At 36.8% G+C, this 144,179-nt stretch overlaps 1 pseudogene; it reads right to left on the reverse strand.

Moving 5' to 3' along the window:
• Positions 1 to 18,262: 18,262 nt before the first annotated feature.
• LOC125777520 (uncharacterized) lies at positions 18,263 to 109,471 on the reverse strand (annotated as a pseudogene).
• Between the last annotated feature and the right edge of the window lie 34,708 nt (positions 109,472 to 144,179).

A 144,179-nucleotide genomic window follows, 5' to 3' on the forward strand; every position in this document is an offset into this window, starting at 1 on the left:
TGCAATCACCGTCATACTATATATTAGTATTGGTGACTCGATGAGATTAATGCGAAAGCTGAAAAGAAGAAAAAGGAAATACAAATTAGTTGGGGTTAGGAAAAAAAGAACAACATTTTTTTGTTAAGCAAGATCTGAATACAGTGTACATTCGATCGACGCCGCTGTTTATGTGGCGGTTTCGATTAGGGGTAAATACTCGTACTAAAATACCCTCTTGTGCCGACTTAAAAGCAAGCAAGGAAGACAGACAGTAACACAAAACCCCAGAAATTAAGCCGCCATTAGTAAATGGTATCAGGCTAACAATAGGTGATAAAGCAAGCTGCTTGGGATTAGTTACATTATAACTAACGGTATATTAATATGGTGGCCTATAATGGAATAGGAATAGGAATAGGTGAAAAGTAACACAGGGACAAGCATCTATACGAATGGATTCAAACTAGATAACTGAGTGAAATGATATAAGAACTATAGCAGGAAAGCTAACAGTATAATTGGCTGACATATCAGCATACTGGAAATGTCATACAACGGTTATTGTAGAAGCTGTGAAAGGGTAAAAGAAGAGGAGGCTATAGAACATTTTCTATGGGAATGCAATGTTTTGTATAGGAAAATAATTGGAACTATCGGTCGAGGATAAAACGTGAGAATAGCCATAACAGAGTGAAGTGATTTTAATCTAAAGGCCTAAGTGCGTCGTCTGAAATCTACTCTACCTACCTGCCTGTTGCTTTAAAGAAGGACACTTTGCCATGATCGAGAAGATATAAAGGACATAGCTGAACGAGGTTATCTTTGAAGATTTGCGGGTATTCTATATGTCACCTGATGATATACATTTGTGAATTTAAGAGACCAGAGTTTTAGAAAATGGATCGAAATTTTAACGCCTTCTTTAAATTTGGCTTCTTAATTCAATTATTAACGCCATCGCGGAAATAGTTTTCAAGACGCACCAAAGTCTTAAATAAAACTAATTTAAACATTTTCTCCAAAAGAGACATTTTTGGCATCGTGCCATCGTTGCCGCACTACCTCTAATACAATAGTAACGAAATGCAGCAACTGCATCTATCTACCTCAAGTTATGTTCAACGTGTCTTTTTCCGCTTGCTATGACATCACCTTGTTACAACGCTTAAAAGCCTAAAAATATGCAATCATTGCGAAATCTAGAGCAGAGTATGAAATCTATTAACCGTCCGTCAGCCTAATTTCCACTTTGTTAACATAGAAACAAATTTGATATCACTGCAAAAGACGTAGCGCAAGGAGGCTTGAGTATACGAATTTTAGGAAATGAAATTGCATAACCTGTGACACAAGCATCAGTCCCAATTTATATATATGCGTGTGTACGGTAACTGTAAGTCGGCAGTTATGTGCTAGGGTATAACCACGCAATCCGCTCAGACTCTACTGTGAGTTATATAAGTCTCTTCTTTTGTCCTCAACAGTATAGCACCGAGCTCGACCACTCAGTGCTGGCCCTTAGCCTACACTCTTGAGCCTTCGGGTGCTAACGGTGGTTGGTAGACAGTCAAGCAGATAGGCGGTTTATCAAGTCGCATGGAAACACATGCATACGTAAATTCAGCTGTGTATATGTATTTGTTGGCTTGCGGCATGGTGATCCTTTTTTTTGCAGCACGAAATTTTATGAACAACGTCACATGAGAGTCGAAGCTTTTGGGCCACGCACGCAGACATATGTACATTTTTGCATGTGAGTTCAAGTGCGCTTGTGCGCTACACGTCGGCCCAAGCCATGCAGCAGGCACACGACACTTTCTAGGTAGTATTTAGTACTAAACTCCTACTACGAATAAATCAGGCACAAGATGTTTGTGGGGCTCTTGACTTAGTTCGCTCTACACGTTATATTTATGCAGTCTACACGTAGCAACCGTAAATATTTTTGTTGTGCTCGCGAATTGAGTTGACCTGACGTGACGTGACGTGAAAATAAAGTGTATATTAAATCGGCAAGCTGTTGTGGGCGTGCTGCGTGTTAATGTCGAGAATTTCAGTAAATACATTTTGTTTAAGCCAATGCAATTTCCTTAGCGGTACCTGTGGAATTTTTGAAATATTCGTATTTTGTGGTTACTAAATTTTATTTTTAAAAATAATCCTCTTATGTGGAACATCTGAATCTTTCGAAATAATTATGTTATTGAAGGAATTTTATTAACAATATTATTTTTGAATCTGACTTTGAACAACACCGAGAATACACAAATGGAATGTTCGAAAAAATTGTATTTTGTCACGAATTTTATATATATACTAAATACTCAAATCGATTAATAAATGTTCCCAAAAGTAATTTTTATTTGCTAAATATATAACAATATAACAGCACCGAGTAGAAACGAGTGGAATTTTCGAAACAATTGTATGTTGTCATGAAATTTATATCAAATCGATTTATAAATGCTCGCAAAAGAAATTTTTATTTGCTAACAACTTTAAATATGAAACAGCACCGAGTAGGAACGAATGAGATTATAGTAACATAGCTATTTTTTATGAGAATAAGTTTTTGTTGACATTTCATTTTTTTCGCAAAATTTATTTTTCAATTTAGAGTAAAAGTAAATACTTGGTATATAACGGGTGATTTTTTTGAGGTTAGGATTTTCATGCATTAGTATTTCAATATCTCTATTTCGAGAGTGGTTCCATTAAAATCTGGCTCAATTCTTTTGAGTAATCGTAAGTATGAAACAACTAATTCAGTTCATAAAATTGTTCATAATGAAGCGGATGGAATTTTTGAAACTTTTTGTATAATTGTTAAAAAATGGTACAACCGTAACGTTTGGTATACGTGAAACACATAAGATAAGATTTATAGTATACGCGAATTTAAAACAGCTCAGTTCACTGAACTTTTTCCAATCAATAGCTTTATTTGTGTTTCGTGCATTTAAGTTTTGTTTCTTAAAGGGCACACCGAGTGTGAAATTTTCAAAAAATAATTCTTTTCATATTTCAATAGGTTATACTTTTAAAAATAACATACTAAAATTTCAAATCGATCTATGAAATAGTTTTTGAGTTCTTAATTGGCGTAGACACCGCTTACGCGATTATAGCGGAAGTTTTCATTGGGTGTTTTTTTTTTTACGTGGCGGGTCCCAAACCTAGCGCACAACCCTGCGAAGAGGATGTTTCGCCTTCTCACTTTAGCTCGCCTTCAAACGGATGTTCTTAGGCTACCCAGAGGATACTTGGCCAAAGACCGGAAGTCGTGAGCTGCTTGAGCCATATGTAAAAGAATCGTTTCTGGCTAATCCCAAGTGAATGGCGATCAGAGAACTTTCCTCACTTGCGTGAACTTCTACACTTGACCCCATCCTCTACAACGGCATTTAAAGGAGTAGTCGCTCGGCAGTTAGATAGTTGCATTGGAAATTTAAACGCATTTTTCTCGAAACAGCATTTTTCGAATTTACTGAAGTGATTACTCAAAAACTAATGATCCGATAACTATCGAATTAGATATATAGAGTTCTCCGTACAATGACCTATCGATTTTTGATCTGATCAAAAAATCAAATTTTAGCAGGCCAAAAACAACCAAAATTTTGGGTAAAATTCGACTATTTTTTTTTTTAAACGCCGCCATATTGTCAATTTTTTATTTTTTTATTATCCCGTACAGTCATCGTACAGACAATATGTTTTAGTTTAACGAGAATTTTTTTTTAGGTTTCATCAACAGAGAAGGCTGCAATCATGGCAGCAGTGGAGGACCTTTTTCTTTGGCGCCGACGAAGATCGCTTGCCATTTCAAAAATATTTAATATTTTCTTTCAAATTTTTTTTGTGTACTCTTAAAACATGTATAAATATACTCTCAAAATTTAGCGTACATCGCCTGCAAAGCTACATTCCCACATTCACAGCGCTTGGTTTGCGCAGGAATATCAGTTTTATGCCGCAAACATTCGCAAAGGCTTGCAGAATACGAGCCATTTTTACACGTATGTGGTTGTTACGGAACATTGCTTGAGCTACAGTTCTATTGGCTTACTAAAAATGACATTTTTGTGGTTGACTGCTTGTCTACCTGCCTACCTCGCTGGCCTGTTTGCGAAAACTTTAGCTGCTGCGCCTTGTCTTTCATCATTACCGTGGCTCACCCGCAAAAATTGGCTTAAACTAAATTACTTTTATTTTTATTATTTTCATTTCATTTCGTTTACTAGTTCCACTCCGCGCCATTTTTATCTGCAATGTACGTTTTTTCAGTTATTTAGTTAGGTTAGCTTTGTTAGCTCACACACGAACACATTGTAGAGATACACACACACACGATCATATAAAAATTTTCCGCTCTGCAGATTACCTTTTTCCAGGGCATTGGTAGTCTCGCGCTAGTTCTCTCGCCAAACCTCCTGTTGTACCTGCCACATGTGGTATATTTAATACACGTGACACACATACACGCAAATCTAAACTCTCGCTTGCATACGTAGTCCAAGTATTTAGCTGCAAGTCTGCTCATTAACAACTACATACAAGCGTCAACTACTTCCCTTCACAGCTTTATGCTGCCCCAACATTCTCGTTTGCCGTTCAAGCTCGTAATTGAAAAAGTTTTTGTCATCTGAATTACTAAATTGCACAGTTCGCCGTTTGCCTCACCGTTCATGTTCTCTATCCGCACACAAGTGTATTTTCAATGTGCTGACTTTATTTTGTGGCGCTTCAATGCAGATTTGCTAATAATATACTGCGCATTTTCTATATACCATATGTGTATTATATTTGAGGTATTTTTCTATGTGGAATTTGTAGTAATATGTGAAATCACATTCCCCACATTTCAATATTTTTTGTGCTGAACATGGTTTCTATTTATTTAATATTTTAATTTCAAGAAAAATAAATGATGGAGTTCAGAAAAAACTCTTTGTAGGTAATTACAGAATTATTTTAATAATGGTAATTAATTTGTATTGCGAATGAAACGCTTTACTAAAATTGTCTATACAGTGGGTTCAAGACTAACTTGTTAACGTTTTTCAAATCGCGGAAACTGCTTTTAAGTTTATTCCAAATTCATTGTTCAATTATGATCGCTAACGATGTTCTTAATGTGTTGCGCAGTAACGTGAAAAAGGTAAAATTATTGTTTAGTATTTGAAAGGCACCATACGGACTATTGTGGTGGCCCAAAACATTAAGGAAAAATTGGAAACTTAGATGCCAGGAAGAGGGAGAAAGCACGTAACTTCAAAAAATGAGGGCAAAGCTATTATTGCCCTCTTGGGGCAATGGGATGAAATATACATATATCTTCAGAAATCTGGCATCAAACGTAGAAGTTCTGTAATCAATTCCCTACTTTCAAAAGTGCAAACTGAGAAAAAGTTGCAGCGCAGAAAAATATTAACCGTGATTGGAGCAAAGTAATATTTACAGCTGAGTCAACTTTAGTATTGTTGAACCCCTTGAAAAATGCTTTGCTAAGAGAAGGTCAAACATTTAATTAAAGAAGTGATAAGCACCATTGCTTTATGGATGCTTCTTTACTATTTTATTTGCAATTTTGAGGGGGTTCGCTGAAAACCTAAACGTCATTAGAATAATAAAAATAAATAAAGAGGAGTTACTCAGCAACTGAAGACGGCATATCTAGTCATAATTGTTAACCATACTCAGTGGCGTAGCTCCAACTTCGGGCGCCCGGGGCCAAGGATGTTCTGCCGCCCCCCTTTATCTACCTACCTATAAGTTTCATGAGGTGGTTCGAACAAAAGTGAATTTTTACAAAATATCTTCTATATTAAGTACATAAAACTGAGGAAATAGAAGCCACGCAAATTCTGAAGTTTGAAAATTCTCACAATACGGTTTTTGAGGAAATTGATAGTAAATTTACATGGCATTTTCGACCTATATCTTGTGCTTTTTTGACACAATTTGCAGGAATTTTTGCCCGAATTGGAGTTTTCAAAAATTTGTTGAAGTATTTTTCTGAATATTAAAAAACAGCGAAGATCGTTTTGTCGCTCCAAGACGGTGCGCCCGGGGCGACAAGCGAAAGTGCGCCATAAAAAAAGTGAACTACAAGTGATATAGAAGTGAACAAAATATAGTTTTCCAGAATTATACAAAGTGATATAAGCGAACACGGACAACAAATTTACATTTATTACAATATAGTGAACACGTCCATAAACCAAAAGATTTGGCACCTTTTTTCTTCAACAACAACCTTTTGATCAACAACAACAAGACAGGATATAAAGCAGCAGCAGGTTACAATCATTTATAAATTAACATAGATTTACAAGTATCTATAAAGTAACACAATTAACTATTATTAATAACACATACACACACCAATATACATATTTATATATACAGGGTAGGCCATTTAAAGTTGACCCATTTGTTTCTAAAAAAAAGAACAAAAGAAAACAATGTTTTTTGTTCATTTCAAAAATAATTTATTTTGGTCCAAGGGGATTTGTTTCAGCTAATATTTAAAAATTAGATCGCGTAAATGGGCACCTTTAGCTTTGACAGCTAAATGCACTCTTTTTTCGACATTTTCCATGACTTTGGCCAATGTTTCGGATGATATGGCGGCTGTTTCACGTCGAATGTTGGCTTTCAGTTGAGCTAAGGTCTTTGGCTTATTAGCGTATACCTTGGATTTCAAATAACCCCACAAATAAAAGTCTGGTGGCGTCAAATCTGGTGATCTCGGTGGCCAGTCAACATCACCATTTTTCGATATCAATCGCCCGGGGAAAAATGGTCGCAATAAATTGATTGTTGGTCGAGCTGTATGGCATGTAGCCCCGTCCTGTTGAAACCAGAAGTTATCCATGTCATTTTCGCGAATAATGGGTATCACAAAATCCGTTATCATGGCTCGATAACGCTCACCATTGACTGTTGTCGTGGCTCCATCATCGTCTTCGAAAAAATACGGTCCGATGATCATATTCGCGCAAACACCGCACCAAACTGTTACTTTTTGGTCGTAAAGAGGCTGTTCTTCAATTAATTGAGGATTTTCGGTGGCATAAAATCGGCAATTTTGCTTGTTTACGCCTCCATTCAACGAGAAATGTGCCTCGTCTGACATGATGAGTTTTCGCCAAAAGTCAAGTTCGTTTTCAGCCATTTCGATGGCCCATTTGCCAAAATTAAGGCGTCGCGGATAATCAGCTGGGTTTAGTTTTTGTGCCATTTGAATTTTATATGGAAACATCTTCAAATCTTTATGAATTATGCGTCGGAGAGTGGTGCGAGAGATGTCTAATTCCTGAGAGCGGCGATAACTCGATGTCGATGGAGTCTCCTCAATACTGGCTCGTACAGCTTCGATATTTTCATCAGAACGTCTTGTGCGTTGTCTGGATGCATGACTGGCATTACTGAGATTACCGGTGTTCACAAATTTTGCGTATAAAGACTTAATTGTGTTCTTAACTGGAGCACTTTTCACTTTATTTTTTTTTTTGCGAAACGCACGTTGAGTTAACACAATTGAAAAGTTATTTTGAATATAAAGCTGAACAATTTCAGCGCGTTCTTTTGGAGTGTACTGTTCCATGGTATAAATTGTCTTCGAATGACGCTTCTAACGCGGTATGACATTAGCCGATTTGTCAGCGCTGTTAAAAGTAACAACGTTGCCAGATGGGTCAACTTTAAATGGTATATACGATTAAACTGAAATATTATAACGTTTGAACTCAAATTAATCATCTTTTAATTATTCGAAATCGGCCCCATACGTCGACGTACCCCGACAATCAATATACAGTTCCGCATTACGAACAGTTCTCATAACTGAAAAAAATCCATTAACACAACGCTTTATTATTATTTTTATCCAAAAGCAATTCTTATATCCAGAAATTAGTACGTTCAAATGACCGGACACAGACTTTATTTTCATCAAATTTGCCAAGGAAAATTGTGTACAATTTAAAGTTATTGTTGTTTATATCCTGAACAGAGTATATTAAGTTTGCCACGAAGTTTGAAACACTTAGAAGGAAGCGTCGGAGACCCTATAAAGTATACGTATAAATGATCAGTATGTTGAGCTGAGTCGATTTAGCTATGTCCGTCTGTATATATACGAACTAGTCCCTCAGTTTTTAAGATATCGCTTTGAAATTTTGCAAACGTCATTTTCTCTTCAAGGAGCTACACATTTGTCAGAACTGCCACTATCGGACCACTATAACATATAGCTGCCATACAAACTGAACAATCGGAATCAAGTTCTTGTATGGAAAACTTTCACATTTGATATGATATATTTTCCAAATTTGATATAGATTATTTTCTAAGACAACAGTGCAATATCCGAAGAAATTATTCAAATCGGTTAACTATAGCATATAGCTGCCATACAAACTGGATGATCGGAATCAAATTCTTGCATGGGAAACTTTCGCATTTTATGTGATATCGTCACCCAATTTGACATGGAAATAGTATTAAAGTAATAAGATAATCTCCGAAAAAATTGTTCAGATCGGATTACTATAGCATATAGCTTCCATACAAACTGAATACATAGTTACTAAAAGAAATGCACCTGTGTAGCCGAATTTAACTTTTCTTGTTTTTAATACTTATTAATTTTAGAGGTGTTTTGGAAAAGTTGTTTAAGAACAATACGTAACATGATCACATCAAGCAAAAGGCTCAATGAAATTAATAGGATAATTGTCATTAATTCAGTGCTGGGTGACATTGGCTCGCATTTCTTAATTCAATAGAAGTAGAGTTCTGAATTGCAGTCTCTGACACTAAGAATACAATTTAAACACACGTTTGTGGGTGAGGAATTTCATTGTATTTTATATTGATTTTTTCCAAACTTTATAGTTATATAACTATATAGTCACCGTCAGAACTTCTTGCCAATAGCCACAACCATAAAACCAAACAGGCAAATTTAAAAAAATTCTAAACTTTATGAGATGATTATGAACAGAAATACTTGGTGCTAACCGACGTAATACTGGCAACGAGCAGCAGTTTGCAAGCAAGTAACAATTATTAAATAAATGATGAGCATGACGAAACGAGATAAAATCCGGGTAACTCTCTGTCTATCCGTTCATCTGTTCGTGCAAGCGACAACTTGAGTACAAATTGAGATGGGAATGTAAGTTATATATCTCAGGAACTACTTCACTAATTTCGATCAAATTGGGGGTTTGAAGTTATCCAATCACTTCCATGTTAAACTGTGCAAATGGGCGTAATCGGAAGGCAACCACCCCTGCTTTCCATAAAACAATCTTTTAAATTCTATCTAAATTTTTCGTTTTACAGAATACCAATCAAACAACAATAAAGTTATTAATTCAAACTTGGTACAAATAGTATCATCAAGGGTTTTAAATCTTATCGAGTCAATACTTTCTTAAACAATATTAATACAAATATGGTTAATTAATTATTAATTCTTACTTTTAATTAAAATATGAACGAAAATTCCGTACATCACTTTACCTCGCGAGAGTTTAAAAAGTTTAGTTACGTCCTAACTTGGCCCTTCCTTACTTTTTTTGAGAGAAAGAAGTTTTTTAAAGATATCGATCACAAATACACTTTCTTTTCTTTACAAGAAGCTGCTTATTCGGGACCACCAATATCGGACTACTAAAATATATAGTTGCCATACACACCTGAAATGATGGAAATCAACGACTAGTATGGAAAACTTTTTTTGAATAATTCTTTAAGGCAACATGACAACAATACAATCTCCGATGGAATTGTTTAAATCAGACTACGACACACAAACTGATGGACTAAAATTTTTGTATTAAAAATTGAACATGTGAAGGGTATTGTAGTTCGATTCAGCTGAAGTTAACATTTGTTCTTGTTATAATAAAAACATGGCTATACATAACTTTGTTGATATTATTACAGAAAACTTCGGCCATAATGTTATCACTGTATCAATTTTGGTATTTGAAGTAGTAAACTAAAACTGTAGAATACTGAATGATACTCCATACTCTCATACGAATATAAAAAAATCAGTTTCACAAAATATACATAAGTTTGGGAACACAACCAAAAAAAAGATATAAATTTGAATACTTACATACAAACATACCACAAAATCTGCCTGTGACCCAAAACAAAAAATCTCAAAAGAACCAAAAGATCAAAGTCCACATTTGCAATTATCCAGCAATACCTCTTGTTCTTTGGCAAACGAAAAAAAGCAGGATTGTGGACAAAAAGCTAATTGATCGCTCTAACGAGCTCTCAATTGCATAACAAACAATTCGTGCATACTTATGTACAAAGCATATTGATCTCTTCGATGAGCTCTCAATTGCATAAAAACAAGTACATGCAAGCCACTCATTAGGGTGTGCCTATATACCTATATAGGGACATAGAAAAATACTTAAAATTAATATTGCGCTTTGAAAGCAACGCATATAAAAAATAAAATTAAAAACCAAAAAAAAAATAACCCGTCTTTTACAACAACAAAACGTATATTCTTAAAAACGTATTCAGCTCTTACTGAGAAACCTTTAATTCATTTTAAAAAAGTATTTCTACATACAACCAAAATAATGAACAATAACAAAAATCAAAGTACACCTGGAGCTACACGCTCAAAACAGGTTGCTAGATTTATTTCAGAAAGTGACAGTTTAACAAGATACTGCACTAGATTTGCCTCTTCACCGATTCACGAAAACTCGGAATAGTTATTACAAATAAAAAGCCAAAATCTCAAAAATTTTTGGGCTCGCCTCCAAGCGGCTCATGACGCCATAGTAGATTCTGACAATATAGATCTACCACAAAATTTTAAATCATCGGCTTATGATATTTTTGAAAACTGCTTAGACCAGTATGAAGAAACAAAAGCTATGATCTCCGATCTTAAAGCTAATAAAAGCAATTGCACCTACTCCCCACAGTAGAGTAGAGCTGCCACAAATAGACACTCAAACGGCAAGTTCAGGCATCTACCTCGAGCTGCCCGCATGTGATACAGAAACATTTTAAGGAGGTTATGAAGAATGACCGTCCTTCCGGGACATGCTCGCGCCCGTGTACATAAACCATCCTCAATTATCACAAGCACAAAAATTGTATCACCTCAGATACAAAACTAAAGGCCAAGCAGGCATAATAGTAAAACAGTTCGCTCTTAATACGATAATTTCAATTTGGCTTGGGAAGCTCTAAAAGCTAGATACGAAAATAAAAGAATACTGGTCGATAAACAAATAACGACACTAATGAACTTGCCAAAAATTAAGAAAGGAACAAGTGTAGAATTCATCAAACAAAAACCCACTGTTTCAAATTGTTTGTCGATTCTATCGACACTAAATATTCCCACAGACAGCTGGGACCCAATTCTGGTAAACAGAAAAGTCGTCACTTCTATGGGAGCAATCGCTCTCATCACGAAGAAAGTGCCCAACGTGGCAACAAATGAAAGATTTTCTCACCACCCAATATGAAATTGCGGAAAGGTTAGAAGAAAAAATACTCAAAACTAAGAACAAACACGACCAGAACGGAAGCTTAAATAGACCCCAAGCTAGAAGCAACAAAAATTTAAACAAAAGCTTTCACATAACGCAATCGTTCATATCAGAACAAAGAAAGCAAACGTCATGCGAGCTATGCACAAGAGGGCATAAACTGATATCTTGCGAGAAGTTTAAAAAACTAAAAATTAATGAAAGAAACAATTTCGTGAGATAAAAAAAAAATATGCACAAATTGTTTGTCACATGCGCACACATATAAAAATTGCAAAAGCAAATTCAATTGCATATATTGTCATAAAAGACATCACTCCATGCTTCATTACAGCACATATAACATCCCACCCCATAAAAGCGCTTATAAATCAAAAACTACGGGTTTAATTGCAAAAGCAAATCCCGAAAAAACAAAATTCTAAAAATAGCCAAGAGACTCCATGTTGCTCAAAGTCTCAAAAAGTTCAAACGCTACACAGCGAAATATAAAATGGACTAGTTACATAACTGGTACAAAAAACAAAGTCAGAGTTACCTCTGACAGTCCAAATTATTAAAAGCACATACAACTTTTCGGCCCCGCAGGATGGCTTTCGCCAATGATGAAAAAAAAAAGGTGCGTGGAGTCCCTACGCGCGGATGAAGTTATACTTCTTAGTGATATTCAGAAATGCATATCATTTTGTATGAAAGAAAACTAGAAAACTTAAATTCACATTTTATAAATTTATTATGCACATAAAATGAAGAATAAAGCAAAGTCTAAATGAATGAATTTTGACTCAGAAAGTAGTTCCGTCCCTTCGTTGCGGAAGAGAATATGCAGCGTAATCATCTCTCTTTTGTTCTTCGCCAATTTGGCTGCCGGATTGACTTGTGAAGATCAATTTTTTGTTGGTGACATATTCATATGTGTACGCATATGTATGTTTGTATGCTTGTGATTTATTTGTTCGGCAATGTATGCAAATATATGTACATATAAGTATATATGAATGTATGAACATGCAAGTCAATGCGCGCACTCATATGAGCATGTGCAGATACACAAGATAGGATAGAAGATGTATGTATATACGATGTTAAAAGCAAAAAATTAAAAATTTATTCTGTCGGGATTCGAACCTGGGACCTGTGTTAGCATCTTGACCTTCCAAGCGCTTACCACCAACACCACCATTGACAATTAGGTTGCGCTGACTTAAGTATGATGTGGTTATGAATGCAAGAAACATATGATGGTTCTAATAATTTTGTTTAAGTATAGAAATATACATACTTTGTAGAACATTTGCTTTCGCAATAAATTTATCACAGCAATATACATATACATAATATGTATATACATATACATAACATTGCTGTGATGCCCTGAGAAGTATAGTCTTAATAAATTTATTATTAATTTTTTGCTTACTAATAGAAATTAAATTTATCACAGCAATATTATGTATATGTTTATGTATATTGCTGTGATAAATTTATTTTCTATTAGTAAGAAAAAAATATTTATTAGTATTGATTTCCAAAAGCACAGAAATGATTCTGTGAATTTATTCATTAAAATTGCCACTCAGAAGTCGTTTTATTCCTTGTAAGCGAGCGATTTTCTTAAATCTCACGCTCCCAGATAAAACGATATACTAGTGTTGGGGACTATCGAATAAAAACAATCAAGTTATTCGATAGTTCAGCAATTTTCATTCATTCGATAGTTTTCAAGAAATCACTCATTACTATTTTTTCGTTCATTCGAATTTTTTCGTTCATACCAATTTTTCGTTCAAAACGAATATTTTGTTCGATACTAATTTTTCGTTCATTATTATTTTTTCGTTCATTCGAATTTTTTCGTTCATACCAATATTTCGTTCAAAACGAATATTTTGTTCGCTACTAATTTTTCGTTCATTACTATTTTTTTATTCATTAGTATTTTTTCGCTATTGAATGATTTTTCGAATGAATGATTTTATGGAAGTAGATATCTAGCAAAGATTTTTTGTACGAATTCATTTATTCCATTTCAAGTAAATGGTATTATATTCAGCAAATGTACGAATAATGCTTAAATTGCGTGTATTTCAAAATTATGTTGAATGATTTATGTTGAATTATGTGTGATAATGGAAATTAAATTGAATGCATGTATGAGTGGTAGAAGTTAATAGATGCTTAAAATAGATTTAAGTGAAAAGTATTAATAATAATAAATATAGACTTATAAAGCGATAATGTAGGAGGCATTGCCAAATTAATAAGATGACTAAAGTAGATTCATATGGTCATCGGTATTTGGCAAGATTAAATGACAGTTTCTAGTCGGTTTGATAAAATCCAATGGCTTTGAATTAAGTAGGTTGGCAACTTGGTTATGTATTGCGATTCGAAATTGTAGCTATGTATACATTCACTTAACCGTTTTAACTGTTGGTATTATTTGCAGCATCAATAGTAAAACATTTGAATTGGGTCATACATTCATACAGCGGAACCAAAGGACTGCTACAGCGCCAGTAATAGAATTACCCGCTGATAAAAGTAAATTATCTCTTTGGACTCTACTTGACCAAAAAGTAGCGGAAGCAAAAACTATTTGTTACAACGCCCCTAGTGTTAATGCACATATTTCTTTGGAACAATATCTTAGACAAGATTTCGTTGAGAGACATCAAAACCCTTTAAACTATTGGGACAGCAAAAAGGCCACTTTTCCAGAACTCTACGAGCTTTCCAAAAAATATTTATGTATACCTGCTACTTCAGTTCCTTCCGAAAGGGTTTTTTCTAAAGCTGGGCAAATAATAAATGATAGAAGAAATAGACTTAAAGGTGAAAAGCTAGATCAAATAATATTTTTAAATAGCAATTTTAATATATAATTAATATTTTTTTGCGTTCTTCTGATATTTATATTTATATTTATTTTATATGATATTGAATATCTTTTCTGTGTTTTACTATTTTTAATTTTTTATTAAAATATTGAATTAAATTAAACCTTTGTATTGGTTTAATTAAAAATGAATAAAATTCCAGTACTTTTTTGTTGTTTGAAGAGTACGCCTTTGCTTAATTATTGAATTTGATTAAATAAATGAATGAATGAATGAACGAAAAAATTCATTCGATAGTAAAAATCATTCAGTCGTTAACAATCGATAGATGAAATCACTCGATAGTTCCCAACACTACGATATACCTCGTCCTCGTGGGTCAATTTCAAAAACCACAGAAATGATTCTGTGTGATTCTGAAAGGCCAACGCAGAGTATTTCAATTAAAAGTCACACAAAATAGTTGAGAATTCGCAGAAAGGCAAACGAAAGAAAAAGAACTATAACTTCAATAATGCACAAGCATACAAACATACATATGCGCACACATGTGAATATGTCACCAACCAAAAATTGAAACATTGTTCTACAAAAACAACAACAGCATAAGCATGCCAACATTGTGTTGTGTTGTTGTGTCGGCCGAGCTGTGCCGAAAGAAACGAACAAACGATCGCCGATTGTCACCGCTTCGCTTGCTGCTCGCACATCTTCGCAGACAAGGTTGCGTTACATTCATATGGATGGAGCGAGGTTGCGCAACTTTGCGTTACTTTTATATGGAAGGTTGCGCAACCAGAATCTATCGCAACCTTTTCCGGCGTCGTATAAGAAGTATAACTTCAAAAAAACAATTGTGAACAAATCCTAGAGTGGTGGTGGGCTACTAAACGCCAAATTAGTGCATATGCACTTAAACATAAAATATAACAAAAGTGTTTCAAAAAGTAAAAACACAAAAAAATCGACACTTTTCATACAATATTGCCCCACAGAGGCCTTAATTCTAAAATAGGAAAAAAAAACTAAAAAGAAGCAGATATCTCTCTTATCGTCCCTACATAAGCGCTCCTCATAAGGGTAGTTGTTGATAATCTGTGGTAAAGCATGAACATTCCACATAAAAAATTATAATTTTAATGAAGCCGTCCGCAATTACCGGCCACTCTCTCGCAAGATCCCTCTATTGTCACAGCCCTAACTCTAGGACCTAGGAGTACCCATTCTGGCCATATCTGAGCCAGTCGTGGAGTTACTATCCTTCATTAGCCGAGAATAAATTAAATGCAAACAATTGCTGTTCATACAGAAAAGGCAAGTAATAAATAATACACTTAATAAAACGATAAAAGAAAAAATCGCAAATACAAAAAGTTGTCAGTAAAATCAAAAAGACCCGCAAAATAAAGTTGCTTCTCTTAAGCACCTACCCGTATATTAAAATGCGCAATCAAATACATGTGGTATGTTTCCAACCAAAATCCGTTCTCTAAACTCACGGATAAATATGAGTATATTACAACTCCATCAAGAAATACTTCTGCTGTCGGAAAGTATTCCGCGCTTCGGCTACTCCACCAGTAGTACGTCGAAATACATAAGCATAAGTTAAGCATTCACCCCCACTACCCAGTAAAACTGGCGCATCCTAATAAAACAGCGCAATTCACCACATTCTCCATACACGCATCGCCGATACACACTCGTTTATATACTGCGTCGCGTTGATACCCTACGCTAATTTACTTCGGTACGATCAACACCGATCCGGTGCGCTACGGACAGACTTTTGTTTCGTCAGCGGTTAACTGTTGATACCTTTTTCCGATCAAGTCCTTCTACGTACAGCTTTGGATCAGCCGCGATCCTGATCTATTTATACATCACCAAGCTCAACAGCGATCTCGCCCGTATTCAGTTCACCAATTAATTAAGTTCTTCATTAAGTGTAAAATTTGTGTCAAAAATAAATTATCACTTACACTTACTTATAAGTTAAAAAGAATGCATTTTCACTATTTAAGTTTAAGTGACTCATAAAACCTTATATACAGTGGTGTGCTTCCCACTTGGTTGAGCACCCAAATATTCACCAACTAAATATTAAATGCTGAAATTCACTGGTAACAATTATAATTTCCATTATTTAAAGCAGCATTTTGTTAATCTTAACCGTCGATTAACAAAATGCTCTATTATATCTTTTGATGGAGCAAATCTGGTGAAAAGTAAATAAGAAGCTCAATCTCTGTTGAGTTGAGAAAAATGATTTTATATTATTTAATATGATCATAAGCCCTGCACAAATTTGATTTTGATTATTAAGTTTATATGGCAGCTATATGCTATAATAGTCCAAAAACGGAATATGCTATTGTATGCACTGTTAATTATATTTTCTTCCACTTACATTGGAAAATATAACCGCACAATTTTGCCTATTCGCCCATTAATGTAATAGCTGCACGACATAATTGGTGAATACCAATGAGCGGTATTCAAAAATGTATCGGAGTCGGAGTAGAGCAGCTAATCGCAAAAGCCATGCTTGATGCCCGCTGTCTCGACGTGACCGGTTCCGCTTAGTATACATTTAGAATTTTACAATTTCACAGCAACGATTATATGTGTATGCGAGACTTCTGCGTGGAAAAGCAGCCATCGCGTGAATTTATAAATATTAATTGCATTAGCCACACAATAACCGAGTCCAGTGATGGTCTCTGGCAAGCCGTGCAACGTTGCAGGGTTAATCTCAGTATTGATGGCTGTGCGACTAGTGGCTCTGCATGAGTATTGGCTGGAGCTATTTGCAGTTGCCGCAGTTATATTCCACCACTATTGCATTGATGTTGATGTGTTGTTGTTGTAATTTTTGTCCTTAGTACTATTGATGGCTAGCATAATATAAGCAGTCATTTAAATAGGCATAACAGGCTATATTGCGTAAAACAACAACAACACAACCCAACACAGCGCAAGAAATTGCAATCATAAAAAATTATTTTGCACATATTTTGACATTTTCGTTCAGTAATCACACAGCTTAAACAAAATTTATCAAACCACTTAGTAGCTGTTACTTCATTAAGGAATCAAGTTTTTATATATATTTTGTAAGTATTGAACTTGTATCATTGGAAACTGTATACCAGAAGAACCAAGATGGGGTAAAGAAACGTAAACAAAACCAAAAATATCAAAATGTTCGTACTGAAAATAATATATGTATATACAATTTTTCAGATTGTGCTTTGATTGGTCTTCGCGAATATATGTAAATGATCGAGGTCTTAATATGGTTAGAAATTGTTAAATGACAGGGAATGTATGAGTATATCTGAGCCCCATTTAATTGGCCGGGACCCTTATGATCAAAAGAAATTCCAAGGTTCCATCATCTTTTAATAAATACATCAAACATCAGAATGGGTGCCATTTCCAAAATAAAGTCAAACAAAAACTAACCAACAACATTAACCTTCAACTTAAGAGGTCAAATTTCGAAACGTAGATTTAGAGGTAGTAGTAAATTTTACACCATTTTGATTGTTAAAATTTATTAGAGATTTTTTTGTTATAATACTTACAAATTTCATCAAACTGATTTACATTAATTCTTATTACAGTATTTGGAAAGAAAATTTTAAACTCTTTGTATTTTTTTGAAAAATGTGTCGTTTATTTAAGAAGCCTTTTTTATGATTATGAGAAAATCAAAACACAAGGTGTAAAATTTACTACCACGTCATTAGTTAAAGGTTAACACTACTTAGACAATGGTTGCAATGGTAGTCAGATCCCACACTTGCCGAAGTCAGCACAAGCAATAATAAGTGAAATGGCACTTATAAGAACAGCAAAACTGACCCACAAAGTAATTTATTTCGCAATTTGCACATACGCATGACCAACGGTAACAACTGTAGCAGTTACTCGCACGCGCAACGCACTCAAATGGTGAGACTTTTGTAGTGTTTTCTATGTAAATTATAATATTTGATTGCTTAATGTATTAAGCAAAATTATTTTTTCCCCACCTCTTTGTGGAGTACTAATTCACTCACTTACGCATGCAACAACTCGATCATTTCTCTGCGGCAATGACTTTTACCCGAATCCAGTTAAAGTCATTGCATTTCAATTTCGTAATGGCTGACCAGCGTTATGGCAGCACCTACATCCATGCATTTTCAACTGAATTCCAATACACGTTGTTCTTTTGTTTTGTTCTACTCTACTACCCTTAACTTTCCGGCAATTTGCTTGTGCTTTATTGTTGTTTTTGAGCTGAATATGCTGATATTTCACAGGTGTATTATGTGCTTTGGTAGACGTGCATAATTGCCCAATTGAGATGTGTTACGTGGCTGAGGAAATCTGCTTCTGTTTCACATTCGAACATACAGAAGTTTTTATATATGAATTCGTAAATAGTATTAAATAAAAAATAATAAATTTTGATTTTCGTAATGTCTTCTTCTTCCTCCAGATAAGAAAGCGAAGCAAATGGGTCTTGTGGCGAACGAGGGAAAGACGAAATATCTCCTGTCATCAAACAAACAATCATCACATTCGCCAGTTGGGTTCCACGTCACTGTTTATCTTTAACCAATATTAACAGCGATAACAATGTCAACCTCGAAATCCAACGCGGAATAACTCTTGCTAACAGGTGCTACTTTCGACTAAGTAGGCAATTGAGCAGTAATGTCCTCTCTCTCGAGGAATAAAAACAATTCTCTATAAGTCACTCATTATTCCCGTCCTGCTATATGAAGCAGAGGTATTGACGATAACATCAGCGGATGAGTTGGTGTTACGAGTTTTCAAGAGACTTTCTTTCTTTATTCAATTTCAAAACTTTAAATTCCTTTCATCCACAAATTTTACTATAGACTTCTTTATTCCAAATTAGATACCTTAGAGATATCCATTTTCTTTCCCTTTTCAATTCCTTTTCAGTGCAGATAACAATACGTTCCTTGGAAACGTCTCAATAGATTCTAGATAGATATTCTAGAAACTCGATATTATGACCGGAAAGTTTTTGAAGTATATTTCATATTGTTGCAACCACAATATTATTAAGGAGTTAACTTTCTTTTGTCAAATATGAATTTAAATAAGGCGATGATAACTGTCATCAGATTTTGCAATAACCTTAGTAATATTTCGCAAAAACACGTACGTTATTTCAAACATAAAGTTTATGACTCGAAGATTCGAAAACTGTCGAAGAGCTTGAAATCCTTTTCAACCGAGAGGGAATTTACCTATTTTAATATAATACCTTAAGGAAAGGACAAAAAAATCAAGTGTGTTCTGTCAGCCTTTCCAATGGGTAAACATAAAACCACTCGGCCGGCATAGGTATACGAAAACTATCATATCATAAGATCACGAATATCAATTCTGTTGGTAACAATAAATATAATCATTTTTAACTTTTTTAATTTTTTTTAAGATTTTCCCGTTCATCTCACAAAATCTATCAGATTTGGTTGTTTAGAACCTTTTAATATACAAAACACATATGTAATTTGGTGCCATAGCTAAAGAAGTTAATACTTACCAATAATGATAAACGGAAATTTCCCCAACCTACAAATTTGCCAATAAGTGCCGAATGCGCATCACGATCATCGTAGACAGCAAGCCAATCGTAGGGGCAGTGCTCCTTGCCGGAATCAATTGGTCGTATGGGACAAGTCATGACGTTCTCACAGCTGCAAAGTTTGGATCCATAAGTATAGTATATACCAACCAAGGTGGGCGGGTTGCTGGCACATAAAATATGCATTTACTATTGACAAAGAGAGTGCGGCCGTTACGCTCGCAACAGTTTGTGCAATTGAAGTAAAATAGTTGTTGTGGGTACAATCAGGATAAAGTGTTCTTAAGGACTACTATATTTATAAATATCGAATTCTGATAATAGTGTGAAAGAGTTGTAACTGAACACTAATATTAGAAAGCAAAAGGGCTTTGTAACCAAGTTTGAATCAAACAAAACCAATGATAGAAGTTATATATAAATATATGTACATCTATTTATATATAAACTCTAACATTCAAATATTCAATCAAAAATTCTGAAACCAAATATCAGTTTTCTTTGTAAGTCAGTAGGCTTTATTTTTGCTGAAATCTCTAATTTTTGATGTTATGAAAAATCATTCTCACAAAGAAACGTAAAGACATTAACGCATATAAATTGTAAATATTTTGTAGTTGAAGAGTTCAAAAAATTATGTCATCGCTGATTAAAATCCTTACAACACTCCATATTGATAAAAGAGTCAAAGAATTGGATACATATTCATAAACGTAAACATATCAAATACATATGTACATATATGTATATACACAAGTCATTTATGATTTTCCTGTCATGCGAGTCATTTTCATTTCCTCATCCGCATTAGTTATCAGGGCAATGGTATTTTATTTGCTTTTTCCGTTGAACTTCTGTATATATTGTAAAAAACAAATAGCGGACTTTATGATTAATTAACCACGGAAAATATATAATTTTAGCTATTATAAATCATAATGATTGGGACAGCGGACGTTTATAGCTCGAAATGCCAGTGCAAAGGCCCTACAGTAGCGATAGGGTAACGGAAATGGGTAGCGGAAGATGGTGGTATATCAAAGGGCGAATCAGAATGCGAAAATAAATGAGTTGAAAAATCATGTTATATAATGGGTTATCCATGTAGAGACACTTTTCTCGCAGGAGTCATGCCAAGCTGTCATGTTCTTTTTGTTCAGTATTGTTTGGCATTTCATTGTGGAAATACTTACGCCTACACAACGTTTACACATCGTTTAACATAATTACGAAAATTCACGATCTGAAAAGAATATGTTTCACATACTTCGCTCAAACTTATGGTCCTCATAATCGGTCTACTGAGAGTACTAGTCGCAACGCCATCACCCATCTTAAGGCCAATCATTCATTATTGGATAATATTGGACCGAATAGATGCATTGAAGAAAAGTAGTGGTCGTAGCTGAGAGTGTACACGACATTCAGCGCCGTTCGCAACAACTCGGACTGACGTATGGAACGACTTAGTGCATTTTACGTAGAGATTTTAAATTTAAAGCGTACAAACTAAAGCTTGTGCAAAACTGAATTGGCTCGACCTTTAGCAGCAACAGCCCTTCGCTCTTTGGGCTCTTGAAAAGATCCAAGAAGATCCAACGTTTTCGAGCCAAGTTTTGATCAGCAAAAAGGCTCATTTCTGGCCCAATGGGTATGTGTAAAATTGGGACAAAGAGCAACATCGGGAGATTCAATAGCTACCATTTCAACCAGAAAAAGCAACGGTTTGATGTGATTTTTGGGGCGGTGGAATCATCGGTCTATATTTCTACAAAATGATGCTGATGAGAACGTAACCGTCTATGGCTACCGTTATCGCGCCATGATAACCGTGTTTTTTCTTTAAAAAATATGGAAGCTCGAAAGGGATCACCCTTTATAAAGAGCGTGCACGAATATGCGGTGTATGTTGCGATGAATGATGAGAAAGGCAATTTTATAGATATTTGTTGCTGGTTGTAAAAATTATTGGCTAAGTCGGAGGTGCTGGTAATAAATAATGCAAAATTATCGATATAGTGAGAGCGAAATTATAGCTAATATTTCTGCACTTAAACGATAAAATTCTCACAATCATTGTAGAGTATGATCTATATTTTTTGTTAAATAAGTTAAAAGTACCACGTTTTAATGAATCACGTTGTGGTCGATATTATAAATACATATATTGACACTTTATAACCACATATTTAGAAAAACGAAAAATGTGGTAATAATTCACTCAGAATTTGGCTCAAGAGCCACTTTTTAATTTTGGCATACATACTTAAAATTTACATGAAAATTTACAAAAAAAAAGCGATATCTAGTGTTTTTTTCCTAATTCCCCTATTGATACGATGTTCGTCTTGTGAGGCAAAACGGTTTTTGATTGAAATCTGAAATTTTGTAAAGAATGTATGTTGAGCAGATCATATATTATTTTCGAAATTACTCTTGCGCTAGGAAGACTTTTCACGACAGTGTGATATATATGTATATTAGGGTGCTTCAAAAAAAATTTTTGAATTTTTTCCAACTCTTACCCCCTAAAGCCAGGCGCTGTAGCTTAACTCTAAGGGGTCGCTATTTTTCTTTAGGTTCCCATACATTTAACAAAGGAATTTTTGTTTTTTCATTCAAAGTAAAATTTCACCAACTAATTTTCGTTTCTCAAAAATAAACATCAAATATTCATAAAGTTGGCTTTTCAAACTTTAAAAATTCCCGCGACAAAATTATTATTCTCAGAAATATTTTATATAAATATTTTATTTTTATTGAAAAAATTCAAAATTTCAGATCACTATGTTTAATCGCTTAATTGAGATAATCAAACTTGAATGAAAAAACGAAAATTCCTTTGTTAAATGTATGGGAACCTAAAAAAAATAGCAACCCCTTAGAGTTAAGCTACAGCGCCCGGCTTGAGAGAGCATTTTTTGTTTGTAAATCACTAACATTTGAGGGGGTAAGAGTTGAAAAAAATTCAAACATTTTTTAAGCACCCTAATGTATGTATATGTACGAGGTGTGACAATTAAGTAATGAGACTGATTTTATTGCCGCGCTTTTGCTAAACCTGTGACCTTGATTCCTTTCCTCTTTTTCCTGCATCGCTCCCCTCTGCATTGATATATGTACCATCGCTCTAGCTTGTTTAGTTCGCCTGCTGCGCCAAGTTGAGTAGACGTGTGTTTGTAGTGCTTGTCACGAAAATGGAAAAACGAAATCAAGAGCAACGCGTCGCGATAAAATTTCGCGCCAGATTGGGCGAAACAGCTTCGGAAACGTACGCTAAAATTGTAAGAGTGTATGGTGATATATTATTTTGGGTCTTGTGTTGTAGTCATTTGACGCCACTGTGATGAGGGCTCGATTGCCGAAAACAAGATTGGGCCTTCTTCCGGTATGGCTATCAAAAGCAGATATCAGGATATTTCAAGCTATTTTCTGGAACCTTAGGTTCCTCAAAAAAACCAGCATAAAGCTGACAAAATGAAATGAAATGAAAGGAATTTTTGTTTTTTCATTCAAAGTAAAATTTCACCAACTAATTTTCGTTTCTCAAAAATAAACATCAAATATTCATAAAGTTGGCTTTTCAAACTTTAAAAATTCCCGCGACAAAATTATTATTCTCAGAAATATTTTATATAAATATTTTATTTTTATTGAAAAAATTCAAAATTTCAGATCACTATGTTTAATCGCTTAATTGAGATAATCAAACTTGAATGAAAAAACGAAAATTCCTTTGTTAAATGTATGGGAACCTAAAAAAATAGCAACCCCTTAGAGTTAAGCTACAGCGCCCGGCTTGAGAGAGCATTTTTTGTTTGTAAATCACTAACATTTGGGGGGGTAAGAGTTGAAAAAAATTCAAACATTTTTTAAGCACCCTAATGTATGTATATGTACGAGGTGTGACAATTAAGTAATGAGACTGATTTTATTGCCGCGCTTTTGCTAAACCTGTGACCTTGATTCCTTTTCTCTTTTTCCTGCATCGCTCCCCTCTGCATTGATATATGTACCATCGCTCTAGCTTGTTTAGTTCGCCTGCTGCGTCAAGTTGAGTAGACGTGTGTTTGTAGTGCTCGTCACGAAAATGGAAAAACGAAATCAAGAGCAACGCGTCGCGATAAAATTTCGCGCCAGATTGGGCGAAACGGAATTCGGAAACGTACGCTAAAATTGTAAGAGTGTATGGTGGTAGAATTTTGGGTCTTGTGTTGTAGTCATTTGCTGCACACTTGGCAAGGGCTCGATTGCCAAAAATAAGATTGAGCCTTCTTCCGGTATGGCTATCAAAAGCAGATATCAGGATATTTCAAGCTATTTTCTGGAACCTTAGGTTCCTCAAAAAAACCAGCATAAAGCTGACAAAATGAAATGATAAAAACTAAGAGAAGAATATTTAAAGTTGCATCGGAAGCTCGAGTTTAATATGACGAACGTCAGAAATCCTCACTGAGGCCTTTAGGACCTCTCAGCTATAACCTGTAATTTTACGATTTTACTGAATTGGCGGGAAAGATAGAAAAAAAAACTAAACTTCGGATGGAATTGGGACAAAATTTATTATCTTTGTCATTAAAATTCTATTTAAACTAAGAAAACTCATGTTTGAACATATTTTTTAACAACATAAATTGGAAAATTTTTTGCAAAAACCAACTTTTTTGAGAGTTTGATTGACAAAAAGAGGGAAGATTATTTTTAAAATCTAGTAATTACTTTTGGATAACTCAGTTATTACTGAATTGTTAATAATTTGCCACTCAATTAAGGGAGCAGTCAGATAGATACTTAGGCTCTGCATTATGTTCGAAAGGGTCACAGGACACTATTATGGCCAATTATTTAGATGACGTGACGTTAAATTGTAAAAACAAACTTCCATATTTATCAGTTCACATCTCCGTCGTCACCACGGCCATATTATTGAAATTAAGGTGCGAACTATTGCTCTGTCTCTAACCATCTCTGAACTAGGCCCTTAAAAAAATTTCCCTCATACTAAAAAATATTCCCATAGAGCTAACCGTTTTAAATAGTGGTAGAAAAAAAATCAAATATTAAAAATCTTCGTCGCTTCATAACCTCAATTCCATATTCAACTAATTCCATTTTTAGTAAATTGCTCTTCATAGTTTCTTATGTAAAACGATTTCCTATTCAATTAATTAATTAAATTCTTCCCTGCAAATCAACAGTTTTCTGAGGACGTGTACTCGTCCCGATTGACCCCATTTTAAGCAAAGCATAATCACTTATCTTCGCTTATTTGGTAAAACTCAAGTAGAGCACTAATTAAGCCCAGCTGTAACAGAATCAACTGCAAATAAGTACGAGTAAGAGCACTTATTAAATTAGTACTTGTCAGTGGAAGAATAATTTGGGGAGTTGTGCCAATTCACTTGTTTATGGTAACTCTTGTATTGTCGATTGTGGAGTTTAGTACCATCGGTTTTTTGCTTCCACTGGTTCTTCTGTGGCTTATGTAATTCTGATTTAAGTCTTGAGAGGTTAGTAAATGAAATTACTGTATTTAGAGCAATTTCTTTACCAATTGCATATCATTATTTAATTGGAGAATTGTACAAGTAATATCGTACTTTCAAGCGATCAAAGAAGTTATTTACGAATATATGTTTTTGCCATTAAATATATTTGACTTGACTTTGTAGACCCGCCAGTAGTATTAAATGCCCTCAATCTACTTTGGAGAAATGGGTTTTTGATTGTGCTGAAATGTAACATCACTTCCTTAGCACTGTGTCGAGCGTAGATCTTCAATATAGTTTTGTTCCATTTATTAGGGTACTAACTCAGATGAATCTAATTAGATTTGAATTTTTTCATGGCTGGGTATTTAGATTGATCTACTATTTATTGTGTTAAATTGAAGAAACTGGTGGTTGAGGCTTTTCCGATCATAGATTTAATGAATTAAATAAATTGATATTAAAGGTTTTTAGTACTTCTCAGAAGATGACTGTAGTTTAGGTTTTCACAAATTCTTAGGTGTGCGATTTCGCTAAATTTATACGTGTTTTTGAAAAATTTTTCACCCGAGAGTGATTTTTTTTGTTTTTCGGACTAAAATGGGAATAAGAATTTGGGAAGAATTAATGTATAAATGTATAATGTAATGTATATGTATGCGTTTCGATCTTGAGAATGTACCTGTATGGTTACTTGAAACCCATATGGATATAATAACTCAAGACATTATTGAAAAATTTAATCTGTCATATGCGATCGTTAAAAAACACTTGAAACGTCTTGGATTAATTCCGGCTTGACATATACATAGGTTCCTCATGTTTTTACTTATGGAACTTGCGTGATTTGTACTTTGCTTATCAAACGTAAAAAAGAGGTAATAAAGTTTTGAAGCGCATTGCTGCTGACGGCAAAAAGTGGGATTTTTACAAGAATGCAAAGAGCAAGCGATCATTATTTAAAAAAAACGATCCAGCTCAAGCCACTTCGAAGGCCGATAATCACCAATAAATAAATTTGAGCTTTTGTCCGACTATACCACGATTATTTTTAAAGTGAATTGTGATCAGCTGGACAAATTTAGTGATTCACTCAAACAGAAGGGGTCAGAATTAATCAATAGAAAAAGAGTACTAGCTTGATGACTCGCCAAAAGCTTTCACAGTCTGAATGAGATATTTTCCCATACTCTCCATATACTCCAACCTTGGCATCTTCAGATCATTGGACCAGATTTTAGACTGCACGGATCAAATATTTTATGAGCCTGGAATCAGTCACTTGCCTAAAAGATGGCAAAAGAAAATGAAGAATTTATAATTTCTTAAAATGCTTTAGAAAATAATAAAAACCCGTTCCTAATTGCACTAAAAAAACGAAATTACGACCCAATATTTTAAAGGGTCTCCGAAGTTACCTTCTGAGCAATACCTGGTTCAGGGTATACAAATATTTGCAGATTATTTTGTTATATATATATTATACTTCTGACTTTTTGTCATCCCTTTGAATGGAGATAAATTAGAGTAATATGAAACTGTGTTCCCTTCCAACTTCCTGAAGGAGCAACTTAACTGAGTCATGACGTAAAGAGCAAAGACCACGAGTGTTGGTGGGTGGTGTTTCACTTAGATTATAGTCATTCAACAAACGAGTGCCACTAACTTGATCAGCAAAGCCCTTCCCCGATGCCGTTGTACACTGAGTAAAGCTTTTTATGGAAGAACAAAGTTAATGCTAAAACAAAAAAGTGCACAATAAAAACAAGTTAAAGAATTACGCGACATAGAACGCAAAGGTATTTCAAGCATAGACATGGAAATGGAGCATTACAGAGCACACACAAATTGAAATGCCGCATACATAATATTTATATAGCTAAACATCGCACTCAAAAACATCAACAACACGCAGATGCCAATGATGCCTGAAAAACAGATAGCCGTTCTGGTAAAACAGAAGGTAAGTTCGGATGCAACATTACATAGATAAGATAAAACGTTAAATAGAAGCCATGAATTCGGGAAAGAGCATGTTAGGAAAATAAAGGTGCAGACGAACGCACATTAAGATCATGGCAGGTGGATGGGGAAGTGTGGGTAATCGAGAAAAACTAATGGACAAGGAAATTTTGCAGCAACCGGGAGTTAGGCATCTCAATGAGGAGTAAGATGAGAATACATTTTGTGCAAATGCATAGACATGAAATTTTAACAACTAAACGTTGAATATGTTTTTTATTTCAATTGGATTTAACTAATGAAAGAAGAATTGTATGACCTATAGACTTAACCAACAGCGAAGTCTTTAATGAATGATTTACTAAAATATTGGGTTGTCAAAAAAGTCTTGTGGTATTTTCACTAGTTGGCGCTGCAAGCGCGTAGTTCTAGTTTTATTCGTCGCATCGGGTCATGCTACATATACCTTAGAAAGCTCATTTCACGCGCTAACACGTGCTTGATTGATTGTCGTTTCTTTTAAGTCGTTCAAACATGGATGTATGGGTGCCACAAAGTTTAGAACTACTGATTCAATAAAAATACCGCAAGACTTTTTGGACAATCTAATATAACGATATACAAGTATAACTATGCATTTGTGATACTCAACATACGCAGAAACATTCAGTTTGTAACACCCAAAGCTGGCAGACAGGCGAACGAGCATCACTCTCAGTGGCACTAAAGAGCGTCATTTAAACCAACTACATGACCTACGTATGTATATACAAAATAATGTGGCATACATATGTATGTATTTATGCACAGTGATCTGTTGGCTATGCAGACTAGTACAATAACTGATTTTCATGGCATTCAACAATAAGAAACATTACACCGACATCTGAAAATAGCGTTTAATGTGAATTGTTACTACATTGTTAAGCTAGCTCTCTGCTTGAATGCCATTGCGCTGCCAGTCGCCCGTCCACCCTTCTCTATTTGTACTCTGACTTTGATTGCCGCAGTATTTGAACTGATTTAGCTTTTCGTGGTTTAGATTACTGTGGCATCCAGGCGAGCTTTACTTGTGCCCATCTACACAAATATATCTGTCGCTTGGTAGAACGCTCAATAGGCTCTTACTTACATGGCTATCAAATAATCTTGCTACATTACTGCACTACGGTCTGAGACATACTTTTGTTTGGACAGTAAATTTCTGCATTCGCTGTATGTATTGTATACTGTGACTATTTCTGCTGCCTCGTCTTCTGTTGCTCTCCACTTTATTAAGAAATTGCATAATAAATTCCTGTCCGAAAGCGTAAAGTTATAAATAACAGTCACCACATTGCCACAAAGCGAAGATTTAATTGAGACTTTAGATTCTAAAGTTTAGAACTACTGACGTGCCTCTCGGCTGACTTAACGGAGTCGACGAACACATATGCCCGCTGGGCTTGTAACATGAGTAGCGGCAAATACACGTTATAGAATTTTACACACAATTCAAGGCGTTTGCATAATCATTGCTATTTTATTTGAAGTAGTGTGAAAGTATTTTAATGCCGGTATTCTGCGAGCAGTCTCAAGTCTCTAATAGAGACGATTCTGTGGTGAAATCTATTTAGTGACTGTTTGGTATTCTGGCGAGTTTGTCTCATCTCTAATTGAGCAATATCAGTCTCTAACTTGTTATATGCTTTGCACCAAGTCATAGAAAAACAAGAGCAAAGCAATGGCTGATGAAGTTGGACTATTTTACCTTATGATGAAAAAACGAGAGGAGAAAGAGAGGTAATATATTAATATTTATAATTTTGCAATAATGGATAATAAGGTTCATATCTTCTAGCTACATTCGCAGGCGCAATCTGACTGTTTTGCGAAACAAAAAAGATCAGTTTTCATACGAAAAGAACACATTCAGGAAGTTCTTTCGATTTCCCAAATCTTTGTGCTGGATCTCATTAATCAACTTAAGCCGTATGACCAACAGCAAACATCGATTCCATTTGAGCTTCGGGTGAGTTACATTTTAACCTTAAAGAAACATGTTTTCATGCAATCAAATTTCTCTAGATTATTTCAGTTTTATATTTTTTATGCAATGGCTCATATCAGTGTTGCGTGGGAAATGCATATTTCGCGGTGATGAGCCAATCAACCATTTCCCGTCGTATCGAATATATTTGTTAATTGGTGGTGGAGCGTAAACACGGCGAAGTGCGTTTTCCTAATTCTGTTGGAGAATATAATAGAATTAAGACTGGGTAAGTTGTTTTCCAATTTAAAAGAAAATAAATCGCTATTCAACAATTTTATTCCAGATTTTACTCAAAATTTGGAATAAAAGGTGTAATTGGAGCAATTGATTGCACTCATGTTGGCATAATTGCACTTACCTACGGTAAGTATTATATTCAATAACTAATAAATAACTAATTAATAAATAATTTTCCCAATAGGTTTGTGACGATGAACTAATTTTCCGGCACGTGAATGCAAAATTTCCTGGCTCATGTCATGACTCCGGTATATGGACTACTTCGCCAGCAAGGATAAAGCTAATAAGAGAACACTCTGATGGAGCTTTTAAATGGCTTTTGGGTGATTCGGGATAACCATTGGAGTCATTCTTACACCGGTGGCAAACCCTGAAACACCAAATGAACAAAATTTCAATACTAGGCACATAAGAGCAAGAAACACGATTGAAAGAGCATTTGGAGTTTTAAAATCACGCTTTCGTTGCATTTCAAGAGAACGTACATTGCGGTACAAACATTCCAAAGCTGCATTATTTGTTTATACTTGTACAATATTTCACAATATTTTACAAAAACGTGGCATTTTTCTAAATGAAACCGAAATATTGCCAGATCGATCACCTCCCGAAAATGTGGGATCAATCTCTGAAATCCGTTCGGGGGAGTATTACACTCGAGGCAGAGCAGCACCTCAAAGGTGCATTAACACATTAGATAATTAAAATTCTACCAAAACATAATTGAATTCAAAATTCATTTATTTCATTTTTAGATTAAATAAACATAACAATAATATATATATATGTATATACATATATAAAAAAGGAACATATATAAAAAGTAACATTTTTCTTTTTCACTTTTTGTACAAAATGCATAACAATAAATAGTTCATATATGTACACATTTTTCACTTTTTCTCTTCTGTTTTTTTCACAATGGTCTGAGCAAGCGACACCATCGCTGTCGCTAAATTATTGATAGACTCCGTGTGTTTGTTGATTGAATCTAACGTTTTAATACGGAAATCTCTTTCCTCCTCGGCTTTCCCTTTCATTACATCCATATAATTGCGGAACATTTCGTCCGTCGTCATTTTTTTGCTGCGGGACGATGACGGAGTGCAGTCATTGGACGCATCCGAAGTCGTATTCAGGGGCGATGGTGCAGCTGTGAATACTACTTCTTCCAAAATTAGAAAAAGAAAAAACAATTATAAATTCTGCATACTCGTATTGGTCTTTCTTGTTATTCTTACCTCTGTGCCAATGGCTGGTACATCAGTCAACCCATCAACCGCGATTGACCCCAACGTATCGAACGCTCTCTGCTCCGTTTCAGAGAGCTCAATTGTTGAGATGGGACCGCCACCTGTCACCAGCTCGTGCGCCTTGGCTTTCCTTGCGCGTGACCTTACTTGGTTTTTCCAATGGCTCAGATTCTGTAAAACAAAGGACATAAATACGTGCATATGCCAATATATATGGTTAAAAATTACCTCTCTCCATTTGATGGGGTCCCGGGTGGGCCCTTTTAGGGCATTTAATTGCACGGAGATCTCCGGCCAAAGCTCCTCCATTCTTTAAGGGTAATTTTTGTGTAACTTTATCTTCGGGTGAACCCGCAAAAAGTTAAGATAACACTCTATTTGCTCCTTCGAGGTGCGCAACACTTTATTATGATCTGTAAAAAAGATATATTATACATATATTACAATAATCATAAAAAAATGAAATTTATATTGTTTACAATTACTTACCTGCCTTTTCCATTATTATCAAATATAAGGATGAACACATGTGTTAATCGATTACTGTGTTGTTAAATTTTTTCATATTTACTTAACAATTGATTCAGATAAAATGCATATGTTAAGCATTTATTATAAACTATTTCAGTATTAGTTTTCAATAATTGTACTGTGCAATTATTAAGAAAAAGTTTTACTGCTAAAATCTTATGAAAAAAAAACTAATTGCATGCAATCGTTTCATACATTGCGATTGTGCATTTGCACTCATCTCTAATCAGCTAAACTAAACAGCTGATTGCTGCCCTTCTTTTCACCATACTATTTGGTGAATATATTTGAGACTGTATCTGCCAGAATACCAAAATGAGACATCCTGACTAACAGAGTCACTAAATTACTATTGTCTCAATTAGAGACATGAGACAATCGTGACAAGCAGAATACCGGCATAAGATTTGCATTCTCTAGGTGTTTAAGTGAGAAAATCTATTAATATAAAATAGGTACATGTGCTACAAAGTGTGCTAGTGGAAAATATATGTTAACATAAAATATGCGAATATCACATTCGATGGAACGATGAGCTGTACGAAATATAATAGGGGTATTCTCTTGCTCTTGCAAGATTGCAGATTGCAAAAATACTACACCGAAATATACAAGGGCACGAGAGCACCCATTGCAGAATCTAGTGATATATGAGCGACTGATTCAGTCAATTTATTGTAAATGACTATTGTGCATAGCTATTGTGAATTGGTGCACCTTCTGCATGCATTTTTAACAAAAAAACTGTAACAAAACTTTATAATTTAAATAGAAATTATAAAATCTAATTAAAATCTACCTTTCTCAACAATTTAACGACGTAATATGTCTTTATGTAAAATGGCAACTACAACAGGGTTGCAATTTTATTTTTGCGTGACATTGCACGCTAATATACACGGGTTTAGGTCTGACATATTTCACAGCCCTTGCAAATATTTTTCTGCGTGTGTTTGTTGTTGTGCCGTTGTAAATTTGCAATGCTTGCACCGTGCACCGGGGTTTGCAAGAGCAAGAGAATACCCCTAATATATGACGACATTGACATAATCGCGTAACTGGTGAAGAAGAAAATTCACCGTCGTAAGGAGCGCGGTGAAAATTTATATATACTATATTATAAAACAAGTAAGGAAGGGCTAAGTTCGGGTGTCACCGAACATTTTATACTTTAACGACGTAATATGTCTTTATGTAAAATGGCAACTACAACAGGGTTGCAATTTTATTTTTGCGTGACATTGCACGCTAATATACACGGGTTTAGGTCTGACATATTTCACAGCCCTTGCAAATATTTTTCTGCGTGTGTTTGTTGTTGTGCCGTTGTAAATTTGCAATGCTTGCACCGTGCACCGGGGTTTGCAAGAGCAAGAGAATACCCCTAATATATGACGACATTGACATAATCGCGTAACTGGTGAAGAAGAAAATTCACCGTCGTAAGGAGCGCGGTGAAAATTTATATATACTATATTATAAAACAAGTAAGGAAGGGCTAAGTTCGGGTGTCACCGATTATTTAATACTCTCGCATGATAAAGTGATAATCGAGATTTCATTATGCGTCTTTTACATATTTTTTTAGATTAATAGTTTCTGAGATATGGTTTTTGGTCCATAAGTGGACGACGGCACGCCCATTTTCAATTTAAAAAAAAAGCCTGAGTGCAGCTTCCTTCTGCCATTTCTTCCGTAAAATTTAGTGTTTCTGACGTTTTTTGTTAGTCGGTTAACGCACTTTTAGTGATTTTCAACATAACCTTTGTATGGAAGGTGGGCGTAGTTATTATCCGATTTCCTTCATTTTTAAACTGAATATGGAAATGCCTGAAGGAAACGACTCTATAGAGTTTGGTTGACATAGCTATAGTAGTTTCCGACATATGTACAAAAAACTTAGTAGGGGGCGGGGCCACGCCCACTTTCCAAAAAAATTACGTCCAAATATGCCCCTCCCTAATGCGATCCTTTCACTTTAATATCTTTATTTATGGCTTAGTTATGACAGTTTATAGGTTTTCGGTTTTCGCCATTTTGTGGGCGTGGCAGTGGGCCGATTTTGCCCATCTTCGAACTTAACTTTTTTATAGAGCCAAGAAATACGTGTACCAAGTTCCATCATGATATCTCAATTTTTACTCGATTTACAGCTTGCACGGACGGACGGACAGACGGACATCCGGATTTGAACTCTATTCGTCACCCTGATCACTTTGGTATATATAACCCTATATCTGACTCTTTTAGTTTTAGGACTTACAAACAACCGTTACGTGAACAAAACTATAATACTCTCCTTAGCAACTTTGTTGCGAGAGTAAAAATATAAGAGCTCATATATCGAAGGATAAGAAAACAGGGTAGACCTGAAATATGTTGGTGTTAAATAACTATCCACAACGGTCTTCAAATCGATGATCTTAATGTGGTTACGATGAACATCTTTTGTGCATGTGATAAAAAATAAAAAAAAAGTTGTGTATCCGAGATCAACTTTGAACTGATATTCCTTTGGGCGTCAACTTATTAAGTCTTAATTACGTATGTTGTTTTTCCTATTTTTGGATTAGAGAACAAAAACAAATTTCAATTCTTTTTTAAAATTGTTTCCATTAAGATATTTTTGCATCCGTTTGAATTTTGTCACTTTGATTGAGGTATCTTTAAAACATACGTTCTGAAGGCAAAAAACGCTTCTTCAGGTGACGAAAAACATTGACCTTGTAGTTTATTGTTTACGAATGCGAATTAAAAGAAGTCATTCGGTCTTATGTCGGGAATATACGGTGGAACACTCACCAAGTTGATGTTTTGAGTGCAGTTGTTTCAGTCGAAGTGTGAGACTTTGCAATGTTTTAATGAAGAGCGATCCGTTTTCGTCTGTTAGTTTTGCTGATTTCTTGAAAGGCAGCTGGCAAACAAATGAAAGTAATTCAATGTTTGCAGTGGCGGACAAATTGTGTGAGATTCAACGTGATAAAGTTTTTTACAGGCAAATGTTCGTGTCATATTGAATGCATACTGGTCCCTCTTATGCCTATAGTTGACTCAATCTCACGATATAGCGTTTCTCAGGAAGGTAATGGGACCGAGTCGATTTAAAAAAATTTATTCAACCAATCGTTAAAATTTTTTTAAAACTGTAGGTCACATGACGATCTGACAATATTACTTTGTGCATATCATCTATAGCATCCGGAACAACTACTGATTTTGGACGACTTTCACGAAATCTGTCTTGAAGTGATATAGGACGTCGATTGAATTCATTATACCATCAATAAAAACTGGCTCACCGGTAAACAATTAATATCAAACTCCAATAAGAATGTGGTGCTTAGAAATAATCAGCAACATTATAGATATGCTCAGAGTTGCATTTTCATAGGTATAACTTCAGAGAACCAAGTAAGAAGCACCTGATTTGTTACTTGGTGTATTTGTACTTTTAACAATATTATCTTGGAGAGAAGGAGAGACGTGAGAAAATCTCACACCGTTAAGTCCAAGGCTCCACGACTAGTTCACTTATACTTGTACACAGACGGACAGTCAGACGTACATGGCTAAATTAACTCAACTATTTTATACGATCCTTAACGTTTCCTTTCGAGTGTAACATACTTCGTGGCAAACTTAATATACTTTGTTCAGGGTATAAATGTGAATTATTTAGCACTCCATGTACTCGTATAAATATAACGGTATATACCTATCTATATCACACAATTTTTGGAATTATTTAATAAAATTTTAAGCAGGCATCATCGGCTGCTGCTTTACAAGTTTCGAATGATTTTTTGTTCAGCAGCAAAAATTAAATATTGCGTGAAAGAAAATGGATCAGAAAATGTTGCACGAATGAGACTTTGAGACCGCTGCATGTAAGAGTAGCAACTATTAGTCGAGCATTTAAGAAAGATGCATAGTCGTGCAAAGGTTGACTGCAAGAGACAACACAACAAGTGAACAATAAGAAGGTGAAGAGCAAAATGGAAATTGTAGTTACGTTGCAGTGACCACAACGTGAGGGGAGGGGAATTAGACAGGAGCAAGGCCAGCTTTATAACGGTGATTTTTTTGAGGTTAGGATTTTCATGCATTAGTATTTGACAGATCACGTGGGATTTCAGACATGGTGTCAAAGAGAAAGATGCTCAGTATGCTTTGACATTTCATCATGAATAGACTTACTAACGAGCAACGCTTGCAAATCATTGAATTTTATTACCAAAATCAGTGTTCGGTTTTTTTTTTTTTTTTCGGACAAATTTTGTTCAGCGATGAGGCTCATTTCTGTTTGAATGGCTACGTAAATAAGCAAAATTGCCGCATTTGGGGTGAAGAGCAACCAGAAGCCGTTCAAGAACTGCCCATGCATCCCGAAAAATGCACTGTTTGGTGTGGTTTGTACGCTGGTGGAATCATTGGACCGTATTTTTTCAAAGATGCTGTTGGACGCAACGTTACGGTGAATGGCGATCGCTATCGTTCGATGCTAACAAACTTTTTGTTGCCAAAAATGGAAGAACTGAACTGAACTTGGTTGACATGTGGTTTCAACAAGATGGCGCTACATGCCACACAGCTCGCGATTCTATGGCCATTTTGAGGGAAAACTTCGGACAACAATTCATCTCAAGAAATGGACCCGTAAGTTGGCCACCAAGATCATGCGATTTAACGCCTTTAGACTATTTTTTGTGGGGCTACGTCAAGTCTAAAGTCTACAGAAATAAGCCAGCAACTATTCCAGCTTTGGAAGACAACATTTCCGAAGAAATTCGGGCTATTCCGGCCGAAATGCTCGAAAAAGTTGCCCAAAATTGGACTTTCCGAATGGACCACCTAAGACGCAGCCGCGGTCAACATTTAAATGAAATTATCTTCAAAAAGTAAATGTCATGAACCAATCTAACGTTTCAAATAAAGAACCGATGAGATTTTGCAAATTTTATGCGTTTTTTTTTAAAAAAAAGTTATCAAGCTCTTAAAAAATCACCCTTTACATATGGAGATCCAATGCTTTATCTGCCCATGCGTTAGGGTGTGTGAAAAACAACGATTATTTTTTTCACTTGGTAATTTAATATAAAAAATAAGTTATTAGAAGTCTATAAAAAGTGTCTTCAAATATGAGGTCTTAATTGCTATATTTTATCTTAAAATAACCAAACTTCAACTCTTAATATATCCAAACGGTTAGGTTTAAGGAAAAATCTTACGAAACAGTTTCGTAGAAATTTTCTACAAAATCTATGAAACGAAATATTTTTTTTTAAGAAGTTGGAAGAGGTACGTATTTTTATATCTGATAATAAGAAAATTGTAAGAGGAAGATCTTCCCAGTACAAGTTTACAATATTTGGGGAGACTTTCCTAGAGATGACTAAAAGGTAAAGGTAAAGGTCTTTCGAAGTATCAAGTGAAAAAAAAATATTCGCTTTTTTGACTAACTTAAATCACCAAATAGGCGACAAAAGCAGAAATAAAATATTACAGGAAGAATACAAGTATTTGCAAGGGTTAACAGCAGCACAGAGCGTCACAAAAATTAATTTTTGTATTCAGATGGCAACCTTTGCATGCCTGCATAAAAACTGTTTACTCTTCTGTATACATTCTATACACATTCGTTATTTTGTGGATTTCTTGCTTGGATGGCCATTTCATTTAATTTCGAATATTTTGGGGATGCAAAGCAGTTGGAGAAATGCGAAAGAGACAGAAAAAAGGGCAAAAAAAGAAGAGCCGGCGGTAAATTCAAAAGCAGACACAAGTCACGTGCTACTGGCGACACTGCAGAGGCCAATCATAATGATTATTGGAGAGAAAAAGTGAATTAAGAAACAAGAGCGCAAAGGCAAAAAGGAAACATAAAGGGGAAAAATGCAGAAATAAAGAATAATTATTTTTGCACATGAAATATTTAATTTTTATGGCCTGAATATTTTTTATTCAAATGAGAAATTGGTCCATGGATAGGCAAGAGATATGACAACTTCCATCTGGAAGAATAAAATAAAATAATAATTTGAAAACACGAAACAAAATTTGAATTCGTGGGAGTTAGTTAGTGTTTTCGCAATGAACTCTCCGCCCTCAACAAGATACGCTTTTTCTTTGTTGAGTAGATTCAAACTAGGCATTTTCGAAAGAACATCCACGTAGCGAAATCATCTCGGATATACTTGAGTGCCTAGTTACCTTTTATATTTAATTCGTAACCATAATGTTGCAAACGAAAGTAATTTAAAATATTCATCTCTTCCAAAAAACGGAATTAATGCAAAACTCAAAGTTAATGCTATTTCTTGAGAAGCCAACAATATAACAAGCTCTATAAAAGCTAGTGTAAAGAACTAATTCATAAAAAAAATCCGAAACAATAGTTCTAAAGATGGTGTCAATAGAAATTGAGGACAGACAAAAAATTTACGGTTTAAAAATTTTTCGAGCAACTAGAATATTTGTATGTTTAACTCTGCCGCTTGTTAACGACGTTCTAAATTTGATTGTGTGCCTGGTAAAAATCAGCTGATGAATTTTAAACAATAGCAAAAATACAGGATGAAAAAATGAACCGATCGTTAATTATGTCTATTATTAACTGAGTAGCCGGCTATGCGAAAGGAAAAGCTAATTTCTCTGTTATAATTATAATGTACTACAAGTAAATTAATTTAGCTGTGCGAAAAGGCTATTTCAGAAAGTATAAATTTAAAGGAACCAAATTAATAATTATGAAATTACTATGGAGCAATATTCTGACCGATTCGATTCCCATTCAGATTTTGTTTGTTAAATGATTTTATAATGTTATGACTTCTTTATTTGCGGGGTATGTCAGTTTCAATGCAACCGAAGTTAGTTTTTCCCTTGCTATTTTTGAATGCGTTTTTAATAAAAATATTTCTCCCCAACAATGTTGAACTTTCCACTGAAAGTTAACTAACTTTTGCCAGTCAACAAATGCAAACAAATAAATCTCAGTGTAGATATGCAAAACTTTTACTTTAAGTATACATTTGTACATTTGTATGTTAGTAGTTACTGCAGCTGCATTGCACATGTGCGCATTAAAAAAAATAAGTTTTTTAATATTTTGCAGAAGACTGGCGAATATTTTATTTTTTCGGTTGATAATGGCCTTTATGCTGGAATCTATATGTGATCATATGAAATTTTTTAGTTTTGTGCTCAGCACTTGTGAGCATTGCATGGCAGCAATGCAAATTATGCGAATTTCGAGCAAAACTTATACACCGATTTTTTGCGCTGTTAATAAAAATAACAACAAAAGTAACTTTAAGTAGTAGATGAAAAGTTTTTCCCCACAGCGCCAGCGGCTGCAGAGCTGCTATTAACTGGCTCTCGTTTTGCCCCTTTATTCATAGTTTACTTCCCAACTCTCTCTCTCTCTCTCGCTCTTTGGCTAAAAAAATAGACAAAGTTTTCTTCCGCCATTTATTATCAATGAGTTATGTATATTACTATATCATGATATGAACGAAAGTATGATAAAACTTTTTATGTCGCCATTTCGCATCTCATTACGACTCTATCGATACTCAGCTTATGCGAAACTTTGGCCCGTTTCTCGCTATGCTACGCAAACACACATCCAATACCACACATACACACGTTCATTGCAATGCAAATTGAGTCGTGAGAACTGAAAATTTCTACTTTACAGACACATGCAACTGCCACATACCTTTTGGCGTTGTGCGCTGTTCTCCTGCAACAATTGCAATTATCGTGCACACAATCACACATACAGCTGTATTTTTGTTGCTTGTTGGCACCGATTTCGCGTGAATCATTAGATTTTGGCAGCGAAATCAATGGCATACCTACGACATTTGTGCGCGAATGGAACGATTGATTACAGAAACGCTTAAACTAATGAAAAGTTGGTGTAAAAGTTTCGGCAGCGGAATCGAAAAATTATGATATCATACGCATGTGCGCGGGTAATATGTTGTTTCTAAGAAAAGCCTTTGAAATCGACAAGAGAACTGGGAATACAAAAAATCATGCATTCTCCTTTTTATTTCTGTTTCTATTTAGCTTAAGATGGTAGAATATTGAATGATTTAATTAAATAGTGCAACATTAAAAACTCATGCTAAAAAAACCAATAGAAACTAAGAACTTAGAACATTTTTGTGTATACATTATTAAGAAAAAGTAGCTTTCAGTTAAAATATTAAAGAACACTTAAATTAAATATATCGAGAATCAAATCAAAAACAAAAATAATAATCTTATTATGTATGTATGTATGTATATAAAAATGAATCGCAAAATATGTTGGTAAGCGCATAACTCAAAAACGCCTGGACCAATTTTGCCAATTCTTTTTTTAAAATGTTCGTTGAAGCTCAAGGATGCTTTTTACTGTAAGAAAAATTCGAATAATTGCCGGAAACCCCTAAAAACAGCCCTTTTCTTTTTCCCATACAAACGAATGAATGTTTGTTTATTAGTAACGCTGAGAGAACGACTGAACCAATCTTGATGAAATTTTCAGAAAATGTTCGGTGGGCATCGGGGAAGGTACAGAAATAAAAAACCTGTATGCTTTTCGTCAGGAAAAGTCGGAAAATTGGACAATTCCAAAAAGTTAATTTTTTCTATACAATTTTTCTTTTAAATTTTTTTGTTTTGTTTTTCAATTATTTGAGTCGTTCAAATTTGTCATTTGCTTCAAGAATTTTTGAAAATTGTTCAGTGAAAATGTTATGTGTGTTGAACATAAAGTGATCAATTACAGCTTGAAATATGTTACGATGCCACGAAGAGGCCAAGGCACATGACCGAGTACACCCAGGATGCGATGACATACGTGTTGAATTCTGGATCGCGGTTAATCAGCAAGTGATTGTCACGATGTCGCAGCAAGACTTTTCAAGCAACAGCTTCGATGGACTTTATCTTGAAGTAATGTACATATACATATGTATATGGTGCTCTTAGATGCTAGATGTATTCTGTTGAGTAACAAAAGAAAGGTTTGTCGCAGGCGTTCATTCTTCTTTGGATTGCGGATGATGGATGGTGGTTATACCAGATCAAATTGATGAAATCATTTAATCATGCGGAAACTCCTGATGTAAAGAAAGAGCCAGTATTAGACGAAGTGATGAAAATATGGTTCATGAAGCTTACGGACACCACAATCCCACTTCGGTTTGTATGTCTGTCAATAAATGCACAAAACAGTATTCATGTACTTTTCTTTCCGAAACACAAACGATGGATATCCTCTATCGGCGTTGCTCACCAGACGACAATGGCAGAACATTCAGCATTCAATTTCGAAAAGTGAATATCGAAGTTGACAACACACGGATCGTACTATATTCACCATTATTGTCTAATTCACATTCCAAACTCATATCAATTTTTATTATTGCAGTTTGGTGTAATCGATAAAATACGTTTTTAAGTACGTCACTAAAGGAAGTAACATGGCTGTTATTGGTCTTGAACGATACGGTCGATACGTGAATTGCAATAAAGCGCTTTGTAGGATATTTAGTTTTGCAATTCATGAACGTTTTCCGACTGTTGTGCGTCTCGCAGTTAATTTGGAGAAAGGCCAGAGAGTGTATTTAACCCAAGGAATACAGTACAACCAGTGGAAACACGGACAGCAACAAAATTAACATTGACGAGTTTTTTCTCAACTTTCGTCAGTGATCCGTTTGCCAGAACATTGCTCTATTCGGAAATACCTTGATATTGTACATGGAAAGCATTGTCGAAGAAATATGTAGTTGCGCAGAAAGCAAGGCCAACCAGTAGATGGACTTCCAGTGTGGGTTATCAACTAATGCATTAGAACGAATTTACACAATCCCCCCGAAAACGATGATTGTTTCTACCTTCGGTTGCCATTGATAAATGTACGCGGTTCAACTTCATTAGAGTGTGTTTTGGAGAAGTAAGCCAGTAATTACAATTGCTGGAATATGTTAATCAATGGAATGCCACTTAAGTTCGCACACTTTTCGCGATAATCATTTCGACATATCAGCCTTCAAATCTGCGTCAATAATGGGATACGAACAAAAATGACATTGCCGAAGACATTTTACATCTTCTTCGCTATAAATTGGAAACGAGTCAATTCCGGTTGATACTTCCGGTGGTTTGATATCAATTCTATCCGCCTTTTATCAATTCACGAAAGATGAGCTCATGACGAATGTTCGGACATTGGCCAAATTATCGTAACTACGACTCCTTAAGTGCGCGCGGAATGTTAGCTGCCAAAAAACACCGATGTTGTTGATTTAAACTGGAAGATTCAAAGTCAAGCTGAGTTACGTTGAAAAAAAATTAAAAAATAAATTTAACTTTCTTTTCATTTCAAAACACATCATTTCACGCAGGACAACGGCTGCGGGGTCAGCTAGTCTTATATATAAAAATGAATCGCAAAATGTGTTGGTAAGCGCATAACTCAACAACGCCTGCACCAATTTGTTCCATTCGTTTTTCTAAATGTTCGTTGAGGTACAAGGATGGTTTTTACGGCAAGAAAATTTCGAATAATTGCCGGAAAATTCTTAAAACAGCCCTCTTATTTTTTCCATACAAACGAATGAATGTTTGTTGGTTTGTAACGCTAAGAGAACGGCTGCACCATGATTGATGAAATTTTCAGAGGTTGTTCTCTGTAGATTAGAGAAGGTTTGAAAATAAAAAAACCGTATGCTTTTCGTGAGGAAAAGTTGGAAAATCGGAAAATTTCAAAATGTAACTTTTTTTCATACAAATTTTTTTTTTCAATTCTTGTTTGTTTTGTTTTTCAATATTTTGATTTTTAAATTATTTGAATCGTTCAATTTCGGTCGATTGCTTTTTTATTCCGGCTATTCAAAAGAAAAATTTTTTAAAATTATTTAGTGGAAACTTTATGTGTGTTTCACACAAAGCGATCAATTGCAGATTGAATTTTGTTACGAAGCCATTAAGAGGTCGACGTAATATCGGTCGGCGTTCTTTTTGCCATCATCGTATGGCAGCCCAAGACAAGGCAAGGCGTACTCCCAGGATGCGATGACATACGTGCGGAATTATAACTGCAAGCATTTTGTAAGATATTTACTTTTGCAATTCATGAATGTTTTCCGACTGTTGTGCATCTCGCAGTTAATTTGGAGAATGACCAAAGAGTCTATTTCTACCCAGAGAATACAGTATATCCAGTGGAAACACCGCCAGCAAAAAAAATTAATATTTACGACTTTTTTCTCAACTACGCTACAGTGATCCGTTTGTGAGAACATAGCTTTATTCGGAAATACCTTGATATTATACAAGGAATGCATCGTCAAAGAAATAGTTACGCAGAAAGCAAGGCCAACCAGTAGATTGACTTCCAGTGTGTGTTATCAACTAATGCATTACGACGAATTTACACAATCTACCCTAATAACGACGCACATTGGGGTAAAATGTGCCGATTTTGGAGATTAATTCAAAAATCAAAATTCAATGTACAAGTAAATTTTTGGTATCAAACAAAAGTAGATAAAATTCTACATCACTAACTGAACAAATATTTGGCAAAAAATTTACAGTTTTCTTGTAATATTCTCTGAAAATTGCAAGTTTATTTCTTTTTGTATGCGCACAGTGATATACGTGATTTTTTTCATTTTTCGAAGTTTTTTATTTTCTTTAACTGGACAAATCTTAAGAAAATTGTAATAGAGCCTTCTTGTTCAGGTAATTTAGTAAATACAAAAAGATTTCATTTACGTTTTTACGTGTCTCTAAGTATTTTAATTTTTTTTTTGGCGAAAGCCTTAAAATATTGGGATTTCGACCTTATATGCAGACATATAGTTGTGAGTTAAGCGGGGTAAAGCAAATCGTGTTTCATTCCTGTAATCTATGACTGCTGTAGTTTCTTTTTGTAAAAAAAAAATTTGCGCCAATACTGCGCACTTTCTCAGTATATGCATTTCTTTATGCGAACTGTCTGGTCAAATATACACGAATTTCTCAAGGCAGAAGAAGAACAAATACAGCAATTGCAAAAAAAGGTTTGTTATTGTTATTCAGTGGATGCCTGTTTGCTTTGTTCACACCCTACGTTACGATAAATGGCAGTTTAAATGCATAATAACATATTCCGGAATAGTCTAAAATTCGCGTTAAACTTACATATGTATAATAATAAACATAATCACATAAATTTTTGAAATAAAATTTTGACAACGAAGCAAAAAGAAAGTAAATTTTTAAGAGATAGTGTGCCTTTGCCTTTATTAGCTTATGCTGCACAAATGAGTTTTAGAGATTCAGGGCAAGTGGAAGCGTCAAAGATAGTGAAAGAGGTTGCAAGTTCACCATCGAGAGCGGAAAAATTTCATAAAAGTATTGCCAAATCATCACTATCACAGCAAATGTCCAAAGAAGACGCTTTATTTGTTTTGGTGGAAGCAAAGTTATCTCGACAACAGTACAATGTTATAAGGCAATCTGCTCCAGTTAGGTTTCCTTGCTATTCATATGTCCAATCAGCAAAAACGGATTGTTATCCTAGACATGAGAGCATGCATTTTTGCGAGATTTCAGCACAAGTAAGCTTGCAAGCCCTTTTAGACCATACCACTGAGCGTATAAATTTAGCCCAAAATAACGTAATTAAAACATTGAACGATGAGGAAATGACGAATTTATGCTTGTACACTAAGTGGGGATTCGATAGAAGCTCTGGACACAGCTCATATAAGCAAGCGTACCATAATCCGGGTGCAAATGATTCATCAGTTTTCATCACCTGTATTGTTCCAATCAGGTTGATTTGTGGAAGCAAAATTATGTAGCAAAATCTATGCAGGCCTTTAAAAATTGAATTTGTAAAAGAGTCCACAGCTGTTTCTAGAACTGAAAACGAAAGAGTTGGTATAGAAATACGAAATCTTGTTAATTCGGTTATACCTTATGGAAATAAGTATTTGGAAGTTAAACACAATTTAATTTTATCTATGGTTGATGGAAAAGTATGCAACGCATTAACAGAAACAACATCTACACAAAAATGTTATTTATGTGGAGCTAGCTCGAAAGATTTTAATAAAATTGATGAAATGGTGAAGAAAGTTGTAAAAACAGAAAATTTACAATTTGGGCTTTCAATACTTCATGGGTGGATTAGGTTCTTTGAATGTCTTCTCCACTTATCATATAAATTGTCTATAAAAAAGTGGCAAGCTCGAACAGAAAGTGAGAAACTATTAGTTTCGGAAAATAAAGAAAGGATTCAAAAAGGATTTAAAGATAAAATTGGTCTGATTGTAGACCAACCGAAACCTGGCTTTGGGAATTCTAACGATGGCAATACAGCTAGGCGTTTTTTCAAAATCCCGAGATGTCAGCAGCAATTACTAAAGTTGACATAAGTTTGATTAAAAAGATGCATACAATACTCGTAGTTGTTTCTAGTGGGCACGATATTTCGTTGAATGTTATCCTTGGTATAACATGCCTCCAACACTTCACAAATATTTTATCCATGGACTAGAGATAATATCGCACGCTATGTTGCCAATCGGGCAATTATCAGAAGAAGCTCAGGAAGCTCGAATCAAAGATTTTAAGAATTTTAGAGAAAATTTTTCTCGCAAATGCAGCAGAAAAAAAGCAAATGAAGACATATTTAACAGACTTTTAATCAGTTCTGATCCCGTTATATCAACCACAAGAAAATTACCAAAAAAAAAGTGCAGGATTTACCCGAAGAAGCATTAGAGTTGATCGTGATAGAGAGTGGCAATAATAATGAAGTTGATAATGACGATGATGATGAAGGCGATGATAAAAATTCAAGCGAAGACGACAATGATCATGAATATGATTATAGTGATGAAGAAACAGTTTATATATTTTAAATAAAATTTGAAGCTTAAAAAAATTAAAAATTTAGAAAACCGATGTTCAGCATATTTTTGTTTTTTAAGATATAAAAAAAAACAATAAAAAAACTCGAATTGCATTATTTTCTTACTTCTTTATGATTAATTAACTAAAAAAAATAACTTTTTCATAACTAGAAGACTTGTGGGAATTAATCTCCATTTTGAGCACCATTTACCCCACTGTGCGACGATTGTTTCTACCTTCGGTTGCTATTGATAAATGTACGCGGTTCAACTTCATTTGAGTCATTGCGTACTGTGAATGATACGGTGTGTGCAACTTTTTGAGTATCATGCCAGCAATTACAATTGCTGGAACATGATAATCACTGGAATCAAACGATGGACGATGCGATAGCTACTTCGAATGCAAGTGAAGTTCGCACGCTTTCCGCGATGATCAGCCTTCAAATCTGCGTCAATTAATGGATACAACCGAAAATTACATTGGCGAAGACATTTAACATCGTTTACGCTAAAAATTGGAAATAGGTCAATACGGGTTGATACTTCCGGTGGTTTCATATCAATTCTGTATGCCGTTTATCAATTAACGAAAGATGGTCTCATCACGAATGTTTATACGAACATTGGCAAAATTATCGTAAGTACGATTCTACCTAGGAACTACGGGAAAATATATATATATATACGATTCCTTGAGTGCACGATCAATTTTAGCTGCCACAAATACCGATGTTCTTGACTTAAACTGGAAGATTTAAAGTCAAATTCCGGGAGATACAAATCGATCGATCGTCTTCACAATGAAGGCGACACCGTGAATAATACAGTGGAATTTCTAAATTCTTTGGAGAGGCTTGGTATGCCACTGCATCATTTTCGTCTCAAAGTTGGATTTGTCGTTATGATGTTTCGCAATCTGATTGTGACGCACCGATCAAATATGAGGGGCAGAATGCTTGATTCTACGAATTTTTTTGAGTTCTTACGATTTGCAAATTGAATTTGAGATGACGATCAACAGAATAGTGGCATGTTGGGTGGCATAAATTTGGAAATGCTATGTTTTTTTATACGGCCAGATATACGAGTTGGAAAACCATCTTCTACATTTACGCACCGCACTATGGTCTGAAATTCAAATTTTTTGGCATAAATCCATAAATTATTTTTTCTTATTTCAAAAAAAAATAGGTACGCAGTATTAATTGAGACATTTCAGTGGTCTAAAATATACAAAAAATTATTTGGATATGGCAACTCTGTTCTAAATATGAGCTGTAAAACATGATGCTTCTGAAGCAACAACAAACTTGTAAACAGTTCAGTAAAATATTGTAAGAAAACAGCTGTTCGATAATAGTTAAAAAGGAAAAAAAGGAAATAAATTTATAATGGAAGAATATAAGAAAGGTATCTATGTTTTAACTTAATGGAAAAAAATGTGGTTTATTGTGTTATATCTGCATAGTGTGGAGTTTTGTTTGATAGCCTTTTTAACGAAAATTTTGTATTAACCTGTGTTCTGTGGAGTGAAAGTTGTGTGTATTGTCCCGTATTGTTCTAGATTTTTATGTTCGGTGGAAGTTTGGGGTATGTTCTTTAAAATCGTGTATGTAACATTGACCCGTTTTTGCCCCATATAAGTATATTTGTAATTTTCAGCAACCTTTAAATTCCAACACGAAGAAATGCTTGGAGTTTGGACAGAGGGCGATCGCAAAACTAATGTTGTTTTGGATTGGGTTTTTAAAAAAATTAATACTAATGAGTTAAGTTTAAAGAAAAAAGATGAAATAAGAAAAAAGTACAAAATTTATTAGCATATGTTAGCCAAAAATTATCAAAATCTAATCGTATGGTTAATAGATTTAAAGAGAAATACCCCCAGTGGGTTTCCGCAACAACTGTTATTGAAATTTCTGAGAATGATTTTGAAAAACCCTGTTCAAGTAAAGCAGGACGACCACAGATACAAAAGATCGGCTTAAGAGGAAGCTGGCAGGTGATCTTTCTTGTGAATACAATGACGATGTTGATTCATGCAGCTACTGTGGCGGCAAAAAAATCAAAACAAAGTGATTTAGTATTTATTTTAAAGAAAACTGCACATCAAGCAGAACAAAGCGAAATAAGAAGAGCTGTTACCTCCAAAAAACCCGAAGTAGTTCCACTCACTCCGGAAGAAGCTCTCGCATTTTTACTTGAAAATGATTTCAGCGAAAGACAATATATCAACATGAGGTTGTTAAATAAAAAAAGAAATTGCAATATATATCCAAGCTATGACGAAGTAATTAAATGCAAGCTACTTTGCCGGCCTAAGGAGATATCTGTGTCGGAGTCTTCAGCAGAAGTATCACTGCAAAATCTCTTAGACCATACCGCACAACGCATTCTTTTATTCCAAAAAGATGTTTTGCACGTCATGGCAGAAATTTCGAATGTTGTTTTAATTGCTAGCTATAAGTTTGACGGTACAACGGGACAAAGTATGTTTAAACAAAGGTTTGAGACAAGTACACCTCAACTTTTTGACCAACCACTGTTTGTAACTACCATTATACCTTTACAAATGTTGGACAGTTGTGGCAAAATTATGTGGAGGAATCCCACTACGCAATCAGTGCGGTTTTGCAGGCCATTATAAATGCAATTAGCAAAAGAATCTACAGCTCTAATTCTATCATTAGTGTTAATTATGATTTGCATATGACTTTGATTGATGGAAAAGTACTAAATGTTATAACAAACACCAATTCTAATCAAAAATGCCCAATATGTGGTGCTACATCAAAACAATTCGTAACAACTAAAAATTTTAATTCTGGTGTTTTTAAACCCAAACTTACATCCCTTAGATATGGTATTAGCCCACTACATGCATGGATTCGAATATTTGAATTCGTTGTACACATTTCTTATAGAATCGAATTAAAAAAGTGGCAAATAAGGGAAGCTTCAGATAAAGAAGCATTTAAACTTCGTAAACAAGAAGTACAAAAGAGGTTTTGGGAAGAAATGGGCCTTCATGTAGATAAGCCTAAAGCAAATGGTAGTGGAACATCAAATGACGGCAATACTGCCAGGAAAGCATTTAACAATTTGGAACTCTTTTCTTTAATTACAAATATTGATATAGAAATTTTGAATAACTTTAGAGTTATATTAATTGCTATTTCGTGCGAGTATCCTATAGATATCACAAAGTTTGAAGATTTTTGCAAAAGAACTGCCTTCTTGTACATGGAAAAATATTTATGGTTTCCAATGTCAGCAACAGTTCATAAAATATTTGTTCACGGCTCACAGATTATACAAAATTGCGTAATGCCTGTTGGTTGTTTTGGTGAAAACGCGTCAGAAGCTCGAAATAAATTATACAAGAGAGATCGCAACGCACATGCAAGAAAAAATACAAGAAAAAATAATATGGCTGATGTTTTCAATAGAGCAATGGATTCTTCCGACCCCCTTCTTTCAAGCTTGTCTTTATCCTTCTTCTTCTTTACTGGCGTAGACACCGCTTACGCGATTATAGCCGAGTCAACAACAGCGCGCCAGTCGTTTCTTCTCTTCGCTACGTGGCGCCAATTGGATATTCCAAGCGAAGCCAGGTCCTTCTCCACTTGGTCCTTCCAACGGAGTGGAGGTCTTCCTCTTCCTCTGCTTCCCCCGGCGGGTACAGCGTCGAATACTTTCAGAGCTGGAGTGTTTTCGTCCATTCGGACAACATGACCTAGCCAGCGTAGCCGCTGTCTTTTAATTCGCTGAACTATGTCAGCGCCGTATATCTCGTACAGCTCATCGTTCCATCGAATGCGATATTCGCCGTGGCCAAAGCGCAAAGGACCATAAATCTTTCGCAGAACTTTTCTCTCGAAAACTCGCAACGTCGACTCATCAGATGTTGTCATCGTCCAAGCCTCTGCACCATATAGCAGGACGGGTATTATGAGTGACTTATAGAGTTTGGTTTTTGTTCGTCGAGAGAGGACTTTGCTTCTCAATTGCCTACTTAGTCCGAAGTAGCACCTGTTGGCAAGAGTTATCCTGCGTTGGATTTCAAAGCTGACATTGTTGGTGGTGTTTACGCTGGTTCCAAGATAGACGAAATTATCTACAACTTCAAAGTTATGACTGTCAACAGTGACGTGAGTGCCAAGTCGCGAGTGCGACGACTGTTTGTTTGCTGACAGGAGATATTTCGTCTTGCCCTCGTTCACTGCCAGACCCATTTGCGTTGCTTCCTTGTTCAGTCTGGAGAAAGCAGAACTAACGGCGCGGGTGTTGAGACCGATGATATCAATATCATCAGCATACGCCAGCAGCTGTACACTCTTATAAAAGATTGTACCTGCTCGATTAAGTTCTGCAGCTCGAACTATTTTCTCCAGCAGCAGATTGAAGAAATCGCACGATAGGGAGTCGCCTTGTCTGAAACCTCGTTTGGTATCGAACGGCTCGGAGAGGTCCTTCCCGATCCTGACGGAGCTTTTGGTCCCGCTCAATGTCCGTTTACACAGCCGTCTTAGTTTTGCGGGGATACCAAATTCAGACATTGCGGCATAAAGGCAGCTCCTTTTCGTACTGTCGAAAGCAGCTTTAAAATCGACGAAGAGGTGATGTGTGTCGATTCTCCTTTCACGGGTCTTTTCCAAGACTTGGCGCATGGTGAATATCTGGTCGGTTGTTGATTTACCAGGTCTGAAGCCACACTGATAAGGTCCAATCAGTTTGTTGACGGTGGGCTTTAATCTTTCACACAATACGCTCGATAGAACCTTATACGCGATATTAAGGAGGCTAATCCCACGGTAGTTGGCGCAGATTGTGGGGTCTCCTTTTTTATGGATTGGGCATAGCACACTTAAATTCCAATCGTTGGGCATGCTTTCGTCCGACCATATTTTATAAAGAAGCTGATGCATGCTCCTTATCAGTTCTTCGCCGCCGTGTTTGAATAGCTCGGCTGGCAATCCATCCGCCCCCGCCGCTTTGTTGTTCTTCAGGCGGGTAATTGCTATGCGAACTTCTTCTTGGTCGGGCAATGGAACGTCTTTTCCATCGTCATCGATTGGGGAATCGGGTTCGTCTTCTCCTGGCGTTGTGTGTTCACTGCCATTCAGCAGGCTGGAGAAGTGTTCCCTCCATAATTTAAGTATGCTCTGGGCATCGGTGACTAGATCACCTTGGGGGGTTCTACATGAGTATGCTCCGGTCTTGAAACCTTCTGTAAGCCGCCGCATCTTTTGGTAGAATTTTCGAGCATTACCCCTGTCGGCCAGCTTATCAAGCTCTTCGTACTCACGTATTTCGGCCTCTTTCTTTTTCTGTCTACAAATGCGTCTCGCTTCCCTCTTCAACTCTCGGTATCTATCCCATCCCGCACGTGTTGTGGTCGATCGTAACGTTGCGAGGTAGGCAGCCTGTTTTCTCTCCGCTGCGACACGGCACTCCTCGTCGTACCAGCTGTTCTTTTGCACCTTCCGAAAACCAATGGTTTCGGTTGCAGCTGTACGTAAGGAGTTTGAAATGCCGTCCCACAGTTCCCTTATACCGAGTTGTTGACGAGTGCTCTCAGAGAGCAGGAGTGCAAGCCGAGTAGAAAATCGCTCGGCTGTCTGTTGTGATTGCAGCTTCTCGACGTCGAACCTTCCTTGTGTTTGTTGGCGTGCGTTTTTTGCTGCAGTGAGGCGGGTGCGAATCTTAGCTGCAACAAGATAGTGGTCCGAGTCGATGTTAGGACCTCGGAGCGCACGCACATCTAAAACACTGGAGACGTGTCTTCCGTCTATCACAACATGATCGATCTGGTTGGTGGTTTTTCGATCCGGAGACAGCCAGGTAGCTTGATGAATCTTCTTATGCTGGAATCTAGTACTACAGATAGCCATATTTCGGGCCCCGGCGAAGTCGATCAGCCTCAACCCATTTGGGGATGTTTCCTCGTGGAGGCTGAATTTACCGACCGTAGTGCCAAAGATACCTTCTTTGCCCACCCTGGCGTTGAAGTCGCCAAGCACGATTTTGACATCGTGGCGGGGGCAGCTCTCATAAGCGAGCTCCAAGCGCTCATAAAAGTCATCTTTGGTCACATCGTCCTTCTCTTCCGTCGGGGCGTGGGCGCAAATCAGCGATATGTTGAAGAACCTCGCTTTGATGCGGATTGTGGCTAGACGTTCATTCACCGGAGTGAATGATAGTACTCGGCGACGGAGTCTCTCTCCCACCACGAATCCAACACCAAACTTGCGCTCCTTTATATGGCCACTGTAGTAAATGTCACAAGGACCTACTCGTCTTTGTCCTTGTCCCGTCCATCGCATTTCTTGGACGGCGGTGATGTCAGCCTTTATTTTCACGAGGACATCAACCAGCTGGGCAGCGGCACCTTCCCAATTAAGGGACCGGACATTCCAGGTGCATGCCCTCAATTCGTAGTCCTTATTTCGTTTTCCATGGTCGTCATCAAAAGGGGGGTCTCTCATCCGAGGCTGGTTGTTGCTATTCGCTGGGGTTGTTTTTTTACGTGGCGGGTCCCAAACCCAGCGCACAACCCTATGTAGGGGATATTTCGCCTTCTCACGTTAGCTCGCCTTCAAACGGATGTTCTTAGGCTACCCAGAGGATACTTGGTCAAAGACCGGAAGTCGTGAGCTGCTTGAGTCATATGCAAAAGAATCGTTTCTGGCCACTCCCAAGTGAATGGCGATCAGAGAACTTTCCTCACTTGCGTGAACTTCTACATATGACTCCATCCTCCGCTAGAGAAAAATATCGGAAAAGAACCAGAAGAAGTAATACAATTGCTTACACCTTCAAGTGAGCATCAAATTTTCAACCACTTGCCAGGGGGATCTGAATACGATTCGCATAATTCTGATTCCGATATATCGGAAGCAGACGTTGTGGAGAACGCTTTAGTTCAGTCAATGTTATTATAAAAATAATTGTTTCAGTAAAAACATATGTATAAATATTTAGATAATAATATTATTTGACCACTTTTGCCTATCATATGCAAATTTTTCATTTTATGAAACCAAATTTTTACTATAGGTCCAAGGGAGGTACTCCTAGGGACTGGCCGATTTCAAATATTTTTGGTATCGTCGATGCGTATTACAAGAATAACATATTTACCAATTTTCGTGAAGATATCGCAATTTTTGGAGCTGAAATTCAAAAATTTTTACTATAGGTCCAAATGAGGTACCCCTGGAGAATGATTTTTCTTAACTAAGTCATATATAACCTGTATGCGAAATTTCAATGGGCTAGTACCACTCCTTCTAATTTATGCCAAAAAATTTGTATTTCAGACCACAGTGCACCGGAACAGAAACCAAAAAATGTTGTTTATCAAGCTGCGTTACATTGAAAAAAAAAATGTAGAAAAATCGCAAATAAATGATTATCAACACAATATGAATTTTTATCTTTTCATTTCAAAACACACAATTTCCCGCAGGACAACGGCTGCGGGGTCAGCTAGTAATAAAATAATAATAACAAAAAAATAGGCTTCATTGTAATCCACATTAGTCTATTTGACTTTTATTGGAGACCCGTTGACTTTCAAATGATTTTGGTCGCAAAGGGAAAAGGATTTACTACAATAAAAAAGTAGTACGACTGAGAACAAAACGCTCTCTCGGTGTTTACTCACTTGTTTTCGTAGCTTCTTCCAGACGTCCAATTATTCCGACACCTTTGATTTGAACGTATGTATATGTCAATGAGAATTTAGCAGCGACCACTTTGGATGTATGTATGTGAAAATGAGAATTTAGCAGCGACCACACTTTAGATGTATATATTGAAAATTGGAAACCACTTTTGAACGTACATAACTAAAGGGTGATTTTTTAAGAGCTTGATAACTTTTTTTAAAAAAAAAAACGCATAAAATTTGCAAAATCTCATCGGTTCTTTATTTGAAACGTTAGATTGGTTCATGACATTTACTTTTTGAAGATAATTTCATTTAAATGTTGACCGCGGCTGCGTCTTAGGTGGTCCATTCGGAAAGTCCAATTTTGGGCAACTTTTTCGAGCATTTCGGCCGGAATAGCCCGAATTTCTTCGGAAATGTTGTCTTCCAAAGCTGGAATAGTTGCTGGCTTATTTCTGTAGACTTTAGACTTGACGTAGCCCCACAAAAAATAGTCTAAAGGCGTTAAATCGCATGATCTTGGTGGCCAACTTACGGGTCCATTTCTTGAGATGAATTGTTGTCCGAAGTTTTCCCTCAAAATGGCCATAGAATCGCGAGCTGTGTGGCATGTAGCGCCATCTTGTTGAAACCACATGTCAACCAAGTTCAGTTCTTCCATTTTTGGCAACAAAAAGTTTGTTAGCATCGAACGATAGCGATCGCCATTCACCGTAACGTTGCGTCCAACAGCATCTTTGAAAAAATACGGTCCAATGATTCCACCAGCGTACAAACCACACCAAACAGTGCATTTTTCGGGATGCATGGGCAGTTCTTGAACGGCTTCTGGTTGCTCTTCACCCCAAATGCGGAAATTTTGCTTATTTATGTAGCCATTCAACCAGAAATGAGCCTCATCGCTGAACAAAATTTGTCGATAAAAAAGCGGATTTTCTGCCAACTTTTCTAGGGCCCATTCACTGAAAATTCGACGTTGTGGCAGATCGTTCGGCTTCAGTTCTTGCACGAGCTGTATTTTATACGGTTTTACACCAAGATCTTTGCGTAAAATCTTCCATGTGGTCGAATAACACAAACCCAATTGCTGCGAACGGCGACGAATCGACATTTCACGGTCTTCAGCCACACTCTCAGAAACAGACGCAATATTCTCTTCTGTACGCACTGTACGCATTCGTGTGGTTGGTTTAATGTCCAATAAAGTAAACTGAGTGCGAAACTTGGTCACAATCGCATTAATTGTTTGCTCACTTGGTCGATTATGTAGACCATTAATCGGACGTAAAGCGCGAAACACATTTCGAACCGAACACTGATTTTGGTAATAAAATTCAATGATTTGCAAGCGTTGCTCGTTAGTAAGTCTATTCATGATGAAATGTCAAAGCATACTGAGCATCTTTCTCTTTGACACCATGTCTGAAATCCCACGTGATCTGTCAAATACTAATGCATGAAAATCCTAACCTCAAAAAAATCACCCGTTATATGGGATTAGGAAATTATCCGCACGCACTTTGAACGTATGTGTGTATATGAAAATGAGAATTTAGCAGCGACCACCTTGATGTATGTATGTGAAAATGAGAATTTAGCAGCGACCACACTTTTGATGTATATATTGAAAATTGGAAAACACTTTTGAACGTATATATGTATATGGGGTTAGGAGATTATCCGCACGCACTTTGAACGCATGTATATGAAAATTTGAAAACACTTTTGAACGCTTGTGCGTGGAACTCGGAAAACACTTTTATACACTTGCGCGTGGAAATCCGAAAACACTTTTATGCGCTTTTATTTAAAAAGGTTTCACTTGTATAAAAAACGTTGTTGTCGTCACTCGCTTCGCACTTGTAGACCGCCGGAGAAAAAAGACTTGTCGGCACGAACGGGAATCGCAAAAAGGGGCCGTTGCTCGTTACTGCTGATCTTTTTAAGGGCTGCTGAGTGGCGAGTACGCTGCATAACGGGATAGCGGTATGGTATTGCCATTTGCTTTGTCTTCATATGTGATGTATTCGTGTGTGGTCTTCATGTGTGGTCTTCATGTGTGGATCGTGTTGAGGTCATGAGTTATCGTCCAGGGACGTGTGTTGAGGGGGGGGGCGCTAACTCATCTAGCCATCCCGGCCCCCCCTAGGCGAATATTAGCCTAGCAGTCGCTGTAGTTGCTGCAGCGTGGCAACAACACTGCTTAGGCCAGTGGAGCGGGGATAGGACGACCGAGGCTGTCGACGCCGTGATGATACCTCATTTCGCCTCGATATGGTTGGAGGAGGGGCTATTAGTCTCCTTTGCCGACCCGGACGACTCGTCTGCTGCGATCTACCCGCGGAGCGTTGGCGCATAACGGCCCGTTTTGGGGCACGATGCAGCATAGTATGGTGTGCCCGGTTGCACAGTTGGCAGAGGGTGACTGACGTACACTCTCGTGTGTGGTGTGCCGTCGCCAAACAATTCAGGCAGTGTCCGTGAGCCAGAGCAACCTTCTGGCGTTTTAAGGGCTGCATGCCACGGAAAATGCTGCAATGTTGTAGCCGATGAGAGCGCCGATACAGGGGACATCGGTTGCGCGGAGGCTCCGCGGCTGGTGTCGAGGGGGGTGGTAGCGGTCGCGTACCACTACGAGGAGCGGTTGCAGGAGGCCTTGCCGCTGGGCTTCGTGGCGCTGAAGCTGCCCCAGGGCGTGGCGCAGTAACGGTGGACCTCACTGTTGGCGTTAGCACGCTGGGCATATCCCCATCCATATTGATCTGCGTAAAGAAGTTATAATAATTACAAATGTGCTGCATGCAATTTATATGGCGATTGTGCCACGGTATGTGGCAAGAATGGGTCGTCATGTAGATCGACCATTGCGGTTAGATTCATTAGTAGTTTCGATTAGGGTTTATCTGCGGGTTTATCGATTAATTATTTGATTTTAATTTTGTTTGCGGGAATATTGATTAACGATATGAATTTAATTTTGTTTGCGGGATTATCGATTAACTATTTGATTTTTTTTTTTTTTTTTTTTTAAATCTTGTTTGCGGGATTATCGACAGTTTTCTCATTATATGCGATTTCGTTACTAACGGGTGATTTTTTTGAGGTTAGGATTTTCATGCATTAGTATTTGACAGATCACGTGGGATTTCAGACATGGTGTCAAAGAGAAAGATGCTCAGTATGCTTTGACATTTCATCATGAATAGACTTACTAACGAGCAACGCTTGCAAATCATTGAATTTTATTACCAAAATCAGTGTTCGGTTCGAAATGTGTTTCGCGCTTTACGTCCGATTTATGGTCTACATAATCGACCAAGTGAGCAAACAATTAATGCGATTGTGACCAAGTTTCGCACTCAGTTTACTTTATTGGACATTAAACCAACCACACGAATGCGTACAGTGCGTACAGAAGAGAATATTGCGTCTGTTTCTGAGAGTGTGGCTGAAGACCGTGAAATGTCGATTCGTCGCCGTTCGCAGCAATTGGGTTTGTGTTATTCGACCACATGGAAGATTTTACGCAAAGATCTTGGTGTAAAACCGTATAAAATACAGCTCGTGCAAGAACTGAAGCCGAACGATCTGCCACAACGTCGAATTTTCAGTGAATGGGCCCTAGAAAAGTTGGCAGAAAATCCGCTTTTTTATCGACAAATTTTGTTCAGCGATGAGGCTCATTTCTGGTTGAATGGCTACGTAAATAAGCAAAATTGCCGCATTTGGGGTGAAGAGCAACCAGAAGCCGTTCAAGAACTGCCCATGCATCCCGAAAAATGCACTGTTTGGTGTGGTTTGTACGCTGGTGGAATCATTGGACCGTATTTTTTCAAAGATGCTGTTGGACGCAACGTTACGGTGAATGGCGATCGCTATCGTTCGATGCTAACAAACTTTTTGTTGCCAAAAATGGAAGAACTGAACTTGGTTGACATGTGGTTTCAACAAGATGGCGCTACATGCCACACAGCTCGCGATTCTATGGCCATTTTGAGGGAAAACTTCGGACAACAATTCATCTCAAGAAATGGACCCGTAAGTTGGCCACCAAGATCATGCGATTTAACGCCTTTAGACTATTTTTTGTGGGGCTACGTCAAGTCTAAAGTCTACAGAAATAAGCCAGCAACTATTCCAGCTTTGGAAGACAACATTTCCGAAGAAATTCGGGCTATTCCGGCCGAAATGCTCGGAAAAGTTGCCCAAAATTGGACTTTCCGAATGGACCACCTAAGACGCAGCCGCGGTCAACATTTAAATGAAATTATCTTCAAAAAGTAAATGTCATGAACCAATCTAACGTTTCAAATAAAGAACCGATGAGATTTTGCAAATTTTATGCGTTTTTTTTTTAAAAAAAAGTTATCAAGCTCTTAAAAAATCACCCTATATATGGCAGAAAACATAGTTTCAGGAGCGGCCGTGTTAACATACCGCTTTGAGTGCGGAGATCAACAACTCGCACATGACCGTCAGAACTGTAGTGTAGGTTCTCTATGCGTCCAAGCCGCCATTCGGTAGGGGGCAGACACTCATCATGGATGATGACACAATCTCCAAGCTTTGGTGCCTTTTCTGGACTCTTCCACCTGTACCTTTTATGAAGGTCCTTTATATATACTTCCTTCCATCGGCGGCTGAAATCGTGATGGAGAATTTTTATTCTCTCCCATTGATTTAATAAGGATAGCGACCCCACGCCTGGTTCAGGTGTGGCCAGAATGGGTGCTCCTTTGAGAAAATGCCCTGGTGTTAGGGCTGTGAAGTCCGAGGGATCTTGCGAGAGGGTTGTGAGTGGCCGTGAATTGAGAACGGCTTCAATTCTCACTAACAGTGTGGTGAACTGTTCATAATTAAATTTGTAGTTTCCAGCTACTTTTTTGAAGTGGGATTTAAAGCTCTTTACTGCTGATTCCCATAAACCACCCATGTGAGGAGCGCTTGGGGGGATAAATTGCCAGTTAATACCTTGGGGAGCATACCTTTGTACAATCTCTGGTGAGACTTGTTTGATAAAATCCACAAACTCCTTTTCAGTGGCTCTTTGGGCTCCAATGAAGGTCTTACCATTATCGCTCATCAGTTTTGATGGGAAGCCGCGTCGTCCGACGAAGCGCGCGAATGCCGCGAGAAAAGCCTCCTTTGTCAGATTCGTACACAGCTCTAGGTGTACTGCTTTTGTCGTAAAACAGACAAAGACAGCCACATAACTTCTCATTAAAGTGGGGGACCTTAGCATGGACGCCTTTATCTGAAAAGGTTCAGCAAAGTCGACACCTGTAACTGTGAAAGGCAGAGCGAAGTTGCAGCGTTCTGGTGGAAGTGCTGCCATAATCTGTGTTCGCAACTTCTGCTTGTGCATAGTGCAGATCTTGCACATGAAAATGCATTTCTTTATTTGGGGCTTCAGACGGGGAATATAGAACTCTTGACGGACTATATGCTGCATTAGGCGATGTTCAGCGTGAAGCATGAGTAAGTGGATATAGTTGAGGAGTAATGTGGCAAGTTGGGATTTCTCTGCTATAATTAGCGGGTGGCGTTCGTTATACGTCAGGCTTGAGTTAGCAAGCCTCCCATTGGCACGAAGCAGACCTTTCGTGTCCAAGAATGGGTTAAGAACCAAGACTGAACTCCTTTTATCAATGGGTTTTGATTCTCTTAGTATTGAGATATCGCGGCTGAAGTAACGCATTTCAGTGGATGCGATGAGTGCGACCTTTGCCTTTTGGAGTTCTAGGTGCGTTAACGTATCGCATTGGTTAGCTTCTGGGTGAATTCCTTTAATTTTATTTTTGAGTCGCTCTACGAATTTTAGCATATAGGCGATAACTCGAAGGGCACGAGGGAACGATGAAAATCGCTCAAGGATGTCATTATCATCCAATGTTGCGTGAAAGCAGTCGATTTTTCGACTTTCCGGGGCAATTATATTGCGCATGGGCGATTTTGGCCAGGAATCGGGAGATTCTGTTAACCATCGGGGGCCATTCCACCAGAGAGAGGTGGTGGCAAGGTGCAGCGGCTTACACCCTCTTGTACCTAAATCGGCAGGATTGTCAGCACTGGCTACGTGTCGCCAAGTGGCTGACTCCACTAGGTCAAGTATTTGTGACGTACGATTAGAAATGTACGTTTTCCATGCGTGTGGTGGTTTTTCCAACCAGGCTAGAACGATTTCAGAATCGGACCAGAGATGCAATCGGCATTTTTTCATGTTTAAGTGGGTCTGCACCATGGAAACCAATTTTGCGAGCAGTAGGGCGCCACAAAGCTCAAGTCGAGATAGACTTAGCGTTTTTAGAGGAGCCACCTTAGCTTTAGCTACTAATAAGTTGCTTGTGGTCGCGTTATCGCTTTGAGTACGCACATATAAAGTGGCACAGTATGCCTTCTCAGAGGCGTCACAGAAGCCGTGTAATTCGACTTTGTGTTCGGGGGAGTAGTTGACCCACCGTGGGATTTGTATCTGTGAGATATCGTTTAGATTGCTCGCGAACTGTGACCACTTTTCTAAACGAAGTGGTTTTACTTGTTCGTCCCAATCGGTCCCATCTAGCCATAATTCTTGTATCAGGATTTTAGCTTGTATCATAATTGGTGAAAGCCATCCTGCGGGGTCGAAAAGTTTTGCCACAGAGGAGAGAATTTGGCGTTTTGTACTGGCGGATAGTGCGGATATGGACTCAGTCGTGTATGAGAACTGGTCCGATATCGCATTCCATTGGATGCCCAGAGTTTTTGTTGTACTTTCCTTTTCGAAAATAAGGAAATTAGTGTCCAACAAATTTTCTTTAGGTATATTTTTTAATATAGTTGAGTGATTTGCCGTAATCTTTTTTAATGGAAACCCTGCGGATTTGAGGGCTTGGATTACTTGTGATAATGATTCGTATGCTTGTGGAAGACTGTGACTTCCAGACAGAATATCGTCTACATACGTTTGGGTTTTTAACACCTGGGTCGCCAGAGGAAATTCTGACTTGGTGTTTTCAGCCAATTCATGGAGTGTTCGAATGGCTAAGTATGGGGCACAGTTAACGCCAAAGGTAACTGTTTTTAACTTAAAGTCGCGTAGTGGACTAGTGGGTGATTTTCTGAAAATAATTCGTTGAAAATCCTGATCGTCTTGATCTACGACTATTTGTCTATACATTTTCTCGACGTCCCCGTTGAATACGTATTTGAAGATACGCCAATTTAGGATAAGCAGCATTAGGTCTGGCTGAAGCGTGGGTCCCGTAAATAAAATGTCATTTAGGGAATTTCCCGAACTAGTGGACTTTGACGCATTGAAGACAACTCTCACCTTTGTGGTTTTTTTGTCTGGCTTTATTACTGCATGATGCGGCAGGTAAAATGAATAGTATTTATCTTTTATGATTTTTTCGCCAGGGCTGACTTCCTCCATGTGGTCTAAATGGAGGTATTCCTCTAAAACCCTATCGTATTCTGGTTTTAGCTCGCCTTTTTTAAGTAGGTTTTTCTCCATACTTAAAAACTGTTGTATAGCAGAGGTGCGGGAATGACCTAAGGCGAGTGTGCGGGGAAATTCTGGCTTTAGTGGTAGTCGTACGACGTACCGGCCATTATCTGATCGAGTAGTTGTGGATTTGTAAAAATCCTCACAATACCGATCTTCAGGAGTTGTGATTGATACGGGGGGGAGCTCTTCTAATTCCCAAAATTTTCTCAATTGTGAGTTGAGGTACTCGTTTGAGACCTCCTCAACTTGAGTTGTCAATGCTGTGACTGGTTCCGCAACTAGTCCGCTTAGGACCCATCCGAAAATGGTATTTTGCGCCAGAAGTGTTTCGGTAATTTTCTCAATACCTTCAAGAATAATTTGTGGTATGAGATCGCTGCCTATTAGTAGATCTATTTGAGCGGGGGTGTTGCAGTTGGGGTCTGCTAGCTTTAGGTGTGAAACCTTTTGCCAATGTTTGCTATTTATGTGATAGCTGGGTAACATATTGGTTAATTGCGGTAAGACAATAGCTTCTGCTTGTATGCGCTTATCCGCTTTGGGGGAAAAGAGGGTAATGGGGCAGATTTTATTTGAGTTTTGAACAACTCTTCCGCCCATTCCCGTGATTTCAAAGTTGGCCAGTTTTGTTGGTAACTGTAGCCTGTTTTGTGCCCTAGACGATATAAAGGATCGTTGTGATCCTTGGTCTATTAAGGCTCTGAGTTTAAACAGTTCTCCTCGGTGCTCGATGGAGACAACTGCTGTGGGTAAAAGTACCCTACTGTTGTTTTCGCTATGTAGCGTTTGAGTTTTTAACGCCTTTGAGCAGCATGGTGCTTCTTGGCTGTTTTCTGCATTTGTTGTTGCAACTAAACCTGTTGCCCTTTTTATGTTTGCGCTGTTTGGGGGTGAGCTGGAACAATTGGTAATGTGTAACATCGAATGATGTCGTTTATGGCAATAAACGCAATTAAATTTGCTTTCACAATCTTTAAGCATGTGTGCATGTGATAAGCAGTTTGTGCAAAGTCTTTTTGACTTTACGAAATTGTTTCGGTCAACTATGTTTAATTTCTTAAATTTCTCGCAAGATTTCAATTTATGTCCCCCTGTGCACAGATCGCATGACGTTTGTTTGTATTGTTCAGATGTGAACGTTTGATTTTTGAAGAAGCTTCTATTTGAGTTGTTGTTGCTACTGGCTTGGGATCTTTGGAAGCTTCTATTAAGGTCATGGGAAATACTTTTGGGTTTAATTATCTTTTTATCAACTCTTTCTGCGGTTTCATACTGGGTAGTTAGGAAATCTTGCATTTGCTGCCACGTGGGGCATTTTTTCCTTGATGAGAGAGATTGTTCCCATAGCAATAACGATTTTTCTGATAATGCGGTGGTGCATATGTTTACCAGAATTGGGTCCCAATTGTCTGTGGGAACGTTTTGTGTGGCTAAAACCGACAAACAGTTGGAAACAGTGAATTGAAGTTTCATATATTCTTCACTTGTTTCCTTTTGAATTTTGGGCAAGTTCATCAATATCGTTATTTGCTTATCTACCAGTATTCGTTCGTTTTCGTACCTTGATCTCAAAGCTTCCCAAGCCATATGGAAATTGTCGTCATTTAATGCGAACTGTTTCACGATGACGCCTGCTTGACCTTTTGTTTTGTATCTGAGGTGATACAACTTTTGAGCATTTGATAATTTCGGATGGTTTATGTAAACAGCTGTGAACATGTCCCGGAAGGACGGCCATTGTTCATAACCACCATGGAAAATTTCCGTGTCGCATGCGGGCACCTTAAGGTGGATACCCGAACTTGCCTCTTGATTTTGAATTTGTTGCAGCTCTACTCTCGGAGGTGGAGTAGGTGCAACTGCTTTGATTAATTTTAGCTGATCTGCGATCATAATTTTTGTATCTTCATACTGGTCTAAGCAGTTTTCAAATTTGGCGTAAGCAGAAGATTTAAAGTTTTGCGGTAGATCTGCATCGTCAGTATCTACAATTGCGTCATATGCAGTCTGGAGACGTGTCCAAAAATTTTCAATTGTTTGGCCTTTTATTTCTAGCGCCGATTCAGAATTTTCTTGAATCGGCGAAGAAGCAAATCGATTGCAATATTTTATTAGACAATCACTCTCAGAAATGAATTTAGAGTATGATATGTCTTTCCCCCTTTTTTGCTTCGTAGCACCTTGCTTCGAGCGTGTAGCTTCTGCAGGTGTACATGGACTTTTTTCGTCAGAAATCATTTTTGGAACTTTCAGAAGATGAGAAGATTTGGATTCTTTGGAATCTGCGTTCATTTAGAACAAATAAATTAACGAAATAATTTTCTTTTTCCGTGTAAAATGATTGACTTTGAATCGAATTGCTGATTGCAAGCGAAATTTCTTGCTATTATAATATTAAAATTGTGAAATGTTTTGTTGTATTTTATTCTGCCGATCGGAATAAATTAAATAACGCGTTTCGTTTTAATTAATTTGAAAAGCATAAAAGTATTAACGAATTTATTTATTATTATTTAATTGCTAAAAATGCAATATTTATTTTATTAATTTGTTTAGTGTTTGTATATCTTATAGGGTATACCTATAGACGAATCCGTTTGTATGTATGTACTTGCAACTGAGTGCTCGTATAAGAGATCAGTGTTTCTGTACATACATATACGCAATCCTGCTTGTTTTTGCTTATGAAGCACAAGGGGTATTGCCGAAATGTGCCAATTTGGACTTTGAATATGTAAGATAAGTTATTCGTGGTATTTAATTATTTGTTTATTTATGTAAATATATATTTTAATACTTTATGCTTTTTCTACCGAGCCGCTTTATAAGCATATAATATTTTTATGTGCCCTCGTATTGTACTATTAACGTTACGTATATACATACGTATGTGTGAGTGTATATGCAAACGTGCATATATTGTCTTCTAGTGGAACGAGCGGAATTGAGAAACGAGAAAAAAGTATGTGCACTTCGGCTTGTAACTGTGCACTCTCTGTATATCCCGTAAATATGTATATGTACGAATTTATGTGAGTACAGTCTATTGGCATGTACTCAAATGCTCTCAAACGGTTGAGTTTATAATATAAATGTACGTATGCTCAAATTGTACATATGTATATGTATGTAAATGAAATTTTTTTTTTTTTATTCGGTTTTCTTTACCTTTTTCTTGTTTTTCTGTATATATATATGTATGTATATATAATTGTTTTTTGTTTTGCCTTTCGTTTTGCTTACTTATTTGAGGCAATCCTGCTTATGCTTTATCGAGCATAAGGGGTATCACCGGACATATGTGCAAGTAAAAACTTGAAGTTTTCTTTTTTTTTTATGTTTGTGGATATTTTGTTTTGAAACACGAAGGTAAGCATTAGCGGCCAATAAACAATCTTTATATATTATATTTGGATACATATATACAGTATATAAATATATATGTGTATGGATACATATGTATATAAATATATATGTACATATATAAATATTTTCATATACATATATTATCAGTTATGCCAAACCGTTTTATTTTCTGTATTCCGTTTTAACCAAAGGTTACTTAAAACAGCTTGGCAACCGGTGTTTTTGCAAAAACAGTAAAATGAAATGAGAATAACTTTATGAGTTATTCTATGCAAAGTAATTTTTCCCAAATTAAATAACCGAAATGAGAATAACTGGATGAGTTATTCTATGCAAATATATTAAACTTTACCCAAAGAATTTTGTACTGATACATACTTATGTATGAACATATATGTAAGTGTATGCAAAAATTGAAATAAAATATGCAATACTAAAGGGAATCGATACGACTCACCTTATTATCCGTCATGGGATTTTGGGGATTAGTGCTGGCGACAGTGTGTGTCGGGAGGCTTTCGTCACTGTGGTCCTGCCCTGGGATGGTTGGGTTGTCTCCTTCTTTGCTGGCTTGTTATTGTGCTTTTTTTCCGCGCCCGTTTGATATTAATATGTATTTTTACATATATGGTTATATTCGCGCCCGCTGTTTTTGTTTTTTATTTATGAGTTAGGTGGTTTTGTTTCTAACTGCTTATTTTTCACCGCACTTTTGTTTGTCACTTTCACTAAATACTTTTTTCCTGTACTTTTTCAATTTTCGAGCACTTTGATTTGTAACTGTTTTCTGTTTCACTACAGTTATACATGTAACGGGTGATTTTTTTGAGGTTAGGATTTTCATGCATTAGTATTTGACAGATCACGTGGGATTTCAGACATGGTGTCAAAGAGAAAGATGCTCAGTATGCTTTGACATTTCATCATGAATAGACTTACTAACGAGCAACGCTTGCAAATCATTGAATTTTATTACCAAAATCAGTATTCGGTTCGAAAATTTTTTATCGACAAATTTTGTTCAGCGATGAGGCTCATTTCTGGTTGAATGGCTACGTAAATAAGCAAAATTGCCGCATTTGGGGTGAAGAGCAACCAGAAGCCGTTCAAGAACTGCCCATGCATCCCGAAAAATGCACTGTTTGGTGTGGTTTGTACGCTGGTGGAATCATTGGACCGTATTTTTTCAAAGATGCTGTTGGACGCAACGTTACGGTGAATGGCGATCGCTATCGTTCGATGCTAACAAACTTTTTGTTGCCAAAAATGGAAGAACTGAACTTGGTTGACATGTGGTTTCAACAAGATGGCGCTACATGCCACACAGCTCGCGATTCTATGGCCATTTTGAGGGAAAACTTCGGACAACAATTCATCTCAAGAAATGGACCCGTAAGTTGGCCACCAAGATCATGCGATTTAACGCCTTTAGACTATTTTTTGTGGGGCTACGTCAAGTCTAAAGTCTACAGAAATAAGCCAGCAACTATTCCAGCTTTGGAAGACAACATTTCCGAAGAAATTCGGGCTATTCCGGCCGAAATGCTCGAAAAAGTTGCCCAAAATTGGACTTTCCGAATGGACCACCTAAGACGCAGCCGCGGTCAACATTTAAATGAAATTATCTTCAAAAAGTAAATGTCATGAACCAATCTAACGTTTCAAATAAAGAACCGATGAGATTTTGCAAATTTTATGCGTTTTTTTTTTTAAAAAAGTTATCAAGCTCTTAAAAAATCACCCTTTATTTTCCACAAGCCACTTTTAGTTATTTATTGAAAAATGATTTTATTTTTTATTTAGCTAAACGAGCTTGTTAGCTTTTTACCATAGTGCCATTCAGAATGGCTCGAAGGACCATATGTTTACTCACTTGTTTTCGTAGCTTCTTCCAGACGTCCAATTATTCCGACACCTTTGATTTATACGTATGTATATGCCAATGAGAATTTAGCAGCGACCACTTTGGATGTATGTATGTGAAAATGAGAATTTAGCAGCGACCACACTTTTGATGTATATATTGAAAATTGGAAAACACTTTTGAACGTATATAACTATATGGGATTAGGAAATTATCCGCACGCACTTTGAACGTATGTGTGTATATGAAAATGAGAATTTAGCAGCGACCACCTTGATGTATGTATGTGAAAATGAGAATTTAGCAGCGACCACACTTTTGATGTATATATTGAAAATTGGAAAACACTTTTGAACGTATATATGTATATGGGGTTAGGAGATTATCCGCACGCACTTTGAACGCATGTATATGAAAATTTGAAAACACTTTTGAACGCTTGTGCGTGGAATTCGGAAAACACTTTTATACACTTGCGCGTGGAAATCCGAAAACACTTTTATGCGCTTTTATTTAAAAAGGGTTCACTTGTATAAAAAACGTTGTGGTCGTCACTCGCTTCGCACTTGTAGACCGCCGGAGAAAAAAGACTTGTCGCCACGAACGGGAATCGCAAAAAGGGGCCGTTGCTCGTTACTGCTGATCTTTTTAAGGGCTGCTGAGTGGCGAGTACGCTGCATAACGGGATAGCGGTATGGTATTGCCATTTGCTTTGTCTTCATATGTGATGTATTCGTGTGTGGTCTTCATGTGTGGTCTTCATGTGTGGATCGTGTTGAGGTCATGAGTTATCGTCCAGGGACGTGTGTTGAGGAGGGGGCGCTAACTCATCTAGCCACTCGGCATAAATAAAAAAAAATAAAAACAGTGGAATTAGAAGTAGTATGAAGTGAAAGAAATTAATCCAAAACAAAAATGATTAAATACGAAGAGACGCAATAAAGAAACGAGAGTGTGTTATGCTCAAAGCAATGTATTGTATTATTATTACATTTGATGCAGTGAGAAGTTAAAAACTTTAAATTTCTGACTAAAGAGAGAACAAAATAAATGAACTTAATGAAGAGTTAGAAAACTTGTATAAGTGTTTGAGTATATAAAATATTAACGGTGTAACAAAAACAAACATGGCTGAAAACAGCGAAAAAGAGGACTTTTTATGCAAGACGTTAAATTAGTTCTGCCTTTTGATGGTGATCGCAAATATTTAGCTCTATACATATATCGAAAGCATTGACTCCATAATGCCTGAGTCACTGCAATCGATCGAACACTTTACAGTCTGTCAAGTAAGACCGTGGTCGTCAATTTATAAAAATAAATTATTTTATGAAACTTTCATATTTATATATACATTGTATACATTACAAACAATGATGCAATTTGGTCAGTAATATGTTAAATCACCACCGGCGTCTATAATTGCCTGGCATCTGCGAGGCATGCTATCTAGTAATTTGACGGCGTATTCTAGTGGCAAGTATCTGCAGATCCGACGAATTTCGTAAGACAACTGCTTCAAAGTGTATGTGCGTCTTCCACGAAGCTTCTGTTTAACATATGCTCACACATTTTCAATAGGGCTTGTATCGGGCGACTGCGACGGCCAATCCAATGTAACGATGCCAGATTGAGTTTTCCACTGAGAGATTGAGTTTTCCACAGAGCTTGCTGCGGTGTTTAGGAGTGTTGTCCTCCTGCAGAATCCAATCTTAATTTTATCTGATGAACCATCGTTTGGCAGATAGCAGTAAAGTCTTTTTGTAGATTTTTATCAATTTCTCGGCATTTAGGTTGTCAGTAAAGAGGTACAACGTCCCGAATCCTTGCTTTGAGAATCAGCCCCAAAGATGCACCTTTATTCCATATTTTTCGGTCCGCTGAACAAGCCTATTGGTGGAAGTTGACTAGGCTTGCGTGAGAAAAGAACGTGTTCTATATCATTCATCAGTAAAAATGACATTTTCAAAATCTCTATCAATATTTTTATGCGCCAAAGTGAGTCGCTTTGTCACAAATTTTTTAGTCAACAGAAGCTTCTTCATTGTTTTTCTAAACCTTTTGTCATTAATTTTTCTTGTCCTTGCCGCAGTGTTGAAGCAGGATTCCGCGAAAATAGATTCACTATCCTTTTTTCATCTTTTTCGTTCACTTTTCCTAACAAACCACGTTCTGGTAAATCATCGACATTTTTAGCCACTATATATCGCTGTATCCACTTCTGTACAAATGCCTTCGACTTTCTCATATATTGTATTTAGCAGCCGCTGGTTGCGCCATTTTGGAACCTTTCGGGTGGATGCAAAGGCACACAGCCTCGTAGCGCGTCGCGTACTTAGCACTCATGGCATTTAACGTGATTCTCTTTCAAAAGATCAACGACAACTGAACCTTTGTTAACTATGCATCAAGGACAAAGCTTCCCTCTATCGGTTCGCGAAGGAATTAGAGCGGAACCTTTCATTAACTATCGTTACAGCAATTGCGTGGAGGACTGAGTCGATTTAAAAAAAAATTATTGAACCAATTTTTTAAAAAATTTCAAAATAGGCTCCTTTTACGTCGTTGCAGCACTGCTAGCGCGATTTCCAAGCATTGAAGGCTTCACCGCAGGTGCATGCCCTCTGTTACCCGGAAGAGTACCTCTTTGTCATACTCAAAGATCCATGAGTCGTCCCCTGTGCTTACGTTATTCAAAAATTGGGAGTCACTTTCAGATATTTTAGAATTTTCTTGGCACACTTCCACTCGCCGCAATTTTTTGTCGTCAGTCAGAAAATATAAAAATCAGACTAAAAGGAAAAAGAAAATGTATTGAGTAATTCAAATTTGCAAGTTTACTAGAATGCAATATGTATTCATTCAAGTAAATAAAAATTAACTAAAATAGTGTTAACGTATCAAGTAAATTTAGGAAATATAAAAACAATATAAGGGTTTTATTTTATATAACATAAGAATATAAAATTGACAGAAAAAATTTTATACACAATGTATCAAATGGATATTTATTGTTATACTTGTTAAGGATTATGGACCACTTTTAAGCTGGTAAGGCATTGGTGTTGGTGACTTGAAAGATATTTCTAGATATTTTTTAGAAAAAGATTAATAGAGCTTAGGTTCCAATATCTATATAATAAATCCAATACGAACTGTTGTATGTAGAAGCTATAGCTTCAACGGGCCCATACTACTGCAATTTCACTTTCGGTATTCGTACGAAGTTCATCAATCGACGCTGGCTTGTTGGCAGAGACCACTGACTTGGCATAGCACTACAGGCTAACGGCGTCAAATCGCACGATCGAGGCGGTTAATTGAATGGACATTTTGTGAGATAACGCATTCACCAAACTTATTTTTCAATAAATCGATTGTGACATTTGCTGTGTGGATTGTGGTGCCGTCCTGTTCTAACCACATATTGTCCAAGTCCATTTCATCCAATTCGGGTCAAAAATATTCGGTTATCATTGAGCGGTAGCGATTCCCAGTCATAGTAATGTACCGGTCTTGATCATTATGGAAGAAGTGCGGCTCAATGATGCCGCCGGCTCATAAAGCACACCAAACCGTAATTTTTCGGTATGAGTTGGTGACTCATGGAGTACGTGTGGATTGATGTCTGACAATGATATACATTATTATTTTGCTTATTTGACGAAGCCATTCAGCCAAAAATGAGCCTCATCGCTTGAAGATGATTTTTCGATGAAAATCCGGATCATTTTCGAGTTGTTGCTGTTAAGCGGCTTCAGTTCTTGCGTTGATTTGGTTTTGTAAGGCTGTAGGCCAAGATCTTTTTGGCAAGTTCGCCACAACGACGTCAGAGAGATGCCCAACGCTTGAGAACGACATGTGAGAGACTAATTAGGGTCTTCCTAAATTGATGCGCTAGCGGCAGAAATATTCTCAAGACTCCGTGCACTTCCTTGTCTCACTAGCACGAGAATATTTGGTACTGTTCCTGTGGATTAAATTTTTTCCACTAGACGCTCAATTATTGATCTCATAGGACGATTATGACGACCATATATTGGACGTAGCACTCTTAAAGTTGAGGCCACTGTATTTCGGTAGTAAATTTTAATAATTTGGACTTGTTGTTGGATCGTATATCTTTCCAATAGAAAATGACAAATTTTAGTGAAGGGAAATGGCAAAAAAGCAAGAAAAAACATGGCGTCCCTGGTCGTTAGCATTCCTATTGAAAAACCCGCCATATACACACATTTGCTTGCTTAAACAATTAAACGACAAATCTTTCTTCAGCTATCAAATTGGCTTTCCAAATACGAACAGTTCTTAACAATATACATAAAACTGTAAGTTTATGCAAATAGTTAATGTATAGTGCTCTTCAAAACCCAATATGTATGTATATCAAACATACACACTAACTCTCTCCTTGTCTGTGCAACTAATTTTTTTCAGCAGTCGCTGCGCCTGCCGTTTTAGTGCTGCCGTCTGCCGATTGCATTTGCTCAGCCAAAATCGAGCCGAGTGTTAACTTTGTGTTAATTTTGGCGTATATCAATGCGGGAGGGCCGCCGCATGCCAAATGCACAGAAATGTCGCTCATACGCCGTGACAGCTGGCATTGTTCGCGAATCCTCGCGAATCCTTTACGCCATTAGCACACATTCACTCGTGTTAGATGAGGCGAGATGCATTGCGAGTGCTTGCAGCATTTATAGGGTGCTGGTGACATCCTAAGGTCTAAAAGTGGACTATGCTGGGCATACAAAAGGGCCAAAACCCCAAGACACACACATACACACATTTTTCAGGTATGGAGCCAGCAGTTGCAGCATTTCATCTCGTTTCTGTTTTTGCAATATGTGTCGCAGTGATGATTTACTGCTCTTAGATTTGGTTGCAAATTTCATGCATAGGGTTTGTGAAGCTTAAAATTTTACTGATTTTATTCGTATCTCGAAATAAAAAATAAAAATGTTGACAAATGGTGACAAATGGTGACAGGTCGACAGTCAACTTTTTTTTTCAAATAATTGCGTTTCACTTTTCGTGGCTTTTAAAGCAACAAAACAAATTGATTTTACTTGTTTTGATGGCGGAAGGGTCGTGAACCTTTAAGTGGAGTCCACACACTAGCAAAGATAGGGCAATAGGGACCTACGTATAATAGTTAAGTACACATTTGAAGCTAGTTCAGACCTAGCGTATCCCTCTATAACAGTGGTGCGCACGCCTCAATACTACTATATTTTACGTTTGCGCTGTACAAATACTACTACACGTTTTCGCTGCCAAGTACGCTGAACAAATTTGTATGTTTGTTGTAGAACAACAGCAACAAACGCCGATTCTTTGTCTAGACCTAGCGTACGTGTTCAGCCGCTTTCGTGTGCGTGTGATATTTTTCGCAGTAGCAGAATTATCATTCAAACACGCGTGTTTGGATTTTTTTTGCGTTGAGCGCCACTGCTCTATAAGTATCTATATTATTATAAAAAGTTTATTTTATGTTATAAAAGTTCTTTCAAACCTTTATTTAAGGTGGGTACTCATTACTTTAGGATTAGTTCATGTTCTTTTGTCAGGTAGTTTCATAGTATTAATGAAATAAAATAACTTATGTCTTGAAGTATGGTCAGACCTTGCACTTCGGTAGTAGTTTAAAACAGTTTTTTATTAATTTTTTTTTGAATCTGCCTTTCTTTAGTAAATTTGAAAAAAGTAAAGTATTTAAGTTTTGAAATATTGATCGTATTAGGTTTTTATTAATTAAAAATATGCTCGAAGTTATTTCGGTCTAGTTATCCTACTGATATTGTCGCCCTACTGTTAACTTTGTTTTAATTTTCGGTGTTTCGGTAACATGTTTGCGATTATAATCTTTAGGAATAGTGACTCGCTTTGCATCAAATAATGAATAGTGGTTGTTATGATAAAGGGAAGATGATACCACCAAAATTATATTAAAGGCTTCTTTAAAACTATACCAGCCGAAGGGCTTAGCTGTCGACTATGTTTACTTAAGTATATGGACAAAGAAATTTCCATAGTTTACTTCATTGAAATAATTGTTTCGTTGGCTGCATTGAATATCATCTTGTTGGCTGCATTGAATATCATCTTGTTGGAGTGAAAGGCCGTCCACATCAACATCCCCCATTTCGAGTATTGCTCTATAGCGTTCCTAATCGACTATAACATTATAGCCAGTTTCGTTTTTGAATAAGTATGTAACAATGATTTCCCCTGCCCGAAGAGCGTACCAAACCGTGACTTTTTGAGAACATAACGGCATCTCAACAATTGGGATGGGGATTTACTAAACGCGCACACTTGATGGTTGTTACATAAGTTTCAGTTTGTAAAAAGTTGGATTTTGTAAGCTTGTACACCAAGATTCTTCCTAACCAAAACAAACAACGTGATAAGCCCTTGTAGTTGTCACTAAGATGCTAAGAAAACCCGTTGATACAAAAAGCTGATTAACAATAATTCGCTGAGTATTTATTATCAAAATGTTAGGGATCTTAATACAAAACATACTGATCTGTATTTAAATAACAATAATTGTAACTTTAAAATTTCGAAATCTTTAGATATGACCGGCTGAATAGAAAAGGAGGTGGTGTCTTGTTTGCTGTTCATTCTTCAATTCCATCTGAAGAAGTCGATGCTCCGCATGCAGACTTCATAGAATTTAAGTGCATTCGTATTTACGTTAATAGTAGTGATGAGCGATATTTCACTACCGGTGATTTTTTCACTGTGATTGAAAAATCGCAAATCGCAACTGCGATCACTTTTTATAAATAGCAGTTCGCTTCTATGAACTGCGATTGCGATCGCAGTTCGAAACTGTGATCGCAGTTCGAACCAGTGATTGCGATCGCAGTTCGAAACTGTGATCGCAGTTCGAACCTGTGATTTACGATAGCAGTTCGAACCTGTGAATTACGATCACAATAGCAAATAGCAGAAAAGTAACAACTTTCTTCAGGGTATTGTATATATCGTATATGCTATTTTGCGTCATAGCGGTTTGAAGTTTTGAGTGTAACGTTCTTATAATTTTTAATAATGGCAGGAAATGTATCAAGGAAAAGAAGTGAAGTGTGATTTTTGAAGTGGTAGATGAAATATAATCTAAATGAAATATTTTAATTTGTTTTAATAAAATTTTTAATTTTACTTATTGTTAAAACCAAACTTGAAAGCTTTTTGTGTTGAAAACAAGAATTGTAACTAATTAATTTCAGAAAAAATATGGAATAAAAAAATTACGGGTTTTTAATATTTTCCCAAAGATTAGGAAACTCCCGTTATTAATTTGGTCTTGGAAATATTATTAGCGAGTATTCAAAACATTCTGATGGATTATGGAGTTTATAGTTTTTCTTTGAAAATATTAAAAGCGGATCATACCAACATACAAATGAACTATGCAATAAGCTCTAAGTTTCAGGTAGCCGAACCGCTCCAACATTTGCGAAAATGTAGTGAAAAGAAAGGCGTAAAAACTTGACTCGAATTACAGGAACCAAAAGAGAATTTACCGCCAATAACGACAAAAGGTTCAGTCGTTCCCACGACAGTCGGGTGTACGTAACTGGACGGGACCCGGACTTGTATTCGGCCAAACACTGTCAATTCGGCAGAATCTGCCGCTACAACAACAACAAAAGGTCTCCGTTTTAACGTCGACTTAGTTGCGATCGCAATAGCAATATAAAATCACAGTGATTTAAAAGTAGCAATATAAAATCACAGTGATTTAAAAATAGCAATCACTGAAATCACAGTGATTTAAAAATCGCAATATCGCTCATCTCTAGTTAATAGTGGCCATATCTACTTAACTTTATCTTATATACCGCCTCATATATGTAGCATGCTTCTTTAATAAATAATATCTTCTCAATCGCTAATAATACTGATTCCATAATTGTTTTGGGAGATTTCAGTTTACCATGTGTATCATGGAAATCTTTTGATGATTACATCGTTCCTGTTAGTATTCGCCTATGTTTTAATGAGTTCTTAGATAAAATGTCGGAGTTGGGTCTTAACCAAATTAGTTTAATTTTAAACAAAGTTGACAAGTTCTTAGACCTGGTTTACGTTGTTAATGCCTCAATGTTCTCTGTTGTCCCATGATCCTTTGATTTTGCCAGAGGACTTTGGAAATTAATATCGAAATCATAACCAACTTTGTTCATAATAATACACAAGACCTTTATTCTCGGTTCAACTTTGCGAAAGCTACTTTTAAGAAGGTTAATTACGAACTTTCTAAAGTAACTTGGCCAGATTACAGTGGCAATATTGAATTTAGTGCTTCCCATTTAATGAAACTACAATATTTTAAATTTATATGAATTGATTTGCTATGAAATATTCAGTGACAATTACTCCATTTTTCATATATTCGTTGAATTCTTTAGGTCCAATTACTCTCCAAAATCTCCAAAAAATGTTCCGCATCAGCACAAGTTATGTCCGATTTCTGTCATTAATGCACCTACCATTTCCGAAGCAGACGTCTTATATCAGTTAAATATGTTAGAACAACCCTTTAGTTATGGCTCAGATATGATTCCCTAATGATTTCTTAAAAAATTTGCCACATATATATACAAACCCCTAACAAAACTATTTAATTCATCTCTTATGCAAGGCTGGATGGATGGATTTAGGTCATCTATTGAAAACTATAGGGGAATAGCAAATTTTTTTAAGCAATTATAACAGACGATATAACGACATAACCTTCCGGATATCTCCACTAATTTATTGTTCTCAGCACGGTTTTCGTAAAGGGAAATCTACAACAACTAATTTGCTTGAATTTGTATCACATGCATCAACAGACTTTAGGGAGCATAATAATACTGAATTTATACACTGACTCACACTATAAATGGGACACCCCAAAAACTATTTGATTTTTTAACTTACGATATAAATAGTAAGCACGGTATGATAATTTTTTCAAAAATTCCTTTTTATTTCAAATAAAACATATATATTTTATTGATATGAAGAAACAAAACCGAAGTTTATGCTATGGCAACAGCAGAATGAACATATTTACATTTATTGTGCGTTCAATGGAACTCACACTTGAAATGGGACAGTTATTGCGGCACGTCATAGTACCGTTATTTTGTCTAGAAACTGGACTTAAATTGAAAATGCTTTTAGTAGTACATTAACTGGCAACATAATCAGATTATCAGCGACTAAAATTGGAAAAATGCCTCGCACTACAATTGAAGAAAGGAAAATTATAATTAATAATTACGAAAGTAATAAATCTATAAGGGAAATAGGCGAAATTGTAGGTAAAAAAAATCTACTGTATTTAACATTATTCAGCGCTTTAAAAAAACCCGTACCTTGTGTAATAAAATACCTGACAGAAGTACAAAACGAAAAATTGACGACCGAAGTGCGCGGTATTTGTTGCGAATAATCAAAAATAACCCATATCTGTCTGCTGTAGAGTTACAAAAACAGCTAAAAGAAGAAAAGAAAGTTGAAGTAAGTGCAGAAACAGTTCGAAGATTACTTAGACAAAATAAACTTAACGCTAGAATACCTCGTCGAAAACCACTGATATCACAAAAAAACCAGAAAGAAAGAATGGAATTTGCTCTGAAATATCAAGATAAGGACTTTTCTTTTTGGCGTAAGGTAAACTGTTTTTGAATCTTGATTTATGAAACCTGTTGTGAATTTCAGTTATTCTTAGGTTCTTTTCACTGACGAAACCAAAATTAACATCTTTGGATCGGACGGCAAGCGTTTCGTATGGAGAATGGCTGGCCAAGAGTTGGACGACAAAAACATAAAAAAAACAGTGAAGTTCGGTGGTGGCTCACTGATGATTTGGGGCTGTATGTCGGGGGATGGGGTTGGAAAACTGCATTTTATAGACGGAGTGTTAGATGGTAAAGGATATATAGACATTCTGAAAGCAAATGTTCATTGCAGCGCGGAGAAACTTGGGATTCGTGATTGTTTTATGTTTTACCAAGACAACGACCCAAAGCATAAATCCTGGAATGCTAAAAATTGGTTGCTCTACAATTGCCCAAAAGTACTTTGTACGCCTGCTCAATCCCCCGACATTAATCCCATAGAGCATTTATGGGCAGAACTTAAAAAAAGACTGTCCAAAAGAAATATTAAAACTAAATCAGAGCTGAAGAAAGCCGTGGAAGAAGAATGGAGCCAAATAGAAGCTTCGGTATGCAAAAATCTTGTGGAAAGTATGCCACGTCGTCTCCAAGAGGTCTTAAATAAGAAAGGAAAATCCACTAGATATTGAACTCCCGCAGACTTAATTTTTTTCTTAACTTTACAAACTGTCCCATTTCGAGTGTGAGTTGCATTGAACGCATAATAAATGTAAATATGTTCATTTTGTTGTTGTTATAGCATAAACTTTGGTTTTTTTTCTTCATATCAATAAAATATATATGTCTTATTTGAAATAAAAAGGAATTTTTGAAAAAATTATCATACCGTACTTACTATTTATATTTTAAGTTAAAAAATCAAACAGTTTTTGGGGTGTCCCATTTATAGTGTGAGTCAGTGTATATACAGATTTTAGTAAAGCTTTTTATAAAAAAAGCCATTCAATTCTTTTGAATAAACTTGATCTTCTTGGTTTTCAACCAATATCTCGAAAATGGGTTGCTTCTTATCTTAGTAATAGCACTCAAGAAGTCATATTTAACGATACTTTTTCTGACATAATCAATGTTCCTTCAGGCGTTCTTCAAGGTAGCCAAATTGGTCCAATTCTGTTCTTGTTATTTATTAATGACATATCATCTGTTGTTAAGTTTTTAAAAGTTTTATTATATGCTGACGATGTAAAACTTTTTAAAACGTATACTCCAAATAGGGAAAGATGTCAGTTGTAAACAGACTTAAATAACCTAGTTTATTGCTGTGATAGAAATGACATGCCATTGAACCTTAAAAAATGTAAAACGATGTACTTTTCACGTAGCTCTGTAGATCATACGCAATACAAAACTTTAGGTTGGAACAAGTAGGTAGTTTTGTTGATTGGGAGTAACTATGGACCCCAAACTCAATTTTAATCTTCACGCATAACTAAGTGGAAATCGACTAACAATTGCCTCAATGAAAACCACAAGTCTAAGCAAACACCTGTTACTGCTTATGATTTTGGGAGGAATCATATTAACAACACTAGTGACGCACAAACTTGGACTTTTCAAACTGGGGCAAGCAATTGTTTCTTAAAAATATTTTTGTATATTTACCAATGATATCAAATACTACTTCAACTGTCCATTCATCTACTTACCTCTGTCTATCCACCACGAATTGCTAATTCTGCAAATACAGTTTTATATATGGCTGACGCGTATGGCTGACGCGTTTGCAGGCGGCTATCGCGATATTCACGCTCACAGTAGGGACTGGAATAGAAAGAAAACATTTGATGAATTAAATATAAAACATATATACAAGTATATGCCAAAAGATGTCAAAATACATGAGACGTTAGAAGAAAGAATTGGAAGTTTAACAAAATTCACTTAACTTGAATTAATGGAAAAAAGGTTAATGGAAAAAAATATTGAAAGCGCCTAAAAGGAGAACGCCCAACAAACGACAGCCAAAACGTGGGAAAACATCCTGCGTTGGCGCTTCGAAATGATTTAAGGCGTTTGAGATAATGTGTAAATTGTATGCGAGTCGGCGCTCGGCTCGGAAAAACAACTGCGGATAAAGTGCTTAAGGTAAGCAGTAAAGCGTTGCATACATTTAGGCGTACGCACGTTCTCCTTATTTTTGCTTTCGCCATGTTTTACAGCACTTGAAAAAGCAATTTCAATTGAAAGTGCATAATTTAAGGAAACTTTTCAGCGAACAATTTCAACAAAAACGTTTGGTGTGGACGAGAATGTGAAATTAATTGTTGTTTTTGTAAGTTAAACTTAAAAAATTATATTTCCATTTCTTCAAAAATATGTAATGTATAAAAAATGTTTTCGCGGAGGTAAATAATCATTAAAACTGTCACTGTTCTTTTGGTGCGTTTAATAAAATCAATAGGAAAAAAGGAACAAAAATATGCATAATTTGTAAATAAAATAGTTTAATTTTGCTCTCTCAGTTTTTACTGAAATTCTGCTATACATATTTTAAGCTTTTTAAAATATTCGAAATTTTTAACTAATAAATAACTTAATCTTATTATAAAAATAACAATGTAAAGATATTAGGACACGATGTGCGTAATACCCAGAAGGAAACGTTGGGGTCTCTATAAAGTAAATATATATAATATTAGCGTGGCAAGCTGTGTTGATTTAACCGTGGTGTCTATATATACGAGACCCTCAGTTTTTGAGATATCGATATAAACTGCTCATTTGTCGGAACCGCCAGTATCGAAAAACTTTTACATGTAACTTCCATACAAAGTTTGTTGGTATTTTATTTCTACACACTACGTATAATTGTAAAATAATAAAAAAATAGTTCAATCGGCTAACATAGTATATAACAATAAAATACTAACAAACAATTATATTCTAATTAATTAGAAGAAATAGTTAAAAGCCGGATGTTAAGAAATACATTTGCTGCTACTTTTGTCTTACTAGGTCGGAAGTAGGATGCAATTATTTAGCAATATTGTTTAGATAGTATGTATTTCAATTTGAGTAGGAAACCCGAATGCTAAACTTTGTCCAAGTTTTTGACACATCCAAAAAGGCCGCCGTACAAACGTTCTTTTCATCCATTGCATTTTTAACTCAACTCAATGTATGGAAACGATATTTTTCACAGATTATTATTAAAGGTATCTACAACCTCCGAACATATTGTTCAGATCGGACGAGTTCAACATATTGCTGTATTTTACAAAAACCAAGAAAACTGTCTTTTTATATCCCTTTATGCAATAAAAACTTTTTTTAAAAGCATTTTTTGGCAGATCATGCAAGAGTCGTGTCGAGCTGTCATATTATTTTAGTTCAGTATTGTGGAACTAATGTCGATTCGGTGCAGTTCGCAGCAACTTGGATTAACGTATGGAACAACTTGGCGCATTTGTTGCCGAGATCTTAAATTGAAAGCATAGAAGATGCATCCTGTGCAAGCACTAAAGCCCCTGGAAAAGCACCACACATCGACACCCACATACACGTACACTAACCAACCACATCACACCATCTGATCGCACACACCACAGGGAGAAAAAGGAACAAACAAGGAGATCGCAACTTCACTTCGCTTTTGACCTTCACAGCGACTTGTACGCCTGTGCGATTTTTTTCGTTTTTCGGCCAATTCGATTAGTGCGCATCTTTTTCGCGAGTTATTCACTCCACGTGCGACCGGAGTTCTACATCATTTACATTATACAATTTATTCCACTTTTGTCAAATCATTTTAATAAACCCCTTTGGAACATTCCCCATCTTTTTGCTCAACTTCACGCGTGTGCATATACATTAAAGTTTTATTTCATTTGGAAAAGTATTTTGTGGTGTAAAAGGTGCGCAACTATTACAGAGGCCATTTCTGACTCACTGGGTATGTAAATCAGCAAATTTACCACATTTTTGGCAAAGAGCAACATAAAGAGATTCAATAGCTGCCTTTGATCTAGAAAAACCAACGGTTTGGTGTGGTTTGTTGGCTGATGGAATCATAGGTCTATATTTGGTTTCAGCAAAACGCATTTTTACGTTTTGGGCCGGTCGATTGGCCACAAAGATCGTGTGATATCACACCGTTAGACATTTTCCTGTGGAGATATGTAAAGTCTAAAATCAATGTAGACAAGCCCGCTTCGATGAACGACTTGGAGCAGTTACTTGTCGAAATGCTCGAACGAGTCATCGAAAATTTGACTCAAATACCAAAAATTTCAATGAAAAATTAATGTTTCTCTGCTTGGTATAAAAAATTAAAAATATTAAGTGCTAAAATTATATTTCACAAGAATTTTATTCAGGACTGTATTAAATTTAATTAATCCTTAAACAAAGGAACTTTAGGGTTTTATGGTAAGACACAAGTAAACACTGTGCAAAACCAAAAATATAGTAATAAATCAATTATTGCCAACTGCTCGAAAAAAAAATTTATAAAGTCGCTTACATAAACACACATCCGCGTGTACCATCTTTATTACCCTATTTTTTACGACTTTTATCAGTTTTCTTTTATTGTCAGAAATTGGCGGAAAATTCGTAATTAGTTTTAGAGTATAAAATTTATGTACGCCTGCAGCAAAGTACAGACATCCATTTAATATCCTTTATCAGGCCACTGTGAGAAAACACATACAAAACCAACTATGCCTGTATGTATTAGCGCTAGCATTTAAGCCGTCAGTCGCTATCTGGCTTCCTTGGAAATGATTTCCTTCTTTCTCAAAGTAATCATTGGAAGTTACTGAGATAATTTGCCGTTGTACTGACGTAGAAATCGATATTTGTATTAAGATTGTTGCTTACGTATCAACGCGAATGGTAATTGAATCTTATTTGAATTACCCGAGAGAAATAACTATATATAAATGTACATGAAGGCAAAGTTTGATTAGTTTGAATATGGTGATGTGCACTCAGGACAAGATATGCGTTTGTATGTAAGTGTATGCGTGTCCCTCTTTTTACAAGAAAGTTGGGCGGAATTGTTAAATGATTTCGAATGACGATAAGCTAGTTAGGCACTGGAAACAAGCAGAACTGGAACTTGACGAATGAAGCCAAATGAATGAAAATATCGTCTCTTACAAATAGAATATTGTGGATACAATTTATAATTTCTTTATAGTTTAATTTTAATACTAATAAAATTTTCATTTAGTATTGATTGTAGTTATCGCAAATAGGCTAAAATTTGAAAGGATTGGAATTGTTAGAAAAACGTCCAACAGGCTCTTCAAGAACAACCCAAAAGTACCAACAATTAACATACATTTATAAAATTATATATTATTTTAATGCCTTGCGATTAGGAACGAATTTAAATCCATGTTTTACCTATCCACCATTGACCTGCAAAACAAATTCGATACTAAATCTAGAGTAAATGGTTATACTTGCGAAACTAGCTATCAATTTTAAAGTAAATAAATTTTTATATCCTATCGTGCAAAATACTGCAGCTGTCCAACAATCCAATCTTTCTGCTAATTGTAATCGCAAAGGATGCCAAAACAAGACAAACAGAAACCTTCGTCATCAAATACCTCCCCGGAACTTATAGATATCTGCTAAAGAAGACTGTAGGACATTTTTCGGGGTAGAAGGTCTGTAGATATGGGAATCCAATACTGATCACTTTATACATACTACATTCCTGTTTTATACTAGGAAAAGAAACGGAAACTAAATCTTTCTCAAGTCAAATAAAAACTAGCACTTATAAAGCTCTCTGCTTGATTAGTATGAGCAGTTTTTGAATGAATTTAATATGGAACCCTTATAAATATATTTTATGTTATTCCAGTGAAAAAATTAAGAGTTTTAAGTTATATCCAATCGACTGTTGCATTGTATGGTCAGGTTTTCGGAATTTATGGTTCGAAGATTGACATTTCCACCTTACAAGTAACCATTCCCATTATATAGCTGTAACTTATTGAAGTGATGGTGGGACATGCCGCTGAATTAGCCGTGAATATCTTACTAGGATTTTCAAGACGATATTATCGAAAAGCCTCTAAGTTATTCGTTGAAGCGTGAATCTTATTTAGTTACAAACCGTCCGGTTAATTATTCAAAGGAATATGGGGGTTTTGGCTGCTTATTTAGCCTTAGTCACTCACTTTCTAGATCTGTAATCAAGCACAAACTTGTCAATTATCCTATTAAATTTTTCAATTATAAAACTCTCTCCTCAGTTAAATTTAATTTTTTACATTTGTTATCTTTTCGGGTTATTTTTGAACTTCTATAGCTATACAGATTGGAAGAAAAGGGTCGGATTCGTACTGCAAAATATTTTACAACCTACGCACGCTAATTCCCTTCCATTATTTTTATTGTACTAATTTCGTCACCCCGTTATTCATCTGCTTCATCGATTATGCCAGCTTCACCACCGCGCTTGGTTGCGCATCGTAGCTGCCTCACAGCAGCAACGGCACAGCCGAGCGCCAGGAGCCATTGATAGATGCTACTAATAGGTCAGAACACGCAAACAGATCGACGAACAGGAAGCGGGTAAGCAACTGAAGCGCTTGTAATGCGAAGATGCCAGCAGTGAGCATACACAGTTATTTGTTGTATCAGCCCTGCTTATTATGTGGTGAAAGGCAGCACACCGGTGGCGTATACGTAACATTTAATGGTGAAGCGCAATATTTTACTAAACAGCGACGCAGGTGTCTGTGCGAGTACGTATGTATGTATATAAAAAATTTTTAAATATTTAAAATTATATTCATAGGTGTCGATGCTTTATATGTGGATATGTGTGTGGTTGCTGGAACTTACCCTTGCACCACTTCGCCGCGACGATTGGGATACAACTCCGGACTTCCGGTAACTATAACTATAACAACAAATAAAATAAAGATTAACTTTTCCCGTTACTCGGTGTGTTGCTTCTCAGAACTGGAATGTTGTGATAACTAGATCAAGTGTTAAGTGAAAAATACATAATTTTAACCTCCACCTTATATATACATACTTGTATATGTGTATGAACGTATGAGTAATACTGCTTATCGAAACAGTATTTAAGCTACTAAAGCATAATTATCTGTTCACCTTTTTGCACTTTTGCACTCTTTCTTAGGAAATGATAATACCATTGATGTAACGGTCGGGTGTTGCAAGTAGGTAGCAGTAAATTACCAGCGTGGCTAGTAACTACCACATATATACAAGTATGTATGTGTTTGTACATGCAACCGCTAATAAAGGCATCCAAAGAAGTGATTGTGGGTAGTACACTCGTACATATGTATGTGCGATGTGTTTATTTGTGAAAATGTGTTATCTGTTTGTGTTGCGCTTAAGAATATTAGCATGCGCGTGTGAATCTGCATGTGTTGGTGGGTAAATTTGTTTGCATGTAAATATTGTTCATGCTGCTCATGTCATACAAGGAAAGTCGCAAAAGAATCAGAACTTTTTAAATATGACTGTTTCTCGTAGCGCAACCTATTGGCGGATATATGAAATGAAAAGCCTAATTTCTTGTTGACATTTCGTAAAAATTTTAAGACAATTGGATAACTACAATCGATGTTATCGATCAAAAAGTGACAGCAGCTTTTGGTCATCGGTCGTAAAATGCATTTTGAACAAAGAGCAAATATTAAATTTTATTTTAAACTTGGGAAAACGTTTACTGAAACATTTCAAATGATAAAAAAAGTTTATGGTGATCAGTGCATATCCCGTAGTAATGTGTATGAGTGGCTTAAGCGATTCCAAGAAGTCGTGAGCACGAGAGCCAACACCGAAAAAAGTCGTATTCACAAGTCAAAAATAAAGACAATGCTGATTTGTTTTTACGATTCCGAGGGTATTGTACACCAAGAGTTCGTCCCACCTGGCCATCCGATTAATGCTGTGTTTTACCTTGATGTTATGAAGCGCCTTTTGTCACTCATTCATCGTGCTCGACCACAATACCGTGTGGCAGGGTCCTGGCGCCTGTTGCACGATAATGCGCTGTGTCATCGGTCGATTCCATATTAATCATTAATCACTCACCCTACTCACCTGATCAGGTATCCTGTGATTTTTACCTATTTGGAAAACTTCATTTGCCCATGAAAGGATATTGGTTTCGGGACATTTCAACTAACCAAAAGGCGACGACCGATATTCTCAAAAGCATTTCGAAAAATTACCTTAAACACTCATTTGAAGTGCTAATTAACTGGGCTAAACGCTGTATCGAAGCTCAAGGAAACTACTTTGAATAAAAAAATATACATAACTTTTGAAAAATATTAATTTTTTGTTGTTTTTTTTAACAGTCCTGTTTCTTTTGCGACAGACCTTGTATTATTAGGAGTAGACACCGACCAGATATTCACCATGCGCCAAATCTTGGAAAAGATCCGTGAAAGGAGAATCGACACTCACCACCTATTCGTCGATTTCAAAGCTGCTTTCGACAGCACGAAAAGGAGCTGCCTTTATGCCGCGATGTCTGAATTTGGTATCTCCGCAAAACTAATACGGCTGTGTAAACTGACGTTGAGCAACACGAAAAGCTCCGTCAGGATCGGGAAGGACCTCTCCGAGCCGTTCGATACCAAACGAGGTTTCAGAGAAGGCGACTCCCTATCGTGCGACTTTTTCAATCTGCTGCTGGAGAAAATTATTAGAGCTGCAGAACTTAATCGAGCAGGTACAATCTTTCATAAGAGTGTACAGCTGCTGGCGTATGCCGATGATATTGATATCATCGGCCTCAACACCCGCGCCGTTAGTTCTGCTTTCTCCAGACTGAACAAGGAAGCAACGCAAATGGGTCTGGCAGTGAACGAGGGCAAGACGAAATATCTCCTGTCATCAAACAAACAGTCGTCGCACTCGCGACTTGGCACTCACGTCACTGTTGACGGTCATAACTTTGAAGTTGTAGATAATTTCGTCTATCTTGGAATCAGCGTAAACACCACCAACAATGTCAGCCTAGAAATCCAACGCAGGATAACTTTTGCCAACAGGTGTTACTTCGGACTAAGTAGGCAATTGAGAAGCAAAGTCCTCTCTCGACAAACAAAAACCAAACTCTATAAGTCACTCATATTTCCCGTCCTGCTATATGGAGCAGAGGCTTGGACGATGTCAACAACGGATGAGTCGACGTTCCGAGTTTTCGAGAGAAAAGTTCTGCGAAAGATGTATGGTCCTTTGCGCGTTGGCCACGGCGAATATCGCATTCGATGGAACGATGAGCTGTACGAGATATACGACGACATTGACATAGTTCAGCGAATTAAAAGACAGCGGCTACGCTGGCTAGGTCATGTTGTCCGGATGGATGAAAACACTTCAGCTCTGAAAGTATTCGAAGCAGTACCCGCCGCGGGAAGCAGAGGAAGAGGAAGACCTCCACTCCGGTGGAAGGACCAAGTGGAGAAGGACCTGGCCTCGCTTGGAATATCCAATTGGCGCCACGTAGCGAAGAGAAGAAACGACTGGCGCGCTATTGTTGACTCGGCTATAATCGCGTAAGCGGTGTCTACGCCAGTAAAGAAGAAGAAGACACATATATGTGAAGACTATACATACAAATGTTCAGCACAAAGGGAAAAGCTTTACGAAAGCCATCATATGAAAGTATTTCTATAGCAGGGTTGCCACCGCCTTTAAATTGCATTTCAATAAAATTGATCAAACCAAATCAACAAAAAATGTTTACAGCTGAAAATGAGAAGGGTTAGCAATAATTTCATTTATTAAAATAAATTTATAAAATATAGTAAATCAATGAAGGCATCAAAGTAGGTTTGTCTACCAAAAATTTCTCTTTTAAAAGTGCTGAGAGCTGTTGGTTAATTAAAGCTAAAATAAATATTTTAAAGTTAATAGGTATCGGCTTTTTGATTAAATATGGTTGTTTTAAATAAAAAAAATTTACTGGCTCGAAGCTTTGAAAATTACCCAATACATTTGCTTTAAAATTATTTGCCCGAATGCCAGTGAATGGCTGGGGTTAGAATCCAAATTCAACTTTGGGTGAGAACCATTGTCAATCATATTATTAATTATACAGCTTTTAACGCTGCACTTTACTACTTCCCGTACACTCTATGTAAATGTGATGGGGAAGAGAAGAAGAAGTGGGCTTTCTACTTAGAACACACAACGTTATGCGCCACATGACATTAGAGTACAGCTGACGTTACCGATGCTGCACGTGTTTTGTTAAATCTACTTTTGGCGTTGTTGTTTTGTTTTCTTAAACTCGCGGTTCCTATGTTGCTACGCCTTTTCCGCCTTAATAGAGTCGTAAATATTTATGAAAACTTTATTTTCACATTTTCATCTCTCCATTGCTTCGTACACGTGCAGATGCTCTGTACACGAATAGCTAGGTGTTGCATAGTTACGTAATGTGACACCTTCAGATGACGGATCCGGTATTGCATATTCTCTAACGCGTACTTTACATCATCACCTGGTAGTGAGTTGGTACTATGTGCAAGATGTGTATGAAATGTATGAACACGATGCGAAGAAAGCAAATATAGGGTTGGCCATATAAAATTTTAAATTTCGAATATAGGGCGTAAAAGATTGAGTGTAGCGTTTGCTGTATGGCATTTAGCGCCATCCTGCTGGAACCAAATGTTGTACAAGTCTTCCTCTTCAATTTTCTTGAAGAAGAATTCGATTAACATTGCGCGATATCGCTCACCATTGATGGTTACGGTTCCTTCTTCATTTTCGAAGAAAAATGAGCCGATGATTCCACCAGACTAAAATCCGCACCATACAGTGATTCGTGCTGGTTGCATTGGCTTCTCGACGATTACCTGCGGGTTTTCTCTGTCCCAATTGCCACAATTCTACTTGTTAACGTAACCATCGAGATGGAAATGAGCCTCGTCCAAAAAGATGATTTTTCGGTAAAATTGACCATCCTCGGTCAAACGATCTTCTGCCCAATCTGCGAACTGCAGACGGCTCGGGCGGCGACCCATTTCGTAAACTTTAGACCTTTTACTGAATATCTGTCACTTTCCGAATGCTATTTGACGTTTCCAATGTCGAAATATAGATAATTCAAATTTAAAACGTTAGATGGCCCACCCGTTACTAGCTTGTGTACTTATGCTGGTATACATTTTGCGATTCACACTAACTCGATTAATGCCAGTACCTTTTCAAATTAGTTTACAACCGTACACTGTTGTTAGAAAGTTTGCGAAAACGGCTTGCACAAGTGTACGCAAACTATTTGGAAAATTTTCGACCAATTCTTTTGAATTGCGTAACCAAATACATATATATAATATATATGAATAATGATGGGGTAACTTGGGGGAAAAGCGGTTTGAACCGATAGCATTAGAAAAAGTTGAGAAAATAAAATGAGCAGAAACCAATACGAGTCATCAATATTTCAAAACAGATTTCAGGTAAATTATATTCACCGAGAAACTTTGTTTTACGCTTTCTCAGATTTTTTCAGAGTACTTAAGGATTTATTTTAAGAAAGAGAAAGTATCGCGGGAAGTTTTTTGTTTTAACTAAAACTATGCGTTATTGTTTGCATTGCTACTCTGCAAAGATCCCGAGGAAACTGTGCATATCACCTTGCTGTTTGGGAGGTAATATATGTATATGTATATCTTATATATAAAAATGAATCGCAAAATGTGTTGGTAAGCGCATAACTCAAAAACGCCTGGACCAATTTTGCAAATTCTTTTTCTAAAATGTTCGTTGAGGCTCAAGGATGGTTTTTACGGCAAGAAAAATTCGAACAATTACCGGAAAACCCCTTAAAATAGCCCTTATCTTTTTCCCATACAAACGAATGAATGTTTGTTTATTACACTGTGATAGCTTTTTGCAAAAAAAAAAAGACAAGACCAAATTCGACGGTTTCCCCCTATTTCGGGTCCTACGAATGGAACTGCATCATTACTTTTTTGAGCTACAATCATGGTTTCATACAAAAATTTTTGTTGAAGTTTTTCATCAAAGTGGCCCATTGTAAGAGAAAGGCACATTTTCTTCGGTCTCTAACTTTTTTAATGTTGACTTTTTTGGTAAACTTTCTTTGGCAAAGCTTCTCAGAATAAGTCCGTCTTTAAGTTCTTAGATGACTGTAAACCCCAAAATCAATGTTTTTTGTGTCCTTATAGCCAATATGTCGAAAAAACTGAAATTTAACGCATTTTTTTTAATGTTTTTTCCCTCACGTTTCGTCAATATTTTAATTTACCCTTTGATACTTATACATTAAGTGACATCTTGTAATAGTAAGAAACTTAAGCAAAGACAACGTTCTGAGCGAACTAACCATTAGAAAAAAATCTTAACAAAATTTGTATTTTTTAAAAAAGCTACACAACTATGTTTGTGTGCTGTTTTATTTTTTTTGTATCCTATAAGTGATATCAATAAGTTTCATAAATTTGTACACAATATTTAAATTAAATTTAACAAGTCTCATCCACTTTTGAATCCGCACATATCTTCCATCGATGCTGCTGATACTGAACTCTGTCCAAAATTAATTTCATTGCTTCGTACGTTTCCTTTGTGTTGGAGCTTATGGCGATTGGAACCGGATTTTTTTGTTATCCACATACATCAATACTGCTTTTAAACTATTTTTCGACGAGTCAACAAACAAGCGCCATTGCTCTGGTTTGTACTCACAGTTCATGTATTGTATAAGACCAGGAATATTTTTACAATACGAAAAAGTTTTGTCGCCATTAACCTCAAAGAAATTTAAAAGCTCCTCCTGTCTTTTGCGGTATCCATACACCTTCACATCTTTAGACAATATATTTACCGAACGAAGATGATATGCTAGGCAAATCGCTTGTTTTGCGATAATTTCAGCTGTCGTACCATCGTATTCAAACGGGCTTGGGAAATCTCCAAGTGACGACATGGGCTTTCAACTTCGGTTGGGTTATACATTGTTAGTAGATCTGTAGGCTCGGTGGAAAATGTTGGCGAAATATATCTGTCAGTTGGACTTGGACATCTTGGTATCGGAACATTTTCTGAGTGAGATACTGGTAGCTGTGCAGATTGAACACTTTTGTAAACTGTGTTTTTTTTGTTGAGTCTTGCAAATTTGTTCTTGCACGCGTAGCAGTTACCAGTATGATGCCCTTGTGGATCTATCCAAATCATTGGGATGCCGAACCCCATTTTTAGGCACAGTCTTTTTGACCAGTTATGCAGGTTGTTGTTGCATTGCGTGCAAATGGTATTTGGCACCCAATCTATGTCTCTTATAACGGGCAAATCGAAATATTCCTCGTAGATGCCGGCAGTTCCCGAAGACTTGTAAATTTTCCACATACGTAGCAGAACAACGATAGGCCAATTGGACACTTATTCATTTTAATTTATTTTCTTAATTTACAAGGCACTAAAACAGCGTTCTTTCCGCGAAGTCAAAGTCAAATTAACTACTGCAATCTATGCTTAAATTTTGACTCTTAGGCAAGCATTTAACGTTTCTTCCAAACGTTACTTGTTGTTATTTATTATCAGTGCAGTGGTTAAAAGCTTGACTCGTTGCTTGCTGATTTGTGTTGGACATTGATAGATGAGTCTTATTAAATTTAATTTAAATATTGTGTACAAATTTATGATACTTATTGATAACACTTATAAGATACAAAAAAATAAAACAGCACACAAACATAGTTAGTGTAGCTTTTTTAAAAAAATACAAATTTTGTTAAGTTTTTTTTCTAATGGTTAGTTTGCTCAGAATGTTGTCTTTGCTTAAGTTTCTTACTATTACAAGATGTCATTTAATGTATAAGTATCAAAGGGTAAATTAAAATATTGACGAAACGTGAGGGAAAACACATAAAAAAAGATGAATTAAATTTCAGTTTTTTCGACATATTGGCTATAAGGACACAAAAAAACTTGATTTTGGGGTTTACAGTCATAAAAGAACTTAAAGACGGACTTATTCTGAGAAGCTTTGCCAAAGAAGGTTTACCAAAAAAGTCAACATTAAAAAAGTTAGAGACCGAAGAAAAATGTGCCTTTCTCTTAAAATGGGCCACTTTGATGAAAAACTTCAACAAAAATTTTTGTATGAAACCATGATTGTAACTCAAAAAAGTAATGATGCAGTTCGATTCGTAGGACCCAAAAAAGGGGGAAACCGTCGAATTTGGTCTTGTCTTTTTTTTTGACTATCACAGTGTTATTAACGCTAAGGGAACGACTGAACCAATCGTGATGAAATTTTCAGACAATGTTCTAACGGGTGATTTTTTTGAGGTTAGGATTTTCATGCATTAGTATTTGACAGATCACGTGGGATTTCAGACATGGTGTCAAAGAGAAAGATGCTCAGTATGCTTTGACATTTCATCATGAATAGACTTACTAACGAGCAACGCTTGCAAATCATTGAATTTTATTACCAAAATCAGTGTTCGGTTCGAAATGTGTTTTGTTCAGCGATGAGGCTCATTTCTGGTTGAATGGCTACGTAAATAAGCAAAATTGCCGCATTTGGGGTGAAGAGCAACCAGAAGCCGTTCAAGAACTGTCCATGCATCCCGAAAAATGCACTGTTTGGTGTGGTTTGTACGCTGGTGGAATCATTGGACCGTATTTTTTCAAAGATGCTGTTGGACGCAACGTTACGGTGAATGGCGATCGCTATCGTTCGATGCTAACAAACTTTTTGTTGCCAAAAATGGAAGAACTGAACTTGGTTGACATGTGGTTTCAACAAGATGGCGCTACATGCCACACAGCTCGCGATTCTATGGCCATTTTGAGGGAAAACTTCGGACAACAATTCATCTCAAGAAATGGACCCGTAAGTTGGCCACCAAGATCATGCGATTTAACGCCTTTAGACTATTTTTTGTGGGGCTACGTCAAGTCTAAAGTCTACAGAAATAAGCCAGCAACTATTCCAGCTTTGGAAGACAACATTTCCGAAGAAATTCGGGCTATTCCGGCCGAAATGCTCGAAAAAGTTGCCCAAAATTGGACTTTCCGAATGGACCACCTAAGACGCAGCCGCGGTCAACATTTAAATGAAATTATCTTCAAAAAGTAAATGTCATGAACCAATCTAACGTTTCAAATAAAGAACCGATGAGATTTTGCAAATTTTATGCGTTTTTTTTTTTTTAAAGTTATCAAGCTCTTAAAAAATCACCCTTTATGTGGATTGGGGAAGGTTTAGAAATAAAAAAACATGTACATATGCTTTTCATGAGGAAAAGTCCGAAAATTAGACAACTCCAAAAAGTCAATTTTTTCCATACAAATTCGATTGACTTTATCTTGAAGCAACGTATATATGGTGTTGTTATATACTAGATGTACTCTGTTGAGTGGCAAAAGAGAGGTTTGCCGCACGCTCACATTCTTCTTTGAATGTTGGATGGTGGTTACACCAGATCAAATTGATCAAATCATTTCTGCGGAAATTCCTCATGCAGAGGAAGATCCATTATTCTACGAAGTGATGAAAACCAATATGGTGCATAGACCTTGCGAACACCACAATCCTACTTGAAATAAATGCACGAAACAGTATACACGTGCTTTCCTTTCGGAAACACAAACTAGAAATGATGGATATTCACTCTATCGGCGTTGCTCACCAGACAACAATGGCAGAACATTCAGCATCCAATTTAGATGAGTGAATATCGAAGTTGACAACATATGGATAGTACTATATTCACAATTGTTGTCTAATTCATATTCTAAACTCATATCAATGTTGAATATTGCAGTTTGGTGTAATCGGTAAAATACGTTTGTAAATACGTCACCAAAGGAAGCAATAAAGCGCTTGTATACCTTGATATTATACATAGAATGCATCGTCGAAGAAATAATTACGCAGAAAGCAATTGCAAGTAGTAGATGGACATCCAAGTGTGTTACCAACTAATGCATTATGACGAATTTACACAATCTACCCGAAAAACGACGATTGTTTCGACCTTCGGTTGCTATTGATAAATGTACTTACGCGGTTCACCTTCATTTGAGTCATTGCGTACTGTGAATGATATGGTGTGTTGAGAAGCAAGCCAGCAATTACAATTGCGGGAAAATGATAATTACTTGAATGCAAATGCCTTCAAATTCGCGTCTGATATGGGATACGAACAAAAATGGCATTCTCGAAGACAATTTACATCGTCTTCGCTAAAAATTGGAAAGGGATCAATTCCGGTTGCTACTTCCGGTGGTTTGATATAAATTCCATCTGCCGTTTATCGATTCACGAAAGATCGACTCATCACAAATGTTTATCAGAACATTGGTCAAATTATCGTAACTACGGTTTCTTAAGTGCACGTGCAATGACAGCTGCCAAAAATACCGATGTTGATGACTTAAACTGGAAGATTTAAAGTCAAATTCCGGGAGACTTGCGCTCATACAACGTCCGGTGTGTTTTACGTGGGTACCTGCTGACGACAACCTTACTCCACGGCGCTCAAAAGCACAGCGGATCAAATCAATGCGTTGATCAGCGCCCTGAGAATGCTAAGCATTTTCAGTACCAATTGGCAGTGTGGAATGGACACACTAACCACCTTGGTAGGGTTCGAGGCCCATCTAAAACCTCTGCCGTGCTTTGGGTCCGGCACCCGGTTGCAATGCAACTCCACATTCAACTGACAAAGTCAGTTCTTCCCGCGATTTGGGTTTCAACCACAACCACCACGATACTCCCCGAGGGGCCAGTCCGCATGAGCAGGTTGGAGTTACCTCCAAGGGCTCCTGCTCCCCGTGGTACCAGAATTAAGTCTCCGGTCAGACTTCGTAGCCGAAACTACTACCAGTTGAGCTTCCATACTGCTCCGGACTTCTTCTTCTTTACTGGCGTAGACACCGCTTACACGATTATAGCCGAGTCAACAACAGCGCGCCAGTCGTTTCTTCTCTTCGCTACGTGGCGCCAATTGGATATTCCAAGCGAAGCCAGGTCCTTCTCCACTTGGTCCTTCCAACGGAGTGGAGGTCTTCCTCTTCCTCTGCTTCCCCCGGCGGGTACAGCGTCGAATACTTTCAGAGCTGGAGTGTTTTCGTCCATCCGGACAACATGACCTAGCCAGCGTAGCCGCTGTCTTTTAATTCGCTGAACTATGTCAATGTCGTCGTATATCTCGTACAGCTCATCGTTCCATCGAATGCGATATTCGCCGTGGCCAACGCGCAAAGGACCATAAATCTTTCGCAGAACTTTTCTCTCGAAAACTCGCAACGTCGACTCATCTGTTGTTGACATCGTCCAGGCCTCTGCACCATATAGCAGGACGGGAATTATGAGTGACTTATAGAGTTTGGTTTTTGTCTGTCGAGAGAGGACTTTGCTTCTCAATTGCCTACTCAGTCCGAAGTAGCACCTGTTGGCAAGAGTTATCCTGCGTTGGATTTCAAAGCTGACATTGTTGGTGGTGTTTACGCTGGTTCCAAGATAGACGAAATTATCTACAACTTCAAAGTTATGACTGTCAACAGTGACGTGAGTGCCAAGTCGCGAGTGCGACGACTGTTTGTTTGATGACAGGAGATATTTCGTCTTGCCCTCGTTCACTGCCAGACCCATTTGCGTTGCTTCCTTGTTCAGTCTGGAGAAAGCAGAACTAACGGCGCGGGTGTTGAGACCGATGATATCAATATCATCGGCATACGCCAGCAGCTGTACACTCTTATAAAAGATTGTACCTGCTCGATTAAGTTCTGCAGCTCGAACTATTTTCTCCAGCAGCAGATTGAAGAAATCGCACGATAGGGAGTCGCCTTGTCTGAAACCTCGTTTGGTATCGAACGGCTCGGAGAGGTCCTTCCCGATCCTGACGGAGCTTTTGGTCCCGCTCAATGTCAGTTTACACAGCCGTATCAGTTTTGCGGGGATACCAAATTCAGACATTGCGGCATAAAGGCAGCTCCTTTTCGTACTGTCGAAAGCAGCTTTAAAATCGACGAAGAGGTGATGTGTGTCGATTCTCCTTTCACGGGTCTTTTCCAAGATTTGGCGCATGGTGAATATCTGGTCGGTTGTTGATTTACCAGGTCTGAAGCCACACTGATAAGGTCCAATCAGTTTGTTGACGGTGGGCTTTAATCTTTCACACAATATGCTCGATAGAACCTTATACGCGATATTAAGGAGGCTAATCGCAAGGTAGTTGGCGCAGATTGTGGGGTCTCTTTTTTATGGATTGGGCATAGCACACTTAAATTCCAATCGTTTGGCATGCTTTCGTCCGACCATATTTTACAAAGAAGCTGATGCATGCTCCTTATCAGTTCTTCGCCGCCGTGTTTGAATAGCTCGGCTGGCAATCCATCCGCCCCCGCCGCTTTGTTGTTCTTCAGGCGGGTAATTGCTATTCGAACTTCTTCTTGGTCGGGCAATGGAACGTCTTTTCCATCGTCATCGATTGGGGAATCGGGTTCGTCTTCTCCTGGCGTTGTGTGTTCACTGCCATTCAGCAGGCTGGAGAAGTGTTCCCTCCATAATTTAAGTATGCTCTGGGCATCGGTGACTAGATCACCTTGGGGGGTTCTACATGAGTATGCTCCGGTCTTGAAACCTTCTGTAAGCCGCCGCATCTTTTGGTAGAATTTTCGAGCATTACCCCTGTCGGCCAGCTTATCAAGCTCTTCGTACTCACGCATTTCGGCCTCTTTCTTTTTCTGTCTACAAATGCGTCTCGCTTCCCTCTTCAACTCTCGGTATCTATCCCATCCCGCACGTGTTGTGGTCGATCGTAACGTTGCGAGGTAGGCAGCCTGTTTTCTCTCCGCTGCGACACGGCACTCCTCGTCGTACCAGCTGTTCTTTTGCACCTTCCGAAAACCAATGGTTTCGGTTGCAGCTGTACGTAAGGAGTTTGAAATGCCGTCCCACAGTTCCCTTATACCGAGTTGTTGACGAGTGCTCTCAGAGAGCAGGAGTGCAAACCGAGTAGAAAATCGCTCGGCTGTCTCTTGTGATTGCAGCTTCTCGACGTCGAACCTTCCTTGTGTTTGTTGGCGTGCGTTTTTTGCTGCACAGAGGCGGGTGCGAATCTTAGCTGCAACAAGATAGTGGTCCGAGTCGATGTTAGGACCTCGGAGCGCACGCACATCTAAAACACTGGAGACGTGTCTTCCGTCTATCACAACATGATCGATCTGGTTGGTAGTTTTTCGATCCGGAGACAGCCAGGTAGCTTGATGAATCTTCTTATGCTGGAATCTAGTACTACAGATAACCATATTTCGGGCCCCGGCGAAGTCGATCAGCCTCAACCCATTTGGGGATGTTTCCTCGTGGAGGCTGAATTTACCGACCGTAGTGCCAAAGATACCTTCTTTGCCCACCCTGGCGTTGAAGTCGCCAAGCACGATTTTGACATCGTGGCGGGGGCAGCTCTCATAAGCGAGCTCCAAGCGCTCATAAAAGTCATCTTTGGTCACATCGTCCTTCTCTTCCGTCGGGGCGTGGGCGCAAATCAGCGATATGTTGAAGAACCTCGCTTTGATGCGGATTGTGGCTAGACGTTCATTCACCGGAGTGAATGATAGTACTCGGCGACGGAGTCTCTCTCCCACCACGAATCCAACACCAAACTTGCGCTCCTTTATATGGCCACTGTAGTAAATGCCACAAGGACCTACTCGTCTTTGTCCTTGTCCCGTCCATCGCATTTCTTGGACGGCGGTGATGTCAGCCTTTATTTTCACGAGGACATCAACCAGCTGGGCAGCGGCACCTTCCCAATTAAGGGACCGGACATTCCAGGTGCATGCCCTCAATTCGTAGTCCTTATTTCGTTTTCCATGGTCGTCATCAAAAGGGGGGTCTCTCATCCGAGGCTGGTTGTTGCTATTCGCTGGGGTTGTTTTTTTACGTGGCGGGTCCCAAACCCAGCGCACAACCCTATGTAGGGGATATTTCGCCTTCTCACGTTAGCTCGCCTTCAAACGGATGTTCTTAGGCTACCCAGAGGATACTTGGTCAAAGACCGGAAGTCGTGAGCTGCTTGAGTCATATGTAAAAGAATCGTTTCTGGCCACTCCCAAGTGAATGGCGATCAGAGAACTTTCCTCACTTGCGTGAACTTCTACATATGACTCCATCCTCCATCTGATGCAAAAATGCATTCAGAGGCCCATGTCCCGTAAACAAGAAGCCCAGACTTAGACAGAATCTAAAATCTGGGTTATCCTCAACGAACCCCACGTCCCGAATGTACTCGTACGTCACTCGGCCGTTAGGACTATTGTCCCAACGTTGTTGCCACCTACACCTAACCCTATCATCTAGGAGCCTCTTGCTCCCTAGATATCCCTCCCTCTCCACATCATCGTCGGAAATCCAATCGTTCCGCAGCAATGACACACTCAAACCCCTTCTTAACCTGAATGCAACAGCTCTCTGTATGACAATCAGGTCAAGAGGGGGTGCACCTAACAAAACCTGCATCGCATCCGTTGAGACGGTGCGACATACAGGCAAGCAAGCAAGCATCATACAACGCTGTATTGAGAGGAGTTTTTGAGACCCCATGACAGTCGTGGCTGCCTCCCACCATACAGGGGCTCCATATGTGGCACAGGCCACTTGCGCTCATACAAATCGATCGATCGTCTTGACATTGAAGACGACGACGTGAGTTATCCAATGGAATTTCTAAATTCTTTGGAGAGGCTTTGTATACCGCCGCATCATTTGCGTCTCAAAGTTGGATCTGTCATCATTATGTTTCCCAATCTTCATGCATCGAAACTGTGTAATGGAACCCGACTGATTGTGATGCACCTATCGAATACAAGGGGGCAGAATGCTTGATTCTACGAATTCCTTTGAGTTCTATCGATTTGCCATTTCAATTCAAGCGGATTCCGTTTCCAGTAAAAATTGCATTTGAGATGACAATCATCAGGACACAAGGATAGTCGCTAGAAATGTGTGACATAAATTTGGAACTGCTATGTTTTTCACACGGCCAAAAATACGTGGCGTGCTCACGAGTTGGAAAACTATCTTCTCTGTACATTTACGCACTGGGACAGAAACCAAAAAATGTTCTTTATCAAGCTGCGCTACATTGAAAAAAAAAAAAATGTAGAAAAATCGCAAATGAATGATTATCAACGCAATATGATTTTTTGTCTTTTTTCTTTTCAAAACACATAATTTCACGCAGGAAAACGGCTGCGGAGTCAGCTAGTCTTATACTCGTATATAAAAATGAATCACAAAATATGCTGGTAAGCGCATAACTCAACAACGCCTGGACCAATTTGGCCAATTATTTTTTCTAAATGTTCGCGGAGGTTTAATGATAGTTTTTACGGCAACAAAAATTCGAATAATTGCCGGAAAATCCCTAAAAACAGCCCTTTCTTTTTTTCTATACAAACGAATGAATGTTTGTTTATTAGTAACGCTGAGAGAACTGCAGAGCCAATCTTGATGAAAATTTCAGAGGTTGCTCGCTGTGGATCGGTGAAGGTTTAGAATAATTTCACGCAGGAAAGCGGCTGCGGGGTCAGCTAGTATATATATAAACGGGTGATTTTTTGAGGTTAGGATTTTCATGCATTAGTATTTGACAGATCACGTGGATTTCAGACATTGTCAAAGAGTTATGCGGGGTCAAGCTCTTATATATATATATACTTATATATATCTAAGCATATATTGGTATTTCTAAACATATAGTATATATAATGATATGGTAGATTTATACAGCATATGTATAAGTAATTATGTGGCACAATATAACCCTTAAGTATATGTACAGGATGTATAACTCAAACTACTTATATACTAAGGACATATATATGTACATTAAGGTGCCCGTTCTCTCTTAAATAGTAAGGTGTTTGCAAACGCATGTGCGACCTTGTCTAAATCATTTTAATATTTTTTATATGGGATTATTTGTTCTTTTGTCATAATTTTTTTATCTGCAAAGCAAATAAATCTACAACTTTGGAAAGGTGGTACTCTAATACAAAATTTTCCGCTCTACAAAAAATATTAAGATCATTTTTTGCATACAAAGGTTTTTTTATAACACGTATGCAGTAAAGTTCATACATCAAGTATACAATACACCATGCCGTATGAGTAACGCAAAACGTATAAATCGCTGGTATGAATGCTCATGTTATAACTCTTAACAGTAGATTGCCTAAGCAAGTCAGTTTGACTGCTTTCGAATTTCAAATAAAAAAGTAGTGATTTAAATAATAATTTTTTTTTTAATAATTTTGTGATTTTTTTTTTAAAAACATATAAATAAATTAATTAACAATTGTTTTTGCCTCTCCTTCATTCCAATATATATGTATATATGTTATATCTACATTGTCGAAGGACTGTAATTTTGACTGCTTTCAGGCAATATAGGTATAACTAAGCTGCCGTCTTTCTAGTGTTTAAGAAATATTTTTAAGAAAAAAATCTTAAAATTTGTGTTGCATAGTGGACAATTTTTTTGTAACAATGTCGTTTACCTAAGTGTTCAATTTACTTGCCTAATGTAGGATATCAAAAAGCGTCATATTATAAACATGGGATAAGGTTTGAATTGAAATGAATAACAAAAACTGAAATTTTAGCTAGTGTTGCCAAAAAAAAATTAACATGGGAAATAACGGACACCCTAGTAAACATATATACAGCTGTGGCTAATTAGAAACGGCAAATATTTTGAAGTAAATGCTTTTATTTTCCAATAAGTCACGTATATTTATTGTATTTTCACTAATTTTATTAAAACCTATGTTGAACTTAAACTCTAATAGTAAAAATTTCGTTTAAAATTCGTAGAATCAACGATTTGAGTGCGACAACTAATTATAAATGAAAATATTTGATAAAAAAAAAATAATGATATCACAAAAACTTGTTTACTTTTAGTTAGTATTCGATTCCGAATTTACATTATAAGACTCTGACCGCGCACCAATGGTGTAACTTGCCATGCCGTTCTAATTTCATCAAAAAGAACATACATATTTGGGATATTTTGGTGTATATTGCTCTTTTAACATCATCCAGAGATGTTCTTTAGAGTTTAAGTCTGGGCTAGAGGATTCCCACTCCCAATCATTGATAGAATTTTCATTAAAAAACTTTTGTGTCAACTTAGACGTATGCTTTGAATTGTTATCTTCCTTTTAACAGGCAAATTTTCCTCAGCCCATGACAACATGACATTTTTTAAGATGTCGGCGTATTTCTCTTTGTTTAAAATTCCATCAATCTTATGGAGTGAACCAACACCATTTCAGTTAAAACATAACCTAATCCTCCATCAATTTCAACTACGCGTGGAATATAGCGAGGATCAAATTCTTGAATTATTGGACGGCGAACATACGTATGTGTATGTATGGTTATACTCGTATTGTTTTAGAAAGCTTTTTTCATAGAAGTGTGAATATAAACAAATCGCTTCACGTAATGGGCGCTCTGAGAATGTGTATGTTTGTTTTTTGTTTATGTGCCGATGCCTGATATGACACTGGTTTTGTTGGGGTGGTTACTCACCTATGATTTTATTATTTTTTCTCCTTTTTTTGGTTGCTTCTATTCACATTTTTTAGCCAAGCAGACAGTACAAGAGGTCTGGTGGAGAGTGAGGTAGACCATGCAGTAAAGCCGGAAGGAAGCTGCAGGCGTCAAGTCATTGAACTTGCCAGGTGAGTGTTATAATCCAAACAAAATGCATGGACATGTACATATGTATGTACGAGCATACATGCGTTGCCAGCGACGGGCATTCATTGTAAATTCTTCACCCATGCATACTCGTACTTGTGTACTTGTGTGAGCTTTACAAGCAAGTCAGTATTGAAATATTCGTATATGCATATGCAAGCTGAATAATAGTCTGATAACTGATTTAAAAATTTTAAAGCTTTAAATCTAATTGCAATATGAATTATTTTTTTCCATACCTGTTCAGTTTGCTTGTTACTTAAATTACCTTTAACCCTTTTCACCTCGAAGCAAAGTTCTTCTGAGCTCTTAAATTATTAACCCCTTTGTAGCTTTTTCATTTTTGGCTATCTCTAACTTCTAGGATATGTTTTTAAACAATTTAACTTGTAAAGGTTTTATCTCAGAATGGAATTTTATCTAAAAAAAGTACTATTTCCTTGAGTTTTCACTTTTTAATTAAGTTATCTACAAACACAATCGGACCAAAGTTAATGGATTTTTTTAATAACAAAAAAGTAATGATTAAAATATTTCGTATTCAAAAAAAATTAAATTTCATTGTTACCCTTATGCCATGGTCCGCTCAAGGAATTATGTTACATTTAAAAAGTTATATACAATTAGAAGGTCGGAAAGAGCGAATTTTACATAATTTTTCCTAAGAAAACTTTTAAATTTATTGATCTATGAAATATATTATTTGTATTTAAGATAACGTCTTAATAAAAATATTTATTTGGTAAGAAATAACAGCCGATTTCCGGGAGCTCCTCTCAAGGAAGACGTTTCGGTGACCACTAAATCGAATTTTGCCCAAAATTTCTTTTATAAAAAAAAATCTTTATTGGTGACTCAAATTTTTCCATTAAGTACTAAAAAACTATACTTAAGAAGAAGTTCGTGCTAAAATTTGAGACTAATCGGTTTCAGCCGACTTTGAACTTCAAATTTGGGTGTAATTTTGAATATATGTATTAAACAGAATGATATGCAATTTTCTATGTGTATTCTTAAATAAACATGAGTACATTAAGAAAGTAAAGTAAGAAAATTAAGTTTTTGAAATCCTTAACTGCATATAACTCCTAATTCTATTCACCGTTACAGATTTATATAACAGCTGCATTTGACAGTAAAAATATACATGGTTTAATATTTATTAAAAGAAAACATTGTTGTCATATCTTCTAACAAAAGTCTTATTATTTTAAATATTTTCTAGTTATTGGAAATAATGGAGAGATATTTTGATTTATTATTTATTGATTGATGGAATTCAGTTTCATTGCTTTTAATTCGTTGGTTTGTTTACATTTTTTGTCTTTCTGTAAATCAGCTGCGATAATGGAATAGATTTGCTTACTGACAAATAGGTGGCACTAGTTCTGAGCCAAACAGGGGGATTTCGAGTAGATTTGCTGCAAATCTTCTCTGTGACAAGATTAAATAGTGTCATTTTTATAGGGCGAAATATTATTAAATCTAGTCGATTTAGCCAATCCCGTGATTGCCCGTGGATTTAATGAGGTACAAACCATAAGGTAGTATATTGCATATAATGTCAAGTTAATTTTTATCAATTGACCTTTCACATATTAGTTAAGCTTTTAAAACTAAATTATAATGTAGCTTCAGTGGTCTCTACACAAACCAAAAACTCCATTGCTGATGCACGCAGATTTACGAAACATTTACGCAATTGTTTACTGGGCGACTATCGGACGGTCGCTGCATGACAAAAACGTAATGCAAGCAATTACATATAACGGGTGATTTTTTTGAGGTTAGGATTTTCATGCATATTTCGATTGGTCGGTGTGGGATTTCAGACATGGTGTCAAAAGAAAAGATGCTCAGTATGCTTTGACATTTCATCATGAATAGACTTACTAACGAGCAACGCTTGCAAATCATTGAATTTTATTACCAAAATCAGTGTTCGGTTCGAAATGTGTTTCGCGACAAATTTTGTTCAGCGATGAGGCTCATTTCTGGTTGAATGGCTACGTAAATAAGCAAAATTGCCGCATTTGGGGTGAAGAGCAACCAGAAGCCGTTCAAGAACTGCCCATGCATCCCGAAAAATGCACTGTTTGGTGTGGTTTGTACGCTGGTGGAATCATTGGACCGTATTTTTTCAAAGATGCTGTTGGACGCAACGTTACGGTGAATGGCGATCGCTATCGTTCGATGCTAACAAACTTTTTGTTGCCAAAAATGGAAGAACTGAACTTGGTTGACATGTGGTTTCAACAAGATGGCGCTACATGCCACACAGCTCGCGATTCTATGGCCATTTTGAGGGAAAAATTCGGACAACAATTCATCTCAAGAAATGGACCCGTAAGTTGGCCACCAAGATCATGCGATTTAACGCCTTTAGACTATTTTTTGTGGGGCTACGTCAAGTCTAAAGTCTACAGAAATAAGCCAGCAACTATTCCAGCTTTGGAAGACAACATTTCCGAAGAAATTCGGGCTATTCCGGCCGAAATGCTCGAAAAAGTTGCCCAAAATTGGACTTTCCGAATGGACCACCTAAGACGCAGCCGCGGTCAACATTTAAATGAAATTATCTTCAAAAGTAAATGTCATGAACCAATCTAACGTTTCAAATAAAGAACCGATGAGATTTTGCAAATTTTATGCGTTTTTTTTTTTTTAAAAAAGTTATCAAGCTCTTAAAAAATCACCCTTTATCTGCCAATCAACTTTGTGCTTGCGGATGTAAGTGATACATATCTCGATTGGTCGGTGTGTGAGCAACACAGTTAACGCAAAGGTAGCGGTAAAGTATGCGAAGATACAGCTGGCAGAGGTTATCCACGGCTTCACAAGACGCTTTTGTCCGCGTGAACAAGCAGGACGACGCAATATATATTAACTGTTATATAATGATTACCTGTGCTTATACATCTTCTTCTTCTTTCACTTGTTATATCTTTATTTTAAATGCCTTGTCCGAATGTATATGCAACTGCTCGTCGGGTGATCTTATCCTTTAGCAGCATAAATGCCGCTTTATGCAGGCGCGCCAATTACGCTGATCCACTTACATGCATATTTACATGTGGAATCATAATTAATGGAACGGCAATATCTTATGTGCAACTGAGTTATAATATTTGCATGCAGAGGTAGCAATTTGCTGAAGGAAGATACAAATGATATTTACATCAAAAATAATGCAGAATGCAGATGTCATTATTATCACAAAGGCTTGGACTAGAAGCTTTATGATCTGACAGGGGTTTTCCGAAAAGTTGTAGGTCTATTGAACTAATCTTTACAATTTTTTAAAAACTTTCAAAATAGGCTCTTTCTGCGTCGATGCAGTGCTTCCTGCGCGATTTTCAAGCATTGAGCGAGTCACGTCAGGCATTCTCTGGAATACCCTTGGGTGCCGAGGTGCATGCTGCTTGGATCTCCTTTGTCGGCCCAAAATGCTTGCCTTTCAAATGCCTTTTCAGGCAAGGAAACAAAAGAAAGTCCGGGGGGCCACATCTGGGCTGCAGGGCGTGCTTCCGCACCAAAGATGACCCGATTGATCTTCGTTTGAGTCTCTTGAGAACTTTCACGCTCCGAAGTACATTCGCGGCGGAAGAAAATCAGTTCTATTACTTTTCGGACAAACCCTGTAATTAATGACAATAGTAATAACTATTAATGTACATATAAATAAAAATGAATCGCCAAAATGTATGTACGCGCATCACTTTCTTACGACTGAACCAAATTTGATAATTCTTTTTTTAAAATGTTCGTTGAGGTTCAGGGATGGTTTATGCGGAGAAAAAAACTCGAAAAATTGCCGGAAAACCCCTAAAAGCGGCCCTTTTCTTTTTCCCATAGAAACGAATGGATGTTTGTTTATTAGCAACGCTAAGGGAACGACTGAACCCATCTTGATGAAATTTGCAGAGAATGTTCTGCGTGTATTGAGGAAGGTTTAGAAATAAAAAAACCTGTATGTCATTCATGAGGAAAAGTCAGAAAATTGAACAATTCCAAAAAGTTAATTTTTTCCATACAAATTTTTTATTCAATTTTTTTGTTTTGTTTTTCAATTATTTAAATCTTTCAAATTTGGCGTTTGCTTCAAAAATTTTTTAAAATTATACAGTGAAAATGTTATGTGTTTTTCACACAAAGTGATCAATTATAGATTGAAATTTGTCACGATGCCATGAAGAGGTCGCGCTAATATCGGTCGGCGTTCTTTTTGGCATCAACACATTAGCAGCCCAAGGCACATGAACGAGTGCTCCCAGGATGCGATGACATTCGTACGGTATTATGGGTCGCGATCAATCAGAAAGCGATCGTCACGATGTCACAGCAAGACTTTTCAAGCAACAGCTTCGATGGACATTATCTTGAAGCAACGCATATATGGTGCTGTTAGATGCTAGATGTACCCTGTTGAGTGGCAAAAGAGAGGTTTGCCGCACGCACACATTCTTCTTTGGATGGTGGAAGGTGATTACACCAGATCAAATTGATGAAATCATTCAATCATGCGGCAATTCCTGATGCAAAGAAAGATCCAGTATTATACGAAGTGATGAAAACCAATAAGATTCATGTCAATAAATGCACGAAACAGTATCCACGTACTTTTCTTTCGGAAACACAAACTAGAAATGATGGATATCCACTCTATCGGCGTCGCTCACCACACGACAATGGCAAAACATTTAGCATTCAATTTAGAGGCCTTAGTATCGAAGTTGACAACACATGATCGTACCATATTCGCCACTGTTGTCTGATTCACATTCAATAGTCGTGTCAATGTTGCATATTGCAGTTTGGTGTAATCGATAAAATACGTTTGTAAATACGTCACCAAAGGAAGCAACATGGCGGTTATTGGTCTTGAACGATACGGTCGATACGTGAACTGCAACAAAGCGCTTTGTAGGATATTTACTTTTGCAATTCATGAACGTTTTCCGACTGTTGTGCGTCTCGCAGTTAATTTGGAGAATGGCCAAAGAGTATATTTCAACCCAGAGAAAACAGTACAGCCAGTGGAAACACCGCCCGCAACAAAATTAACATTTACGAGTTTATTCTCAACTTTCGTCAGTGAACCGTTTGTGAGAACTTCCACTATTCGGAAATGTCTTGATATTATAAATAAAATCCATCGTCGAAGAAATATTTACGCAGAAAGCAAGGCCAATCAGTAGATCGACATCCAGGTGTGTTCTCAACTAATTCATTAGGACGAATTTACACAATTTACCCGAAAAACGACAATTGCTTCTACCTTCAGTTGCTATTGATTAATTTACGCGGTTAAAATTCATTTCAGTCATTGCGTACTGTGAATGGTACGGTGTGTGCAACTTTTTGAGAATCATGCCAGTAATTACAATTGGTAGAACATGATAATCACTAGAATCAAACGATGGACGATGCAATAGCTACTTCGAATGCCACTGAAGTTCGCACACTTTTTTCGCGATGATCAGCCTTCAAATCCGGGTCAATTATAGGATTGGCCAAAAATTACATTGCCGAAGACATTTTACATCGTATACGCTAAGAATTGGAAATGGGCCAATACCGGTTGATACTTTCGGTGGTTTGAGATCAATTCCATATGCCGTTTACCAATTCACGAAAGATGGACATTTATACAAACATTGGCCAAATTATCGTAAGTACGATTCCTTGAATGCACGAGCAATGTTAGCTGCCAAAAATACCGATGCTCTTGACTTAAACTGCAAGATTCAAAGTCAAATTCCGGGAGACTTGCGGGCATACAAATCGATCGATCGTCTTGACAATGAAGATGACACCATGAATTATCCAGTGTAATTTCTAAATTCTTTGAAGAGGCTTGGTATGCTACCGCATCATTTGCGTCTCAAAGTTGAATCTGTCGTTATGATGTTTCGCAATATGATTATGTCGCACCTATCAAATATAAGGAGCAGAATGCTATGGTTTTTTTTTGAGTGAAAATTGAATTTGAGATGACAATCAACAGGATAGTCGTATAGTGGGTGGTATAAATTTGGAAATGCTATGTTTTTCACACAGCCAGATATACGTGGCGTGCTGACGAGTTTGGAAACCCATCTTCTCTGTACATTTACGCACCGGAAAAGAAACCAAAAATGTTGTTTATCAAGCTGCGTTATACTGAAAACATATGAATTTTTGCCTTTTCATTTCAAAACACATAATTTCACGCAGGACAACGGCTGCGGGGTCAGCTAGTTATGTAAATAAAGCAAAAAATAATATTATACGTAATCCAAAATTGTTCTATGGTTTCGTCAACTCCAAACGCAGGATTTCTAACTTTCCGTCCGCTATGAAATATAAGTCTAGTATGTCTAGTGACAATCACACCATTTCTAATATGTTCGCTGAATTCTTTAAGTCCAATTACTCTCCAAAATCTCCAATAAATGTTCCGTATCAGCACAAGTTATGTCCGATTTCTGTCATTAATGCGCCTACCATTTCCGAAGAAGACGTCTTATATCAGTTGAACATGTTAGAACAATCATGCAATTATGGCCCAGGTATGATTCCCTCATGCTTTCTTAAGAAATGTGCCAAGTATATATACCAACCCCTAACAAAACTATTTAACTCGTCTCTTATGCAAGGCTTATTTCCATCCATATGGAAAAAGTCATTTATAATTCCTTTACATAGGAGTGGATTTAGGTCATCTATTGAAAACTATAGGGGAATAGCAAAGTTGTCTGCAATACCTAAACTTTTTGAAGCAATTATAACAGACGACATAACCTTCCGGATCTCTCCACTAATTTCTTGTTCTCAGCACGGTTTTCGTAAAGGGAAATCAACTATAACTAACTTGCTTGAATTTGTATCACATGTATCTGCTGGCTTTAGGGAGAATAAGAATACTGATGTTATATACACAGATTTCAGTAAAGCTTTTGATAAAGTAAACCATTCAATTCTTTTGAATAAACTTGATCTTCTCGGTTTTCAACCAATATTTCTAAAATGGGTTGCTTCTTATCTTAGCAATAGAATTCAACAAGTCTTATTTAACGATACTTTTTCTGACATAATCAATGTTCCTTCAGGCGTTCCACAAGGTAGCCATCTTGGTCCAATTTTGTTCTTGTTATTTATTAATGACATATCATCTGTTGTTAAGTTTTCAAAAGTCTTATTATATGCTGAGGATGTAAAACTTTTTAAAACGTATACTTCAAACAACGAAAGATGCCAGTTGCAAACAGACTTAAACAACCTAGTTTCTTGGTGTGATAGAAATGACATGCCATTGAACCTTAAAAAATGTAAAACAATGTGCTTTTCACGTAGATCTGTAGACCCAACTTCATACACAATACAAAACTTTAGGTTGGAGCAAGTATGCAGTTTTGTTGATTTGGGAGTAACTATGGACCCCAAACTCAATTTTAATCTTCACGTATCTTCCACGGTTTTTAAAGCTAAAGGCGCTCTTAGTTTTGTTAAACGTTGGTCTAAAGAATTTAGAGATCCGCTTACCACAAAAATTCTTTTTACATCTCTGGTGAGGCCTATATTAGAGTTTGCTTCTGTGGTATGGAACCCTAGTTACCAAGTCCATTCGGATAAGTTAGAGTCCGTTCAAAAACAATTCTTACTTTTTGCCTTAAATCATTTGAATTGGGATTCAAGTTTAAATCTTCCCCCTTACACTAACCGTTTAAAACTTATAAATCTCCCGACACTCGCTAGTCGTAGGGAGATGCTTGGTATAATATTTCTTATAAAACTCGTGAATGGGTCGGTCTGTAGCCCATCTCTCTTATCTGATATTAATTTTAACGTCCCCGCTCGCTCTACCAGGCAGTTTAGACCCTTACTTTTAAAATTTTCTAGAACAAATTTTAAGTTAAACGAACCATTCCGCCGTATATGTCATGATTTCAATTTTCATTCCAGCACATTTGATTTAACAGACTCACTTTTTACAATTAAAAAAATTATTTTAGCTACTCTTAACAAGTAAAATTATAAACTTTAATTTAATTCTTAATTTTGGCTGTTGAAATTTTTGTTTCTGTAGCTGAGCAGCTTAAGATCGCAACGCTTAAAACTCTCTTGCCTTTTATGACTCGGCTAATTCCGCTCGTTCGCGGATTGCGCCCCTCGCGGCGGTTGGGCGGGAGGAGGGTAACCGTTGGGTATTATTATTATTAAGTATCTCAGTTGACGCCTTAAATGAATAAACCTGCACTTTGTCTTTCCAGTGTAATTTAATCTTAACCAACCGTAGCTTTCGATTGCCTAAAGAATCAGCTTAAATATATTATTTCAACCTGAAATAATAATAATCTTTAAAATTTAAAACAAACAAATTTAAAAAAACCAGATACTTTCACTCCTTCACTCCGCGGATTCTGGATTTGTGACGGCTTTGAGTAAGTGGACATATTCCAACGCCTACATTTTTTCTAAAATAAAATAATTAAATATTCACTAGCCGTTTAATAATTTCTATATGTTTATTATGCAAAATGTAGAGTTTTGACACATTTTAATTAAAATTCCAGTTTTGTTTATAGAAACTGCTTTTTGCATGGGTATCTACTATATCTGGCGTGGATGTGGCATATTGTTATAAATACTTGAATTTGATGGTTTCTATGTTAGATTGTATGTCATTTTTTATTTAACAGTTTTAATACACTACATATGTATCTTTTTTTTTTTTTTTTTTTTTTTTTTTTTATAAGTAGTAGGGGGAAGCATCGAAAGCCGCAGTGCGGAACTTTAATCCGCTAAACCTAACCTACTCCCAACTCAGGACTCTCCCACGGAACCACCGATTAAGTATTACTTCGTGGGAGGGACAGGACATTTAAGTCTCCTCTATTGTGCGGACTGACGGTCGCCTAACTTGTTCAAAAAGTCTCAGTTTTGTCATTATGGATGCTGACAGCTTTCCAATTATCAGTCGACTGACACATGAGTGTCGTTAAATTATCGACCGTAATACTACCACCGAGTGTGGTTTTTAGTTTTTCCCTTGTATTTGAAAATCGAGGGCAATTAAAAAATACATGCTCAGAGTCTTCTATATGCTCTGTACATGTCGGACAGTTCGGACTGATGTCATTTTGGAATCTAAAAAGGTAACTTCTAAAGCACCCATGCCCACTAAGTATTTGGGTCAGATTAAGAACTTATTACTCCAATTGTAGAAAGCCTATGCACTGCAATTATTTGTTTAGCATACGCTTTTATATTCATTGCTTGTATCCATACTGGTGTTGCGTACAGTATTACGGAACTCATTGCTTTCGCTATTAAGAATTGCCGGCTGGAACGCACACAGCCTGTGTTGGTCATCATTCTCGATAGTGCGTTGTAAATTTTGTTTGCTTTACTGGAGGAATACTCCAGGTGTTCTTTGAATTTTAATTTAGCATCCAATATTACTTCCAGATATCTGCGTCTTAGGTGGTCCATTCGGAAAGTCCAATTTTGGGCAACTTTTTCGAGCATTCGGAATAGCCCGAATTTCTTCGGAAATGTTGTCTTAGCTGGAATAGTTGCTGCTTATTTCTGTAGACTTTAGACTTGACGTAGCCCCACATTTCTTGAGATGAATTGTTGTCCTTTTATTCATGATGAAAGTCATTGAGCATTTTGTTTGCTTTACTGTATGAATACTCCAGGTGTTCTTTAAATTTTAATTTTGAATCTAATTTTACTCCCAGATACTTCAGTTGCGGCTGCGAAGTAATCTCGCACTCCCCTATGGAGAGCTCTATTTGTTCTTCTACCTTCCTGGTGCTTATCAGCAAAACTTCAGTTTTTTACTCCGCCAGCTCCAGACTCACAGATGAGAACCAATGGCGGAGACCATTTAAGCACTCATTGAATTTGTTTCTTAGGTCGGCTAATTGTTTGGCTACTGCTACCACCATGAGATCGTCCGCATACGCTATTAGTTTCACGTCTGTTGGTTGCTGTCTTTTTAGCACCCCGTCGTACATGAGGTTCCATAATAGTGGGCCTAATCCGGAGCCTTGGGAGACTCCACTCGAGATAGAGTAGCTCTTGGTAGCTTCGTTCGTATCAAAAATCAGCCTTCCGTAAAATATCTCGTTATAATGTGTATGAGGTATTCAGGGGCGTGATTATGGGTGCCCATTTTGCCATGTTGAAGACACTCTTAACATCCAGGGTAATCATCGCGCAGTACTCTTTTGTGGCACCTTTTCAACTTTTGCCACTTACTGCACATTTCGCAGTATTAACGACTTCTCGTCTCTTCTGATAATCCGCCGGCTTTCTGGATTGCTAACTCCAGGCGGTTTCTTATTATATTTTCGTACACTTTACCCATTGTGTCGAGCATACACAGTGGTCGGTACGATGAGAGTTCTTCCGGTGGTTTCTTTGGTTTTGGGAGCAGAACCAATCGCTGTATTTTCCATACGTCGGGGAACACCTCTTCCTTTATACACGTGTTGTACTTTTTAGCGAACAGTTGGGGTTTTGAGCTTATAGCTTCCTTCAGGGCCCTGTTGGGTATCCCATCCAACCCAGGCGCTTTGGTGTTTTTGATTTTCCTTGCTATTGCCAATAGTTCGTCTTCCGTGACTAATGGGGATGACTCTACAGTTTCCTTTCGTCGTTTGGCATATGAAATCCGGTCGTGTTTCGGGAATAGTGTTTTGACGACCTTTCCCATAAAAGAGGCATCTTTAGGTTGCTGCTGCTTGTTTTTAAATCTGGACATACATATTTTGTCAAGGTTTGATTCCTCACACAGCTTCTCAAAACACGATTTTTTGCTTCGTGTAATTGCCGATTTCAGGAGCCTCTTGTTGCTTTTGAATTCCTCCCTAAGACGACTTTCGTTCGTTTCGCCCCAGTTACGCTGTAGACGCCGTCTAGCTGAGTGACAAAGCTTTCTCAGCATGGAAATTTCATCATTCCACCAATATACAGGCCGCCGCTTGTGGTGATGTGACGTTCTACGCATTGTTGCATCGCATGCTGCCACGAGTTCTTTTCGAACTGCTGATACCAAGTGGGCGGCGCTGTCACCAGATGCCTTTGATGCACTGCAGACTAGGTCAAACAGGTCTGGGTCGAACTCTTGTTGTTTCCAACTTCGCCTTCGGGAGGGGTTTCTGCTAAGAAGCTCCTGCTCTCGGGAGTAGGAAATTTGTGCTATAATTGCCATGTGATCGCTGTTTGTGTATATGTCGGACACTTCCCACTTAATGTGCCTGCTCAGCGAATCGTTTGCAAACATAATGTCGATTATGGATCCTTTGTTTCCTTTTTGGTACGTGTTTCGCGTTCCACTGTTTATTATTGTTAGGTTCGTTTGACTTAGAAATTCTTGGACTAGGCGCCCGCGATGGTTTGTGTATCTGCTGCCCCATGCAGTCGACCATGCGTTAAAATCCCCGGCTATTACAATTGGAGTTTTGCCTCTGATTTCTAAAGAGAGCCGTAAGAGGAAGTCTTCAAATTCTGTAACAGCTGCGCTGGGACGAGCATAGCAACTTACAAGATATATCCCTTGTATATTGGCCCATGTGAAACAGTTATGAGCGTCTCTGGAGCTGGTCTTGAACGGTTGGCCTTTGCAGGACCATATTGCTGCCTTACCAGATTTGTCTGCAATCCATGTGCTTTCCGGACGCTGGGAGTATTGTTCACTTAGTATAGCGACATCAATGTCCTCTTCTATGACTGTCTGTTCTAGCAAATCCTGAGCCGCTGCACAATGGTTAAGGTTTAGCTGTAGTATCCTCATTTATTTAGAGACTTCATCATCTCGATATACTTTGGGCAAGTCGTGCTCAATACTGAGTGCTCTCCTTTGCAGAGCATGCAGCTCGGGGAGTTTGTGCATGCCTTTGCTAAATGTCCCGCGGTTCCACAGCGTGTACAATGGGAAGATCTGTCTGTCGAGCTGCAGCAATTTCGCGCCATGTGACCCAGGTGGAAACACTTATAGCATCTGGGGACAGGCGAAAATTCTCGAAGGCGACAGACCAACCACCCAATTTTTATTTTTCCCAGTTTGAGTGCAGCCTTAGCATCTTGAGCGTGCATGCATACAAGTGCTATTTGTGTGCCACTACGCGTTTTTCGCAGACATTTGACACTAGTTATCTCCAGGTTTTGAATTCCACACTCCCTTTTCAATGCTGCGCAGATTTCTTCGGGAGTTGTTATTTCGTCCATATCTTTGCATACAATCGTAACGTTGTGAGTTTTGGGCTGTATCAGAGCCATTTCTCCAACCACTCCCTCCAGGGCGCTTTGGAAGGATTCTGCTTTTGTGTCTACTCCATTTTTCAATTCTAAAAGCAGGTCTCCTTTAAGGGTTTTTCGAACATAGGTTACGTTTGAACCCAGCTTCTCGAGCCCGCTGTCACTTTTTATTTTTCGCAGAATATCTGCATACGACGCCCCTTCTTTCTTTGTAATAATGATGGCATCCGGTTTTGTTTTAATTTTCTTTTCCACCTGTTTCCTCTTTTTGACCACGTCTACCCATCCTTCATTTCCGTTTTGAAGGGTCGTGGTATCATTTTGGGATGTTTTTGCTGCTCCACTATACGAAAGATGCGCATCTTCAGTTATATTTTTTGGCTTTTTTGTGGGTGGTAAAATGCCTGATGCCTCTCTCAGTCTTTTTGGAGTAATATCTTCTCTACCAATAGGGGCTTGAGATGATTTTCCTATTATCACTCTTCTCGGTGGGATTTCCACCCTTTCAGCTTTGGCGTGTAATGTCACAATGTTGTTTAAAAATTCGCGCATCGCCTGGTTAATATGCCTTTGGCCGGCCATCATGCTTTCTAATTCTTTAATTTTTTTCCCTAGTTTGCTAAAAATGCTAGCCGTTTCTTTGTTTTGCGATTCCTCGGGCTTATCGCTTTTGCTTACATGATCGGCAGCATCACATTCCTTATTTGGTCCAGCAGCGGCGGACTCCTCATTTTTTCCCTTAGGCGGCGTTCTCATTATTTTTGAAATCCTCCGGAAAGGATTATCCAGTGTTCGCCCAACGTTATTTTCAGAGGCCATACCTCCGAAAAAAAAAAGATAGTCTGGGAACACCCGTCGTTGTGTATGTTCAGTCACTAGCTTTTATGCTAAACTTAAAAACGAAATGGTTGGCAATGCCAGAACTGAAAGAAAACAGCTGATACTTGTGTTTTCGATGGTTGGCAATGCACAAACCAAAAGGAAAACGAAAACACAAGGAGGGGAACAGCTGATGGATCAAGATAACAACGGCAGAAAAAGGAAAATACAATTAACTGCACGTTTTTTATAAGGGGAAAAAAACCAAACAGTTTTGCAAATAGGAAAACACAAAAGGTATGTGATATTGAATATATTTAATTATAAATCAAAGTGTACTTATCCAATCCCGTAGGTCTGGTGTCCGCTTAGGTGGTTAATCCTCCTGGAACGTCCCACACAATAACACACTTCATAAAATATAGAAAAACCAGAAATTTATTGAGAAATTTCGGGAGCACTATAAAAACACGTATACTTCACACGTACATATGTACATCCCCATATGTATCTATACACACGTATATGTATACGGGAACGAGCATTAAAAAATACAATTAAAAATTTAAATCACCGCCTTTTATATTAATCATTATTCATGCGTTAACAATTTGCATAAGTTATACATGTATTGAGGTGATATTTTCTTTTAAACGTACCATATGCATTAGGGTGGTCCTTATTTTTCGACTTTTTAAAACTTAACCGGGCACCCCGTAATATGATTCTCTACCCTAAAATAAGAAATAAAGCTTGTGCATCAGCTGTTTACGAATCAATAACTTCATGGGGTTTAAGCGACAAAATAAAATGTTTATGTTTTGACTCTACAGCTGTAAACACCGGTCTGATAAATGGAGCTTGTGTTCTTCTGGAACAGAAAATGAAGAAAGATATGCTTTGGCTGGCCTGTCGGCACCATGTAGGGGAAATTATGTTACAAGCTGCCTTTGATCAAGCTCTAGGTCCATCTAGTGAGCCTGATATTCTATTGTTTATAAGGTTTAAAAAAAATTGGGAAAAAATTGACCAAAATGATTATAAAACAGTAATTCATGATACCACGTCCTTCAAGATCATAGAAAATATTGCTGAAGACAGGATTTCTTTTGCACAAAACCAACTCCAAATATATCAACCTCGAGATGACTATAAAGAGATGCTGAATCTTACGATCATTTACTTGGGAGGAGTTCCTGAAAAAGGAGTATCATTTAGGAGGCCTGCTGGCCTTCATCGCGCTAGGTGGATGGCTAAAGCCATGTACTGCTTGAAAATTTTCCTTTTTCGACATCAGTTTAAGCTTTCAAAGAAAGAAGAAAAAGCAATCAAAGATATATGTATTTTTACAATCAAGATATATGTAAAATACTGGTTTCAAGCTGCTATCGGATATTCAGCACCAAGAAACGACTTACAATTATTAAAAGACCTTGACTCCTTTAAAAATATAAACCCAGTAATAGCCAAAATTACTATGAAAAAAATACTGGGCCATTTATGGTACTTATCAGAAGAGTTGGTGTCTTTTGCATTTTTCGACGACGAACTATCAGCTCAAGATAAGAAAAAGATGGTAAATGCACTAAAAAACAAAGGTGTAGCGAATTGTCCAAAAAGAAAAAGCATTGATGTCGAACACATCAGTGAAAAAAGCATAGAATATTTTGTGACTAGCAACTCTTTACGATTTTTTCATATACTGGGCATCTCATCACAGTTTTTGAGTAAAGACGTTGAAACTTGGAAAGATGATTCTGATTTTAAGGCTGCAAAAGCAATCGTCCATTCTATGCGGGTAGTGAATGATATTACTGAGCGTAATAAATTGATAACAAACGATGAAGAGCAAAAGCAGTATTTGCTTTTGTTGATAAAAGACTACAGACAGAAATATCCTGATTCAAAAAAATCAACAATTCTATCCTGATTTAACACAATTTCAGTATTAAAACATACTCTTTTTTGTATTGTTTACTTAAATTTTGCATGTAAATGTTTTATATCGATAAATAAAAGTTAGTGATCAACGAATTAAAATTAAAACATTGGTAGCGACCTCTAAATATTATTTTAAAAATTAAATAAAAATACTGAGTGTTTCTTAGCATAGAAAAGCAATTGAGATGGTGCCCGGAAAAAAATTTCAAAAAAAATTTGTTTGACACATATAAGGACCACCCTAATATGAATACATATATAACATTATTAATCTATGTGCCCGTAAGCGTACTTGCTTAATCATTTTGCAGGTGTTAAATTTAATTAAATATTTAAATTTAATTCATTACTAATTTTAAATGAAATTCATTAATTAATTTCTGAACAATTGACTATTTGGCTAACTAAATGTGAGAATGATGCCGTTGGACTTGAACTTTTTCAATATTTTGTGTTTGCTGAACAGACTATTTTCTACGGGATAATACCAATGAAAAAATCGTTGCAGACTATTTTAATATAATGTTAAGGCTTAATTGAAGAGCGTTAATATAATCATGAAATATATTTTTCTTTCGAATATCATTAAGTTAATTCGACAGCTGCAATATTTTTTTTTAACCCTTGTGTTGCCACCCGGGTACCCGGGTACCCACCGGAGTGTATTTTGTTGAATAAAATTTTTTCTAAAAAAGATAGGCTAAAATCCTCTTGGATCCCCATGGTTTAACCGATTATCTAGCGAATTGTGCATTATACATAGTTTTTTTTCTAACTTCAGAAATGTTACATTTGAAAATAAAAACACGTCTCTACCACCCGGGTACCCGGGTACCCCGAGAGAAGTTCGGCGCAGTTTGTATAATACATTATGATTTTAATTTTATTTTATATCTAAAAGGAGTAAATAAGTATATATAAGATAACTACAACAAATTATGTTAATTTTTAATTATTTATTGATAAAAAAATGCTGTATATAATAATAATAATAATTTTATTTTGCGACATGAAGTTACAAAAAATTAATGAATTTTTTGCTTTCTGCATAGTAAAATATAAGTAATAATTTAAACAAGGAAATTTGAATAACTAAATTTTAAAAATTAATTAAAAATTTAAGAAAAATTGAAAATTACTCATTGCAATGTAAACATTTAGAAATGTTCACCGAAAGCTGATCGCATACTCAACGCAGGATTTCAGTGTCCTTCGGCGTTTGCGAATAGGCTGCTCGTTACAAATGTAACAAGCTCCAACAACAGCTCCACTCCCAGTGGCGCCTCGACATTTGTCATTTCTGGGTACCACCTCTACTATTGGCCCTTCAAAGAAACTTTCGACTGGGATTTTGGTAGAGTGGTTTCGCATTATTTGCTGATTCGGGACACGCTCTTCGATCATCGGCACTGCTTCATTCTTCCCACACTTGTCGAAGGAAAAGTCTTCGTCTGTTTGTTTTCTTGCAAAGCATGCTGTTATTCTCATAGTAGATAACATAAGCAGGTACACCTGCAATGTCGAGGATGTTGAAAAAGAAAGCCAGCTGCCATCTACGCGTTCGCTGTTGGGTGGAGTACCTCGTACATATTTGATCCATGGTGTCAACGCCAGCTTTTGTTTGATTATAAAACAAAATCATTTCTGGTTTTTTGTGAGCTGCATCAGGAATTTCATAATCATAGTGCATCGTACCAATAAGTATTACAACTTTGTTTTTCTTTTTATTTTATTTTATTCATATTTTATGTTTATTTTATTCATATTTTTCGCATTAAATTTTTGATAAAATTAAAAACCCACCGTGGTAAATAAATCGTGTATTTATTTTATTTACATTACCTCAAAAACTGTGCTTTCGGTAACTCCTCCATCGTTTTATTTTTCTGAGGTATAATTATCTTTACATATCACTTCACAAACTTTTTTCAATAGGATTGCAATAAATAAATAACTATGAATATCGATATGTAATGCACACACGCGAACGAACTATCCACACTGACTGGAGTGACTCCAGTGAGTCAACGACGGAAACTTAACTATACCGCTTATATTCGTTTCACGGAATTCTGGAACGTTCCTGAGGTACAAAGCAATTCAGAGAGCGATCTGTTTCCCCACCACTCGAATTCCACGCAACTGGCCTTCGCAAAAACGAGAAATTTACGTTAGAGCAGCGCGCGTTTTATTCTTGATTTAGAACTATGAAGGTGGCTGTACATAATTTATATGGTACATTCAAGTAGAAATACCTTTCTCAGATGTCAATAAATAGATCCTGATAGAATGTACTCAATTATTTTTACGTATAACGCACTTATACGCACGAATTTGCGTACGGGTACCCGGGTACCCTGGGCGGCAGACAGTGTGATTCTTTTTGGGTGGCAACACAAGGGTTAAACAAGATTTATCAAGGAAGAAAATTGCAAAAGCAAGGAAAGACTAAGTTCGAGTTTCATTACCACATTTTGTCTCGGGTCCATTATATTTGTATCAAAATCAATACAGTTAACTCAAATAAACATAACCTCTGAAGTTTGAAAGTCTTTTTGTTATGTATATCTAAGGGTTCAAGTGGAATTATTAATTGAATTTTAGCCATTCGTAACACAGAGGCAAATTTATTTCACAAGAAAAAGAAATCTATTTCAATTATATGTATATGCATACATATGTATATAACTTTTATAACATATACATATGTATGAATCTATACAATTATGATTACGTCAAAAACTTCGATATTGTAGTTTTCTCAATACTTTGAGATACATTTTTTTTTGCAAATTTTGAACTTCCAAGATTGCAGGATTATTATATATATACTAGTAGAAAATCACAAATCTTATATACAAGGAGTAAAGGATGCCAAGAATTTTCGGGACACTTTTAGTAGGTTTTTCAAAAGTTTCGATTTTATTTTATATGCAAGTTTTAATGGGTCATTGAGACATGGTATGTTACACATATTCGGACTTGTAATTTTTGCCAACTTATAACTTTTTTCCTTTGTTAAAATAAGTGTATAACAATATGAATAGTGTAAACTTTTTGCCTCTTAGGCAATTCTTCCTTCATTTAACTGGGTTAGATGTGTAATACTCGCAGCAGGCTTTAGAAATTAGTTGACAGAGCACTAGTCAGTGTTGTAGTTCTGCGAGATAAAGCTATTTCGACCTTAACGTCTTATTTCAACGAGACCAAGGTTTTACTATCTCCAAAACGATCTAAGTGAAAAAACGGCCACTAAGTTGTGTTAGACAAAGAGTTGTGTGAATAGTATTAAATATTTGGGATATGGCTTCCATTGATTTAATGACAATAGATTGGTTGAGAAATTGGTTTAAAACAATAACTAATTGGGAAAGCAGAAAGTACTAAAAATACACACCAGCCTTGTAATATGACAGTTTTAGAGCAGAAACCCGTAGTCGTTAAAATTATGCAAAATAGTTGATATTTCATATATACTGTTGACAAGGTTAAGCATTTTTACTTAAAAGTTTTCGACAAAAATTAGATTTTAAATTTTTCTTTCCAAATCCATCGCATTTTGTATGAGTCAACAAGTTACTTGAGGTAAAAATTAAACATTTTATTTTTTCCATTTTAAAGTATAAAATTTTCGGTTAGTGCTCTAGAATGTTGACAATGATGGCCCTGGTTTAAAATAGTAACCAAATGCCAAAAAAATGTCAAATCTAAAACAATTTTTTATTAAATCTTTATTATGTACTTGGTATAAATTTTTTTCTCGTTTTTCTATCCGATATTTGAGAGTAATTATTTCTTATTTGCAAGTAACATTATTTGTTAATTTACAGTAATATTTCTTCACATTTTGAACGCGTATTAGAGAATTTAATAATTTTTTCAACGTATTTTGTTAATAAAGTAATAAAAATTTTATTTGCTTCTAAGAAGCTATTATATTGAATTTTTGATAAACTATATTGATGTTGCTGAAATTAATACATAACATTTTGTCATTTACTTATACACGTACCTGATCGGTAAACTTATCTGTGTGGAGGAGCACTTTGACATACAAGTAGTTGGTCTCACTTATGAAAGTTTGCGTCTGCTCGGCCTCGCCACAAAACATGCCGGGCTCACATCCTTTGGTGACATCCATCTTCGCATTGTCATCCCCAATCTATAGCGAAGAAAAATATCCAAAAATTTTAAGGAACACGCATGGAAGTAAATATAGAATTAAAAATAAACAACACTATATTAAAAAGTGAAGTTTCGAGAATGTTTATTTTCCTTACATCGGCATATGCGATTTTCAGCAATTTCATTTATCTCAATTTTTTATTGCACTGATTTTGCTATTGAGTACATGCTGTGGGAAACCTATTGGTATTACTTTTACTCGCTGCTGTTGTAGTAGATATTTTTGTTGTGCATACTTCAAGGCGTTCTGGATTGAGTGAATGGTATAGAGCAAAATAGTAGACTCGCATACGCAACTATATTTAATTATTTTTTCACACTCTGTTTTAGCCCCAGCAGTTTTATGTGTCAAAATTTAAGTGGTCGGTCTCTAATAAAAGGAAATAAAAGAAAAGCCAAAAAAAAAATTATATTCCACTACTCACCACCAAATATTCAACCCACAGTACCACATAGTGACAAAGTAAAGCCACAAAAAAAGAAAAAAACTTAAGCCTACCAACAGGTGCCTTTAGAGTAAGATTGGTAATTCTTCACCCATATGCGTTTTAAGTGCTTTTCCCTGCTGGCCGCTCCCACAGAGCTGAGTACTCATAAATTACAGAATGCGTTTTCTGGTTTTGCTGTTGCTGTATTTTTTCCAACTGGACGTAGCGTCCAATGCGCTTGCATGCATCCATAAATCAGATTTTGCCGAGAGGTGGTAGTTGTGTTCAAAAAGTGGCGTATGCGTGTGAACTGCATGCTTTCAGACAGCGCGAATACAAAAAAATATTTGAGTAAAAAATATTGACTGTTGCTGCTGTTATTATATTTGCCAAAATATGTTTACTTGAGCGAAAATATTTGCCAACGGCACTTTTAATATTGGTTTGCCACGCAGAAGTACGTCGTAAATTGCGCTGAGTGCTCGCCAGCGTGTCTAACTATCGCTTTTATGCTCCCACTACTCTTTATACTATACATGTATTGTTCAATTTTCCAGTCTTCTTACATCACACTCACCTGAAAATAGCCGCCTTTGCAATGTGTTGCATTCAGCAGTGTGCCCACTTTAAATTTTTTAAAACGCAACCGCAACACAAAGTCCCGCGGTGCATTTTTCAGCGTACGGAAGCGGTACCAGTAGGTTAACGGCCGGCCTACATTTAGACTTTTTACCTACGGAGGATTGACATCCTCGAAGATGTCCACCGTTATATTGCACTGATCCTTGGTGAGGTCCGCTGCGCCGCTGCTTGCAATGAGTTGTAAGCAAAGTGGAAATAAAGTCGAGTGCCAGGAAGTACATACATATATGAACAAATGTAAATATGCATGCACTCGTATATAAAGAGAAGTGGGAAATTAACGTGATGTTGGCACACTTTAGACACATTAAAAATGTTGGTAGCCCTTAAGAGCTTACTGTAGTTAAAATTGTATATGTAATTTACTTAGTTCCCTAGAGACACCAAACGAAATATTTGTATGAATTTATAATTATCTAGGGAATACTTTATGCAGTCTCGAGACGAAGGATTACGTCTGTCGCTGCTACATTTAAATTAAAACAAATAGAATATAGTAAATTTGTAGTTTTATGAAGCTTTTGTGCTTAATTAGTGTTCTTAAACTCTCCTAAAAGGATATCCTAGAGAACTATGCTTTATGATCCATTTTTTTGTAGACTAACACAAGTTGCTTTACAAAAATTCTATAATTTTTTAATACCTAATAGAAATCATATAGATGGTAGTAGTAGAGTAATAGTATTATCTATGTATGTGTCAGCCTCAGTAAAGCGTGGACGGGTCCTTAGCTGCACTTGGAATTAAAAAAGAAAAGCAAAATTTCCCGCAAATGTTGAGAATTCAGCTCAAAAAGCCACATTTTCAGTTGAGAATAAGTTTGGGATGCAAACATATCTCTACAAATATTTTGTTCGGATAATGTTGACACAAATGTTCAAGATCGATATTAAACGATTTAATCGATTTAATCGACCAGTGCTTGACCCTAGAGACATTTATTGGAAAACGGCGGAAGCAAAGTTGTAGACCTAATAATTAATCAGTTTTTTGGTTCGAATTTTTTTCTCCGTGATAATATGTATATTTCTAAACAATTCTGGTTGTACCTGGAATAATTTGCCTTTAAGACGCTAAACAGCTTGAAGTAGGTTACACATAGAATTTTTCCTCGTTTGCGTATCAGATTATGACTCACAAAGATTTATTTTTCCCAACAATGGCAAAACATTTGCAATATACTCGTATTTAGCAATGCATATTTGAAGTGCAAAAAAATGACGTACATTCATACATTCGGATTAGGATGCTCGTAATAAATAATGTTTTGAAATTATTATGGTATACAGTATACCTAATATATACTGCAATCCAAAAAAGCAGCAAAATGTATAAGCCTGTCGAAAAAAATTTGGTTAATAACATTTTCAAGTCCTTTTTCACTGATCTAGAAAGCTATCAATATCTTTTACATTTATATGATAATTTATTTAAAACGGGAAGTTGTTCTGTGCATAATCCCGTGAGCTATTTGAGGTTATTAGTTCACTATATTGAGTCGCATTTTGTGCCGAAAAAAAAATCGATTCCAAATATTATAGCTTTATAAAGAAAGTGCTCTCAATTAAATATCTAAGGTGTATTATTATACGTATGCTTTAAGTTGGAAAAGTAATTTTTAGTAACTAAAAAAAAAAATTAAAAATTATATTTCATAACTAACCCTTATATATATATAGGGTTATCCAATTCGAGATTCCCTGCTTTTTTAAAGTAAAAACACAGAAACTTCTAATTTAATGGGGAAGCTTATTATCATTCGAAAGAACATTCTTTGGCATTAATTTCTTTGAAGATTATCCATTTCAAATGTTGGCCGCGGCTATGTCTCAGATGGACCATCCGTTGAGTCCAATTTTTGATGATTCGTTCGAGCATTTCGATTGGTAACTGGCGAATGACACGCGTGATATTTTCCTCCAAGGCGTGCATTGAAACGGGATAGATTTTACACTTCACATATCCCCAAGGGAAAAATTCTAACGGTGTGATTCCATCGGCCCACAAACCACACCAAATCCTTTTTTTTCTTAACGAAATGGCAAATCTTGAATCTCTCCGGGTTACGTTTCATCCCAATTTTGCTTGTTTCTGTCCATACCCATTAAGTCAGAAATGGGCCTTGAACGAAATTTGGCTCGAAAACTTCGGATATTCTTGGAACTTTTCCAGAACCCATAGAGCAAAGCGATGTGCTTGGGTTGGTCGAGCGGCTTCAGTTTTTGCATAAGCTGTATTTTGTACGCTTTTAATTTAAGATCTCGATGTAAAATGTGCCAAATCGTATCATACGACAGTCCAAGATGCTGCAAATGGCTCCGAATCGATTATCTACGGTCTTCGTGTACACTCTCAGCTACGGTTGCTATATTTTCTTCATTGCATCGTGGACGTGGGCTATTCGGTCGAATATTATCCAATAACGAATTTGTAAACGTTGTTCAGGCATAAGTGATGAAATGCCAAAAAGATTCTGAAGAACAATAAATTGATAGCTTGACACGACTCAGCCGCTACATAACAGTATCTACTACCATTTTAACTAAAATTAATTTAGTTAGCCTTTCGCTGCAGAACCGGTTTATAGTTATGCATATTTTAGCAGCTTGACAAAAAGAAAAAAGTTTGAAAACTTTTCGTTATTAAAACCTAACCCATTTGTCACTTTCAAAAATCGCTGCATACTTTTGAGCGCATTGTCCGCTTTTCTTTATTGTCATTTTTATTATTCAATGAGCGGTGAAGCATGTTGTGTGGCGCGCAAATTGAAGTTAGCTCCAACTGTCCAATTTAGCTTGGCAGATTATTACTCAAGCTCTATACAGGAGCGGGCGTTTTCCAATATTGTTTTCTTTTTTGAGTTTTTTTTTCATTTCTATTTCCACTAAAGTTGATTGTGCGATATTTATCGCGGTGTTTGCAACTCGTTATCAGATGATGAAGAGTATGTAAGAGTCCAAAAATTAAAACCACTACACGCATAAACGCAGCTATTTTGGATCTCCTAATTTAAATTCTAAAATTAATTTCAATTTTTTCCAGGCATCCAAGATTCCGCTTTCAGCGCTTTTGCAATTCGGCGCAGTTACTGGCACTCAACGGGACTCGTGTACCGTACCAAATTGTTTGCTGCTGTTGTATGCTCCGTTTTATTTTTTGCCGCTGATGGACTTCATCATTGTCCTTAATTTATTTTCCGATTTTACAAATGAACAAAGAACATTGTGCTGAAATTGTAACTCACGTTTCCGTCTTTTGTGTGAGTTTTTGCGAAAACCGCGCGAGGCGTACAAAAAACCCTTTGCTGTATTCCACAGTCCTTATGTTGAAACTCCAGTGCATAGCACTCAACCGATTTAGTTGGTTTTGAATGGCGCAAAGAAATACCGCAAATGTTGACAGCATAAAAAGCAGTCGGACCAGGCTTACATATGACGTCGTCTAGAATCTATTTCTTTTCCTCCTTTCTCTTTTGCGGATCTTACTCTCGTATAAAGCATTACGTCGCGTGCCCTTCAAAATATACAAGCGCTGAGTGATTTCTTCTTACTTCGCTTTACCATCTCCAGAAAAAAAATCGAAATTGAAAAGTTGCGCAACGACAAGCGCAATAAAAAGCATGCTATGAAAGAAATGTTAGGAATCAGCTTTCGGTGAGTTGGAAAGAATGCGGCGAACAGTAGAAATATTTTGTGGGTTTATTACTGGGCGACTTCTTTTAGTTTGAGAGTGAAGGACTGGATTAAATGGGGAAAAAACAGTTTTTAAACATTTATAAAACATGATTTTAAAGTTGGTACTCTATGCCTTAAACTCCTGATTTCGAAATATTTATTACTAACCCTAATTAAGCAAATACAATCATTCCATATCTTTGTTCTTCTTTTGTCATTTATCGAATTGATCTCAAAAATAACTTCAATTTTCTCTCGTATATTTCCTTATTCTCAAGAATTTTCTTATATATATTTTTTTTATTTATATTTCCGTTAATTTGCTGCTTGTCCAAAAGTATGACATCCAAGATTTTTTTTTGCCTTACTATGGCAAAATTTGGTCATTCGAGGTTGAAATGTTGAGATTATTCTATCTCATCTACTTCGAACATCTGATGCAGCTAGCACTCGGTAAGATGTTCAGTTTGCATCTTTAACATTAACTAACGCTCACAACCTTTGAAAAGTGGACCTTGAAAAGATCTAGGAGTTCCCTAGATATCTTACGATTCACTTGTGAATATAAGGACCTTACGACTGCACAAATACTATTAGTTGACCAATGCTTGCTGAGCTGGGCTGAGCCCCAACAGTAGTGAACCACAAGAGGACAACTTAGTTCCTACCTGTTCCCATTTAGCATTCGTTGAGAGTTGAGTAACTTTCTTTACAGTTTTCTGCAATACCGCTGTTGTTAGCTTGTCAAACAAATATATTAACTCTACGCTAGCGATAAGAGTCCAGACATTCCTTCACTAGTCTTGACGACTTATTAAGAAAGTCAGGACTAATATTGCTGCCCAACTTTCGGAGTGAATATTAGCCACACTACCTGTACACTTTAGCTGATGGAAAGTTCCCGACAGTTTACTTCTCCACCCTATTCGTATGCTTTGATCCATTTGTAAGAAGGGTCACCGTCACTCTGCTCTTATGTAATGTCATATTATTTAACTTTATGTCACCTTAAAACCCTTCACGTCAAATTGTAACTTCACATGATATCAAACCATATTGCGTAATTTGACAACGTTTTTTCCAATTACGTAATCATATCACATAAATTCTCACCATTTAGTATGAAATGGAATTCAATTTAAGACAATTTTACCTCCTTAAGACACTTCACTCTCATTCTGCAATTTGATAACACACCATTTAACTTAACATGAAAGCATAAAACGTCAAACTATGTTACATCATATTACTTTAGAAAATATCTTACCACATTTCAGCCTATTTTGTAGAACAAAAATTTATATATGAAACTTGCTCAACTTCCTATATAAAATCCTTCTGATTCTTTCATTTTATTTATTCACATGAAAACCTAACCAAAATAAATCTGTGTATAAATAGTAATCCGTGAGATATAATAGTGAGAAGAAGAAGAAAATTCCTGTTTTCAGTAGCCTCCATATACTTAATTTTAGCTGTTTTAAAATTAATTTATACCATATAAGTATATTGATCAATATAAAATTTACTTTAATGAGTCTCAAAATACATGTTTATCTGGTAATATATGGTATGTATATATTGTGGGCAACAATGGATAAACTTATGTCAAAACATAGCTCATATTTTTTTACTCTATACCGAAGATATTGGTCAATGTGTAAGTTATATTCATAAATGGGATGAAAATTTGTTTTTCTAATTACAATGTGGTTTAACGGTAAAATTTAATGATATAAACCTCAGCATGTCGTTAGCACAATATACTTCATATAGTAATTTTCAATTATCTTTTTATACGGTTATGATTTAGTTTTATTTGTTAATTTTCGCTTTGATTAAAACACACCAGAGAGATTTTTCTTAGAGTAATTTTTAACAATTTAAATAAATAAATAATTTTACTTTTTCGACAATCGTGCGCATAATGAGCTATTTTAACTTATTGGTTGCCAGGCTTTACACCATATTTCCATTCAGAAATTGTAAAGCAGACGTGCGGGCATGTTGCAAAATTTTGCTAATGCTAATTTTCAAATTTATTGCGAACAGAAGGAGGATACAAGACTCACGCATTAATAAATTTGTTTTGTATTTTGTTTGGTTTTTCATTGCGCTTAGAAGCCCCGGCGCAATGGGTACACAAATGTACTGTTAACCGGTTTTGTGCTTCTGGCGGCCAGTCGGCATGAACTTTTATCGGCACCTTTGCCCTAGTACCTCACAACAATTGTCCTGATAGGAGACTGAAGGCAACAACCAACCAACTCTGACCAACTTAATAATTCAACAAGCAAAAAAAATAAAAAACGCAAGTGCATGCGATTGTATGGCGTGGATCCCTAAAGTTAGTGTGAGTCCATTTAGCGTATCACGACCAGCCAACAAACCAGCCACTCAGTAGCTGCAACGTCATTAAGCGGCATTAACTACAACATATCGATCAGTGTACATTCATATTATATATATAATTTAGGGTTCCCGCTCTTTCCCAAGTTAATTTCTTTAAAAGTTATACGCAGTTAAATTTATGAATGAAATGTACTGATTCCCACAGTACACCATGTTGTATAAGCAACACAGAATTATATCATTTGTTTTGGTCATTTAATATATAAAGTTTTTATAAAAAAAAACATCATAACTTACAAAAAAAAATATTGTATTGAAATATCACTTTTTCCAAGTAATGGTTGATATCAAAAAACTTTGGGCAAATACAAGTAAGATTTTTAAATTTAAATTTCGAGTGAAACGCCATTCTTCGAAATATCTTTTTTCTAGGTTGGTATGACTGTCAGTGGCATAAATAATTAGTGTTTAGTATACGCTTGTCTTTCTGAAGTACACAAAGTGCATTACGAAAATTTTACTATGAGTGAAATTATTAAACAGAGTGGAGTTTCACTACATTTTTTGCGCAGAATCTAGTTTCTGTTGCCGAAACGTTCAGAATGTTGGAAAAGGCTTCCGTGATTATTTTTTGTCGCTAGCTGGTGTTTTTGAGTGGTACAAATTATTCAAAAGGAGGTCGAGAACGCATTGATGACGACGCACATCCAGGACGGCCATCAACATCAAAGGATGATCAACAAATCAATAAAATAAAGGAATTGATATTATAATCGAGGTTTAACAGTCATAGGTCTTACTGGCATCGTTGAAATATCGAATCAGTCAAAATCATATGGAAAGATTATTATTGATCAAGTGTAGTGAAAGCACGATTGGTTCCAAAATCACTAAATTTTTTCGAAAAACAACGCCATGTTGTCGTCTGTGAAACAATGATTTCCGACTACCAAGATGTAATGAAACGTATTATTACTGGCAATAAGTCTTGGATCTAAAAAAATGTTTCTTAGCTTTGAACCCAAGATCTTTGCAAAAATTATTGGAACTTTTTGAAATGCAAATTGTTTCGAATCTTCTTTGTAATATAAATATTAGGCTTTTTAACGCAGCTAATAGCGATTGTTGTATCTCGCATGCAACTTTGCCATTTTTTTTTCGTATAAGCCGTTCTATTGAGAATGTTAATATTCTTTCTTCTGTTACAAAGAGCTTGAACAACTAATAAATTTTGCAATCCGTACTTAAATTCAGAGGCAAATTAACAAAAAATGTAATATTAAGCTGTTCGATAGGTTCTTGTCTTACTTAAATCATAAGAGGACCATGCTATCTGCGGTCAAATAAATAGGGAAATACGATTAGCCGTAATTTGGAGTATTTAGACTTCACACGCTTTACTGTCTCTCTGATATTCTCTGTCAAAGTTTGCCTAAGCAACAGATCCGCTTTACTCCACAATTCATGGAAATGCTACGAATAGAAAGCATTGCCAGCAAAAGCAGAAATATATAGTTAGGAAAAAGTATATTTAAACTGACCGGTCTAAATGAACAACGGTCATTACAGTGACAACAATTAGAGTATATCCTGCCTATCGTGATGATGTACCACTATTTTTTCTATTCCGCATTGTAGATATGCTCACACCGACTTGAGGTGATTTAAATGTGAAAGGGCTTTAGAGTAGAATTTCTGCATTGTTTTGAGGTAAATTTTGGGGAACATTTTAATATCGTGGAATCAGTATCAGCCTGCACGCGGAAACAAACGAAGCACCGATGGCTGCAATCATAGTAGTTTTCTGGTTATTGTTATAATGGTGGTAGTTGTTGTGTTGGTAGCGGCAGTCGCGTCATCGCAGCTTTGTCACCACAAATGTCGACCGCTTGAAAACATACATATTTACAACTGCTTTCAAATATGTGTGTCCCTCAGTTTCCTACTTCGCACCGCTTTACACACACACATTCAATTTCACTGTGGTATGTTGCAAGTGCTACTCAGTTACTTAGTTTTATTTTAATTCTATTTTAGTTTTTTGGATTTTGCTGTATTAGTTTATGTCGATCTTAGTTCCCTCGCCGGTTCGCTCGCTTAGTTTGCAATTAAAATCAGTTGCAATGCGCGATTGTGTGTCGATTTAGAAGTATTCACAAAGGGCGGTACGCATGCACAAACAGATACAGAAAAAACATTTCACAAAACTCCAAAAATTCAAATTGAGTTGACTAGGAACATACCCAGCATCCATTGCCAGCGCCACCGCGACGCTTTGCAGCGTCAACAACGCTCGCTGCACACAAAAGCCTGCCACAACAGCGGCTTAAGTGCCAGATAATGCCGCAGTAGTAGTGGTAAATATTTTGCTAGCTATTTTTGGTATTTTTGGCTTTGCTTTTGTTGCTGCTGTAGTTACAGTTGTCCGTTTTGTTGCTGGCGTTAAGCCGACATACTCGTAGAAATGCGGTTTACTTTGTGCAAGCTGCGGATTTATTTAATTTGAGTTTCACTATTTTCTTTGCTTTGGCATTTGGCGCGCGGAATAGTTGTACACAAATTCAATTACTTTTAAGTGGCGTTATTTAACGGCGTGGAAGGCAGAGTTTCAAAGGTGCAGAGGGGTGAAGTGGCTGAGAGAAAGTGAGTTATATGATTTACAAAAAGTAACCGAAAATTCAAAATCGTTAAAAGTACGAAATATAAAAATATTCCAAAAATGTTCCTTAATTAAAAAAATCTATTAACAAAAATGTCTGACAGCACTATGTGTACTTCGTCTAGTGTAAATAACATAAGAAATAAGTCTGAGGCAGGATAAATCACAAAAAGGCAATAGAGATTTCACTCGCTTCCAATTCGGTCTAATTTGAAAGTTAGGCGGAAAATTAATTAATTTTCAAACCAGGAAGGAGTTCATTGATCCCATTTAACTGAAGCTTTTTGGGGCCTTCTTATCTCACAAGACATATAAAATATGTATATACCGGGTTTCCTATAGGGCTGATATGATTTTAAAATGTTGTTTCGGCCATTTTTAATATGTCAAGATCTGTAATTTATTCCATTGCATTCAGCAATGTTTACAATTTCATAATGGAATGGTGTACGTTTTAAAAAAAAAAATCGTTATCCACTTGCAACTTTTCGTGTACTCTTAATATTTTATGGTCGTCTCATTTATTGAAAATGCTGAATATTCAAGTTAAAAATAAAAATTAAATATCCCAGCCTTACTCATATTGTTGGAAAGCGATTTTCAGTCCTAGCTGGTCACGAGGAATCGAACTATCGCCATCATCTTATGAACTTTATGGTCGGCAATCACCGTTTTTTAAGTTTCGCCCACTGTCCATACACTACCACAATCCTCTGCAGATGGAAGAGAAACCAGATTCTGATAATCAAAGTTTTCACTAATTACTTTAACACGCTTAATCGATGACAATTTTCAATAAGAAAATTAATACGCGTTTGTTTTGTTTTTAAAGTGATCGTAAGCGGTGCGAATTAGATGGAAATGCTGGAAGTATTAAAAGTACTTTACTACTTTTGTGCAAGAAATCTGAATTGCCAGCGTTAAATATAAGAAGCTTACGTGATAACGTAAGTAGAAGAGCATACCGCATAGACGAATGAAGATTTGGAAAGATGAAGAGTAGGACAATAGAATGATAGAGTAAGAGATAAAAGGCGGATGGTAGCATTGATACACACACATGCTCACACACATACTAGCACCAAAACACGTACATAGAAAAGTTGGAATACAGCAGTTTAAATGCATATCTTTCGGTAGGTATGTGGCAATTTTCCATGAGTATACGCAAAAATCAGTGTAGACAACCAGCAAAAAGAGACAGCATTAACTGCAGATAAATAACGGCCGAACTAAACAGCTTTTTTCAGAAAAACTGAAGTTGCGGCAAGACAGAAAAATAGAAGTGCTTTGAAATAATGGTCGGTATTAGTGTTGAATTTGGAGTTGTCGCATGAAGCTGTATTGTTGGATTTCTTTCATATCAGAGTATTCTTCCGCTTCTTTTAACTATGTTCAATTCCTCTGCTACTTTGCTAGCTTTTATAAACGAAATAATCACGGAGTTAGTTGGAAATATTTGCGTGCGCCATAGCGGATGGGCGGTATTGAAATGGGGAACTCAGACTATAGAGGTATGCATAATCTGAGCAGGCTTTCACCGATACCACACCGATTTCTATCCGTAATAAGTAACATCGTTTACTATACCGCAAGGAGTTTTTAGTTTTTTTTTTTTAGTTTTTATAGAACGGACTTTTGTTAGTGAATATTTGTAATCTGCAATAATGTTTGTAAATCATATATTTTATTAATTCGGAACGTATTTTTTTCATTTTTGTTCAGCGATGAAGTTCAAATGATACATAGGAACCGGGGTCAAAATTAGACGATGAGCGTGCCCACCTCTCACATTTAGGTGAAACTCCATATCCTCGGATGTACTCCATCAAATCAACCAAATTTGGTATATTATCTTGACGAACCTATGTTACGAAATCGGACTGTAGCCACGCATACTTCTCATAATGTACAATTTTAAATTCTTTCACTTTCCAGTACACAAATCAAGTACTTATATATGTATATATTCTAATACAATTTCCACAAATAATGCTATTAGGGTATAAAATCCCGAGTTTCAAATTTCCAAATCGGACTGTAGATGTTCAACGCGATATTCATGCTGGACGCCAGTGCGAATGGCTGACTTGTTGCAGAAAATATCTGTAAATCTGTGATATCTATAGTTGCAATTCGGATAACTTATTTCTTTGATAATAAAAAAGCTTGTATCAAAAATGAGTTAAATCGGGTCATATCGGACTCCCATATACCTAATATACAGATTTCGAAATTTCAGTTGACTTTATACCACATATGCCGGAAAATGTGGGAGCTACCTTAATGAAATTGAAAAGACGCATTTTGCTAATATCAGTGTATCTGTGTACCTAAAATTGATAAAATCGGGCAAAAACTTGCTTTAGTCAAATATAACTGATATTCAGAATTTTTAAATAACCGACTGAATTTTGCAAATCGGTATGTTAAACATATGGACAATAGAAGAAGATTTATGCTAATTTCATCCATTTTAGCCAAAACGATTACGACTTTCAATACTAAAACTCACAGCTTAACCAATATGTTGGGTAACATATGTTCGTCACATATTTCAGGATCCCCATATTTGGAGTCTGTGTCTTTAAAAATATTTATTAATCGATAAATTTATTACCAGATATCGACAAAGTTAAAATTTTGAGATTGATCATGCTTTAGCAATTATTTCAAGACAATTATGCTTTACAATTATAATTGGGATCTTAAAGTCATATCTCCAATTTTCCAAGTCACATACTTTTGGCTTTCCTGCTGCATCTTTAAATAGCTTTATTTAATATCGTTATACGTGCTCTTCGTAGTCATCTTGGTGTGCCTGTAATTCTCTCAATTTATTCTTTAAGCTTACACCACCCAACCGAACCGCGCTTAGCGTATTCCACCTGCTGACTGACTGCCTGCTCCAACCCCGGCGATAGTCAGTTAAACAGATTTATTACCACGCTGCCACTGTTGCCATCAGCAATTTCACCGACGCTCAACCACGGCATGCGCTGAAGAGCACATACTTCTACTGGGCACAATGCCGCTTACTGGCTACTACTGCTACCAAATTGGATCTCGGCTACCTACATACGTATACACGTATCAATTCTTATTCCTCTCATCAGTCGAATGTCTGCTCGCCGTTTCTTCCTTCCGGCGCTTTGTTGTTGTCTGACTGTTATTTCTGATTTTGTTTTGCCGCATTTCTTTTAACTTTCTTCGCCTTCGCACCCCCATCGCAACACATTCGCCAGCGGCGTAGTTGACGCTGACAGTGTCACGAATGGTAGTGCTGTTGTTATTGCTATTGTTGTTCAGTTTTTCGCTAGCAGCATTCTTTATTTGCCACAGAGCTTCAACAGCACATTCTAGCATTCAAGTAACACTTCTTTTGTTTTGTTGTTGCTGTAACTGGCGGTTTTTGCCCACACACCCGCACGCTCATACATACACATGCATAGCAGCTAACTGCTTGTTGTGGTAGCTTTGGCATTTTATGCTTTGAATTAATCCGCTTGACAGTTGTACTCCGTCTTCCATCGACTCGCCATTCAATGTTCCCCTTATGGCTGTGCTACACTGTAAGTGGCTTGTCTCTGCTTTCGCTTGCTATTGGACTCCTCTCATTTGTTGTCCTCCATTACATTTCTAGCTTTGTGCATTTATTTTTTGTTATCATTAATGCTACTCAAACTTGTTGTTATTCTGTCGTATACATGATCGTTGTTGCTAACGTTATTGCTAATCATTTTTTCACTTTATTTCCCATTTTGTTGTATCTTTTTGAATGTGCGTGTACATAGGCTACTATATATATCTCTGACGTAGGCAACACTAAGTGTTGCCAAGTGCAATCTGACATTTCCATTGGAAATTTTGACCTTTTTACCATAACATCACTCAGAACGTTTCGTCATTTAATCGTGAAATGTTTTATTTACAGGGAATTAAAAAATTCATCTCGGCAAAAAATGGAATTAACTTGTGGACATTTTCGTGCGATCACTTTTCACAACTTTCGACAAGAGTGCATCGATGAACTAAAATCTTTGAATGGCTATGAAGCACCATCCCATAGCACTGTGAAAAACTGATACAACGAATTCAATCGTGGCCGACGCTCGCTCAAAGACGAATTCCGTGAAGGTCGTCCAAAAACAGCCGTTGTGCCAGAAAACATCGATGCCGAAGTGAACTGATAATGCAACATACCTTCAGATAGAGGCATGCCTATGCATTTCTCCCACCAGCGTACATTCGATATTGCATGAACACCTGGCCGTAAAAAATGTTTGTTCTCGTTGGATCCCGCACAATATGACAATCGCTCAAAAAAAGGCTCGTGTGGATTGATGTAAAGAAATGCTGAAAAAATACGATCGCGGTGCTTCAAGAGACGTTTATAAGATCGTAACAGGTGACGAATCATGGATTTATGCGTATGAGCGCGAAACAAAACAGTTATCGACCGTGTGGGTCTTCCAAGATGAGCCAAATCCAACGAAAAAAAAAAAAACATTTTCGTTGATAAATATTCCTATTTTCATTATTAGGCCAGAAATATATATAGCAGCCTTCGTATGTGATTTTGCTTCCTTGTGGCTTCTCATTACAGTTTTATAAGTATAAGTTTAATAGCATCATTGCTGGCATACTTTATTTAGCCTCTATCCATTTATTGTGTTTGGCATTAATCTTTTGATGTCACATTACTCATAGTCAGTCGCCAATATATAAACGCCTGGATTGTCACCACGAAACAAATATAGTACATATTCCACCATTATATGATCTGAGTATACATATTATTACGAGCAAGAAATAATAAGTCTTTCACCATAAGTTTAAAATTCATAATTTATTCTTTAAAATCTATGTCGTCTCCCTCAAAATAGTCCCCTTTGGCTCCATTCCATTTGAGCCAATGTTTTTTTCAAATACTCGAAACAGTTGCTAAAGTCAATTTTCGGAATAGTTTTCTATGCGCGTAGCGATTCACGTTTTATGTCTTCAACTGACTCAATTCAGTTTCCTTGAAGCGGTTGTTTGAGTTTGCTGAATGGCCAGAAGTCGCACCGAGCTAAATCAGGCGAATGGGGGTGGTTGCGGCACAATATTGTTTGAAAATTAAATAGTATAACTACTTTACAGTTTGGCCGATCGGAAGGAATTCGGTGTGCCCCATTTCTCAAAAATCAAAGAAAACTGTGGACATTGATTTTTGACCTGCTTTGACGTGTTTTTTCGGCTTCGACTCACCTTCGCCAAGATATTTGGCGGATTGATGGTCTGCTTCCGAGGAGTAAACATAGATCCAAGACACATCGCCAGTAATAATGTTGGTAGTCAAAAAGTATTGTTTCACAGGCGTTAACGCGAGGTTATTTTTCGAAAAAGTTGAGTGATTTGGACCTAGGGACACTTTATTCCGAAATTATTTCGAGGAAGGGGGTTTCCTGCGAAATTTAAATTTGAAAGTCTTACTATTGTTTGCCCATAGTATCCAGTTCATAATTTTTGAGGACAAATTTTCACACCGTGATATAGGAATGTAGGATTAATATCACCTACCAGGTGAAATTAGGCATTATCCATGTGATATAAAGAACATATTAAAATTTTCGTTGCATTATAAATAATTTGTTATAATAGCGCGGCAGAAACTACTAGTAATTATGTAAAATATACTTGTGGTCTTATCTCTCCTGTATAACTAGCCCAGGTTTTTATACCCTGAACAGGGTATATTAAGTTTGTCACGATGTTTGTAACACCCAGAAGGAAGGATCGGGGACCCTATAAAGTATATATATAAATGATCAGTATGTGGAGCTGAGTCGCTTTAGCCATGTCCGTCTGTCTGTCCGTCTGTCTGTCTGTATATGTATATACAAACTAGTCCCTCAGTTTTTAAGATGTCGTTTTGAAATTTTGCAAACGTCATTTTCTCTTCAAGAAGCTGCTCATTTGACGGAACTGCCGATATCGGACCACTATAACATATAGCTGCCATACAAACTGAACGATCGGAATCAAGTTCTTGTATGGAAAACTTTCACATTTGACGAGATATATTCACGAAATTTGGTATATTTTGTACGGTTAATGGATTTTTTGGGAAGCTTTTTCATCGCAAAAACTCACTAATACAGTGGCTATTACCAGACGAAAGGCAATCATTATAAGAAATATAAAATCGGAAATCGAAAGTGATCGAACTATCTATACGTACTACTGGCCGTCGCGAGACCATAACCGCATTATCCGCCCTAACAAAATGTATCTTGACCAAATTTTGACATCGTTCATTATCTAATCGATGATGATCGGTATGCTATATCTAATACACTGAACGTTGAAAAATAAGTTCTAGTATGAAAGGCCTATTTATTAATGAAAGCTACGGTGCAAACAAAGTTAATGTTTTTGTTGTTTGTCCAAAGTCGCACCATATTTCATATCACAGCGCCTAAATCGAGGTAAAGGGGAGCTCAGTATTGTTATAAAATAATTGTTTTATAAATTCTTGCTCTGTAGTTTACAACTTTCTGATTCTCGTAACATGCTCTCTTGCTTCTGCGCATTGTCTACTTATGCTTAGTTGATGCCTCACTTGCTTATTGGCTCACTCAATCATTAGGTGCAGTAAATTAGCAGCCACAGATTTTCAGCTGTACACCATAACAAGAAAACATTTATCGTATTTAATACGTTTTAATGAGCTTAACTTTGAACTTGTTTGTAAATGACAGCTATAGACATACGCGCATATTTTTAATTTTATTAGAAAATAAACTTAGAAAAATAGGAGAAGCTAAAAAAAAACACTCTATAACAACGTCGATGTCTGAATGCAACAACATTAAATGTGTGTGTGCAAAAAAAACACAGAATTCGCAAATAGCTAATGCAAAAGAATTATGTGCTTGAAGATATTTTGTTTGTCCGCATTGTGGTTTTCTGTCATACAACACTAAGGCTGAAGTTATAATGTATTTAGGAAAATTATGTGTTTACCATGCCAGTGGCAAAGCTTCAGCTATTTTCTTGCTTTGTGAGTTTTATTGCTTGCTTGTACGCTTTGCAAATGTGGTAAACAAAGAGAAAATATTTAATGCTTAATAAGATTTGTCAGCTTTATTTGTATGCGTTGGCGCTTTAATATTCTAGTATATTATATTAGGTTGTCAAAAAAGTCTTGCGGTATTTTTATTCGTGTGTGTCAATTCGTGTGGCACCCATACATCGAGCTTCTTAGTGACTCCAAGCTTCTTCAAATGGCTTATAACGGTTTGATGACTACTATGCCGGTCTCTTTCGACAAATTCAGCGATTTTATCGCAATTTTCGACGACAGCTCTTCCGGAGCTTGGCGCATCTTCGACCACCTCTAAACCAGAACGAAAACGTTGAAACCATCGTTGTGCGGAGGAAATGGAAACTGTATCGGGTTCATAAACTGCACAAATTTTATTGGCGGCTTGAGATACATTTTTGCCTTTATCGTAGTAGTACTGTAAAATATGCCGTATTTTCTCTTTATTTTGCTCCATGTTTGCGACGCTATAACTCACGAACGACTTAAAAGAAACGACAATCAATCAAACAAGTGTTAGCGCGTGAAATGAGCTTTCCAAAAAGGTATAGCATTACACGATGCGACGAATAAAACTAGAACTACGCACTTTCAGCGCCAACTAGCGAAAATACCGCAAGACTTTTTTAACAACCTAATATTTCTCATAAAATATCATTAAATTCATTATCTTGTTGTAAGAACTTGTATTATAAATGTGTTTACATTTGTATGTATGCATATTTGCATAACAATTTGTATGAGCCTTAAGCTTAAATAGTTTTAAGAAAGCAATTCAATACTATACACAGAAGCCAAAGCAGAAGATTAGGTATTTAGTATTCTACTCTGTAAGCTTTGTGTTAAAGTACTTAGGTTTCTTATTCTTTATTACCACCTTTCTTTATGTTAGGTGAAAATATAAAGTATATGGAGCATCCATAAAATATTTTGAGTAATAAATGGAATTAGTAAAATGTTTATTTTGATTGGGATAATTTGACTCAAAAGGTGTTTGTAGTTTAATAAGTTAGACACTACAAAAAGTCTTCGCCTCAATCTTTTCAAAACAGTCTATATTTTATAGATTATAAGGAATGTCATGGATTTTTGAAAGTCTGACCAGATACATATACGGAATCTAAAAGTCGTTTCTTCTTTTTGCAACGTGACACCAATTAGAAAATTCCAAGCTAAGCCAGGTCCTTCTCCTCTGGTCATTCCAACGGAGTGGATGTCTTCCTGTTCCTTTGCTTCCCCCGGCGGGCGAATACTTTCAGAGCTGGAGTGGTTTCATCCATACGTACGACATACGTAACTCAATAACTCCTAAAAATGGTCGTAGTTATTTTTATACCAGTCCCTTTATTTTAAACTGTCGTATTTCAGGACTCTTTTTATAATACAATGACTACCCCAACGCAAGAGTAGACTCTATAATTTCTAGCTAGTTTTCGGTTAGAAAGAAACAAAATCAGCGTTTTAACGGTAGATGAACTTCCCGATTCTGATGAGGTTTTTGGTATAGCTCATCGTCAGTTTATGAACCCGTATTGCTTTTACGGGGATTTTTAATAACATAATTTATTTATTTAAAAATTAGCATCACATACGAGTCTTAGAGTCGGGGAGTTGACGTGAGAGAATCGCTGGATTACCTCTTTTGCCTTTGTCCAGCACTATCTAGAACTCGACTCAAGTATCTAGGAGCTTCGAAGTTTAAAGGACTGGACGAATTATCAAACGTAGATATCAAGTCGCTCTTAAAGTTCGCGAAAAACTTTGACATCTTCTGTGTCGAATACTTTACCTTAATCTAAACTGAACTATGTACTGCATGATTGCCGGCCAGTATAACCTAACCTAATCTAATTAAAAATTTTTTTTTTAATTTTTGTGACATGTAAACTTTTTTTTTTTGGTGGAAATGTGGCAACTCTTTTCCATTTTCAAATATACAAAAAAATTATTTCAATTTTTTCATGGTGTACCCCATAAATTCATTATCTCTTTTTGAAGTCTGTCTGCACCGCACCTTTCAATTATCTACTTAGGGTGAGCGCAGGTGTAATCTTTCGAGAATAAAATTTTGTAATTAAGTAGATTGAGATCTTCGAAATTTCCTACTGTCAACCAAAATGCTGTCTTGCGCTTTTACACAAAACAAATACTTCTCCCTTATTCCTGCCTGTCTTTGCCTATTTGCATAAGAATGCTACAAAAAAAAACTCTCTTTGCATTTCAAATATTTTGTATGCCAAAAACAAACAGAAAATGTAAACTCAACTGGCAAAGTTAAGTGACAAAGTAGATTTGCTAAGCAGCAGAGTTATGTTGTTTAGTTTAGCAAAAGTTTGTTAGCTTCCACTGAAGCGGAGTAATGGCAACAACAATAACCACTCCAATAACCACTCAAGTGATAAGAACAAGAATTGTAAATATTTACGTTTATTTTTAATTAATGCGAAACACCAACTCAATTACAAGCCTGAGCGGTTATACTGAATGTATGAGGAAGTGTGTGTGTTGAGGCATTTGTATTTCGAAATAATATCTGCATATATATATAGACAAGTATTTGCTTAAGAAATTACGTTTTTTGAGAACAAATACCTGACAGAGCGGAAGATTCGCTTCTCCTTATGTTTGTCTTACAAAGGGAGTGATTTATGTAAAAAGTGAATTATTTCTTATCCTCATTTCGATATCTTAAAGCGTCTCTCTTGAGGACAATTAAGTATATTTCAGGTTCTTATCTTCTGAGCTCTCCTAATCAAAAAAGGTTATGCTGTCACAGCGATGGACAGGTAAGTTCACCGCGCAATTATCTGAATATCCTTATCGATGAAACATATGAAAAACACTAATTTTCTTCTAATATATAATAGTGCTTTTAAATATCAGGAATAAAAGAATAGCAAAAACTGAATTAAAGTATGTAGTAGACTGAATGCCAGAAAAAAGCGTTGAACATTTACAAACCCAAATATCTCAAAAATACTTGGCTTTTCTTCCTTCTAAGCAAACGAAACTGTGTCTGATGATTAGTAAATGCTTTTTCCATAAAATGTGTTGGTTATGTGCAATAATTGTAAACTGAAAATCTTTTCACTGATAGCTCACTCTGAATTCGAATACCTTTCTTTAGTATTAGTCTCATATTTATTGAGAAATCTTTGAACGGATTTAATATCCAAATCGTCCCCCAGAAGAAGAAGAAGGAATGCAAAAATGTGCAGTCATAGTATCAATTCGTACTACAACAAAAACGATAAGAAAATACTTTTTTTTCGTATTAAGTTTGCTTATGTAAAAGTTATAGTAATAATACTATATACTATATTTACTATATTTTTTTTTTTTTTTTTTATTTGTTACTATATATTTGGGGTTTATTAAGAGATAGTACCTATGAATATAAAAGACAAAGTAAAAGTGTGCACTTTCAAATTATTTTTTACTTTTTTAAGTTACTTTGATAGTAAAACTTAATAAAAATAATAAAAATATTTCTTTCATTTTCAATTAAAAAATAAAACCACATATTTAAAAAAATGTATTTTTTCGCCTAATTACGACCTAAAACATTGATATTTTCTGCTTTAATATTATAGTAAAATTTTGTGTTGACCAGTGTTATTTATGACCGCAATTAGGTGTTAATTACCTGCAAAGAGAAAAACATAAAATACAAAGCCATTAATTATATGCATACCTTTAGGCAGACAAAAATAACTGAAGAGGTTTAAATTGAAATAAAGGGGAATAATACTTTTAAATAAAGTGATGTGTTGTTTTTATTTTTAATTTTGAACTGAAATTATTATACTTAGGTATGCTTTTGAGTTGTATGTAGAACTGTTGTTGAGTTAACTTTGAAAACGTTTCTTAGAAAAAAGAAGCAGAAAAGTTAAATGAAAAGGGAAATGTGCAAGGGCACAGACGTTTTAAAACATTTATTGTTCAAGTAAATGTTATGGCAATTATAGACCCCAATATCCTTTCTTTGTGTACAAAAACGAAAACATTTGAGGACAACACATGCTAAATATTGATTAGAACGCTTTCATAGATAAAATGATGGAAAACGTTATCTTTAAAAACATTTCACACATTCTACATATGGAAAGTCCTTATTAAGGAATGTTAAAAATGCGGAAGTCACTATTTTCTGGTTCTCTAAGTATCAGGCTGAAATAGTTGAATAAAAATATTTAATAAGATTAGTTTTTTCTTTGCATTGATACAAAATGTCCTCCAAATAACTAAAATAATACTGACAAGTTGACAATAATTTTCCGGATAAAATCATTCTGGATAAAATAATTCAAATGTGAAATGTTGGTAGTAATTCCAGAGCTATTGTATTTGTGGATTACACTGAAGAATATGAGTTTAATTCATTAGTGATGTGCATCCATACTGATAATAAAAAAGTTTTTTTTGTATTTGTGGATTACACTGAAGAATATGAGTTTAATTCATTAGTGATGTGCATCCATACTGATAATAAAAAAATTTTCATATTCTTTTACATATGACTCATGCAGCTTACGACTTCCGGTCTTTGACCAAGTATCCTCTGGGTAGCCTAAGAATATCCGTTTGAAGGCGAGCTAAAGTGAGAAGGCGAAACATCCTCTCCGCAGGGTTGTGCGCTGGGTTTGGGACCCGCCACGTAAAAAAACACCCCCAATGAAAGGGAACAACAAGCCTCGGATGATTGACCCCCCTTTTGATGACGACCATGGCAAACGAATTAAGGACTATGATTTGAGAGCATGCACCCGGAATGTCCGGTCCCTTAATTGCGAAGGTGCCGCTGCCCAGCTGGTAGATGTCCTCGTGAAAATAAAGGCTGACATCACCGCCGCCCAAGAAATGCGATGGACGGGAGAAGGACAATTACGAGTAGATCCTTTTAGCATTTACTACAGTGGCCATATAAAGGAGGGCAAGTTTGGTGTGGTATTCGTGGTGGGAGAGAGACTCCGTCGCCGAGTACTATCATTCACTCCAGAGAATGAACGTCTAGCCACAATCCGCATCAAAGCGAGGTCCTTCAACATATCGCTGATTTGCGCCCACGCCCCGACGGAAGAAAAGGACGATGTGACCAAAGATACCTTTTATGAGTGCTTGGAGCGCACTTATGAGATATGCCCCCGTCACGATGTCAAAATCGTGCTTGGCGACTTCAACGCCAGGGTGGGCAAAGAAGGTATCTTTGGCACTACGGTCGGTAAGTTCAGCCTCCACGAGGAAACATCCCCAAATGGGTTGAGGCTGATCGACTTCGCCGGGGCCCGAAATATGGTTATCTGTAGTACTAGATTCCAGCATAAGAAGATACATCAAGCTACCTGGCTGTCTCCGGATCGAAAAACCACCAACCAGATCGATCATGTTGTGATAGACGGAAGACACGTCTCCAGTGTTTTAGATGTGCGTGCGCCCAGAGGTCCTACCATCGACTCGGACCACTATATTGTTGCAGCCAAGATTCGCACCCACCTCTGTCGAGAAGCTGCAATCACAACAGACAGCCGAACGATTTTCTACTCGGCTTGCACTCCTGCTCTCTGAGAGCATTCGTCAACAACTCGGTATAAGGGAACTGTGGGACGGTATTTCAAACTCCTTACGTACAGCTGCAACCGAAACCATTGGTTTTCGGAAAGTGCAAGAGAACAGCTGGTACGGCGGTGCCGTGTCGCAGCGGAGAGAAAATAGGCTGCCTACCTCGCAACGTTACGATCGACCACAACACGTGCGGGATGAGATAGATACCGAGAGTTGAAGAGGGAAGCGAGACGCATTTGTAGACAGAAAAAGAAAGGGGCCGAAATTCGTGAGTACGAAGAGCTTGATAAGCTGGCCGACAGGGGTAATGCTCGAAAATTCTACGAAAAGATGCGACGGCTTACAAAAGGTTTCAAGACGGGAGCATACTCATGTAGAACACCCCAAGGTGATCTCGCCACCGATGCCCAGAGCATACTTAAATTATGGAGGGCACACTTTTCAAGCCTGCTGAATGGCAGTGAACACACAACACCAGAAGAAAACGAACCCGATTTCCCAATCGATGACGATGGAAAAGACGTTCCATTGCCCGACCAAGAAGAAGTTCGAATAGCAATTACCCGCCTGAAGAACAACAAAGCGGCGGGGGCCGATGGATTGCCGGCCGAGCTATTCAAACACGGCGGCGAAGAGCTGATAAGGTGCATGCATCAGCTTCTTTGCAAAATATGGTCGGACGAAAGTATGCCCAACGATTGGAATTTAAGTGTGCTATGCCCAATCCATAAAAAAGGAGACCCCACAATCTGCGCCAACTACCGTGGGATTAGCCTCCTCAACATCGCATATAAGGTTCTGTCGAGCATATTGTGTGAAAGATTAAAGCCCACCGTCAACAAACTGATTGGACTTTATCAGTGTGGCTTAAGACTAGGTAAATCAACAACCGACCAGATATTCACCATGCGCCAAATCTTGGAAAAGACCCGTGAAAGGAGAATCGACACACACCACCTCTTCGTCGATTTCAAAGCTGCTTTCGACAGCACGAAAAGGAGCTGCCTTTATGCCGCGATGTCTGAATTTGGTATTCCCGCAAAACTAATACGTCTGTGTATACTGACGTTGAGCAGCACCAAAAGCTCCGTCAAGTTCGGGAAGGACCTCCCCGAGCCGTTCGATACCAAACGAGGTTTCAGACAAGGCGATTCCCTATCGTTCGACTTCTTCAATCTGCTGCTGGAGTAAATAGTTCGAGCTGCAGAACTTAATCGAGCAGGTACAATCTTTTATAAGAGTGTACAGCCGCTGGCGTATTCTGATTATATTGATATCATCGGCCACAACACCCGCGCCGTTAGTTCTGCTTTCTCCAGACTGAACAAGGAAGCAACGCAAATGGGTCTGGCAGTGAACGAGGGCAAGACGAAATATCTCCTCTCATCAAACAAACAGTCGTCGCACTCGCGACTTGGCTATCACGTCACTGTTGACAGTCATAACTTTGAAGTTGTAGATAATTTCGTATATTTAGGAACCAGCATTAACACCACCAACAATGTCAGGCTGCGAGTTTTCGAGAGAAAAGTTCTGCGAAAGATTTATGGTCCTTTGCGAGTTGGCCACGTCGAATATCGCATTCGATGGAACGATGAGCTGTACGAGATATACGACGACATTGACATTGTTCAGCGAATTGAAAGACAGCGGCTACGCTGGGTAGGTCAAGTTGTCCGGATGGACGAAAACACTCCAGCTCTGAAAGTATTCGACGCAGTACCCGCCCCGGGAAGCAGAGGAAGAGGGAGACCTCCACTCCTTTGGAAGGACCAAGTGGGGAAGGACCTGGCTTTGCTTGGAATATCCAATTGGCGCCACGTAGCGAAGAGAAGAAACGACTGGCGCGCGGTTGTTAACTCGGCTATAATCGCGTAAGCGTTGTCTACGCCAGAAAAGGAAGAAGAAAGAAAGAAGATATATAAATAAACAAAATTGCCATGATAATCGACTATTTGATGCCTGAAATTGAAACTCGTGATCTCAGCGACACTTGGTTTCAACATGACACACATCGTATCAATCAATGAATTAATCAAGAGGACACGGCGGTGAGTTTTGGGCTGGTCGATTGGCCACCAAGATCGTTGAAGCTGAGTTTTAGGGATAACATTTTGGATGATCTCTCTTTAAGCTTCGATGTTAACACATAGCCATCTGTTACTGAGAAACTTGTCCAAACATCTCCAAAGTAAGCTTACCACTATTTTATGCAATTTTTTATTTAACTAACATTTCTCTATTTAATTCTTGCTTTTATGCAAACACCTGAATTATGGTGGTACTTAAAATATCTGAAAAAAATTGGTTAGTCCAAATAAAATATTTGGGTTACAGTCTCGAGGTGGTTAGGCTGTGTCGCAGGAGATCGAAAATTTAACTATTTTCAACCAGTATCTTATATATAATAGCCAAAAATATTATAATAAAGAAAACTGGATAAAAATTTTTATTCAAATTAAAGAGGGTGGGGTTATTTATATTTTTTGTTTTACTAATTATTTAACACACCCTAGTCCTCTCGAAAAGGATGCACAAATGTGTATTTATTTTCTACTATTTCTTATTAACAAACTTTTAGGTTTTGAAAATATCTACTAAAAAGTTCTTCTATAACCGATGAACCACCCTAACCTATATACATATTTACACGCTGGTTCAAAATTGCAAGTGCTTCAAACAAGTCTCGCCTGGTACTTGACGCAACTTGGTTTGGTCGGTGATAAAAAGGCGCAGTCACAAGTGTTATGAATTTATCATTTTGAAGAGCACACAACTGTAGTGTTCTATGTGTATGTACAAATTGTATAGTACGTACCGATTCCGCACTCCGTACTTTTGGTATTAACGCTATCAGAAAACCTCGGTTGTTGAATGAATTGTTTCGCTTTTTGTTGTTATTTTACAATTTTATATACCCTTTGGTTGTTTTTGATTTGGGCATTTCATTGTTGTTAGTTGCCTTTATTATTACCGTTGCCATTGCTGTGCGTTTGTGTTCTGCATGCGTGTGTATGTGCTTCTGTGTACTCTTAATTTCGTTAGCTGCCACATTTGTTTGAATACGCAGATACATTTTGGCAACAATATCAAAGCGTATACATACATACACACACCCTCAATCATATACACATTGCCTTAAATTTCCCATCTTCCGCTGTTGCTTGCTTTCAGGCGCTTATTCCTCTATATGCTATTTTGTTCTTTTATTTTTTGTTACTCCAAGTTTCGTTTACGTGTCACATGCCTCTTTTGTTACAACAAAAATAATTTATTTGTCTTCCACCCTTTTGCATGTTCTTCATATTTGCCTAGCTCGTTCAGTATGGTACAGCTAAGTTTAATATTTGCTTGTCACTTAATTT

The sequence above is a fragment of the Bactrocera dorsalis genome, chromosome 3 (assembly GCF_023373825.1).
Source record: "Bactrocera dorsalis isolate Fly_Bdor chromosome 3, ASM2337382v1, whole genome shotgun sequence".
NCBI lineage: Eukaryota > Metazoa > Arthropoda > Insecta > Diptera > Tephritidae > Bactrocera > Bactrocera dorsalis.